The 137,495-nt window shown below is 48.4% G+C and overlaps 4 protein-coding genes and 3 non-coding genes across 15 annotated transcripts; 3 read left to right on the forward strand and 4 right to left on the reverse strand.

Moving 5' to 3' along the window:
• Positions 1-8,715: 8,715 nt before the first annotated feature.
• Positions 8,716-84,223, forward strand: OLFM2 (olfactomedin 2). 2 transcript variants are annotated; one of them, XM_027547800.1, is made up of 6 exons: positions 8,716-8,834; positions 77,158-77,307; positions 80,235-80,381; positions 80,883-81,102; positions 81,432-81,538; positions 83,059-84,223. In XM_027547800.1, the coding sequence occupies exons 1-6, from the start codon at positions 8,763-8,765 to the stop codon at positions 83,734-83,736; spliced, it is 1,374 nt and encodes a 457-aa protein (XP_027403601.1). In that variant the 5' UTR covers positions 8,716-8,762; the 3' UTR covers positions 83,737-84,223. The 2 variants fall into 2 exon arrangements, with proteins under 2 accessions (XP_027403601.1, XP_027403600.1); XM_027547799.1 differs by lacking the exon at positions 8,716-8,834 and adding an exon at positions 28,255-28,449.
• Positions 10,357-10,429, forward strand: TRNAD-GUC. Its single transcript has one exon. It is a non-coding gene; the product is annotated as a tRNA-Asp (tRNA).
• LOC113896722 lies at positions 52,959-53,093 on the reverse strand. Its single transcript, XR_003512094.1, has one exon. It is a non-coding gene; the product is annotated as a small nucleolar RNA SNORA70 (small nucleolar RNA).
• LOC113896723 lies at positions 73,736-73,870 on the reverse strand. The gene has a single exon (XR_003512095.1). It is a non-coding gene; the product is annotated as a small nucleolar RNA SNORA70 (small nucleolar RNA).
• Positions 84,224-88,828: 4,605 nt separating the features above from the next.
• On the reverse strand, positions 88,829-101,109 carry PIN1 (peptidylprolyl cis/trans isomerase, NIMA-interacting 1). Its single transcript, XM_027547801.1, has 4 exons — positions 101,002-101,109; positions 98,555-98,767; positions 90,324-90,434; positions 88,829-89,457 (listed from the first exon to the last, which is right to left on the reverse strand). The coding sequence occupies exons 1-4, from the start codon at positions 101,057-101,059 to the stop codon at positions 89,348-89,350; spliced, it is 492 nt and encodes a 163-aa protein (XP_027403602.1). The 5' UTR covers positions 101,060-101,109; the 3' UTR covers positions 88,829-89,347.
• Positions 101,110-108,688: 7,579 nt separating this feature from the next.
• On the reverse strand, positions 108,689-110,258 carry UBL5 (ubiquitin like 5). 4 transcript variants are annotated; one of them, XM_027547808.1, is made up of 5 exons: positions 110,148-110,258; positions 109,728-109,845; positions 109,486-109,569; positions 109,287-109,324; positions 108,689-108,849 (listed from the first exon to the last, which is right to left on the reverse strand). In XM_027547808.1, exons 2-5 carry the CDS (start codon positions 109,781-109,783, stop codon positions 108,806-108,808), a joined length of 222 nt encoding a protein of 73 aa, XP_027403609.1. In that variant the 5' UTR covers positions 109,784-109,845; positions 110,148-110,258; the 3' UTR covers positions 108,689-108,805. The 4 variants fall into 4 exon arrangements, with proteins under 4 accessions (XP_027403609.1, XP_027403612.1, XP_027403610.1 ...); XM_027547811.1 differs by having other exon boundaries at positions 109,728-109,810; positions 110,148-110,255; XM_027547809.1 differs by having other exon boundaries at positions 110,109-110,248.
• Positions 110,259-115,099: 4,841 nt separating this feature from the next.
• On the forward strand, positions 115,100-122,363 carry FBXL12 (F-box and leucine rich repeat protein 12). Of its 5 annotated transcripts, none has more exons than XM_027547802.1 (3): positions 115,100-115,894; positions 116,005-116,077; positions 120,874-122,363. In XM_027547802.1, the coding sequence occupies exons 1-3, from the start codon at positions 115,809-115,811 to the stop codon at positions 121,693-121,695; spliced, it is 981 nt and encodes a 326-aa protein (XP_027403603.1). In that variant the 5' UTR covers positions 115,100-115,808; the 3' UTR covers positions 121,696-122,363. The 5 variants fall into 5 exon arrangements, with proteins under 5 accessions (XP_027403603.1, XP_027403608.1, XP_027403607.1 ...); XM_027547806.1 differs by lacking the exon at positions 115,100-115,894 and adding an exon at positions 118,642-118,718 and having other exon boundaries at positions 116,006-116,077; positions 120,874-122,362; XM_027547805.1 differs by lacking the exon at positions 115,100-115,894 and adding an exon at positions 118,565-118,718 and having other exon boundaries at positions 116,007-116,077; positions 120,874-122,362.
• Positions 122,364-137,495: the final 15,132 nt, after the last annotated feature.

The raw sequence follows: 137,495 nt of genomic DNA on the forward strand, positions 1-137,495 counted from the left end.
TACTCATAAACTTTTAGGTGTTTCCCATTTTGTTCCTCTGCAAACATCCGGGCATGTGTGCACATGGCTAAGTGTATCCAGGCCGTGCGTGCTAAGTCGCTTCAGTCGTGTCTGACTCTTTGCAACTCTATGGACCGTTGCCGGCCAGGCTCTTCCATCCATGGGATTCTCCAGGCAAGAATGAATACTGGAGTAGGGTTGCCATGCCCTCCTCCAGGGGATCTTCCTCTTCTAGGGTGTATACACACAGAAGTCGCTCAGTCGTGTCCGACTCTTTGTGACCCCATGGATTGTAGCCCACCAGGCTCCTCGGTCCATGGGACTTTCCAGGCATGAATACTAGAGTGGGTTGCTGTTTCCTATAAATATATAATAAAACAGGAAATTCTGGGTCAGGGAGAAAGTACATGTTCATCTATCCTGAGTATGATCTTCATGCTGGTTGTCCAAACTTCACTGTGTACCTTTCAGCTCACCACCCTCCAGAGGCTCCCTGTAGGCCCTGAGACAAAGTCCAAGTTCTTCTACCTGCCTCTCTGGTCTCACTTGTCACCGTACCTCACCAAAAGACATAGCCTCCTGCACCCCATGGCCTCACGTCCTTTGCACCTGCACTTCTTTCTGCCCAACACACCCTGTCAGCTCTTATTCAACCTTCAGGTTGCAACTCTGGTGTCACTCTCTGATGCTGACACTCTCAGTCAGCAAACCCTGCCCCACTCCTAACTCTCAATTATTTGAAAATGGGGTTGCCTCAAATCCAGTGCAGGCTGGGCCCAGATTGAGCACCCGGTCTCTGCTGCTGGCTAAATGGAGGAGTCCTTGCATCTGCCTTGGGGCTGGGGCGGCAGCTGCAGAGACACCTGGGCTCCAATCCCAGTTCCACTGTTTCCTGGCTGTGTGACCTCAGGCAAGTGTCTTAACTTGCCTGAGCCCCTCACGCTCCTCTTCTGTGAAACCCTTCCCAGGGCTGTTGCAGGGGTTCAAATGAGCCCCAGCCGGACCTGGCTCAGGATAGACCACTCTTGATAGGACCTGCTGTGGTTCAGAGCCAAGTTCCAGCCCCACAACCTTGGACTAGGGCTTCACTCCTTCCTGGCTTGGCAGGGCTGGAAAGCAGTGCTGGGTCTCCTTGTCCCGCCAACTCAACCCTCAATTCCCAAGCCTTTAATGGGAACCATATGCGCTGGACGCCTGCCCACCCACCCGCCTGCCCTTCTCCGCCTCCTCCCCCAGAGAGGCCTCCTGAGTCATCTGGTCCACCTCCCCTCTCCCAGCTTCTCACAGCCTCATTCCCACGCTGCCCTGGCCTGGGGTTCGCGTGTCCAGGATGTCTGTTGTCGTGTCATGGGTCCCTGTGGGTCTGTATGTGTGTCTGAGCTGTCTGTCTGAACTGTTTGTGCATGTGACTGTGTCTGAATTATGGGTCTGTAGGTTGGCTTTAAACAAACAATGTGCCTCTTTTTGTGTGTCCTTGTCTTGCGTGTAGTCTATCTGTCATGTTTTGTGTGATTGTCTTGTGGGTTTGTGCATGTCACTGTATTTTTAAAAAATGTTTATTTATTTATTTGGCTTAGTTGTGGCATGCAAACTTATAGTTGCAGCATATGGGATCTAGTTCCCTGACTAGGGATCAAACCTAGGCCCCTTGTATTGGGAGTGCACTTAGCCACTGGACCACCAAGAAGTCCCGCATGTTAATGTAGTAACAATCTGTTTTACAAATCTCTACGTGTGTGAATCTGTGTTCTTGAGCTGTGTGCCGGAACTGTGAGGTTTGTGTATTTTTTGTGTTTGGGGTCTGTGTGTGCGTTGGGTCAACTGTGTGAGTGCTGGTTCCTGGGTAACTGGCTGGTTCACCTCTGATGTTCTTCCTCCCCTTGATGGGTGTGTGTGTGTGTGCGTGTGTGTGTGTGTGTGTGTGTGTGTGTGTGTGTCAGCGGGGGTGGGGTGGTTTCTGGGGCCCTTGTGCCTGGAACACGTATCTGGCTGTATGTCGATTGTGGTTGTGTGTACTTGTTCTGGGTGACACTGTTTGTCTGAGCATGGCGTTGTGCCTGGACCACTTATGGGGGTGTAGTGTCCCTGGGTGACCGTATGCTCATGTTGTGTGCTTCTGTGTCAGTTGACTTGAGGTCAGTCCTATGCAACTGGAGCACAAATTCCTATTTTCATGTGGTCATTCAGTGTGTGTGTGTGTGTGTGTGTGTGTGTGATACCTGGAGAGGAGGGATTTCCTGGGGTGGCTACAGTCCCACTCTGAGAAAGGCCCACAAGAAGGAAAGAATGGGGCTGGACGGTGGGGACAGTCTGTGGGGAACCCCAAGCTCAAGGGCTCAACCTTGGAGCCTTTACCAGGACATGGAAAGAGAGCTGGGCTCCATTCTGGGTGAGCAATGGGAGGGGCAGGATTGGGAGCCCTGGACTGGAAGGACCCTGGAATGATCGCCATGGAGATGCAGAAGCTGGGGAAGGGAAGAGATGATGCTCAGCTCACCTGGGATAGATCAGGTCTTTTGGAAGCCACGTGACACTGGAGGAGCTGGCCCAGATATCCCCAGCAACCACAGCATTAAGAGCCTTGTGGATTTCTCTGGTGGTCTAGTGGTTAAGAATCCTTCTGCCAATGCAGGGCACACGGGTTCCATCCCTGGTCTGGGAAGATCCCCTATGCTGTGGGGCAACTCAACTCATGTGCCACAACTATTGAGCCCACACACCCTAGAGCCTGTGCTCTGCAACAAGAGAAGCCACTGCAATGAAGGGCAGCCCACAGTCTCCAAAATTAGAGAAAGACTGCACGCAGCAATGAAGACCCAGTGCAGCTAAAACTAAATAAATAAAATTTAAAAAATAAAGAATCTCGTGTATGGAATTGCACATGAATCAAATTATGGTCTTAAGCTCTGCTATACACCCTCTGTGGCCTTGCTCAAGTGTCTTAAGTTCTCTGAGCCTCAATTTCTCCATCTGAAAAATGGGACCAAGGCAGATGATGTCAGTCCCCTGCCTGTATACCCCTTGCCCTCATGGGTTCCTGTGCACATTTCAGCCTCAGGGATGTCTCAGCTCACATGCTGGCCAGACCATAAATGCTGAGGAGCTGACACTTCTGGGAGCAGCCCTTCCCCAGTGACACATGGGACTTGGAGAATAAAAACCCACCTCCCTCACCCTCCTGTGGGACAATTATGAAGGGCAGCCAGCATCTACATACTCTCCCAGGGGCCTCCAGGAGGACTGACCCTCAGTTGTCTAATCAGAATAACAGGAAAGGAAAGATGCAGAACAAATAACCCAATACAAAAGTACGGAGGTCAGTAGGTTGACTTTGCATCAGACAGAACTAGGTTTGAATCCTGTGTCTGCTATCTATAGCTGGGCAGCCTTGGCCAAGTTACCTAGCCTCTCTGAGCCTCAGACTTTTCAATCTTAAAATGGGGATAATAATTTCTACCTCAAGGGTTGTTGGAGGAATTCAAAGAAGCAATGGAAAAGACTTCATCTGGTGTTGAGTCCTAAGTGGGAGCTCGATGAGTGGGACGGTTGTTATTAAAGAGATGTAGGAAATTCCCTGGTGGTTCAGTGGTTAAAACTCCACACTTCCACAGCAGGGGGAATGGGGTTGTCCCCCTGTGAAGCATGGCCAAAAAAAATAAAAAATAAAAGAGATGTAGACCTGAGTGGATAGTCTCACATAGCCTGGGGTATTAGGGCTTTGTGAATGATGAGGTTTTCCCCATACAAATAAGAGGAATGCATGTTCCAAGCACATGTCAATCAGGGATTAGCTGTGGGAAATAAGGCCCCAAATCAGGGAACTTTGTGCTTCCAGGAGCTTCTGCCTCTATTATTCACAGGAAGGTGGAGAATAACACACTGGGAACCACTGACTTCAAGAATGCACCATAATGCGTATATAAAATCTAGTCCAGCCATATATTGGAATATTGAGTGCTAAGTTGCTTTGGTTGTGTCCAACTCTTTGTGACCCTATGGACTGTAGCCCTCCAGGCTCCTCTGTCCATGGGGCTTCTCCAGGCAAGAATACTGGAGTGGGTTGCCATGCATTCCCCCAGGGGATCTTCCCCACCAAGGAATCGAACCCACATCTCTTTGTCTCCTGCATTGACAGGCAGGTTCTTTACCACTGTCGCCACCTGGGGAGCCCATGATGAAATATTATTCAGCCATAAAAAGGAATAAAGTTCTCACACTTGCTATACCATGGATGAACCTCAAAAACATGCTCAGTGAAGAGGCCAGACAAAAAAGGACAAATAATGTATGATTCTACTTATATAGAATATCTAAAATTTTGGGAAGATGAAAAAGTTCTGAAAACAGTTTCATGGGGGAGTGATAAATTGGGAGATTGGGATTAATATATACACACTATTATATATAAAACAGATAACTAATAAGGACCTACTCTATAGCACAGGGAACTTACTCAGTACTCTGTAATGACCGATATGGGGATAGAATACAAAAAAGAGTGGATAAGTGTATATGTATAATTGATTCACTGTGCAGTACACCTGAAACTAATACAACATTGTGAATCAACTATACTCCAATAAAAATGAATTGAAAATAAATAAATAAAAACTAAAAATTGAAAAAAAAGTTGACAGTTTCACAACACCACAGAGGTAATTAATACCACTGAATTGTACCCTTAAAAATGGTTTAAATGGCAAATTCTATGATGCATGTATTTTACTACAACTTAAAAAAATTAATACAGCAATATACCAAACCCCACTGAATTGTACATTTTAAAGAGCAAATTATATGGCATGTGAATTATATCTCAATAAAACTTAAATATATATCTCTCTCTCTCCCTGGTTTTAACTTAGAGATTTGGAAGCTTCCATCATTGTCACTTGCAACTGCCTCTCAACAAAAGTGAGCAACACTGGTGACTGTAGACAGTAGCATTCCTGAAGGAAAACCTAGTGTCTCTACAACTGTGCTTGCTAGACATCACTGCAACACAATAGAAAGATGACCTCCACCCACCTTCACTCACTTCCCCCACCCACATCTCATGCTTCTAATTGATGGAATCTCATTGCCATACAGAAATCTAGCTGCAAGGGAGTCTGGCAAACATAGTTTTTAGCTTTGCAGCTTCTGTAGTATAGGAAGGGACACTAGGGGCTTGGGATGGTGCTGAGACAGTTCATTGTCTCTTGGTTTTGATACATAGAATTTTTTCCCTCTTTCAATGGTAAAAGTTTCATATCCTCCACCCCTACCCCCTTGTTTTCTATCCAATATAGTTTAAATGAGGCTAACTCCTCTTTCTGGCTCTGGAGGGGTGATCTATGAACCAGGTCTGGTCAAGCTACACAATCAAGTGTAATTGAAATTACACTTGAAATATGATTGGCTCAGAGATAGGCACATAACTTGAGATGGGTCAATGAGAGTCATTATTTTGCAAGCTCTCTTTTTGCTAAAGCTGCTGAGCTTGGAAGATGAAAGGTTCTGGGAAGTATCTATGTCATCTCCTGGCTAAAAGAGATCCCTTATAGAGAATAGGGATTAAAAAGCAGAGACATCACTTTGCTGACAAAGAGCTGTTTAGTTAAAGCCACTCTAGTGCTTTTGCCTGGAGAATCCCAGGGACAAGGGAGCCTGGTGGGCTGCCGTCTATGGGGTCACACAGAGTCGGACCCGACTGAAGTGACTTAGCATGGTTCTTCTAGTAGTCATGTATGGATGTGAGAGTTGGACTATAAAGAAAGCTGAGTGCCAAAGAATTGATGCATTCAAACTGTGGTACTGGAGAAGGCTCTTGAGAGTCCCTTGGACAGCGAGGATATCCAACCTGTAAATCCTAAAGGAAATCAGTCCTGAATATTCATTGGAAGGACTGATGCTGAAGGTGAAGTTTCAATACTTTGGCCACCTGATGCAAAGAGCCAACTAATTGAAAAAGACCCTGATGGTGAGAAAGATTGAGGGCAGGAGGAGAAGGGAGCAACAGAGGATGAGATGGTTGGATGGCATCACTGACTCAGTGGACAGGAGTTTGAACAGACTCTGGGAGATAGTGAAGGACAGGGGTGCCTGATGTGCTGCAGTCCAGGGGATCACAAAGAGTCAGACATGACTGAGTGACTGAACAACAACAACAACATAGAGAATAGTAGATGATAAACGGGGAGAGACAGGATTCTGATGATAGGACAGAATCCCTGGATCCAGCCATGCTTGCATTCCATTACCTCTGGATTTTTTTTTTTTTTTTCAGTTTTGTGAGATAACAGATAGTCTTTACTGTTTAAGACAGTTCAAGTGGCTACTTGCTATCAAAGGAGCACTGAATAATATATGGTGGGATTAGCAAGAGCAAAGACATGGGTAGACATGCATGGCTTAGGTTCATTTACTCGTTAAATTATTCTTGATCATCTTCTTCATGTCAGGCCCTGTGCAGAGTAAAGGAAAACAAAGGCCTGGACTGTTTCTCCCTCTAGCTGGAGACATAGAGGGGTCATAGATGAGTAAAGCCAATGGATACTCAAGCACCAATTAAGAAAACCCAGTGACACCTGATGAGAGTTGGCAGAGGGATCCACTGCTCTTCTACCCTACCTCTGCACACTGTGGAGAGCCAACTGCCAGTGCCAGACATCAAACCACCTGGCCCAAGAGTTTTGTTGTACAAGGTCCTTGAGAAGCTGATCTCTTTTCAGTGCTGGTGCTCAGTTCTGACCACGACACTAACCACAGAGGAAGGCAGACACCATGTTCATCATAGCATTGACCATGATGCTGATCTCAAAGCTGACAACTGTACAACCAGGACACTGAGCATGACACTGACCACAGTAAAACCTGATCATGATTTTGATGGTAGCATGGCCAGGGCACTGTCCAAAGCTAGGTCAGAACCCTGACCACAGCATGACCAGGTCAGTGATTGTGACTCTGAGCACAACATGGCCAGGAAGCTGACCACCACACTGACCACAGCACAGTTAAGACCTGTAGAGACCACAGTACTGACTGCAGTGCTGACCCCAGTAGAACCAGGATGCTGATGGAAGCACAGATCACAGTTTAACAGGACACTGACTACAGCATGATCAGGACACTGAACTTGGCCACCGACCACAGCTGTTGAATGTATTGGTCAGGGTCCAGTCAGAAAAACAGAGCTCACACCAGATAGTTCAATAGCAAGAATTTAATATGGGGATTTAGTCATAGAGATGGCAGTTAAGCTTTAAAAGTAAATACGAGGAAGTGAATCTACTCAGGAGTAGCAAGCTACCACTTCCAAGGGCTGAAGCAGCAGAGAGGGGAGGGGGTTACCCTGGTAACGGCCACCTGGCAGGAGCTGAATGAACCATGGTGAGGACTCCCAACGGTGCTGATGTCCAAACTGACAACGTACTATCAGGACACTGAGTATGACCCTGACCGCAGTATGACCTGATCATAATTTTAATATAGCCTTCAATGTAGTAATACCCTCCGGGCATTGATTGCTGGCTAGGTACTCTCTTTATTCATGAGTCACAAAGTCCCCAACAACTCAAGAGGAAACAGTTCTCCCAAGAGAAGGAAAGCTCTTTGCCTGGCATTGCATGGCCGAGAAGGGACAGACCAGGGTGGAACCCAGGCCGTATCATATAACAAGCTCTTTCTCCTTGCTTTGACAAAAACACCCATAACTTGTTATCTGTCCCACACAGTAGGATCAGTAAAATTCCATGCTTCCCCATTCCCAATATTTATGATCGATTCCTCTATAACCTGACTGGCCTGCTTGGTCACTACCCCTCCCCCGCCAAAAAGCCACAGAGGGACTTTGGAGAAAGAAGATGATTGGGGAAGCCAAAGAGGGGGGAGGCAGAGAAAGGATGGAGGCAAGACAAGGACGCTCTTCATCTGCAAATAGCTTTGTGTGGAGGTGGCTGATTCTCTTAGGATTCTGGTCTCCAGTCTTGGGCCATTGAAATGAGAGGGAGAGACTGTCCCAGGTGTGGTGGAAAAAGGGAGACTGAGCCCGAGGACCCCTGGAGAAGGGGAGGAGGTGAAAACAAGGTGCCCACCAGCTGGTCACCCCTTTCGGCCTAGTCTAACGATCTCCGGCCCGCTGTATCTGTCTTCCTTTTTGTCTCCTTCTTCCACCCCACCCCTCGCCCCCCGTGTCATGGCCGTGACCCCTTCCTGCAAAGAAGAGTTTCACACACTCTGCCTCAGTTTCTCTGTTCACTCCTGACTTCCGTAAGCATGAGGCCTCTCAATGTCTCTTCTTTGCTGCCAGGCCTTCCTTCTACGACTCCGTCCCTGGATCCCCCTCCCACCCCTCACTGACAGCGTAGGAAATGTCCAGGGAGGGGAAACTGACAACCACGTGACGGAACCTCACTCCCTCCCCCCATCTCCATGACCACCCCCACCATGGCCTTGGGGTTCTGGGTCGCGTCCCCAGCTACCCTCCCCTTCTTCCTTCCATCTTCCTCCCCCCTCTTCCCCATCCCCAGACCCAGCAAGATCCGCTCCCGAAAACGAGCTGGGGGTTGGGCGGGGGGCGGAGCCCGCAACAAAGACTCTGAGCGAGCGCGGGGGGCGGGGGTGGGGCGGGATCCCAGCCGCCGGCGAGGCGGGGGAGGCGGCGGCGGAGGGTCGCCCTGGCCGGCGGGCGGGCGGGCGGGGTCGCGCCTGGTGGCGGTCCCCGGGCCGAGGCGCCGCTAGGGCGGGCGGGGGACGGGACGCCGGGCCGGGGGCACGTCATGTGGTCGCTCGCGGTCCCGCCGCCGCCGCCGCTGCTGCTGCTGCTACTGTGTTCAGGCCTCGCCGGACAGGTAGGGGCCCGGCGGGCAGGTGCGGGCGCGGAGGGCTCCAGGAGGGGAGGGGGCTCAGGAGGTCCCGCAGAAACGGGACTAGGGGCTCCATGGCTTCCCCCCCGGGGCGGTGAGGGAAGGGGGGTCGCAGAGGGGGAGGGGCTGGGCCGTCCACCCTGGCTTTGGGAATAAGAAGGGAAGCTTTAAATTCAGCTTCAAAGCATCCTAGGTTTGGGGGACCACCTGACTCCAGCTTCGGGGTTCTCAACCTCTCGGTGACCCGGAGCCCACACCCGCCATCTCGTTCGAGCTTAGTGGGGTTGTGGGAGGGGACTTCAGTGGGGTTTGGGCATTACTTGTCCTTCATGCCCCCCATCACAGCCCCCGACTCCTCGCCAGCATCCCCAGTGTGGGCAGGGGGTGGGACTCGCATGTGTGTGACTGATGGGGATGTGTGCGAGGTGCTGGAGGGGTGCTGGGTAAACGTGGGTGCCTTTGTGTCACGGTTGGGTGTGACTGAGAGTTTGTGTGTGTGGCTGTGCAGGTGTGGGGCCGGCTGTGCGTGAGTTGGGGCGGGATTGGGAGAGGGTGTGTGTACGTGAGGCAGAGTCTGAGTGTCACAGCTGGAAGCTGTGACTTGAAGGGCTGTTGTGACAGTGGGAGGCTTGTGAGGCTGCGACCTGGAGTTGTGTATCTGTGTGTGATTGGCAGAGTGACAGCAAGTGAGGTCTGTGTTAATCCCAGTGGTATTTGGGCAGCTGTGACTGTGCGTAAAGGGCTGTGTGTGTCAGTGTCCCCATGACTCTATCCATCTGCCTGGGTGTTGTACAAAATGTGTGTGACCAGGTGTGTGCCTGGTGTGGGAGCTTTAGGTAATTGTGTGTCATTCTGTGCCCAAGTCATTCTAAAAGGGGGTATGTGGGGCAAGGACTGTGTGTGCGAACGTGTATATCCATGTGTTTGTGTGTGTGCACTGCACACTCCATGCTTTCACAGAAGTGTGTCTCTCTCTCCATGCTACCTCACCTCTTGAGCAGGCTTTGCAAAAGGAGGGGTGGTCCCAGCTTTCTAATGCTATTGGGAAACCTCTTTCCTGCTCCATCTTCGGGGTGGGAGCCCCCTAAGATCTCATCTTTAGAAGCTCAGAAGGAAGCTGGAATCCAAAATAATAAAATAATAATTATGATAACAGCTAACACTTATTAAATGCTTATTATGTGCTGGGCACTGTTTCAAGCACACAGAATGAACTAAGGCATTTAATCAGTAATTAATGGGTGCTCATGTTACCTTCACTTTACAGATGGGGAAACCAAGGCACTGGAAAGTTAGGTCACTTGCTTAAGCTCAGACAGCTAGGGTGTGGCAGAGCTAGGACTGAACCAAGGCTCCTGAACCCACACATTTACTGTCTTGTTAAATAATCCACTCCATGGGTGTGGACAGTGCCTGTGTAGACACTAGAAGGGTTTCTAGGTAGAAACTCAGAGGAAGAATAATCCTGGTACCTTCTCTTTTGTGGTCAAGAGAAGAAAAAGGGACTTCCCTGACAGTCCAGTGGTTAAGACTCTGTACTGTCACTACTGAGGGCCCAGGTTCAATCCCTGGTCAGGGAACTAAGATCCCACAAGATGCGCGGTGTGGCAAAAAAAAAAAGAGAGAGAGAAGAAAGAAATCAGACCCTTGTGCCCACTCTGGGGGTCTGGGGACATTGGGAGAGATGGAGATAAGATTCTAGGTAGGAGGATTTCCAGGCCACAGAAGACCTCAAGAGGTGCCCTCCCTCACTCTGTTTTCCCATCACAGTATCCAAGTACTGACTGGGGTGGGGAGTGTGCTTAGTGCCAGGCATCAGGCTGCACACTACAGGTGCTCGACTGATACATGAATCCCAAAGAAGTAAAGAAAGTCAGCTGAGTGAGAGACAAGAAACCAAAAGATGTGTACACTCAAGAGAATGGTGGATAAAAGTGCACCATGAGGGAAGCTGAATTGGGTTTCCCAGAAGGATCCTTAGAACCACCATCTGGGGACTCTTCCCCCATCCCCTGCTAACCTTTAGGAAACTCTAGATTTCCTGTTCTGTGCCAAGATTGTCTAGGGGTGCGGGAGAGTGCAGTGAGAGGTGCTGTTGGGTGACCCCAGAGGAGGGTGGGAGATGCTTGGGGGCGGGGCTCACATGAAGATTCATGGAGGAGGAGCTAAATGAGGCTGTTTGGGGGCGGGACTAAACTGAGTCCGTGGAGGCGGGGCCAAATGGTGGATGGGGCGGGACTTAGCTGGGGTGATCAGTTGGAGTTATGCTGGTCGGGTCCTTCCACTAGCTACAGTGGGCGCTACTGTGTTGTGTGTCCCAGCTTGCCCACCCAGCCTAGCGCCCAGGGCAGAGAGAGGTCTGGAAAATGGACACTCTGTCCCCTCTGAGTCTCCTCCATTGTTTCCCAGGACCTCCTTCCCCGTCATTGATGGGCCCTGGGCTCCACCAGGGGTTCTTTCTGGAAATTATGCATTTGTCCATTCAATCAACAGATATGATGAAGCACTGGAGATTCAGCCTTGAACCAAGTCATCAAGTCCCTGCCCTCCTGGGGGTGACCTTGTAGTAGGAGAGACAGACAAAAACCGAATAAATATATAATACCGTGTGAACAACTAAATCAATATATAATACAGTGCAAGTAGCATGAAGAATAATTAAACAGGGTAAAGGAGGTTAAGGGCTTCCCTTGTGGCTTAGTGGTAAAGAATCCACCTGCCAAGCAGGAGATGCAGGTTCTATCCCTGGGTGGGGTAGATCCCCTGGAGAAGGAAATGGCAACCCACTCCAGTATTCTTGCCTGGAAAATCCCATGGACTGAGGAGCCTGATGGGCTACAGTCCATGGGGTCACAAAAGAGTCAGACACCACTTAGTGACTAAACAACAAGGGAGGTTAAAGAATGATGGGTGGGGTGGGGAGCTGTTTTAGCAGGTGTGATAGAGACTGTGTCTCTAAGGAGGTGGTATTTGAGGCTCCCTGAGAGGTGAGAGAGATGCCTTCTGTGTCCAGGGGGAAAGCTTTCAAAGCAGGGACAGCAAATGCAAAGGCCCTGAGGTAGGAACAAGCTTGGAGTGTTTGAGGAGCAGCAAGAAGGCTGGTGTGGCTAGAGAGGAGTGAGGGAAGGAAAAGTCGAGGGGAAGATGAGGCCAGGGAAGCCAAGAAGGACCAGACCAAGTGGAAACTTGTGGGCTGTGGATAGGAGCTTGGATTTTACCCTGAGAACAGGAAAGTAGTACATGTCAGAGGAGTTGTCCATCCATCCAGGGTTTGGAGCTACCAGAGAGCTTGATAGCTTCAAGGCTCACCATCTTTCCTCATGGAAAGATGCTCCCTTCCTGACCACTGGGAAGTCCTCTTTCAGATCTAGCTACATTGGGACTTCCCAGGTATTCTAGTGGTTAAGAATGTACCTGCCAATGCAGGGGACACTGGTTCAATCCCTGGTCTGGGAAGATGCCACATGCCATGGAGGGCTACTAAGCCTCAGTGCACCTCAGTTACTGCGCCTGCGTGCCCCAGAGCCTGTGCTCTACAACAAGAGAAGCCACTGTAATGAGAAGCCATTGCACCAAAACCAGAGAGTAGTCCCCACTCGTAGCAACTAGAGAAAGCCTGAGCAAAGGAATGAAGGCTCAGCAGTCAAAAAAATAAAAAAGATCTAGCTACATCTCTGGTACTGTGTGAGTTTGGGGTCCCCTCTTTCCTGGGGTCCTCACAGGATGGGACAGGAGGAATAGCTCAGTTTATACTGCATGCCTCAGGGCCTTTGCATGTGTCATTCCTTCTGCCTGGGACACTGTTCCCCTAGGTAGCTACTCAACTTCCTCCCTCCCCTTCTGCTTAAGTCACCTCCTCTGAGAGCTCTGCCTTTGTGCTGTTTTTCTTGATAGCCTTTGTCACTACATTTCCGGGATTTGTTTATTCACTTATTGGGCTTCCTAGGTGGCTTCGTGGTAAAGAATCTGCCTGCCAGGCAGAAGACATGGGTTCAGTCCCTGGGTTGGGAGGATCCCCTGGAGAAGGAAATGGCAACCCACTCCAGTGTTCTTGCCTGAGGAATCCCAGGCAGAGGAGCAAAGGAGCCTGGGCAGAGGAGCCTGTCAGGCTGCAGTCCATGAGGTCACAAAAGAGTCGGCCATGACTTGAGACTAAACAACAAATTATTGTCTCTCTCCCCCTAGAGGGGCAACTTATCGGGGTCCGGTGATCTGTTGTATCAGTGTTTACAGCAGAGCCTGGCACGCAGTAGGATCTCAAAAAATATCTGTCGAATGAATGGATCAGTCCCTCCTCCTCTTCCCCCCACAGAGTCTCTTTCTTTCTCAAACAGTGGGACTCTTGTGCCCAGGGAAGGTCAGGGGAACAACCCTCCCCTTGGGTTATCCCATACCCATTTCAAGTCAACCATCGCTCCTGGACTGCAGGCATTAGGAAAACCCGTCTTCATCTGTGCCTAAAAATTCCAGCACTCCAGGGCACCACTATTTAGGATTAAGACGCTGTTCCCCCAGGGCTCCATTAGGGAATGTAAATGTTTCGGGTGGAGGGAAGTAAAAGGAAATCTCGAGGACTCCCAGATAATTAAGTGAATTGGACGTTTTCTTCCTAAGGGGTTGCTGCTGAGCTCAAGCTGAAGGAGCTGGGGCGACATCTAGTGGTAGAATGAGGTTTGTGCAGAGACTGGTGTGTCCCGTTGACTGGTGAGGAGGTGCAGGCAGGTGCCCTTGGGAGGTGTGTGTCAATCACAGTCCAGGCCAGGGTGTGACAGGTGAGGCACTCGCCTTGGGTGCAAAATCGAAGGAGGTGCCAATAGCTTCAGAAACCAATATTTTTTTTAAAAAGATTTATTTTTACTTTTTGGCTGTGATGGGTCTTCACTGCTGCACGCAGGCTTTCTCTAGCTGAGGCGAGAGGGGGTCTACTCTTCGTTGGGGTGCTCGGGCTTATCATTGTGGGGGCTTCTCTTGTTGTGGAGCACAGGCTCCAGGGTGCTCGGGCTTCAGTAATTGAAGCCTGTGGGTTCAGTAGTTGTGGCTCAAGGGCTCCAGAGCACAGGCTCAGTGGTTGTGGTGCACGGGCTTAGTTGCTCCGTGGCATGTGGGATCTTGGACCAGGGATCGAACCAGTGTCCCTTGCATTGCAAGGCAGATTCTTAACCACTGGGATACCTGGGAAGCCCCCAAGATAAATATTTTTATGCAATATTTTAGGAAAATAAAAATCAATGCAAAAAAAATCCATGATGAACAAAATAACAAAATTTTAAATAAAGGCAGGATCAAACTCTGCTTGTGTATGACTCACTTCACTCTAACCGTGCCCCAATACAATAGTAGTGTGTCTATAGTGTCCATGCGCATATGTGTGTATGTTTAGCAGCCATGTACTTGGCATTGGTCAAACTGGGCACCAGGACACACGTGTGCCATATTCACACCTATGGGTATATAGGCACAGTGATTCTGTGTCCATACAAGTTGACCACATGGATGTGTGAAGATTTCTTATGATCTCAGCAGCTGGTGTTAGCAATGACTCTGTGTCCCCAGAATTTGGTGGCCAGTGCCTGGGAAGCAGTGACTGGCTGTTTTCATTTATCCATGCATTCATGTATTCATTTAGAAAGCATCCATTGTGAGTCTTCTGTGTTTCGAGCCTTATACCAGACACCGAGGCTGGGTGACTGTTTGAGCTCTCAAGGAGTGAGATGAAGATTTAACTTCTTTCAAGTTGAGCCTGGCTGTGTTGGGGAGAAGGGCTTTGTGGCAGGGGCAGGAGACTTTGTTCGTGTTTTTCCAGGAACTCATGTCTGAGCACATTGACTTATCTTCACTTTCAGAACAGAAGCCTGGTCTTTCTCACAACCCCATCCATTCAGAGTGTTAGTTGCTCAGTTGTGTTCAACTCTTTGCGACCCCATAGACTGTAGCTGTATCTCTGGGGTTTCCCAGGCAAGAATACTGGAATGGGTAACCATTCCCTTCTCCAGGGGATCTTCCTGATCCCCGGACCAAACCCAGGCCCCTGCTTGGCAGGCAGATTCTTTACTATCTGAGCCACCAGGGAAGCCCTCATCCATTCAGAGCTCAGCCACAAATCAAGAAGGAGCAGAGAGGAGTCAGAATAGGTTCCATGAAGTCTGTGCAGAGAAACTGACTTGTGTTGCTTCTGGGAAATCCAGTAGGTTCTCAGTGCTGGTTTACTCTTTAAAAAAAAAAAAAAAAGAAAGTGTTACTATTAAAAAAAATTTTTTATTTATTTTTAATTAATTTATTTTTGGCTGTGCTGGGTCTTTGTTGCTCATGGGCTTTTATATAGTTGCAATGAACGGGGGCTCCTCTTGAGTTGTGGTGTTCAGGCTTCTCATTGCGGTGGTTTCTCTTGTTGCAGAACACGGGCTCTAGGGCGCTCGGGCATCAGTACTTGTGGCACATCAGCTCAACAGTTGAGGCTCCTGGGCTCTCATTTGAAGGTGTGTAAGGTGGTTCTCCATTGTGGCCTCAATTTGCGTTTCATTAAGTGATGTTGGAAAAAGAAGAGTTAGTGATGTTGAGCATCTTTTCATGTGTTTGTTTGCCATTTGTATATATTCTTTGGAGAAATGTCTAGTCAAGACCTTTGTCCATTTTCAAAATTAGGACGTCTGCTTTTTTGTTGTTTAAATACAAGGTTTTAAAGCCAGGAATAAGACATGGTTGGATTTGTAAGAGGGAGAGATCCTCTGGTTGGAACTTGGAAGACAGGTCGGCATAGGGAAAGTAAAGGTATGAAAACAGAATTATTATAAGAGCTAACAAAACCAGAGGCAAGTTGGTGGCAGCCGTGAGTAGAGCAGGACCAACATTTAGGGGGCAGGGGGAATGTGACTCTCATTGTTTAGTGGCCAAAGTCCTCAGCCAGGCCTGCTGTCTCCTTTGGAGTCTCCTCTTGGAATTCTGAACCAGGCAGGAAAGCAGAGATGGCAAGACAGAGAATTCCTGGGAGGAAGTGTTTCAACACCATTTCTAAACACTTGCTGTAACCAAGTGAAAACCAAAAAAGTTCAAGGCAGGCACAGGCTAGAAGATTAACACCATGTGTGTTTGTGTGTTCTGAGGGATGCAAAGCTGTGTGTGTGTGGACAGAAATTCATGCCTTTCCTCTGTGTGAATGAAATATCATGGGAGCCAACATGGTCCCTTTGACAGAGGCCACTTGGCTTCTTGCAAAGGACACTGAGTTTTTCTTGGTTTATGTTTTCTAGCTTTTCCACTGGACATTCTAGCATTTTTGCCTGCTGCACATCAAACAGAAATGACACTTATGTTTTATACTTGGGTGTTATTGTTAAGTTGCTATGTCATGACAGACTCTTTTAACTCTGGACTGTAGCCTGCCAGGCTCCTCTGTCTATGGGATTCCCCCAGGCAAGAATACTGGAGGGGGTTGTCTTTTCTTTCTCCAGGCGATCTTTCCGGATCAGGGATTGAACCCAGCTGCCCTGCATTGGCAGGCAGATTCTTTACCACTGAGCCACCTGGGAAGCCTCTTTACGCTTGGTACCTTAGTTCATAATTTTGAATGAACTTCCTTCTTGACATATCTACAAAGAGGTATGCAAATCATAACAGTGCCCTTTAGAAATTGTCTTAAAGTGACATAATGTGACCAGTACCAGGTTGAGAAACAGAACATTTTAAGAATCCGGAGCCCGCTGATGCCTCTTCTGGTTCCCATCTGCACTTTCACCTTCCCCGTCCACCTAGAGGAACCACTGAGCCAGGCATCTCTCACTATGCACTGGTTTGACCTGCTTTTCAACTTAATGAAGTCACTAAATATATTGTTTTTGGTGCCTAGTTTCTTTTGCTCAGCATGATGCTTGTCAGATTCCTCCATATTATTGTTTTGTGGTAGATTGCTTGTTTCTCTTGCTTTGTGGTGTTCCATTGTGTGAATATATCGAGTGTGATAGATCCATTCCACTGTTTCTTGGCATTTGGGTTGGTGAAGTTTGTGGCTGACACAAACATTCTTAAGTAAACACCCTGATACATGCCTTTAGGGATGCTTGTTTGCATTTCTGTTGGGTGTATATATACAGTAGATTCTCTCTTTTCGAAGTGATTATGTTCTATAAAGAATTAGTGAGGTAAAGACTGAATGCTGTGAATACTGAGTTAGTGAATACTGAGTCATCATGGCATTAGATTCCTGCAAGGCTCTGGTCACATTTTTGTTTACGAAACAATACGCAAACCCCTTTTATGAATGTTTGTGTTTAAAAATACTTTATCTAATATATGTTGCTGATTCATTGGCATCAAACTCATGGCCAAAGGCATTCTTTTTTAAAAACTTAGTTAAATTAATTTATTGGTTGCATCAGGTCTTAGCTGTGGCTCGCAGGACCTTGTGTCATGTGGGATGTTTCCTTGCGGTGCATGGACTTTCTCTAGTTGTGTCTCTAGGGTTCAGTTGCGGCAAGGGGGCTCTAGTTGTGGCGCACAGGCTCCAGAGCGTACAGGCTTAGCAGCTGCAACACTCAGGCTTAGTAACTCCTCATCATATGGCATCTTCAGTTCAGTTCAGTCGCTCAGTCATGTCTGACTTTTTGCAACCCCATGAATCGCAGCACGCCAGGCCTCCCTGTCCATCACCAACTCCCGGAGTTCACTCAGACTCAGGTCCATTGAGTCAGTGATGCCATCCAGCCATCTCATCCTCTGTCGTCCCCTTCTCCTCCTGCCCCCAATCCCTCCCAGCATCAGAGTCTTTTCCAATGAGTCAACTCTTCGCATGAGGTGGCCAAAGTACTGGAATTTCAGCTTTAGCATCATTCCTTCCAAAGAAATCCCAGGGCTGATCTCCTTCAGAATGGACTGGTTGGATCTCCTTGCAGTCCAAGGGACTCTCAAGAGTCTTCTCCAACACCACAGTTCAAAACCATCAATTCTTCGGCGCTCACCCTTCTTCACAGTCCAACTCTCACATCCATACGTGACTACTGGAAGTTCCCCCAACCAGGGCCCGAACCTACATCCCCTGCATTGTAAGGCAGATTCGTAACCACTGGACCACCAACTGAGTCCCCCAAAGACAATCTTGAGCAAAGCTTATCAATGAGTCCTATTTTCTCTAGAAGACACTTTACAACCTTCTTTTGCCTAGAACACTAGACAGAACTTAGCACTGTGCACGTGGTCCCTTAAAACAGCAAGATCACCAATAAAATGCATGAGAATGTGAAAGTTTCAGCATCAAGTAGACTGTGAGAAAGAAAGTTATTTGCAGTTATGAGAACTGAAATAAGAGGCCCACAGCATGGCTGCATTGGATCTCCATTGGGAACCTGCGTGTCAGTGACTCAATATTTTTGCTACCCTGTGAACGTCCATGGATTACCATAAAACTCCAGGAGGATTGATTTGGGGGTTACAAATAAATTGTAGTGAGTAGGTGAGTTTGACAACACGGAACCCACAAATAGTGAGACTCAAGTATATATACCTAGGAGAAGGACTGTTGAGTCATAGGGGAGGAATATGGGCTTCCCAGGTAGCTCAGTGGTAAAGAAGCTGCCTGCCAATACAGGAGATGCAGGAGACACAAGTTTGATCTCTGGATCAGTAAGACCCCCTGGAATAGGAGATGACAACCTACTCCAGTATTTTTGCCTGGAAAATCCCATGGACAGAAGAGCCTGGTGGTCTACAGTCTCTGGGATCACAAAGAGTCAGATATGACTTAGTAACTGAACGCATACACAGGGGAGGGATATATTGAACTTGAGGAGGTAAGTGCCAGTCTTCAAAAGTTTCAAAGACTCTTCAAAGAGTTTACCAATTTACTGTCCCACTAGCAGCATCTGAGCCTTCCGGTTGCTCTGCATCATTACCAACACTTGGTATGGTCTTTGTTTCACTTTAGACATTCTGATGGGTGTGTAGTGGTATCACATTTTGGGTGTAATTTACATTTCATGATGACTAATAGTATTTAAATACCTTTTCACATGTTTATTGACCACTTGAGTATTCCCTTTTGTGAAATGCCTTTTCAAGTCTTTTGTCCATTTTGCTACTAGGTTGTCTGCCTTATTCTTATTACTTTGTAAGAATATGTGTTTTGTATACATCCAAATTTTGTATCTGTATTTCTGTTTCTTATATGAATTAAAATTAGGATATCAGTTCTTTGTTGGACATAGGATTGCAAGTATCTTCTCCTACTATGTGGCTTGTCTTTTCATTCTCTTAATGTCTTTGATAAATAGAATTTAATTTGAATGTAGTTTATTTTTAACTATGGTATGTTTTTTTTTTTTTTAACAAATGAACTTTAATTATTTTTGGCTGTGCTGGGTTGGGTCTTCGTTGTGCTGCTTCTCTAGTTGCAGCCTGCAGGCTTAGTTGCCTCACAGCATGTGGGATCTTAGTTCCTTGACTAAGGATCATACCCATATCCCATGCTTTGGAAGGATAATGCTTAACCACTGGACTAACCAGGGAAGTCCCTGAATGCAGTTTAAATAATAATGTTTTTCCTTCAAGGTTAGTGCTCGTTAGTGTCCTGTTTTCGGAGAAGGCAATGGCACCCCACTCCAGTACTCTTGCTTGGAAAATCCCATGGATGGAGGAGCCTGGTGGGCTACAGTCCATGGGGTCGCTAAGAGTTGGACACGACTTCACTTTCACTTTCACTTTTCACTTTCATGCATTGGAGAAGGAAATGGCAACCCACTCCAGTGTTCTTGCCTGGGGAATCCCAGAGACGGGGGAGTCTGGTGGGCTGCCATCTAGGGGGTTGCACAGAGTCGGACACGACTGAAGCAACTTAGCAGCAGCAGCAATGTCCTGTTTTGGAAATCTTTGCCCACCACACAGTAATGAAGATATTCTTCTATATTTACTTAGAATACTCACTGTTTACCTCTCACATTTAGATGTAAAATCTACCTGGAATTGGTTTTTGTATATGATGTGAGGTACAGATCAACATTTATTCTTTCCCCTTTGAATAGGGCCGAATGACCCAAGAACAGGCTCCAGAGTCTGGGCTAGATTCCAGGGGATCTTGGAAGAATTTCTTAGCATCTCTGTGCCACTATTTCCTCATTTTAGAAATTGACATTATCTACTTCATATTGGTTTTCTGAGGGTAAATGAGTTATTACATGGACATTGCTGCAAATGGTGCCTAGCTCATGTTGTTGTTGCTGTTGTTCAGTTGCTAAGTTGTGTCCAGCTCTTTGCAGCACACCAGGCTTCCCTGTCCTTCACTGTCTCCCAGAGTTTGCTCAAATTCATGTCCATTGGTTAGTGATGCTATCTAACTGTCTTAGCCTCTTCTGTCCCCATCTCCTTTTGCCTTCAATCTTCCCCAGCATCAGAGTCTTTTCCAATGACTTGGCTATTCCTTTCAGGTGGCCAAAGTACTGGAGGTTCAGCATTAGCCCTTCCAATGAATATCCAGAGTTGATTTCCTTTAGGATCAAGTGATTTGATCTCCTTGCTGTCCAAAGGACTCTCACAAGTCTTCTCCAGCACCACAATTTAAAAGCATCAATTCTTCAGTGCTCAGCCTCCTTTATGGTCCAACTCTCACATATGTACATGACTACCTGAAAAACCATAGCTTTGACTATATGAACCTTTGTTGGCAAAATAATGTCTCTGCTTTTTAATACACTGTCTAGGTTTGTCACAGCCTTCCTTCCAAGGAAAGCTCATGATGCTGCTGCTGCTGCTAAGTTGCTTCAGTCGTGTCTGACTCTGTGCGACCCCATAGACGGCAGCCCACCAGGCTCCCCCGTCCCTGGGATTCTCCAGGCAAGAACACTGGAGTGGGCTGCCATTTCCTTCTCCAATGCATGAAAGTGAAGTCACTCAGTCGTGTCCGACTCTTAGCGACCTCATCAACTGCAGCCTACCAGGCTTCTCTGTCCATGGGATTTTCCAGGCAAGAGTACTGGAGTGGAGTGCCCTTGCCTTCTCATAATAAGTACTCAATAAACCTTAGCAATTATTGTTACTGTTTCTGACTGTTACAAACTTTTTTACCTCCTGATAATTTTTCAGATCAGGGGAAAAAGATTTCTTCTCATGGCTCCTGGTGTGTTCAGGTTGCTGTAATAGAATAACATAGACTAGATGGCTTATAAACAACAGAAATCTATTTCGATTCTGGAGTTGGGGAAGTCCTGGATCAAAGTGAAAGCGCTGGTAGGTTTGGGGTCTGCTGAGGACCAGTTTCTCGGTGTCTTCTCACTGTGTCCTCACGTGGAAGGGAGAGGGAGCTCTCTGGGGGTCTCTGTATAAGGGCACTAATCCCATACATGAGGGCTCCACCCTCAGGACCTAGTCACCTCCCAAAGACTTCACCTCCAGACACTATCACATTGAAAGTTAGCTTTCAGTATGTGAAATTGGAAGGAGTAGGGGGAGACTGACATTCAATCTGTAGCACTCCCCAACACAATGTTTAGAGTCGTGATGGTGACAGTGAAAAAGGGACACTTTCTGGAGATATTTCTACATCAATTTCAGCTGGCATTGGTGATAATATGAATGGAGGAGTAGGGACAGAGAAAGAACACAAGAGGGGCATAATCGATAGTTTCTAACTGTGGGTACATCTGGGCCAGGAGCAGGATAGAGCAAGCAAGAAATATAGGATGTAGAAATTTAAGGAAGGGACTTCCTTGGTGGCCCAGTGTAAGACTCCATGCTTCTACTGCAGGGGTTGTGGGTTCAATTCCTGGTTGGGGAACTAAGACCCCATATGCTGCAAAAAAAAAAAAAATTAAGGAAGAACTCATTCTCATGTCTGAAGAAGGCAATGGCACCCCACTCCAGTACTCTTGCCTGGAGAATCCCATGGACAGAGGAGCCTGGTGGGCTGCAGTCCATGGGTCGTAAAGAGTTGGACATGACTGAGTGATTTCCCTTTCACTTTTCACTTTCATGCATTGGAGAAGGAAATGGGAACCCACTCCAGTGTTCTTGCCTGGAGAACCCCAGGGACAGGGGAGCCTGGTGGGCTGCCGTCTATGGGGTTGCACAGAGTCGGACACGACTAAAGCAACTTAGCAGCAGCAGCAGCATTCTCATGTCAGTACAGGGTTCCTTGGGGGAGGGAGCTTTCAGGGAAAGTTTAGGGATGGTCCCCCTTTTAAACAGTTTTTTTGAGGTATAATTTATATATCATTGGTCTTCTCTGGGCTTGGACAGTAAAGAATCCACCTGCAATGCAGGAGATCTGGGTTCGATCCCTGGGTCGGGAAGATCCCCTGGAGAAGGAAATGGCAACCCACTCCACTATTCTTGCCTGGAGAATCCCATCGACAGAGGAGCCCAGCAGGTTACAGTCTATGGGGTCGCAAAGAATCTGACACGATTGAGCGACTTTCATTTTCACTTCGTATACCATTAAATCCACCTAACTGTGCAACTCAATGACTTTAAGTAAATTTTCAGAGTTGTGCGAACATCATCCCAATCTAGTTTGAGGACATTTATATCACCTGCAAAAGATCCCTCACGCCTGTTTGCAGTTCATTCCCACCCCATCCCATTTCAGACAATCACTACTCTAATTTCTTTGTCTCTATATTCGCCTTTTCTGGACATTTTGTGTAAATAGAAATCGTACAAAATGTGGCCTTTTGTATCTGATTTCTTTCACTTAGCAAAATATGTTTAAGGTTCACCTATGTTGAAGCATATATCAGTTTGTTCCTTATGATTCTTTCTAAAAATTTATTTATTTATTTTTGGTTGTGCTGAGAAGTCTTTTCTCTAGCTGCATTGAACGGGGGCTACCGCTTGTTGCTGTGCTCAGGCTCTCACTGCAGTGGCTTCTCTTGTGGAGCGCTGACTCTAGGGTGCTCAGGGCCTGTGGGCTCAGTAGTCGAGGCTCTAGAGCACAGGTGCAGTAGTTGTGACACACGGGCTTAATTGCTCTGCCACATGTGGGAACTTCCTGGATTGAAGGATCGAAGCCACGTCTCTTGCATTGGCAGGCAGATTCTTGACCACTGAGCCACAGTGGTATGGATGTGTTCACCAGCTGTATGGATGTACCACATAGCGTATCATTTCACCAGTTGATGAGCGTTTGAATTGTTTCATTGTGAACAATGCTGTTATGAATATTCATATGCAATATTCATATGTCCATTCCGTGGACATATACTTTCATTTCTCTTGAGTGGATGGAATTGTTGAGTCTTATGGTCAATTTCTGTTTAACATTTTAAAAAACTGGTAAATTGTTTCTCAAAGTAGTTGCAACAGTTTATTTTACTTTTTATATTAATTTTTGGCTCGCTGCACTGGGTCTTCGTTGCTACGCTTGGGTTTTCTCTAGTTGCAGTGAGCAGAAGCTACTCTTGGTTGCGGTACAGGGGCTTCTCACTGTGGTGGCTTCTCTTGTTGAGGAGCAGGGACTCTAGAGTGCAGGTTCAAGTTGTGGCACACGGGTTTAGTTGCTCTGCAGCATATAGGATCTTCCCGGATCAGGGATTGAACCCATGTTCCCTGCATTGGCAGGTGGATTCTTACCCACTGGACCATCAGAGAAGTCTGCAACATTTTATATTTCCACTAGCAAGAGGTTTTGGTCTCTTCACATCATCACCAGCACCTGCTTCTGCCCGTCTTTTTGATTGAGGTTTGTCTGGTGGATGTCATATGTGATTAGTCCCATGAAAGACACAGGTGGAGATGTGCAAGGAGGAGATGGGCATGGGAATTTGAGCTCTAGGTGGAGATACGGCCTGTAGAAATACCTTTGGGAGTCTCAGTTGTAGATTCAGTCAATTCAATAATTTCTTGAGCACCTGTGCATGCGTGCGTGTGTGCTCAATCGCTTCAGTTGTGTCCAACTTTTTGTGACCCTTTGGATTGTAGCCCACCAGGCTCCTCTGTCCATGGGCTTTCCCAGGCAAGAATACTGGAGTGGGTTGCCGTGCCTTCCTCCAGGGGATCTTCCTGACCCAGGAATTGAACTCGTGGCTCCTGCATTACAGGCAAATTCTTTATCTACTGAGCCACCCAGACAGCCCCTTGAGCACCTACTATTATATGCCAAGCACTATCCTAAGCTGTAAGGATGCAGCTGTGGAAAACACAGGCATGTAGGAGCCCTTGTGAAGCTAAAAGTCTAGTGGAAGAGACAGACCAGAAACAAATAAAAGTACAATACAATGTCACATGGTGATAGATATTGTTCAAAAAAAAAGTAGAGCAGAGTAAGGGACGGAGAGGTGGTAGTGGTGCTGGAGGTGCTGCTGGAGTCGGGGGGCCAGGGGAGGGCTTCAAGATACAATGGTCAGATCACTCAGAGTCCAGGCAGGGAAGCAAGCCACTCTGGGTGTTTCAAAGAGAGGAAGTGTATTAATAATATGGAGAATTAGTTTGTCTCAAAATGGAAGAGTTGAGAAGCCAAACTGATGGAATGATCAGGGAATCCAGGAATAAGCCACAGCACAAAGCTACTGGAGGGACAAGACAAAAGGAGGGGTGTGATGAGGAAGAGGCTTGTGTGTGGGAGCTGGGATCATGGGATCATAGAGAAGGTGTGGCCACTGTCAGAATGCACACTGCCACCCTAAGCAGAGAAAGAAGAAATACCCTGGCCCTCTCCCTTCCTCCTCACTCTCCAGTCTCCAGTCTCCCTCCAGGGCCTCTCATTGGGTGGGACTACCAGGAAGCCAGGGTGCCAGAGAACCTGGGAAATGTAGTTTTCTGGAGAAAGGTAGGGTATGGCTCTGACCTACACAATGATAGCCCAGAAATATAAGTGAAATAAAGGAATAAACCACAGGGACTTCCTTGGCCATCCATTGGTTAGGACTCTGCGCTTCCACTGTAGAGGGTGTAGATTCAATCACTGGTCAGGAAACTAAGATCCCTCATGCCAGGTGGCATGGCCAAATAAATTAATAAATATAGTTAGGGACGTCCCTGGCAGTCCAGTGGTGATAAAACTCTGTCTTCCAATGTCGTGAGCCTGGGTTCAATCCCTGGTTGGGGAACTAAGGTCCCACATGCCATTTGTCCCACATGTGTTAGTCATTCAGTCACGTCCAACTCATTGTGACCCCATGGACTGTAGCCCGCCAGGCACCTCTGTTCATGGTGATTTCCCAGGCAAGAATACTGGAGTGGGTTGCCATTTCCTTTTCCAGGGGATCTTCCCAACCCAGGGATCGAACCTGGGTCTTGAACATTGCAGGCGGACTCTTTACCATCTGAGCCAACAGGGAAGCTTTCACATATCATGGTACAGCCAAAATAAATAAATACAGTAAAAAAAAAAAAAAAAAGAACAAACATCGTGTATATCTGTGTTAATAGTGAAGACAGCAAGTGCAAAGGTCCTGAGGTGGGAGTGTGCTGAATGGAACCAAAACCCTAGGAGTGAGTGTGATGGATGATTCAGGCACAGAATACAGAATGACAGGGGCTAGGAACCTAGGACAAAGCCTCAGGAGACATTTAGGAAGAAGGCAGGAGACAGTGATGGTGCAGCATTGAATTCAGAGGACAAATGACTTTCAAGAAGGGAATGATCCACAAGGGCTTACTTGTGAGAGTGACTAAATGAGGCTGTGGGATGAACAAATTGTAGGGCCACTGGTCCTTTAGTGAGAGGATTGTGGGAAACATACAGGAAATGGGAGGTGAGGGAGCAGAGACGGCAAGTATAGATGTGAGTGTAGACCACTCCTTGAAGGAGTTTGGCTGGAAGGAGCTAGTGCTGTTTCCTGCATCACCAACAGTTAGTGAATGAGAGTATCATCCTGTTCCAAATTCTTTAAACTGGGAGGGCTTGGAGCCCAGTGGCTCGGGGATCTGAAATCAGACCCACCTAGGTTCCAATCCTGGGCTCAAATTTATCTCCTGGCTCCTCTCTGAGTGGTTTCCCTCTTGTAAATAGGGAAGGTGCTGTACTTTTCATGGGAGATTTCACCCAGTACTCAGCAAGTGTATTTGCAAAGTGTTCAGCACTCCTAAATGCAAGCTGTAGTACAAGTAGGCAAAGAGACATCTCATTTTTCTAAAGCTCATTATCAGTTGCAGATAATAACAATGTCAGCTATTTATGAAACACGATGTCCCAGACAAGCAGCAAAGTGCTTTACAAGCACCATCTCTCCCCAACTTACTCTGCTGCAACCTGCACACTTGGCATCTTTCCTGTTCCTTCAACATTTGCTTCTGTCTCAGGGCCTTTGCACTTGCTATGCTTCCTGCCTGGAGCTCTTCCTTCAGATATCCAAATGGCTCCCTCCACTTTCTTCAGGTCTCTGCTCAAATGTCACTTTTCCCAACCACCTCGATTAAAGTTTTACTCCCCTACTTAGTCCATATGTCCCCTCCTCTCCACCCCCATTTGTTGTCTGTCTGATCCTATTGTTGTTCAGTCACTCAGTCTTGTCCGGCTCCTTGTGACCCCATGGACTGCAGCGCACCAGGCCTCCCTGTCCATCACCAACTCCCGGAGCTTGCTCAAACTCATGTCCATTGAGTCGGTGATGCCATCCAACCATCTCATCCTCTGTTGTCCCCTTCTCCTCCTACCTTCAGTCTTTCCCAGCATCAGGGTCTTTTCCAATGAGTCGACTCTTCACATCAGGTGGCCAAACGTATGGGAGCTTCAGCTTCAACATCAGTCCTTCCAATGAATATTCAGGGTTGATTTCCTTTAGGATTGACTGGTTTGCTCTCCTTGCAGTCCAAGGGACTCAAGAATCTTCTCCAACACCACAGTTCGAAGGCATTAGTTCTTTGGCACTCAGCCTTCTTTATGGTCCAGCTCTCACATATGTACATGACTACTGAAAAAACCATAGCTTTGACTAGAAGGACCTTTGTCGGCTATAGAATGTTCAGCTCCACAAAGGCAGAGCTTTTAAAATCTGTTGTTCATGGTGCTTGGGACATAGTAGATGCTCAATAAATCTTTTACTTGATTGTCAGGACATGGGAGCCATTTACAGGTGTTAGGTCTGCAGATCCTTAAAACCATCCACTTTGCAGATGAGGAAACTGAGACAGAGAGAGGTCATTGCTTGAGGTCACATAAGGGCAGAACCTGCCTCTCTGGATCGTTAAGCTCAGAAAAAAAGGATTGTCAAGACCCCCACCATCTCTACCCCCCATGCCCAGCGCTTCTCCCGAGGGCGGTGAGCGGCCACTACCCAGGAAAGGCCTGAGTCATCGTCGCCTCCAGACGGCGGCGGCCGCGGGCTGAAGGCGACGGTGGCGGCGGCCACGCGAGGTGATGCGGGGACGCCAGGAGGGGGCGTGAGTGCAGGGAAAACAGAGGAAATTAAAACCTGCAGGGCTCTCCTCCTGGCGGCCTGGCCGCCCCCGCCGCCGGCTGGTGCGTGGGTGGAAAGTCGGGGGGGGCACTGCACGCCCCCCTCCTTCGAAGGGGCGGGCCCGGGAGCTGGTCCCTGGGGTCTGGAGGAGGGTCCGAAGCATCAGTTCCCCGCCCTCACCCTAAGTTCAAGTTGTGAGTGGAGACCCGCCTGGGACTGTCTGCAAAAGGCTAGTTCCTGTCTCAGCCGTCGGGGGTAGCCATGCCGCCCCTTGGAGTCATGTGGGCGGCGGGTCCTCCTGCTGCAAAAGTGACCCCATTCCTGAAGTAGTCACATCTATTGGTCTCGGACGCGCCACTCTAGGCTTCCCTCGTCCGAAAACAACCAAGCGGTCCCGAGTGGTCCTGGTACCGGGGTGCCCCTTCCCCAAGGAAAAGGAGACCCTTGGCCTTCCCATTCAAGGAAGCGCACCAGAGTCCCCCCGCCCCATGCCTGGTCTCTCGGTTTTTAGGGAGCCGGTGTCGGTGTCCTAGCAGGAGGTGGATAGGGACTTGTGACTCCGGCCACCCCCCTCTCACCGCCCCCTGCCAGCTTTGGATGGTCGGGGTGGGGCGGGTGCCCATTTAGACGCTGGCCAAGCACCCGGGGGTCTAAGAGAGGGGCTGTGCGTGGAGAGTGGCCAGGGAATACCTCACTGGGGTTGGGGTGGTTGGGGGGTAACTGGGGGCGGGGACACCGCTGGGGGCGGGGCCGGGATGCCGCGGCGGTGGGGGTGGGGCAGGTGGGGAAGGCCGCCGGAGGGGGCCCCTCGCGGGATGGGTGGGTCCCGCGCAGAGAGGGGTGGCCAGGCCCGGGGGGGTGTAGTCCGGGCGCCCCCCGCCCCCTGCCGGGCTCTGGGCCGGAGCCGTGACGTCACGGCGGCTGGAAGTGCCCGGCGCGGAGGCGCGGGAGGGGGTGCGGGGGGGCCGAGGCGGCGCTTTATAAGCGGAGCCCCGCCGGGCGCGCAGAGCCGCAACCCGCGTCCCGGAGCCCCCCGGCCGGCCTGGCCCCGGCCCGGCCCCCAGCTCGCGCTCGCGTCCCCTGGGGCGACTGGGCGGCGAGGGACGGAGCGCCAGGCGGCCGGCGGCCGCGGGGCATGAGGCGGGGGCGCGATGTCGGTACCGCTGCTCAAGATCGGGGCCGTGCTCAGCACCATGGCCATGGTCACTAACTGGATGTCGCAGACGCTGCCCTCGCTCGTGGGGCTCAACGGCACCGTGTCCCGTGCGGGCGCCTCCGAGAAAATCGTGAGTGGCCGCCGCGCAGGGGGCGCTCCCGAGGGGGGGCGTGGTGCCCGAGCCGCCGCCGCAGCCCCCGGGGGCCCCCGCCCCCCTGCTTTCCCCGCGCGCCCGGCCCCGGGGGCGCCTTTCCTGGGCTGGGGGCTGGACGCCGAGGCGGAGGCGCCCTGGGACCCCCGGCCACCTCCGCGGCGCCTTTATTATTGTTATGATTATTTCTTAGGCTTAATGTGCAGTGTCCGAGTGGCGACAAGGTACTAGGCTCGCTCCGGCCCTGGGGCGCAGGCAGCAAGGGCTGCGGAATTGAGCCTGGTCCGGGCTGAATGGGGCGAAGAGGGAGGGTAGATTCGGGGGTCTGGGAGGAACCCAGCCTCTGAATGGGCAAATCTCGGGGTCTCAGAGCGTCTCCACTGTCACAATCTCTCCCTGCTTGTGTCTTCATGTCTCTGAGTAGTCCCGTGTGTCTATCAGTCTGTCTCTCTCCCTCTCTTGTATCTTTGTCTCTCTCTGTGTGTTTCCCTGTCTGTCTCGCTCTGTCTCCTTGATTTCTTTTTCCTCTGGTTTGTTTCTCTGTTTCCCCTCTCTGTGAGTCTCTGTTGAGCTGTCTCTGACTTAGTGTTTCTTTTTTTCTGTGTTTCCTTTCCTCTCCCCTGTGCAGCCTCCGCCCCACCCCCCAGCATCTCCCTTCTAATTACCTGTCTCCCCATGTGCTGAAACCCTAGGAGGCAGATGGGGTCTCAGACTCTGGGGGAGGGGGGTGCAGAGAGCAGGGCTTGGGACTCTGTGCTGCCCGCAGAAACTCCAGGTTTGCTGCCTTCCCCATACCTTCCTATTCTCTTCTATCACCTTCATCCTCTAGCTTCCCAAGTCAGAGAATTTGGCTGGGGGTGAGGGGGCGCAACGAGAGAGGGCAGGATGTGTGTGTGTGGGGGGGGGGGGAGCTCCTTCAGGGTTAATAATGGTGGTCTTGGTGTCCTGGGGAGACATCTTCCTGGACAAATTTCCCTCAGGCTCCTCTAGGTATGCCCCATACCCCTCATTCCTTCCCCTTTTCAGTCTGGTTTTGGGACTCCTCCCAATATCTGGATCTGGGATTCATGGGATCTCCCTTTCCTGCTTGACAGTCCCCCAGCTTCATCAGCTCCCCTCTTGAGCCTCCAATGGCCACCACCCTGAAAGGAAAGAGGTCTTTGCTCCCAAGGGTTGCGGGCAAGTAGAGGCAGGGATGCCGTGTCCTGTGCTCAGGCTTCATCAGCCCCTGGAAGGAATTGTCACTGGGCTTGGCCCAGGTGAGGGCTTTCAGTCTGAATTCTCAGAATTGAAGTCAGTGTGTGAAACAATGTCTTTCTGTGTGTCAATCCCATCAAGCGATGTCCTGGTGTATCTATCTATGCGTGGGTTTTGGTGTGTGTATGGGGGCGTGTGTGAGTGGAGGTTAGAGAAAGTTCATGTGCTTTGCTGGCGTGAGGGCATAGATGTGTCTGCCTGTATGTAAGGGTGCATTCCAGACGGAGTGGGTGTGTCCCTGGGTACTCACTGTGTCTGGGTGTGGATGTGTCTAAGTGTGTATCTGCAGTTGTATGTCCCTGACTGTGGGTTTGCATGTATGTAATTGCATGTGTGCATATGTTTGTCTACATGACTCTGAGACAGACTTCTTACTGTTGCCTTTTGGGGGTGGGGAGGAGATGGTGTCTCATTGAAATCAGAAGCTGGATTATTCCACTCCCTTACCATCTAAAAAATATGAGTCAGTGTAAACGTGTGCTCGTATCATGTACAGCATATGGGTAATGTCTGGGGAATGTGTACGTAAGTGTGTAACAGCATGTCTCTGAATTATGACTTTGTGTGTGTAAATATGTCATTGCAGATATGTACATGTGCATATAAATGTGAACATGTCTGTCTTTAGAAGTGCATGCTATATGTTCAAGTGTTTATTTAGGAATGGTATGTGTGCCTAGTTTGTATGTGTGGGTGGATTCCTGTGTGTGTCAATTTTTCTGTAAGTGTGAGGGTGTGTGTGGTTGGATGTCGTCTCTGCTCTAGCCTATCTGTAGCTGACAGGACCTTGATCCAATGCTTCCATGAAGTTACCTACTAAAAGCTAATAGTCCTCCCATCCTTGATCCCCATCCCCATTCCTCAGTCTCACTCAGCCTTGCTAGAAGAGCTCTATGGAGTGAGATGCCAAAGAACTCAGGGTAGGACCTAGAAGGAGACTGTGACATGAGAGTGCTCTAGAAAGGGTCTTGGGAGTCTGTAGACATAGATTGAAATGCAGACTTTCCCCCAACTTGCTCTATGACTCGCACTCCGGGCCAGTGACATGACACTGTAGGCAGAAGTTTCCTCATCTATAAAATGGGAATGATAATGTCTACCTCACAGAACTGTTGTGGGTAAGAGGTCTATCATCCAGGTCCTCATCCATCCATCCCTTCATCTACCTATCCATCCAACTATCTTTATACTCATTGTTTCATCTACCCATACATCTGTCCACTCACCTATCCATCCATTCATTCATCCAGTCAACCATCCTCGCACCCATTCATCTCTTCATCCTTCCATTTGATTCTCCATCCACCTCTCCATCCATCTATCTTCCATTCACCTATTATTCATTATATGTCTCTTAATCGATTCTTCCATGCATCCATCCTTCCATCTATCCATCTCTCTATCCATCCAACTCTTTTGTTTATTCAATAAAATTATTGAGTACTTTCTTTATGACAAGTGCATGTATGCCTGAAAATCCCAGTTCAGTGCCTGGGATGTAGATGCTCAGTGGCAGGACTCTGAGTCAGATGAATCTGGGTTTGAATTCTGGTCCTACAAGTTACCAGTCTTATGACCTTGGGGAAAATTATTTAATCTCTCTAAGTTCCAATATCCTCATTCGTCAAGCAGGGTCCCCGCTAAACCACAGGATCCATGAGGACATCTGTGTTTTACTCATTATTGAAACCTAAGACCTGATGTATAGTAAGCCTACAATAAGTATTTGTCAAGTGGCTGAATCAACAATTGCATCTTCATAAAGATTCCACCTTCCAATAAAAACAAATGGCTAGGTTCAGTAAGGAGAGGCTTCTCTGTTTGCCATTACAGCCAAGCAAATAATAGACATGGAATAAATATTTGTCAAGTGTCTAAATCAGTAATCCACCTTCATAAGGATTGAAGAACAAATGGAAGGCACAGAGTAGGTGTTTAATAGGGAAGAGTTGTGGGAAGGTATATAGCAGCAACACGGTTAAGCTGAGGGGTTCAGGAACCCGGGTAGTGAGAATTCCCGGTCCTGAAGCAGACAGTTGGATGCTGGTGCTTGACTTTAAAAAGGGTCTCTTTGAGGACGGGACGAGCCCAGACCCTCTGGCCATTCTTCACCTCCCTGATCTGATCCAGAGAAACAGCTTAGCATGCTAAGAGATTCTGAGAGATGCTGTTACAAACCATCTCTGGAAGACAGGGGGAGGGGGAACTGCCTCTGCTACTACCTTTGGCCAACTCCCAGCCATAAACCATCCCTGTGGGATGGGAGACTTCAGCGGAATGGTTTCTCACCTGGGGGTCATAAATTCAGAGCCAGACCAAGCATTGTCAGCTCCATTGCCAGCGGCTGCCGTCATTCCAGGGCCTGAAGTGAGTTACCTGCATCTTATATGTTATGCCCTTGTCCATCCCCTCCTCCTTGAGGGATGGAGGGAAGGAAGGGGAGATGAAGGAGGAATATTCTGTTTGGGGGGGACCCTTTTCCTCCTGGGAGAAACAGGGATGGTCTGGCAGCTATTTTTGAGGACTTCCCAGTAAGAACCAAAGTTCGGAATCCTTGTCTTTTCTTGACGGTTTTCAGTGGGGAAAGGACCCTAATGCACAGTCAGTTGAGGCAAGGAAGGACTGTAGCAAGTGGCCTCACAACTCAGTGATTTAACACTGCACTGGTTTATTTTGTGCTTGCACTATGCATCCATGTTGGCTGGTGAGCTCTGTCGGTGGTAGTCAGGGACCTGGAATGAGGGAGGCTCTATAGTGACCTGATCATTGAAACAGGGAGAGCAAGGCACGGCGTAGCCCCCGTCACTGCTTCCTAAAGCTTTCCCCTGGAAACCCCATGTTACTTCTGCTCACATTTCATTGGCCAGCACAAGTCACATGGTATGCTTAACCCCAAAGAGGGTGAGACAGGAGGTCCTACTATGACCTGGAACAGAGAGAAGTGGCCAAATATTTATGAAGAGCCCTAAACATGGCTGTATACTACTGATGCCTCCTCCTCTTATTCTATAACAAGAATTCTCTTGGACATTCTCTCCATTCATTAATTCATTCAACGAATATTTATTGAGCACCTATTATGTGCCAGGCACTCTTCCAAGTGGCAGGGATATGACCATGAACAAAACAGACAGATATCTTGTCCTGGTGGAACTGATATTCTAGGGCAGGAAGGGGGACAAATAGATAAGTGCACAGATAAATTGATAATATATACATGGTGATACAGGGCTTCCCCCGTAACTCAGTGGTAAAGAATCTGCCTGCAATGTAGGAGATGCAGGGTTCAATCCCTGGGTTGGGAAGATCTCCTGGAGGAGGGCATGGCAACCAGTATTGTTGCCTGGAGAATCTCATGGATAGAAGAGCCTGGTGGGCTACAGTCTGTGGGGTCAAAAAGAGTTGGACACAACTAAAGTGACCAAGCTCACCCCCCCCACACACACAGAGTGATAAATGTGCTGTGAAGAACCATAGAGCAGTATAAGGGGAGTGGAGAGTCTTGGGGAGACTATTTTAGATTGAGTAGATGTCTCTTAGGACGTGACATTTGAACAGAGATCTGAAGGAAGTAAGTGGAGGTAACAGCAAATGCAAAGGCCCCGAGGTGGGACTATGTCGGAAATTTTGGAGCAACGGTGAGGAAATCAGTGTGGCTGAAGGAGAGTGAGTGAAGGGGAAAGCTAGAAGGAATGAGGGCAGGGAGGTGGTGGGAGCCACATCATGTTTGGGGGAGAGGGACTTGCAAGGATTTTAGATTTAACTTGCAACTTGTTGCACATTATCTGTCTTTTCATGCTTTCCTTTTCCGCATTGCGCTTTTAAAAAACTATTTATTTATTTTTGGCTGTGCCTGGGTCTCCCTTGCTGCACGTGGGCTTTCTCTAGTTGCAGTGAGAGGGGGCTGCCCTTTGTTGCAGTGCTCGGAATCCTTATTGTGGTGGTTTCTCTCGTTGTGGTGCACAGGCTCTAGGCATACAGGCTTCAGTAGTTGCGGCACAGAGGCTTCGTTGCTCCACTGCATGTGGGATCTTCCCGGACCAGGGATCGAACCCTTGTCCCCTGAATTGGCAGGTGGGTTCTTAACCACTAGACCACCCGGGAAGCTCTCAGCATTGCAGTTTTAACCTTCTGTTGCTCACAGTGTAGTTGATTTATTTATTTTGTTGTCTGATCCTCCCCCTTGAAACGCTAACTCCATGAGGGCAGAGATTTTTTTTTAATCCATTTTTGTTGACTGTTGTAGCCCCTGTGCTTTAGCACTGGGGCTGGCACACAGTTGGTGTTCAATGAACAGTTTTTAAATGAATAAATGAGAGGCTGGGGGGATGCTGAGCACAAGAGGGATGATGACTCAGGTGTTCACAGTTTTTCTCTGGCCCCTGTAGGATGGACAGACTGTGGGAGGTAAGGGCAGGAGCCAGGAGACTGGGGAAGAGGCCACAGCCCTGGTCCAGGTGAGCGATGATGGGGACTGGACCAGGGTAGGAACCAAGGAGGCGAAGTATTGTGGATTTCACCCGCACCTGCCTATTCACCTGCTCATAATTGTGGACTACAGCTTCTGCTCAAACACCTCAATATGTCAGGAAATATTTGAGTACCTGTTTTGTACTGGGAAGGGTCCTGGACTGTGGAATATAGAGATGAATAAAGCCCTGACTTCAATCAGATTACTGTCTCATCCGCAGTACTTGTGACACGTCATGGTGTGCCTGGAGACAGGGATATTTCTAGAGTGTTGCAGGGACACAGGAGAGGGGCACTGAAATCAGCCAGGGTGTGATGGAGCTTTCCTGGAGGTGGTGATATCCAACTGAGTCTTAAAGTGGAGAAGGAATTGGCCAGGTGAAAACAGAGCAGGGGGGCTCCAGACAGAAGGAGCAGCAGGGACGAAGGCTTGGAGGTGAGGAGCCTCCTGGTGAGGACAGAGATGCAAGCAGTTCAGAAAAACTGAGCACCTGAGTCACCATCCCTCTGGTGCTCAGCACCCTCCCTGGCATCCCATTTATTCACTTAACAGCTATTTATTAAACACCAATATGTACCAGGATGGGAAGAGTGTGGAAGTGGCCTAAGTGGCCAGGGGGGGACCATGTCATGATGGGATTTGGCCAGAGGTGCCTATACTTCATTCTTTTTAAAATTTATTTATTTATTTATTTTTATTTTTGGTTGCATGGGTCTTCCTTGCTGGTGAGGGCTTTCGCTAGTGGCGTTTAGTGGGGGCTACTCTCTTGTTGCGGTGCGAGGGCGTCTCATTGTGATGGCTCCTCTCGTGCAGCACAGGCTCTAGGCTTACGGGCTTCAGTAGATGCAGCGTATGGGCTCGATAGTTGTGGCTTGTGGGCTTTAGAGGTCAAACTCAATACTTGTGGTGCATAGGCTTAGTTGCTCCATGGCATGTGGAATCCTCCCAGACGAGGGATCAAACCCACGTCCTCTGCCTTGGCAGGTGGATTCTTACCCAGTGCACCACCAGGGAAGTCTGCCTTTACTTCATTCTGAGTGTCAAAGAATGGGAAACCTGGAGGACTTCGGAGTAGGAAAGGAATATGAGGCTGCCTGTTGCATTTTTCTAGAGACTTAATTGTTAGCATATCCTTCTAGACTGTGAATGTGAAATTTGTCTCATTTAAAAATCTCCCCATCTCTTGTGCCAAATCTAAACTCCTTACCTGGCCCAATTCAGTAAACCTCAGTTTCTTCATCCATAAAATGGGGACAACAATAAAATATATACACACACACACACACACACACACACACACACTGTATAGCATTGTGTTTAGCAGTGTTCCTGGCATATGGAAGGAGCCTGTGAAGGTTAGCTATTATTATTATCACAAATCCCTACCTGCCTGAGTTGCAGATCTAGGAAGGACCACTTTTCCATCCCATGCTAGTCTTGTTTCTGCCTCTGGAACTTGTTCCCATCTTCTGGGAACATCCTTTCTCTAGCCAGCTCCTTCTCGCCCCTCTGATTCAGGCTCAAACATTATCTCCTCAGAGAGAGCTCCCCTGGCCTCCCCAGCTAAAATGCCCCCCACTTTATTATTTGAACCTGTTCTGTTCTTTTCCCAGTATTCATATTGATCTGAAATCATGTTGGTAACTGTCTTCCACCAACAGAACGGTAGTGCCATGCCAGCAAAAACTTTCGTCCCTCTTGTTTTTTACTGGAATTGTCTCATTTGGGGCAGTAGGTATTTCTTGAATGGTCTCAGTTCTGCCCCATGACACTACTGCCCCCTCTTTCTGCTAGTGAAACTTCTGAGCCTTAATTGAGTATTTCTGTGACTATATGAGTTTGAGCAAACTCCAGGAGATAGTGAAGGACAGGGGAGCCTGACACACTGCAGTCCATGGGGTTGTAAAAAGTCAGACATGATTTAACAACTGAATAACAACAACTCAATCTTCTCCCATGGCTCAGAAGTGCCTGTTTCTTTCTCTTTTCTATTTAATTAATTAATTAATTTGGCATCGTGGCTTGTAGGATCTGAGTTCCCCAATGGGGGATTGAACCCTCACCCTCAGCAGTAAATGTACAGAGTCCTAACCACTGGACTGCTGGAGAATTCCTCAGAAATGTCTGTTTCTTAAAACTTTTTTTCCCCTTGTGTCTTTGTTTCTCAACTTGTCTCTGTTTGAATGGATGTCCAACAAACGGGCACATTGCCAGCAGCCCACATTAAAGTATGAAGTGATCTTGCAACCAGAAAGCAATCATCCCCGACTAGCAACCTCTGAGCTCTTCCGTGCCAAGTCCTGTGCTGGGGGCAGGGGATACAGCAGTGAACAAGGTCTCTTTCCTCACAAAGCTTTGTGGGGAGACAGTGAACCTGGAATTGTGCAAATAGCCACGTGCACACTTCTAGATAATTAAAAATTAGGGGAGCCGTGAAGGAGAAGATGTGGAACTGTGAGGACAGGAAGTTGGGAGGGACTGGCCACCTTCCCTGAGGAGGTGATGTTTGCCCTGAGACATGAAGGATGAGTAAGAGCTGGGCAAAGACAGAGCTGGTAACTTGGAGGGAGAGACGCCAAGAGAACAGGGCATGTAAAGGTGTTGGGATGGAATGGCAGGTGTTCTGTTTGATGATCTGGTGAGATAGGCAGGGACCATAGCTGTTGGGTGCTGCTGACTACCACCTGAGCCTGACGCAGCACATAGAAATGGCTTGAAATGCTGCCTTTTGCCTATCCAATTGGCACCACTAATAGCACCATGGACAGCTACCAAGGGAGGGTAGTCTGAACCTTGGGGCTGCTTGAGTGCAGTTAAAACTGGCTTCCTCCTCTTCCAGAGGGAAGCTCTGGTTTTTGCCTCTTGGCATCTGCATTCCCCCCAGCATCCTTCTCACCTCTGGCCCTGGGTGGCTAACGCCTCTTTGTGAAGCTCCAGTGAGGAGCAGCCGCGAAGCTGGGCGAGGAAGAAAAGCAGCCTTCCGGGGGAGGTTCAGGCGCTTGGAGAGAGTTTGATGTGGGGTTGGGTGTCTTTGTGTGTGGGAGTGAAGAAGTTGCCACTGAGAGATCTGAGGGACCAGGCTGGTTCTCAGTCCTCTCTTGTCTCAGCCTTGATGCTTCTCTATTTTTAAACATTGTCTTTTAAGTGTCTCTCTCTCTGTCTCTCATATCTTTGTCTCATTAGCTATCTTTGTTCCTCTCTTTGTCTTCACTGTGTATCGCCATCACATAATAGAAAGCGAAAAAGTGAAAGTTGCTCAGTCGTGACCGACTCTTTGCAACCCCATGGACTGTACAGGCCATCGAATTCTCCAGGCCAGAATACTGGAGTGGATAGCCTATCCCTTCTCCAGGGGATCTTCCCAACCCAGGGATCGAACCCAGGTCTCCCACATTGCAGGCAGATTCTTTACCAGCTGAGCCACAAGGGAAGCCCATCACATAATAGGCATTCAATAAATGGAGGCTTTTTTCCTTTGTTTATTATTTGTATTTATTTGGTTGCACCGAGTCTTAGTTGCAGCATGCAGGATCTTTTATTAGCAGTTGCCACCTGTGAACTCTTAGTTGCAGCATGTGGGATCTAGTTCCCTGGCTAGGGATCGAGCCCAGGCCCCTTTGCATTAGGAGTGTGGAATAATAGCCACTAGGCCACCAGGGAAGTCCCCTCAAAAAGTGTTTGTTGAGTGAATATTGATGGTTATGTTTGTCTGCCTGTGTCTCATGTCTGCCTCTCTTTGTCTCTGTCCCACTGACTTCTCTCCATCTCTCTCTTGTCTCTACCTCTGTCTGTAAGTCTCCTTCTTCCTTCCTGTGTGTCTCTGTCTTTATGTGTCTCTTTTGTCTCTGGTTCTGTCCTTTCTGCCTCTTGGTGTGTCTGTCACTATCTCTCTTCCACATCTATCTCTTGTGCCATGCCATGTGTGTGTGTGCTTAGTCATGTCCGACTCTTTGCAACCCCATGGACTCTAGCCCACCAGGCTCCTCTGTCCATGAAATTCTCCAGGCAAGAATACTGAAGTGGGTTGCCATTCCTTTCTCCAGGGGATCTTCCCAACCCAGGGATCGAGCCCTCGTTTCTTGCATCTCCTGCATTGGCAGGTGGATTCTTTACTGCTCTGCCTCGTGGGAAGCCACATCTGTCTCTCAGTCTCTGTCTATCTATGTCTCTCTCCAGGATTCTGTTTCTATTATTGCCATAGTTGCTATATCACAGTCCAGGACCCTGACAGGGGGTAGGGGTGAGGCTCAAATCCTCAGACCTGAGAGGGCTCCTGAGACAGGACAGAGCTGGAACCTATGTTGGGCAGGATTCAGTGACGGGCCAGGCCAGCATCAGCCCTTGAAGGCCCTAGAGGGACAAGTGGGGAGTGTCTGTACCCCTGGTGATGCTGGGGATGGGGGGCATGCTTTAATGGGAGTCTGGGGTGAAGGGTGGGTAGGTGCCCAAGCTCTCGGCGAGCCTGAACCCTCCCCCACCCTCCGCCACCCACTCTGCTGCCCAGGAGGGTGTCCCTCTAGGACCCAGCCACCAGGACCCAGCATTGGCTCCAAGATGGAACAGCTGTCTGGGCTACAGCTGCGGAAGCTCATTTTGAACAAGGAAGATGATTGCAGGAGTGATTGGGGGAGGGAGAGCGAAAGGGAGGGGAGCAAGGGCCAAAGAGGAATCAGGCTTGATGGTTGCCGCTGCTGCAGTGGGTAGTTTGCCTAAGAGATGGGGAGACCGGGCGAGGCGGGAAAAGGCAGAGGAAGGTCTGTTGGCCCAGCCGTGGTCCATCTGTCCCCACTTCTGGTCTTCCCTGGTGTGAAGTTTCTCCGCCCATCTCTGGCTGTCTCTCCCTCTTCCTGTATTTCAGAGCCTGAATTTCTTGACTCTGCCTGTGTCGCTTGGTCTCCCTATTGCTTGTTGCCGCCTCCTGCCCAGTATTTCAGTTTCCCCATCTCTCCCTGCCTGCATCTCTCTGTCTCTCTGCCTGCTACTCTGCCTGGGTCTCTGTGTATCTCTGAGCCTCCTCCCCCAACCCCTCGGTGCTGCTGTCATCATCAGAAGCAAGGATAAATCTCCAGCAGTCTTTTGGACTGCTCTTTTCTTTTGTTGTCATTTCTGCGATGCTCAGGGGCTGCGGACAAATAGAGATGGCAAATTCCCAGGAAATGATGGGATCGTGTCCTTCCATACAGGGGTATTTACAAAGATATCTCAATTAGGACTAATTAATTAAGCGAGCCACTTCCCCTGCCCTCTCCCCCACCCTGCGGTCCCGCAGCCTCCTGGGAGAGAACCAGCCAATGAGGTGACGGTAGTCTGGTGCTCAGATGGCGTCTCAATGTTTAATTTATAACAGCCTTCTCCCCGCTGCCCTATCCATCCATCCAGAAGAGCAAGGTGGCTTCGGGTGCATAGACTCAGGCAGAGGCTGGAGACCTGCTGGTCCCCCCAGAGCTGCACTGGGTCTTAGTTGCAGCATGTGAGATCTAGTACCCTGGCCAGGGATCAAACCCAAGGCCCCTGCATTGGGAGCTTGGAGTCTTAGCCACTGGGCCACCAGGGCAGTCCCTGAGTGCCAAGTCTTGATGCCCTATTTGCTCCTCTGTAGCTTCCCTCCCCCAGGGCATAGCGCCAGGGTCCCCATTTCTTCCATTGCTCTAGTCCCACCAGGTCCCTTGGGATTACTTCTTACCTCTGCCTGTCCCTTCCCACTGCACACAGTCTGTTGAGGCAGCCCTCAGCATAGCATCCACCAGCGATGCAGCCTTCAGTATAATGACAAAGACGATGATGCCCCCCCTTAATGTGATGCCAGGGTAGCATTGGAGTGATAAACATACCTTGAAATGTGACTTCAGTTCTGCAGACAGGCATTGGCTGGGGCATTTGGTGCAGTGAGAAGGAAGAGAAATTTGCTCATTCCGGTGAACGCATTCTCTGGCTATTCTAGGAGACCAGGAATCCCCAGCCCTGCTGGCCGAAGCTGGCTCCATTAGCCCTTGTAAAGTGCCATGTGACCTCAGCAGGACACCAGGCTTATTAGTAAAGCATAAATTCTGCAGGAATATTTCAGGACTGACTGCCATGCTAATGAATTGGTTGAGGACACCTAAGAGTGCAACCGACAGAACATATACAGATGTCAGTTCCTGCTGAGAGGAGCATGGAAATATTCGCTGTTACAGGCAGCTGGACACAAATGCACATGGAGAGTTGTATTAATACATGGAAGGGCAGGGATCTTCTTGAATGGACACAAATGTGTAACATGTTTGTGGCTCCCTATTAGACATACAGATACGTACAGGGCTGTGCAGATTAGCACACACAGGGTCATGGGCGTTTATAAGGGGGCATTCCCTTCTGTGATGGGCACTGTGGCAGTGCAGTTTCTGGATTAAGCAGTGTTCGTTTATGTACGTGGCTACACAGTAGCACATGGGCTTGAGGACTCAAGGAGAGAGGCATACAGATAAACATGTATGCAGTGTACACCTGATCTATATAAAGATATGTTGTGTTGTTTAGTTGCTAAGTCATGGCAACTCTTTTGTGAGCCTGCTAGGCTCCTCTGTCCATGGGATTCTCCAGGCAAGAATATTAGAGTGGGTTACCATTTCCTTCTCCAGGGAATCTTCCAGACCCAAGGATGGAACTCGAGTCTTCCTGCATTAGCAGGTGGGTTCTTTAGCACTTAGCTACCTGGAAAGCCTATACACACACACACACACACACACACACACACACACACATATGTATGTATAATATGTATATGTATATATTTAAGAGTCCTTATGCAGACTGACTTGTGGGCTCACAAATTGCATATGGGAATAGATGCTTGTGAACACGTCTAAATGAAGGGAATGTTCACACCTATGGACAACAGTGCAAGAGGCATGCATATTTGCACTCGCGCAGTGATGCACACCAGCATTCCCCTCAGTTTATGCTTGTATGCACCCATGCACATGACTCATCACAGATGTGTCCAGATGTTCCATGCGTGTCCAGAATGCAGATGCTCACAGGTGCCTGTGGATGAACACTGATGTCCACAGTCACAGAGCCCCCTGTGGACCCCAGTACCCACATGTCACTATTTGGGATGCAAATGACCACCCCCCGACCAAATTCCCCAGGGTTCCTGGCAAAATGAGATCTCAAAGCCAGCATGAGTGACTTTTTCAGACCCTTTTGGAGAACCATGGGGGAGGAGACCCGAGTTACACGAGTGCAAATACAGAGCCCCGAGCCAGCCTCACTCAGGCTGTCTTAGCTGAGATTCTCCCCTGTTTGACACCCTGCTCCCATCAGGGCCAGTTATGGCCGCCAATGCTCAGGTATGGCTTAAAGTGGCACCCAGCACAGGTGGAGCTCCATGTGTTTTAGGGACTATCTCTAACACTGAATAGAACCATCATTATGAATATTCTTTTTAAAAAAATATTATTTATTTATTTAGCTGTACCAGGTCTTAGTGGCAGCACAAGGGGTCTTTAGCTGAAGCATGCCAACTCTTAGTTGTGGCATGTGGGGTCTAGTTCCCTGACCAGGAATGGAACCCAGGCCCCCTGCATTGGGAGCACAGAGTCTTAGCCACTGGACCACCAGGGAAGTCCCCTATTATGAATATTTTTGAAATGCAAAGAGATTCTTTATCCTCTGCATTTCAGTCCTGGCATTATCATCATAGTGTCCCAGTAGCCTTCCAGCTTCATCTGTTTCTCTCCTGTTCTGAGAGTCAGTCCTTTAAAGCCATGGTTTCCTCTCCCACTGTGCGCTCTTCCCTGACATCTCTCTTCATTCTCATTTGCCTCCAAACATCACAGTTCCTGTCTGTCTGCCTGGGGATGGGTGGATGTTGGAGCATCTATTTGGAATAAAAAAAAAAACAACCTGATATGGCCCAGTGAAGTAAGAATTTTAGATAAAGAATACAGGGAGTCTCAGAAAACCCAATAACAGGGGCTTCAGGGACTTGGGAAGCTGTCATTCACTCACTTTTTTAGCAATTCAGTTGGCAAATATTTATTCTCTACCTACTAGGCGCCAGGTAGACAAGAAAAACAGGGTGTTTGCTCTCATGGAGCTGATATTTTAGTGGAAAGAGACCAGTAACAGGGCTTCCATGGTGACTCAGTGGTAAAAGAATCTGCCTGCCAATGTAGGAGACATGGGTTTGATCCCTGGTCCGGGAAGATCCCACATGCCATTTAGCAACTAAGTCCATGCATCACAACTGTTGAGCTCTGCTCTAGAGCCTGGGAGCCACAACTAAGGAAGCCTGCGTGCCCTAGAGTCTGTGCTTGGCAACAGGAGAAACCACCACAATGAGAAGCCTGAGCACCACAATTAGAGAGTAGGCCCCCACTTGCTGTGATTAGAGAAAGGCTTGCGCAGCAGCGAAGACCCAGCACAACCAAAAATAAAAATAAGTAAATAAATAAAATTATACATAAGAAAAGAGACTGGTAATAAGTGAGAGATTATCAGCCGGTAACAGCACTGTGCAGTTGTAAACTAGGGTGAGGGATGTGGTGGAGGTGGGGCTCCTATGGATTCAGGAGGAAACCCTCTTTTCTGTCCACCCCCCTACTCTGAGGCATCTTCATTTCTGCACTCCTCACTCCAGCCTGTCATGGCTCTGGTTTCTGCAGCCCCTGATCTGCCATGCGTCTCCAGCTCCAGGGCCCCACTGGCCCCCATACCTTTTAATTGCCTTGACCTCCATGTTCCAATTCCATCTCCCTGGACTAGAGAATTTATCTCTTTCAACTTGTGTCAGGAATCCACTTATTGTCCAGTTTGTCAGACACCCTGGGTGCCTGGGGACGTGTGGTTTGGAGGTCTTCCACTCAGTTGGGATTTACAAGTAGAAGTTTTCTCTTGGAAGGGTCACTGGGAAGGGAGGCAGTGCTAGACATCATCACTCGTTCACTCATGAATGCATTCACTCCACAAACTCTGACTAAATGCCTAGTGTCTCAGGCACTGTTGTAGGGGCTGAGATGCAGCTGTGAATATGATGGGTCTACCTCAGTTTTGTGATATGTATATTACATGGAGACGCAACAAACATCTAAGCAGATATATAAACAAGTTCGTTTTGGAGAGATACATGCTGTAATGAAACTAACAAGTAAAAGAAAGTGACCAGAGAACTTCATTTTGTCAAGACACCAGGATAGGGCTCTCTGGGGAAGTGACTCTTTGCCAGCTTTATTGAGATATAGTGGACATATAACATTGTGTAACTTTAAGGTGTACAAGAAGATGATTTGATACACACGTGTATTACAAAATGATTTTCACCAGAGTTAGTTAACACCTCCATCACTTCACATCATTACCATTTTTGTGTGTGTGAGGTGAGAACATTTAAGATTTCTCTCTCAGTGACTTTCAAGTATATAATACAGTGTTGGTAATTATTGTCACCATGCTGTACATTAGATCCCCAGAATTCATTCATCTTAGAAGTTTGAAGAGGTGACATGTCAACAGAGACCTGACAGATGAGAAGGAGCCAGCCATGGAAAGAACTGAGAAAGGGAAGACCATTCTTGGAAGAGGAAGAGCATTCTGGCAAAAGAATGTTCTGAGAAAGGGAAAGAACTGGGAGAAGAGCATTCTGAGAGAAGGAGAGAACTGGGAGAGGAGCATTCTGGGAGAGGGAAAGAACTGGGAGAGGAACATACTGGGAGAGGGAAAAAACTGGGAGAGGAGCATTCTGGGAGAGGGAAGAGCATTCTGGGAGAAGAGCATTCTAGGAGAGGGAACCACAGTGCAAATGTTCTGACATGGGAATGAGTTTCATGCCTTCTGGAAAGAGGGCTGTGTGACTCAAGAGGAGGAGAGGACTAAGGTCTTACAGGTTGGTAGGGGACACTTAATGCAGGGCCTCACGAGCCAAAGTGAGTTGTTGGGTTTTATTCCATTCTAAATACAATGAGAAACTGCTGGATAAGTTGCAGTGGAGAGGGGAGCCATGATCTGATTCACATTGTTTAAAGATCCCTCTAACTTCTGTGATGGGGAAAGGATACCAGTGAGTGAGCGTGGAAGCAGGGAGATCAGGGAGGAGGTGACTGCAATAGTCCAAGCAAAAGCCAGAGGTGGCTGGGCTGGGAAAGAAGCATCTGGAAAAGTGAACAGTGCACAAATTGGCACGGTTCTTAGGGGAGAGCCATCAGGACTTGCTGATGGATCTGACTGACGTCGGGGAGGAGAAGGTGAGGAACAGAGAAATGGGGTGATGTTTGGAGAGGACCAGAGACCTGGGAACCATTTCTAAAGGTTGGGGTGTGGGGGGTGGTGAATAGAGCAGACCAAATACCAGCTGGGTCTGCTGCTGCTGCTAAGTCACTTCAGTCATGTCCGACTCTGTGCGACCCCATAGACGGCAGCCCATCAGGCTCCCCCGTCCCTGGGATTCTCCAGGCAAGAACACTGAAGTGGGTTGCCATTTCCTTCTCCAATGAATGAAAGTGAAAAGTGAAAGTGAAGTCACTCAGTTGTGTCCGACTCTTAGCGACCCCATGGACTGCAGCCCAGCAGGTTCCTCCATCCATGGGATTTTCCAGGCAAGAGTACTGGAGTGGGGTGCCATTCACCCTGCCCATTAATAATCAGGTAGATATAATGGCCTGGATTTCCCTTCTAAGTTCTGTGAAGGGCATTTCATTCCCCAAGATTTACCCACCACGCTCCTTGGAGGGCCTGTTTTCTCTTGGTCATCCCTGCCTCTGACTTCCCACTTCTACAGAATTATTATTCTCCACTTTGCGTCTTGTGCCTTTTGGTCTCTGTTCTGACCTTTACCTGGACTGAGAGCTCAGTCCTCGAGGTCATGGAGATTCTCAAATGCCAGAGCACATCACTCTAACTTGATCCTGAAAGCAGTGTGGCCGTTTATCCAATTATTATTCAACAAATAACCATTGAGGACCTACTATGTGCCCTTCTTGGGGGATAAGATGGTGAGCCAAGCAGTGCATGGAGCCTCCTTCAAAACAGAAAGACAGGTGATGACCAAATTTCACAAATAAATATAAATGGCAGCTGTGATAACAGCTTGAAGAAAGATTCTTGGTGTCAAAAGAGCGTCTAATAAGGGGATTTGATCTAATTTGGAAAGTCAGAGGAAGTAAGAGGTAAGATCTGAAGCAGAGAGCAAAGGGTATTCTAGGCAGAGAGAATTGCTTATGCAAAGGCTCTGGGATGAGGCAAACTATACGGCAGACCAAAGATGGCCCTGGAAGGGAGAGACAATGTAGCGTGAAAGCAGAGAAGTAAATACAGGGCAGGCCTGCAGGGCCTCGTGGCTGTGTTAAGGGGTTTTATCTGTGTGCTAAGAATAAAAGAAATCTGCCAGTGAGGTTTTGGTCGGGAGAATGATATCATCAGTAAGCATTATAAAAGTTCCCTACCCTCCTACACTGTTGGTGAGAATGTAAGTTGGTACAGCCACTGTGGAAAACAGTATGGAGGTTCCTCAAAAAACTAAAAATAGAGTTACCATATGATCCAGCACCTTCACTCCTGGGCATATAAAAAGACAAAACTATAATTCAAAAAGATACATGCACCTCTGTGTTCACAGCAGTACTATATACAGTAGCCAAGACATGGAAACAACCTCAATATTCATTGACAGATGAACGCATAAAGAAGATGTGGTCCATATACACAAGGGAATATTATTCAGCCATAAAAAGGAATGAAATAATGCCATTTGCAGCCATGTGGATGGACCTAGAGATTATCATAGTAAGTGAAGTCAGTCATAAAGAGAAAGACAAATACCATATGATATCACTTATATGTGGAATCTAAAAATATGACACAAATGAATTTATCTTCAAAATAAAAACAGACTCGCAGATAAAGAGAACAGACTTCTGGTTGCCAAAGGGGAGGGGCATGGGGAAGGATGGACTGGGAGTTTGGGATTAGCAGATACAAGCTATTTTCTACAGAAGGGATAAACAACAAGGTCCCACTGTATAGTGCAGGAAAACTGTATTCAGCATCCTCTAATAAACCATAATGCAGTAAGGAATATATAAAAAAAAAAAAAGGTTCCTGAGGCTCCCATGTGTGGAGTGAACTGGCAAGAGAAAGCGTAGATCAAGACAGATCAGATGGACTTTCTGAATTGTGAGGGTGGCTTGGACCATTGAGTGATGATACAGCGCAGAGAACGCTGCATGAGTTGTAAAGTATCTAGAAGTTAAGGTCAACTAGACCAAGTGAGCGGAGAAGGCAATGGCACCCCACTCCAGTACTCTTGCCTGGAAAATCCCATGCATGGAGGAGCCTGGTGGGCTACAGTCCATGGGGTCGCTGAGAGTCGGACACGACTGAGCGACTTCACTTTCACTTTTCACTTTTATGCATTGGAGAAGGAAATGGCAACCCACTCCAGTGTTCTTGCCTTGAGAATCCCAGGGACAGGGGAGCCTGGTGGGCTGCCGTCTGTGGGGTCGCACAGAGTCAGACATGACTGAAGCGACTTAGCAGCAGCAGCAGACCAAGTGAGAGAGTAGAAATGTGGGTGGGGATAATGCCTGGGCATCTGAACCACTGGCCGGGGGTAGGGAAGGGGATGGAGAAGTTAACACAGGAATCTGGATCTGAACTAGGTTCAGGAGAGAAGATTTCTTTTCATTTTGAGCATTTTTGGGACTGAGATGCTTTTGAGAGCCAAGGGTCTTGGTGAGGGGGAGGGGATCAAGGAGTCAGATATATATATGTATTTTGGAGGTCTGAGGTTGTACACACATGCAAGTGATAGGAGATTTGGTAAGAGTAAATACCCTCAGAGAAAGATCGAGGGAACGAGAGAGCCTAAGACTGAGTCTGGAGCACTAGTTCTCAACTTGGAGGTGATTCTGCACCCAGGGAGATATTTGGCATTGTCTGGGGACATTCTGTTGTCACAGCTGAAAGGGGATATGACTGGTGTCTAGCGGGTAGAAGCCAGACATACTGCTGAATATCCTACAATGCACAGAATTGTTATCTGGCCACAGTATCTGTCATGCTCAGGTTGACTTATCCTGATCTTGAGTAACATTTAATGACCAGGTGGAGGAAGATGAGTCTGCAAAGGAGACTAGGGTGGGAAGGAACCATGCAAACATGTGTGATGGCAGCCAGGGAAGGAGAGAAAGAGAGAAAAGTCAACAGAGTTGAACCCTGATGAGAGGTCAAGAGAGATGGCAGGCTGAAAAATGGCCATTGTGTTTAGAAACATGGAAGCCGTGGGTGGACTTGGCAAAATCTGTGTCGGTGGTATGATGGGGTCAGAAACTAGACAGGAGCAGTGGAGGTGCTAGTTCAGGAAGTGAGGAAACGGAGGCAGTTAGTGTAGGCAACTGAGAAGAGGAGGAGAGGAGCTGAAGACAGATGGAAGGAGGAGACAAGTAAGGCGTTTTGTTTCTTCATAGGAGAGACTTGCGTTTATTTAAAAACCAATGAGAAAGTTCTTTTCTTACAAAACAGAAACGGATCCACAGACTTAGAGAATGAACTTATGGTTGCCGGGGGGAAGAATGGGAGGAAGAGATAGGGAGTTAGGGATCGACATATACACACTGCTATATTTAAAATGGATAACCAACAGGGGCCTACTGTACAGCACAGGGAACTCTGCTCAGTGTTATGTGGCAGCCTGGATGGGAGGGGGGCTTGGGGAGAATGGATGCACGTGTATGTATGGCTGCGTCCCTTCGCTGTTCACCTGAAACCATCACAATATTGTTAATCAGCTATACTCCAATAAAAATAAAAAGTTTAAAATGAATGAGATAAATAGATAAATATAGATAAAAGAGATCGTATAAGAAGGCAGAAGACTCTGGAGAGTCCCTTGGACAGCAAAGAGATCAAACTAGTCAATCTTAAGGGAAATCATCCCTGAATATTCATTGGAAGGACTGATGCTAAAGCTGAAGCTCCAATACTTTGGCCATCTGATGCGAAAAGCTGACTCATTGGAAGAGACCCTGCTGCTGGGAAAGACTGAGGGCAGGAGAAGAAGGGGACGACAGAGGATGAGATGGTTCACCGATTCAATGGACATGAGTTTGAGCAAACTCTGGGAGATAGGGGAGGACAGGGAAGCCTTTGCAAGCCATGGGGTTACAAAGAGTCAGACACAACTTAGCGACTGAACAACAACAACATAAGAAGGCAGAGGAGGACCAAAGCAAGAAGAGCTGCATGATCTTTGAGATAAAGGGCAACTCCTCTATTGTGACAGGAGCGGGGGGCCAGAATGGAGCAAATGATTGTAAAATATGTCAGGGGAGAAGAAAGGTTCCACTTTATGGCTGTTATTCTCCCTGGGAGATCAGGGAACACTGGAGGAAAATGGAGAATAGTTTGAGTCTCCCAGTTTAGCTCAAGTTGCCCCATGACAGTGTGCAGGGGTTCATTCCCATCGTACACACCCATGAAGAAGGCCCTCTTCAAAGTCTGCTACTGAGCTCCTGGCCTCAGACTGGTCCTCTGAGCCTAGAGACAGATCAGATGGGGAGGGGGTGTCCAACTCCAGTGTTTATGAGTTAAGACTCATGATGGATTCTCGTAAACTCCCCAACTCTTGAAGATTAATGCTGCTTGTAATAGCTTATCAAGAAAGCCTTGCAACAATCCTTGAAAGACCCATAAAATCCACGCTGGTGAATTTTAGATAATGGCATTGGAGAGATAAAATCCCCCTACCCTCATTAATCATGGGACACACCAATCATTTGAAGTGGACATTCATTCAAGAGGCCTAAGCACTTGTTGGGGGAAGTGATCCATGAATAAGGAGATGCTCAGAAAGAGGAAATGTCAGCTGTGGGTTTACCACTGATTGTTGAAAGTTGAGCTTGGGTAAGAGGGGCTCAGATCCTGAGATAGACCTGGGGGAAGCTGGGTTCTGAGTCAGAACAGGCTTAACTCAGGTTCTGAGACTGGAGATTAATTCAAGCCCTGCAGAGCAAAGGTTTACCCATGAGGTCTTAAGATACCCCACAGTTGACTCTGAGACGATCTAGGATCAAGTCCAAACCCTGGATCAGCAAAGACTGAACTTCGGTCTAGGGATAGACCAAAGATAAACGTGGTCCTAGGAGACCTAGGAGCCCAGGAATGAACCCAAGTCCTGGATGAATCGAGGCTACAGTTCAAGCTTGAGATAGGTAAGGTCAAATCTAGGTCCTCAGATGGGCCAGAGTTGAACCTAAGTTTTGAGATGAACTAAGGGCTTCCCTGGTGGCTCAGATGGTAAAGAATCTTCCTGAAATGTAGGAGACTCGGGTTCGATCCTTGGGTCAGGAAGATCCCCTGGAGAAGGAAATGGCAACCCATTCCACTATTCTTGCCTGGAGAATTCCATGGACAGCGGAGCCTAGCAGGGTACAGTCCATGGGGTTGTAAAGAGTCAGACACGACTGAGCAACTTAACACTTTCACTTTCTTTCACTTCCCTGAGATGGACCAGTGCTGACCCCATATCCTGAGACCAGAGAAGAGGTTATGAGGATAGAAAAAGAAAATGTGCTTCTCTTGGGGAAGTTGAGGAGAGCAGGGATCTCCCTACCTGTTGAGCCACTTTGCTCAAACCGTGGAGTACTGCTGATTAATGTCCATTGTAAATGACATAGCATGTCCCAGGACTGATGAGGGGAAGTGTATTTTATTTTCCAATGCCAGGTCATCCTAGGATGTAAGTTGAAGCCAGCTCAGGCCCTTGAGCCCAGAAACATGTTCAGCAGAGCTGACAGCTTGGGAATACCCAAGGTGGCCATGCCCGCCTCCGTGTTGACTGCGACCACTCTGATGGAGACTAGAGCAGTGCTTTCACGTCACACAGACTCATCACACACAGGGGGTCAATTCACACTGCAGCACACACACACGTAGCATCCAAGCCCATACATGTTCCTCAACCCACAGCAACACGCTTTGCACATATATGCACATTGATACAGTAGCCGTGTATAAATCCTTGCACACACACACATGGGCACAGAACGAATCACAAATACACTGCCAGCCAGCCAAGGCAGCGCATTCAGACGCAGCCTCCCACCCTATGATACTTTCATGTTTACAGCAATGCCCCGGCTCTAGGGGATATGTTCTCAGAGAACAGTGCCCCCTGGAGTTGTGCAGTGCAGTGCAGTGCCTGGACATTCACATTCACGTTTTTTTTACCCACCTACAGAGCCTTGCACACTCTTACTCAGTCCCTGTTTTATACACTCATGTGTACAGTTCCATACACTTGCTGATGCTTGCACACTTAGGCCTGTACTTGGCTACACACTCACGTGTGTTCTTGGCCACATGGACACAGATGTGCCACTCATCCATCTCACACACTCAGGCTGTGTGCCAGTCAGAGCAAGCAAGGCTGTACTGCCTAACACACAGTCCCCAAATCTCAGTGGTTTAGCACAACCAAATGAGCAGCTGCTCATGCTACATGCCGGTTGGCAGGGGTCTCTGCTTCATGTGGCCAACTGCTGGAGGCTTCTCATCCACATGCACTTCCACAGTTACTGAGGCAAGAATGTGGCAAATCACGCACTGGCTGTTAGAGCTCTTCCCCGGAGATCACTTCCACCCACACGGCATTGGCTAAAGGAAGTCCCAGGGCCACACTGGGGAAGTAGAGTCTTATCCTGAGCCCAAGAGAGAACTGGAAAATTTTTGAACACTTCTACCAGCTGCCAAATCTGTTTCACATTTGAAGAGATACTCACAGATGCAGGTACACACACACACACACACACACACACACTTTATTTCTTCCCTTACGGACTAGTCTTTGGGACCTAATCCCCTCCATGGGATGGGACAGGAGGGTTTGCCTCCAGAGCTCCTTTGTCTCATCGTATGTCTGAGGGGTCTCCCACCCACTTCAGAGCCAGGGGGTCCCAGAGTAAGAAGTTTCCAAGCCGGAGCTATCGTCAGAGCTGAGAAAACAGCACACACGCCTTCTCTGCCCCCAGAGTGGGCGGTATTTTTCCACAGATGCTGGGAAAGAATAGTAATAGGCATTGAGAGATCTCCGTATTGGCCGAGAACCTTCCTCATCTCAGCAGCTGCATTGGAAGAGGAGCCCCGAGGGGAGAAGGCAATTCCAGAGAGAGCCCAGTCCTCTCCACCCGTGCATCCTCTCGTTGCCACCAGGACCCTCTCTTTCCCCTCTCATGGCCCACCCCACTCCTCCTCTGACTACTTGAATATTCTGAGGCAGGAAACTCATGAATATTTATAAGGGCCTGGCAGTGAGGGAGATAAAAAAAAAAAAAACATTTGGAATTTATGAACCAGGATCCGTCTATAAATAACAGGCCTGTGACTGGCGGGGCTCTTCCCTCACCCACCACATTCGTTTGACTTCAGCTCCAGCCCCATCCAAGCCTCCCAGAGCTGTCCCTCCCCTCTTCACACACACATGCACACACAGAGCTTGGCTGTGGATGCATGAATCCTCTTCGTCCTGTGCACTGTCACACACACACTTTCCCACACAGCTGAGCACACACACATTCCCACCTGTCTGGGAGCTGGTCCGCTGCCTCCCTTCCACACACAGACACTCACAGGCAAAATTTGCCTGAACATGTCCAGGCAGCCTCCTCTGGTGTTGGCGTCTAGACAGATCCAGGCATTCGGGCTCAGACCAGCACACACAACTCAGAATCCCATGCAGTCACACACACACCCAAAGAGATGCCTCTGGACCACTCTTGGGCCCACCAAGCATGGCACGTCCCTTGGCGGGTCTCAGTGTCCTCATCTCTGTGGGGGTGGTGCTGAGAGTCCCTGCCTCGTAGGGTGTTGGGCAAATTGTTTTTTGGCCGTCCCATGTGGCATGTGGGATCTTAGTTCCCTGAGCAGGGATCAAACCCGTGCTCCCTCCATTGGAATCATAGAGTCTTAACCACTGGACCTCCAGAGAAGTCCTGCTATGCAAAAAAAAATTTTTTTTTTTTTTGGATAGGAAAGTAGGATTTATTGGTGGGCATTAGTAGGTGGCTCAGTGGTAAAGAATCCACCTGCAATGCAGGAGACCTGGGTTCCAGCCTGAGATGAGGCTGACCCTGCTTAGTCTCCTCTCCCTGACCTGCCACCTGCAGTGGGTGGAAGAAGAAGGTATTAATGCTACCAGTGGGGTTTCCCCAATGGCTCAGCGGTAAAGAACCTGCCTACAGTGTCGGAGACGCAAGAGATGAGGGTTCGATCCCTGGGCTAGGAAGATCCCCTGGAGGAGGGCATGGCAACCCGCTCCAGTATTCTTGCCTGGAGAATGCCATGGACAGAGGAACCTGACAGGCATAGGGTTGCAAAGAGTTGGACGTGACTAAAGCGACTTAGCACACATGCGTAAGTAAGGTGGGGACAGCACCCAGGCTCTCGTGAACACAGGGCCCACCATTTGTCCAGAGGGCAGTGATTAAGGATGGATTTGACCCCGTAGCCACCTGGAATGAGCTGCTTTTCTGCCACCATGTTTCCAAGTTCATCCACGTTAAACTTAGTAAATCCTCACTTCTTGGAGATGTAGATCTTCTGGTGGCCAGGGAACTTGAACTTGGCCCTGCAGAGGTCCTCAATCAAACACTTCCTGTTCTGCAGCTCGGTGCAGATGGACATTTTGACCTGCCCACTGTGCCCTGGGGCTTTCAAAGGCTCTTCACACACCTGTCTGGAGGCTAGACTGGGACTAGCATGCCATTCATGAATGTCCACTGGAAAGGACTGTCTCCAAGGTCCCTTAGGGCAACCTGTATAGACAACAGGCTGCCTACACTACCAAGGGGGCTGCTGTTTGCAGCCATTGAACACTAGGCCCCCATGGGGAAAAGAGAACAGTTGGATTAATTGGCTGCAAATATGCACATTTTTTAAAGTAACCAATGAATACCTGTGGTATGCAAGGTAATATTCTAGGCACTGGTGATACAGCAGTGAACAAAAACAGGTTAAGACCCCTGCCTGACATTCCAGAAAAGAAGAGAGATAACACACAAAATTAATGCATAAATGATGTAGTGTGTTGGAAGCTGATAAAGCAAAGAAGGAAATGGGTGGTGCTGAAACATTCGTTGTTTTGACAGGGGCGAGGTGGGGGGGTGCTGTCAAGGAGGCCTCTTGAAAAAATGACGTTAAATAAAGGAAATGGAAGGACATTTTCCAGGCAGGGGGAATAGCGGGTGCAAAACTTGATGTAGAAGAAGCGTGCCTGGGGTGTCGTAGGAACAGTGAGGAGGCCTGTGAGGCTGAAACAGTGAGTGAGGGGGAGTGTAGAGGAGGTGAGGGCAGAGGGGTGACAGGGGCAGATTATGCAAGGCCTTGTGGGCTGTGGGAGAACTTTGCAATTTACAAGTGAGGGTGGGAGTCATAGAGGCTTCTGGTCAGAGGGAGAATAGGATCTGACTTACGCTTGTAGGTGGCCTCTATTTGCTGCAGGGGGGAATGCTCTGTGGGTGGCGAGAGTGGGATCTCGGGGACCAGGGCAGAGGTGACTGCACTAAGATGTCCATCCAGAGAGCAAAAAGTGCATAGATTCTGAGTGTAGAGAGGTAAAAGAAAAAGATGGGTTTTCCAGGTGGCGCCAGTGATAAAGAACCTGCCTGCCAATCCAGGAGATGCAAGAGATGTGGGTTCGATCCTTGGGTTGGGAAGATCCCCTGGAGGAGGGCATGACAACCCACTGCAGTATTCTTGCCTGGAGAATCCCATGGACAGAGGAGCCTGGATGGCTACAGTCCATAAGGTTTTGCGCAGAGTCAGACATGACTGAAGCGACTTAGCACACACACACAGGTAAGAGAAAGAGACATTTAAAGTTGTTTCTAAATGAATGCATTTAAGGGATTCATTCTTTAATTCCAGAAATGCTTATTGAGCACCTACTGGGTGCCAGGCCCCATTCTGGCTTGCAGATACAGCAACACAGAAAGCAATAAGCATCCTTTGGATGCTGCCCTTGGAACGCTGACAGCATCACGGGAGACAGACAAGAAACAAGATAAATTTTAATGTAGGGTCAAGGGGCAGTACATCTTATGCAATAAAATGCAGCACAGCAAGCCTTGGAAAGTGATAAGGACTGCACATTGTGGGCTGGGTGGACCGGGCAGAATTGGGGATACATTTTGAAGCAAGAGCTGTTCTCGGGATTAGCTGATGGATGGCCTGTGTAGGTGGAAATGACAGAACCTGGTGCCTGGGTGTGAAGATGAGCTTTGAAGGGACACTCACATAAATGCCCTCTCCTGTTGAATGCTCATTGTTTCTCCTCATCTTAGGTTGGGTTTGTGAGAAGCAGAACCCAAGACGGGGATTTGGAGCACATGACTAATTGTGAGTAGGGGGAGGGGTAAAGAGAAGTGGGACTAGGAAGGGGACTCAGGTACAGTGGCGTGATCCACAAGGATGGAGGAAGCTCTCGAATGTAAATTGCATTGCCTAGGGGTAGGCTTTGGCATCAATTAACCATTGGCTGCTCCTAGGGGTGGAGGAAGCCTCTGAGGCATCTCAGGCTTGTGGTAGCTCCCGAAAGCCAAGGGCAGGTCTCCAGAGAAGGTCAGCAGTGCTAGCTCTGAGCTTCCACTCTCAGCATCTGTGGGGCGGGTGTGCCCCATTATAAGGAGATCTGGGCAGAGCCCCAAGAACATCTACACCCCCAGGCTCTAACAAAGAGGGTCACGGGAACACCAGGCATTTATGCCAATCACACCGCAGATGTCTGACACCAGAACCCGTTCTCAGCTCTCTTGGGATAAAAATCAGGCCAACTTGGCACTGGGGCTCCCCTGACACAGCTGAGATCCTTTCTGGATTCATTAACTGCCGGAGGCTCAGCCCTCCGCTTCCCAGACTTGCCTAGACATTCCAGAAGGGAGCTGTGAGGAAGAGATACAGCCCAGAAGCAGTTCTGAATAGCTCACCTCATTCTCCCATGGTCCTAGAGGAAGGCACTGCCATCACACCCATTTGGCAGATGCAGAAACGGTGGCACAGAGTAGTTGAATCACTTGCCAAGGTCACATAGCTAGAAACTGGAGGAGCCAGGATCTGAACTCAGGTCTTCATGGTCTGGGATCTTTGTGCTTCTGAGACACATTCAACTGCCTTAGACCCCATGTGTGTTAGTCACTCAGTCTCCAGGCAGGAATACTGGAGTGGATTGCCATCCCCTTCTCCAGAGGATCTTCCTGACCATGGGATTGAACCCAGGTCTCTTGCAGTGCAGGCAGATTCTTTACTATCTGAGCCACCAGGAAGCCCACCTTAGAGCCCATGTGTGTGTGCTGTGTGCTAAGTTGCTTCAGTGGTGTCTGACTCTTTGCAATCCCAAGGACTGTAGCCCGCCAGACTCCTCTGTCCATAGGATTAGCCAGACAAGAATACTGGAGTGGGTTGCCATTTCCTTCTCCAGGGGATCTTCCTGACCCAGGGATTGAACTCATGTCTTTGGCATCTCCTGCATTGGCAATGGGTTCTTTACCACTAGCACCACCTGGGAAGCCCTTGGACCCCATGATCCCTTCGAAACCTGAAACCCCTGCCTTCACCTGAGAAGGGATGGGAAGAAGGGAGGAAATCCCTGAGAGAATAGAACAGACAGTGTATGGAGGGTAGGAGAGAAGGAGGTCATCTGGAGGACTCAGAGTACGTAGGAGGCATTCATTTGTCCATTCATTTGTTCATTCATGTCCTGATGATGCCTGCCTATCTGTCCAGCATGTGCTGGTCCTGGGGCCACAGCGGGAAAGAGCACCTAGTTCTGCTCTTTTAGAGCTCACAGCCTGAAAGAGCACGCAGACACTCACCCGGGCAAGAAAAACTATGAGATATAAGAACCTTGTAAGAAGGGAGGGGTGGGGACTTTGGAGACACACACAGAGGGGACCTTGACCCATCTGCAGAGATGGGGAGGCTTTTCGGGGGTGGTAATGTTTCAGAGGTGGCCTTCCCAGGTGGTAAAGAATCTGCCTGCCAATGCAGGGGATGCAGGTCGACCCCTGAGTCAGGAAGATCCCCTGGAGAAGGAAACAGCAACCACTCCAGTATTCTTGTCTGGGAAATCCCATGGACAGAGGAGCCTGGCAGGCTACAGTCCACGGGGCTGAAACAGTCAGACATGACTTAGAGACTAAACACCAACCATGTTTACTCTGAACCCTGAAGGATGCAGAGATTTTGGACAGTCCTGGGGTAGCTGGTAGACGGCAGAGTAGAAACACCAGCCTCTCTACAGTGCCACAGAATTTGGTTCGTAATTCCAGCTCTACTACTTAATTTACAGAGCAAGCAGCACCACTTCAAGGTCTTAAAAATTATTGTACAAACGTTTATTGAGCACCTGTGAAGTGAAAGTTGCTCAGTCATGTCTGACTCTTTGTGACCCCACAGACTATACAGTCAATGGAATTCTCCTTCACGGGAATGTAAAATACATTATAGTCAATAATATTATAATAACTTTGCATGGGCACAGATGGTAACCAGGTTTCACATGGTGGTCATTTCACAACATATAAAAACATCTAATCATTATGTTGTATATTTGAAATGAGTGTAATATTGTAAGTATATATATTTCAATAAAAAATAATGAAATGAAAAAAAAAAAAGGAATTCTCCAGGCCAGAATACTGGAGTGGGTAGCCCATTCCTTTCTCCAGGGGATCTTCCCAATCCAGGGATCAAACCCAGGTCTCCCACATTGCAGGTGGGTTCTTTACCAGCTGATTGCCACCAGGGAAGCCCAAGAATACTGGAGTGGGTAGCCTATCCCTTCTCTAGGGGATCTTCCCAACCCAGGAATCAAACCAGGGTCTCCTGCATTGCAGGCAGATCCTTTACTAACTGAGCTATGAGGGTTATTGAGCACCTACTATGTGCCAAGTGCTATTCTAGGCACTGGGAACATGGTCGTGACCAAGACATAAGGTCCTTGTATTTGTACACTTCTTCCCTAGTGCGTCATACACTACACCAGCCAACAAATATAGTTTGATATCCGCTGTCACAAATGCCAGGCAGAGAGTTGGGGACTGAGAAAGTCTCCTTCATAGTTAAGAGTCACCTAAGTTTAATGTGGCGGATAAGGGACTAGTCTCCAAAATTTACAAACAGCTTACGATACTTAACAGCATCAAAACAAAGAGCCCACTCAAAAAATGGGCAGAAGATCTGAATAGACATTTCTCCAAAGAGAACATGCAGATGGCCAACAGGCACATGACAATATGTTCAACATCGCTGGTTATTCGAGAAATGCAAATCAAAACTTCAATGAGACATCATCTCACACCAGCCAGAATGGCTATCATCAAAAAAAATCCATAAAGAACAAATGCTGGAGAGGGTGTGAAGAGAGGGGAGCCCTCCTTCCCTGTTGGTGGGAATGTAAATTGGTACAGCCACTATGGAGAACAGTATGGAGGTTCCTTATAAAACTGAAAATAGAGCTGCCAATGACCCTGCAATCCCATCCTGCACATATTCCAGAGAAAAACATGATCTGAAAGGATACATGCATCCCAGTGTCCACTGCATTGGCTGTTTACAATAGTCAAGACGTAGAAACAACCTAAATGTCCATGGACAGAGGAATGGATAAAGAAGGTGTGGGGGGTGTGTGTGTGTGTATGTATATATATATATATATATATATATATATATATATATGTATGTATGTATGTATATATATAATGGAATATTACTCAGCCATTAAAAAAATAAAATAATGCCATTTGCAGCAACACGGATGGATCTAGAGAGTGTCATACTAAATGAAGTAACTCAGACAAAGGAGAAATATCATGACATCTCTTATATGTGGAATCTAAAAAGAAGTAGTACAAATGAACTTACTTACAAAACAGAAAGAGACTCACAGACTTAAAAAATGAACGTACGGTTGCTGGGGGGAATGGATAGTCAGGGAGTTTGGGAAGGTTATGTACCACTGCTACATTCATAATGGATAACCAACAAGGACTTATTGTATTAGTACATGGAACTCTGCTCAGTGTTACCTGCCAGTCTGGATGGGAGGTTTAGGGGAGAGTGGACACATGTATATATATGCTGAGTCCCTTCACTGTTCACCTGAAACTACCACAACATTGTTAATCAGTTATACCCCAATACAAAATAAAAAATTTAAAGTTTGAAGGAAAAAAGTCACCTTCTTGGGGAATTTCCCAGTGGCCCAGTGCTTAAGACTCAATGCTTTCATTGCCAAGGGCGTGGATTTGATCCCTGATTGGGAAATTAAGAGCTCGCATGCTGCATGGTGTGGCCAATAAAATGAAAGGAAAATTCAACAAGAAAAATTAAAAAAAAAATTTTTTTAAATCACCTCCTCAAGGAAGCCTTCCCTGATTACCTCCCTTAAAGAACAATCACTGTTCCTTCAAAGACTTATTATTGTGAGGCATAAAATGGGACATTTGACTGGAGCAGAATTTAGAAAGAGGCAGCCTGGGCTCTGAGTTAGGTACCCTTACCTTGCTCTTGGTATCTGAGGGAAATTGACCCCTGAAAACTACATTTCCCAGGTTCCCTTGCTCACTGGCTTCCTGTTAGGTTTGGCCAATGGGAAGCCGTGGTAGGAGTTGTAAGTGGGAGGAAAACAGAAGTCAGGGGATTTCTGTCCCTGTTACTTAGCTGCAGTAGTGATCTTGTGTCCCTTCCTTGGGTCTAGCTCTAGTAACCCCCTTTGCCCTGCAAACCTTGCAGCTTATTACAATTGCTATTCTTCTGATCACTTTCCCTTCCCCACCTCCCTCATCCAGCCCTTCTGGGTCCTTGGCACCACACTCCCCATATTAAATTTTCTCCATGGAACCATCTAGTGTGGCTACTGTCTCCCAACAGACTGATGGCATGTCAGGTTCTGCTACTTTCCTCCCTGACCTTTGACTTAGGACACCCCCTGCACCCCACAACTGTTGTGAGATGAAAGGAGACAACCCTATCAGGGGGTGACCTTCCATAGTTCTGTTTTTTCTTTTAATATTGTTTTGTTTTTGCTGTGATTACTTTTAGGATTATCTTTAATTTATAGCAAGGGATTTGTGTGTGTATGCTTAGTTGTGTCCGACTCTTTGCAACCCCAAGGACTGTAGCCCACCAGGCTCCTCTATCCAGGGAATTTTCCAGGCAAGAATACTGGAGTGGGTTGCTATTTCCTACTTCAGGGGATCTTCCCCACCAAGGGATTGAACCCAAGTCTCTTGTGTCTCCTACATTGACAGGCGGATTCTTTACCACTTCACCACCTGGGAAGGCCCCCGCCTTTTTAAAATTAAGTAATTTGGCTGCACTGGGTTGCAGGATCTTTCATTGTAGCACACGGACTCTCTAGTTGTGATGCGTGTGCTCAGTAATTGCATGGGCTCAATTGCTCTTAGTTCTGAGATCAGGGATCAAACCCATGTTCCCTGCATTGCAATGCAGATTCTTAACCACTGGACCACCAGGGAAGTCTCCTTCCACAGTTCTTATCACTCATGGTTTGAAGCTCTGTGTGCCACTCACCTCCACTACAATCCTAAGAGGTGGGTGCTGCTGTTGGCCCTGTTTTAAAGATGGGAAACTGAGGCACAGTGAGGTTCAAGTTGCTTGCTGAAGGTCATGTGGCTAAGAGGTGACTCTGGGAATTTCCTCAGGCATAGATGTGCATGCATAATGCCTCCCAGGTGGCTCTAGTGGTAAAGAATCTGCCTGCCAATGGAAGAGATGCAAGAGACTCGGGTTCAACTCTGGGTTGGGAAGATGCTTTGGGGAAGGAAATGACCACCCATTCCAGTATTCTTGCCTGGAGAATCCCATGGACAGAGGAGCCTGGCAGGCTACAGTCCATAGGGTAAAAAAGAGGTGGACACAACTGAAGCGACTTAGCATGCACGCACGCACATGGATGGCACTTGGCAAGGCTGATGATAATGTTAACCATTCCATATGAGGCCGGATCTCTGGTGAGTGCAGGTGATGCTGAAACTTCACTTTGGACGGACGTAGGAGCCAGCGGCCACAATGCATGCTGATTGAAGGCCCTTCCGAGACCCGCCACCTGGCAGAACAATCCCCGGGCTCCTGCTGGCTCCTGTCCCAGCCCCGGAGGAGAGGGTGCAAAGGGCCTCTCTGTAGCAGCTTTGGCTGGGAGCAGCTGCTTCGTGCTTAGCCAGGATCGATTTCCCTTCAAGTGGCCCGTTCTCGCTAACAAAGGGCTCCGGTGACCCTGGTGGCCAGCACTGCCTCCTCCCCTTTCTGAGCGGAGGATGTGCCTTGTGGCTGGGGCTGTTTTTTCTGAGATCTATTTCTTTGAAAGCTCTGGAAAACTCCAAAGCAGGGGCTGAGTCAGCCCCTTGATGTGCTCAGTTGAATCTTGCTGGTGGATTTTTTCTGCCTCTCTCTCTCACTCTGGCTGATCCACCCTCAACCATCTTCCTGACCAGACCTTTTCCCTGCTCACACATGGTCATGGGCTGAACAGTTCTCCCCCTCCTCCCTCACTGCAAACAGATTCATATATTTGTTTTGTTTGTGGCTGTGCTGGATCTTCGTGCCTGACAGCTTTCTCTAGTTGCGGTGCTCAGGATTCTCGTTGTGGTGACTTCTCTTGTTGTGGAGCTCGGGCTCAGTAATTGCCCCTTGGCATGTGAAACCTTCCTGGACCAGGGATTGAACCTGTGTCCCCTACATTGGCAGGTAGGTTTTTAATCCCTGGACCACCAAGGAAGTCCTGCATCAGTACTATGCTTAGTGCTGTAGTACAAGTGGGGAAATGGAGGCCCAGAGTGGTTAAGTCATTTGCCCAAGGTCACACAGCAGAGCTGAGTGGAACTCAGGCAACCCGGCTGCAGAGTTGGCACCCTAAATGACCATGCTCTGTTGCCTCACCTTGGCTGGGGGAATTGAATGCCCATCTTTGAAACCCTGGAATATGTATCCAAGGTGTAACCAAATGATCAAAGCTTTGGATCCCAAATTAACTTGCCACCCCCAGAGGCGCCCACGGAGCCTCCAGAAGTCAGTTGCAGACAGTGCTGATGCTTGGCTGTCTCTGTGAGTTATTAGCCAGCAGATCATCACCTCCTGACTGCACTGTCCAGCCTTCAAGGCCTCCCTCCCTTCATCCCTCGCCCAGGAGCCTCATAGCGAATGCCTCCATTTTGTGCCAGGGCGTCCCTGGCTCCTAGCGTGAAATTCCTGAGCCAGCCACGGAAGATCAATTTCCCCCATGACGACCTTTTCTACGCACCGCCGCATTGATTTCAGGAATCCAACCTCAGCCAATGGGCCCATCCCCCACAGCGGGGACTGTTGGCGGCAAATTTATGCCCAGGCCAGAAATTGAATTCCTGTAAGTCAGGAGAAGTGTCGGAAAAGCTCACCCAGGCTCATTTTTACTTCTGACAAACTTCGGGTGAGAGATTAAACCTGGCTCGGTGTCTTTCAGCTGCAGGGACCATGGTTGCGGGGTTGGTTGAGGGGAGCAAGATGACCTCGACGTGTACATTTTTCTTCCATTCCCTGGCTTCACCTTGGCCTCCCAGAGCTGAGAAATAAAAAAACAGCCAGACTCCCAACTGCTTGGCTTAAGGGCATTCCCATTTCTGACTAACTAATGTTAAAAAGGTGCACGCTGTGTGTACCCAAAGGCACGTCTCTTGGTCCCTGTGGCAAATATTGAGCCATTCAGAGGGATGGGAAATAAAACTTCTAATTCATTTCTGGGTTTCCCAGGTGGCTTAGTGGTAACGAATCTACCTGCCAACGCAGGAGACACAGGTTCGATCCTTGGGTTAGGAAGATCCCCTGGAGAAGGAAACGGCAACTCAGTCCAGAATTCTTGCCTGGGAAATCCATGGACAGAGGAGGCTGGTGGGCTGCAGTCCATGGGGTCAAAAAAGAGTTAGACACAATTTAGCGACTAAACAACAACAATAACAATTTATCTCCATCACCAGCCATGCCGCTGTTTACACCGGGTCCTGAGGCTGCTTCAGCCTCGGTAAACTTTGCAAGGTTCTTCTAATTAAGCTTCTTCGGGTGACAGAGAGGACATCAAAATGTGGATAATTCCATAGTTCCCTCACCCCTCCACTCTGCCCCTGCCTGAAAGCTGGGGAGGGAGAAACAGAGAAATCAAATGATGGCACTGGCAAGGAAGAAACCTCCGTCTTGCTAGAAAGATCTCTCTCACATGCCTTTAAAAATGAGACATCTGATGCAGACGTAGTCACTTCCCTTTGGTACAAAAGCCCCTAAATATTAAAGAAATAAATCCTTGATGTCTACAAAGAAAGGATCAAAAACGAACCTTTCTGAAAGGAGAAGAGCTTTTATTTCTCTGTGAACTTTTCTAGATCTAGCCTCTGGCAGGAATGCCTGTGGAACATGGAGTGCGGAAGATACAGAAATAAATGACTGTCATTCACGTGTTCATTCATTCAGGAAGTGTCTGTGCAGCAGCTACTGCGTGCTAGGCATCAGGCTGGGAGCCAGGGAAACCTCAGGGAGAAATTAGAACCTGGTTCCTGCCCCTTCAAAGCCAGTGGGACCTGCTACAGAATCTCTGATCAGTAGTCGTCAAAACTGCCAAGGTCATGAAAATCGAGGAAAGATGGAGAAACTATGACAGACCAGAGATTAAGGGGGTACTACAAGTAAATGCAGTGTGGGATCCTGGACGGGAGTCTGGACCAGAAAATGGACATGAGTGGAAAAACTGGTGTGTGTGTGCTCAGTCGTGTCCGACTCTTTGTGACCCCATGGACTGTAGCTCGCCAGGCTCCTCTGTCCATGGGATTCTCCAGGCAAGAATACTGGAGTGGGTTGCCACTTCCTTCTCCAGGGGATCTTCCTGACCCAGGGATCAAACCTGGGTCTCCTGCATCATAGGCAGATTCTTTGTTGTCTGAGCCACCAGGGTACCCCTGGAAAAACTGGAGGCATCTGAGTAAAGTCTGGAGTTTAATGAGTGATGCACCTGAACTGGTTTCTTAGTTGTGACAAATGTCCATGAGTATGTAATAGATTAGCAACAAGGGAAATTGGGTGAGGGGTGTATGTAAGCCCTCTCTTTACAACTTTTTTGTAAATCTAAAATCCTTCCAATATAAAAAGTTTATTTTTAAAAAGTCAGCAGGAAGGACTTCCCTGGTGATCCAGTGGTTAAGACTCCACTCTTCCAATGCAGAGGGCAAGGGTTTGATCTCTGGTCGGGGAACTAAGAGCCCACATGCCTCACAGCATGAGTGCGTGCTAAATTGCTTCAGTTGTGTCCGATTCTGCGACCCCATGAACTGTAGCCTGCCAGGCTCCTCTGTCCAAGGAATTCTCCAGGCAAGAACACTGGAGTGGGTTGCCATTCCCTCCTCCAGGGGATTTTCCCAACCCAGGGTTCGAACCCATATCTCTTACATCTCCTGCACTGGCAGGTGGGTTCTTTACCACTTGTGCCACCTGAGAAGCCTGAATAAAATAAAATAATATATAAAAAGTTAAACAGTCAGCAGGGGACCTAAGACAGTTCTAGAACAGTGCTGTTTCAATTTGTTGTTTTTCAATTGCTCACTCGGGCAGGTCCGACTCTTTGTGACCCCATGGACTGCAGCACACCAGGCCTCCCTGTCCATCACCAACTCCCGGAGCTTGCTCAAACTCATGTCCATTAGGTCAATGATGCCATCCAACCATCTCATCCTCTGTCGCCCCCTTCTCTTCCTGCCCTCAGTCTTGCCCAGCATCAGGGTCTTTTCCATGAATTGATATAAAAACTCCCACTGACTGGACATTCACAATGTACCACACACTGTGACTAACTCTTGACATGTACTAATTCATCATTTTGACAAGAATTTTGAGAAGCCTGGCCATTATGATCCCAACTTTTAGATGAGGAAGCAGAGGGGCGAAGAAAGGCACAGAGGGGTTAAGCTACTTGCTCAAGGTCACACAGGAAGGAGTGGATCAGAATTGGGGCTGAAGCAGCCTGTACTGATGAACTCTATAGCCGCCTGTTCATGCACAGGTATTTAGTGAGCAGCTAAGGTATCTTAGAGGCTGGTAAGAGAAACAGAACTCTTTTAGGGCTTTCAGGGATCTTAATTCAAGCAATTGGTTTAGTTTTATTTGTTTACTTTTTGGCTGCTTGGCATGCAGGATCTTAGTTCCGTGACTAGGGATTGAACCTGTGTCCCCTGCATTGAAAGCTTGGAGTCTTAACCGCTAGCCCACCAGGGATGTCTCTTTCCATCCCATCTCTGCTGAGAGGATGCAAATATGTATCTCCAGCCAAACCCTCTCTCTTCCTCACCCCAACTACCTAACTTGGCGTTTCCACGTGGAGGTGGTCAGAGTCCTGTGGACTCTGTCTTTATTTTTTATTTTTATTTTTTGCCTTTGCCGAGCAGCATGCAGGATTCTGGTTCCCAGACCAGGGATCAAACCTGTGCCCCCTCTAGTGGAAGCTCAGAATCTCAACCACTGGGCCACCAGGGAAGTCACAGGCTGTGACTTGTGTAAAACACAAGAATCTGCCCATTTTCTGTCTCCATTCCACATGCCCTGGGGCAAGCCCTCACACCAGAATGACTTTGGAGTAAGCAGCATGTTCAAAGGCCTGGGGTGATAAAGAGCTCAGGAGGCGCTTGGGGATCTGAAAGAAAGATGGTAAGGCTCAGGAGACTCAAGTGAAGGTCTGTTTCCTCCCAGAGGGGTCTTCTCAAATGGGGTGTTCTTAAGGGTTGGAGACAGAGAAGAACTTGTCCTCTATCGATGCAAACTGCTATGAGGACTGGAGTGGCCCTTGTATGGTAGCCTGGATGCAGAGCTCTGCTCATAAACCCTACTCTTGGGGCTATCCATGGGGATTCGAGGTGATTCCAACAGTCTGGGCCACACTCCAAGGGAATGGACTGTGTTTGTAAATTTTTGCACAAGGCAAGCCCTCTCCACACCTTCCCTGGACCCCAAGGAGGGCAGTCAGTCAAACTCAGAGACCTGTGTCTCTTCTCATCCCAAGAAAGTCTGTTCCATTCATTTTTGGCCCCCATTGGCACTGTAATATCAGAGCCTAGGATCCAGGAATATGTGTGTGGACTGGGGCCCAAGGGGCACTGGGGGGTCTTCTGCCATGGCTTGGGTGGCTTCAAGAGGGGGAGAGGTTGTGTGTGCCAGCCTGAGTAGCCTCTCAGGGTGAGATGGGTAATCTGCATTGGAAAGATATGAAAGAATAAATGAATCAGGGGCTTCCCTGGTGGCTCAGTGGTAAAGAATCCACCTGCTAGTATGGGAGATGCAAGTTCGATCCCTGCTCTGGGAAGATCCTACATGCCTCGGAGCAAGTAAGTTCTGTGTGCCACGACTGAGCCTGTGCTCTAGATCCTAGGAGCCACAGCCACTGAAGCCTGCATGCCCTAGAGCCCGTGCTCTGCAAGAAGAGGAGCCGCCACAATGAGGAGCCTGCACACCTCAGACAGAGAGCAGCCCACACACCTCAGATAGAGAGCAGCCTGCACACCTCAGACAGAGAGCAGCCTGCACACCTCAGATAGAGAGCAGCCCCTGCTTGCTGCAACTATAGAAAAGCCCACACAGCAATGAAGACCCAGCACAGCCAAAAATAAATAAATAAGATTATATTTACAAAAAAGACTAAATGAATTGGGAATTCCTGCTGGTCCAGTGGTTGAAACTTGGCACTTTCACTGTCGAGGGCCAGGATTCCATCCCTGGTGGGGGAACTAAGATCCTGAAAGCTAAGTGGTATGGCAAAAAAAAAAAAGTGAATGAATGAATGGATTTATAGCCGCCCTCCTCCCCACATGCCATCCCAGCCCTTCCCTTGGCTGCAGGCTCTCACCAGCCAGGCCCCAGCTGCTCAGACTGAGGGAGATCCTCGTTCTCCATCTCAGCACGGGTGAGCTGATGTCTTCTTTAAAGCCTGTCAAGCTTATCACTCAGGGGGGATTTGCCCAATACCGCTAGGTTTGACAGGGGCAGCCTGCTATTATCTCAAGCCCTCCAGAGGGACTCAGGACCCGTCACGGCTGAGACGAGGCAGACAAGCATGTCCCTGATCATTCATCATGGCCCTGCGCCATCCCCAGAGTCAGAGGGGAGCCTCGGCAGCCTCCGTGACTGCCTCAGCCGATCTACCGTTTGATCTCAGCCAGTCCCTCCCTGGAAGAGATGGAAACCCATTTGGTGGCGGAGGGGAAATGCATGGTGGGTCTGTAAGGACGTTTGCTCTCTGACTCACCAGCCCATCAGCATCTAGTTACTCAGTATTGATCATGGCAGGGCCAGGGGATTCAGCAGTGACCAAAGCAGACAGAGCTCCCTATCTCCATGATATTTTCTGTCTGAGAACAGAGGTAGGCTTTGAGCCAGTGGTCACACCCAAGAGGTCCCAATGGCCATTTTTTAAAATTGTTATTATTATTTTATTTTGAAAGGATATGATTTTATTTATTTATTTTTTTGCTGTGCTGGGTCTTCATTGCTGCTTGGGTAAGCTCTAGTTGCAGCTTCTCACTGCAGTGACTTCTCTTGTTGCGGAGCATAAGGGCTCGAAGGCTTCAGTAGTAGCAGCTCTTTGACTCTAGAGCACAGGCTCAGTAGTTGTGGCGCAGGAGTTTAGTTGCTCCGTGGCATGTGGGATAAGATCCCTAATCAGGGATGGAATCTGTTTCCCGCATTAGCAGGTGGATTCTTTGCCACTGAGCCACCAGGGAAGCCCTTAATTCCTTTGTTTTTCTTCCCCCGCCCCCATATTTATTTGTTTGGCCTCATTGAGTATTAGTTGCCCTGTGGTATGTGGGATCTTAGTTCCCTAACCAGGGATCAAAACCAAGTTCCCCGCATTGCAAGATGGATTCTTAACCTCTGGACCATGAGGGAAGTCCCCCCAGTGGCCATTGTGATCAGGGCTTGAAGGAGGACAGGGGAGCTGCAGTGTGGTGATGAGGACCGTGGAGACAAATGGTCGTGTTAGAATCTCAACTCATCAAAGGCGAATAATGACAGTCCTGTCTAAGTGCCGTGGTGAGAACTCCATCAGTTAAAGCATGCAGAGTGCTTAGAACAGTGCTTGACATACACTAAGAAGAAATAGAAGTATTAGGGGAAAAAAAGGCACAGGATGCCTGAGAGTTGGCTAGGATGGGGAAGGGACAGTGGAGGCTGCTTTTGGAAGAGACATTTATGCCTGAGCCCTAATGGGGAAGGGTTAGCCTAGCCATGAGATAGGGCAAGGTTAAAAATCGTTTTTTTCTTTTTCAATTTCTTGGCCATGCTGCATGTCATGTGGGTTCTAAGTTCCCTGACCAGTGGTCCAACCCATACCTCCTGCAGTGAAAGCTCAGAGTCCTAACCACTGGAGTGCCAGGGATCTCCCCGGCAAGAGTTCATTTTTAAAAAAAAATTAAATTTATTTTTTAATTGAAGGGTAATTGCCTTGCAGAATTGTGTTGGTTTCTGCCAAATATCAACATGAATCAGCCATAGGGTATGATTCCCTCCCTCTTGAAACTCCCTCCCACCTCCCTCCCCATCCCACCCCTCTAGGTTGTTACAGACCTCCGGTTTGAAGCAGATTGTATGGAAAGAGTAACATGGAAACTTACATTACCATATATAACATGATAGCCAGTAGGAATTTGCTGTATGACTCGGGCAAGGCATACAGAGGGTCCAGCCAGTGGACGGGTTGTAGGGAAAAAGTGTGATGTGTTCCAGGAAGAGTAAGATGACTGGCAAGGGTCCCCAACCTCGGAGATCTAATGCCTGATGATCTGAGATGGAGCTGATGTAATGATAGAAATAAAGTGCATAGTAAGTGAAGTGCATTTGAATCATCCTGAAACCATCCTTCCCACCCTGCCTGGTCCATGGAAAAACTGTCTTCCACGAAACCAAAAAGGTTGGGGACCACTGGCCAGAAGATGGGCCACAGAGAACAGGGTCGTGTGAGCCTTGTTGATTGCCTGTTACTCTGAAGCAGGACTCCTTTGCACCAAATTATGTCAAGGAGATGGTCTGGAACCAGAAGCCAGCCAAGTCACATGGCAAGTAAGATGGAGCAGCATCTCTGTCCCTCTTTGGCAGGACTTGATGCTCTCTTTCTTTATCTCTCTGCCATCCGGCTGTCTGTGAGTCTTCCTCATCTTGCATTCTCAGTCCCAAATCAAATGGACTTTCAGTGACTCTTTTTTTTTTTTTTGGCTGCACTGGGTCTTTGTTGCTGTAAGAGGGCTTCCTCTAGTTGCGGTGAGCAGGGGCTACTCTCTAGTTGAGATGCTCAGGCTTCCATTGTGGTAGCTTCTCTTACTGTGGCACACGGGCTCTAGGCGCTCCAGCTTCAGTAGTGGCAACATTCAGGCTCAGTAGTTGTGGTGCACGGGCTTAGTTGCTCCTAGTCACGTGGGATCTTCCTGCACCAGGGATTGAACCTTTGTCCCCTGCATCGGCAGGTAGATTCCTATCCACTGTACCACCAGAGAAGTCCCCCTGCTTTTTTTTTAGATTTTTAAAAAGTGGGCCATTTTGAAAAAGTCTTTATTGAATTTGTTACAATATTGCTTCTGTTTTATGTTTGTTTGTTTGTTGTTTGGGCCGAGTGACATGTAGGATCTTAGCTCAACGACCAGGAATAGAACCTGCACCCCCTGCTTTGGAAGGCAAAGTCTTAATCACTGGACCACCATGGAAGTCCCAGCACCAATTCTTCCCAATCATCTCAGTTTCATACCTGCATCAAACTCAAACGATTTTGACTTTAGGAAGTCACCAAATTGGCATTAGAGTGTCACAAGGATTATAATAATAGCAAAAGCAAACCCTTCTGTAGCATTACTGTCAATACATGCTGATGACTCTTCTCCTTGCTCACACATGTAGTCTTACTCATTCAAGCTTCCTGGCAACTCTGTGAGGTAGGTACAGGTATCATGTCCATTTTACAGATGAGAATATGGAGACTTATAGAGGTGATCCCACTCACACCACAGGGGAGGGGCCAAGCCAGTACATAAACCCGGCAGTCTGACTCTCGGACCATCTGACCTTTTCACCATCTGAGTAGGGAGAAGGAACGTCCAGAGAAAACGACTCATTTCTACCGTAAGGATGTTGTCTGGAAAGATCCTGGTGACATCACATGGGCTCCTTTTTTTGGGGAGGACCGTGGGAGAGAGCCTTGCCTGTTCTTGGTACTAAAAATAGTTAAGTTTTCTCCTGAGCATCTGGCATGCTTTTGTTTCAGGACATTGGGAGCCGCATAAATGACCAGCTTTCCCTTTTTTGAGTTGGCTGCTAAGGAGCTGGGAGCCAAATTTATGGCCCGACCATATGCTGGTTGTTCAGATTTTTAAGGGCTGGGTTTTTCTTAGCTTTCCTTCGAGCTCTAGCGTCTCTACTTTTTCTCTTTCTTCCCTTTCTCCCTTGCAAAGACAAAACTTTAAGGGACTGAAAAAAAAATCTTCACGAGAACAGTCCGTGTTTATTGTAGAGAACTTTTGCTTCAAGATACATTTAAAGATGGCAATAAAAATCCCTGCTTGTTCTCAATTTTAATGGGTGCATAGTGTTTCCCCCGGGCTTCCCTGGTGGCTCATGTGGTAAAAGAATCTTCCTGCAATGCAGGAGACCCAGGTTTGATCCCTGAGTTGGAAAGATCCCTGGAGAAGGCAGTGGCTACCCACTCTAGCATTCTTGCCTGAAAAATTTCATAGACAGAGGAGCCTGGTGGGCTATAGTTCATGGGGTCGCAAAGAGTCGGACACAACTGAGCAACTAACACACACACACACAGTATTCCTCCCTGTAGAGTTTTTAGTTTATTTCATTTACTTTTGGTGCACTGGGTCTTCGTTGCTGCATATGGGCCTCCTCTAGCTGTGGCGAGTGGGGGCTACCCTCTAGCTGCAGCACTCAGGCTTCTCATTATGGTGGCATCTCTCGTTGCAGAACACAGGCTCTAGGCATGAGGGCTTCGGTAACTGCAGCACATGGACTTAGTTGCCCCACAGCATGTGGAATCTTCCCAGACCAGGGATCGAGCCAGTGTCCCCTGCATTGGCAGTGGGATTCTTAACCACTGGATCACCAGGGAAGTTCCGCTGTAGAGTTTTTAAATCAGCCTCCCTATTGGCAAAAGGCCGGAGAGGGGAAAAAATTCCACTTGTCCAATTTTAGACAGCATTTTAATGAGCATTCTTATAGCCATCGAGTGAGTGCTTGTCCACACCATTTCCCTGGGCTACATTCTTAGAGTGGGATTGACTGGGTTAAATACAAAATGCAGAAGCCTGAAGGCTTTGGCTCTGGATTGACAGCCTGCCCTCCAGAAATATCTAATTCCTGCTCTCCTCTTTAATTGGAGCTCTCGTGCATTATTTTACATATCCTTGTAAACCACTTGCGGTCCTCTCCGGAACAAGGCGGGGAACAAATAAATATATGAGCCCCAAGACACTTCTGCTTCCTGATTAAATTATACAGCCTCCATGCAATAATATCTTTGACTCATTAAGAGGCAGCCGCTTGCTCTGTTCCTGTTGGCTGAACCCCTGATAGCCAGCACTTAATGGTTGGCGGCCCCTCCCCCCAGGATTCTGTGGCAATCTCTCTGCTCCCAAAAGAACCAGGAATTGTTTTCTGAACCAAGACGTAGGTGATGGAGCTGTAGGCTGAGCTGATGATCCTGGACCCAACAGCTAGAAAAACTTTCCCTGCGTGTCTCGTCCTTACTCAGTCCTGGACTGGTTACCAAGACTGCTGTTTAATTGGGGTAGTAGCTTGGGTGAAAGCATTTGAAAAATTCTGGGCAGAAAAGACAATTTGAGGAAGAGCTAGTTGAATGCCTGGCTTATGCTCTTAGAGCCCATTAGCAAGAATATTAAGCTTGGAACCAATCACTCAACCGACAGAGTGGCTGGCTTCCTCCAGTACGTTTGCTACGTTAGAGGTGAGATGGGCTACCAGACCAGAAGTGTCTGTACCAGGAGGGCTCTCACACCTGCTGATACAAACATTTCTGTTAGTGATGTGCTCAGTCGTGTCTGACTCTTTGCAGCCCCATGGACTGTAGCCTGCCAGGCGCCCCTGTCCATGGAATTTTGCAGGCAAGAATACTGGAGTGGGTTGCCACTACCTACTCCAGAGGATCTTCCTGACCCAGGGATTGAACCCTCGTCTCTTAAGTCTCCTGGACTGGTAGGCGGGTTCTTTATCACTAGTGCCTCCTGGGAAGCCCCTTCTGTTAGTTATAGGTGTTCTCTATTCCTAGGACTATGACCTCCAAGAATTTGTAGCTTTGGTTCCAACCTCAACCCAGTCTGGGGAACTGGTATTTAGACACTCAGACACTGAGCCTTCCAGGATGTTTTAGCAATTTCCCGGGACCTGGACTTGACTGTGTTTTTGAACTGGAACCCCACGGGTGAAACTCAGAATCTCTGCCATGCAGAGATTTGGCAGCCAAACCCCAGGCATTTAATTGAGCTGCTGCAGAGAATACCCCGGCAAGGTACGTCCAACGCAGACAATTACTTTAGGCAAGCCATGAAGGCCTTCTCTCCGTGCCACTTAAATCTTGCTTCTCTTTTACAATTCAATATTTCATATGTTGAGAGAAGACGGCTTGTTTGCTTCAAAGGACACGCTACAGAATGTAAGAAAGGGATGTTAATTATGTTGAACCAGGCTGCTTTGTCTCTGCATAAACGAAAATCTTCAGGGGATTCCGTCCAAATTGCTTGGGAACCAGGGCCAGGGGAGCACAGATGGAGGTGTTTGAACTCACATTCATGATTCTGTTTTTGTTTGTTAAGAACTATATTTGCTATGAAAAAAGGTGAAACTAGTTCTGTGTTCTCAGATCCAAGGGGGAAGGCATTCCTGGGTCACTCTTTTCTTTAAAAAATTTTTATTTTATATTGGAGTATAGTTGATTTACAATGTTGTGTAACTTTCAGGTGTACAGCAAAATGATTCACTTATACAGATTCATATGTGTGCTGCGTGCTTAGTCACTCAGTCGTGTCCAACTCCTTGGGACTCCATGGACTGTGGCTCGCCAGGCTCCTCTGTCCATCGAATTTCCCAGGCAAGAATACTGGAGTGGGGTGCCATATCCTACTCCAGGGGGTCTTCCTGATCCAGGGATCAAATCCCTGTCTCTTGTGTCTCCTGCATTGGCAGGCAGATTCTTTACCATTAGCGCCACCTGGGAAGCCCCACGTATACATATAATCTATTCTTTTTCAGATTCTTCTCCCATGTAGGTTATTGCGGAATACTGAGTAGAGTTCCCTGTGCTATATAGTAGGTCCTTGTTGATTATCTATTTTGTATATGGTAGTGTGTATAGTCCCCACTCCAGTACTCTTGCCTGGAAAATCCCATGGACGGAGGAGCCTGGTGGGCTGCAGTCCATGAGGTTGCTAAGAGTCGGACACGACTGAGCGACTTCACTTTGACTTTTCACTTTCATGCATTGGAGAAGGAAATGGCAACCCACTCCAGTGTTCTTGCCTGGAGAATCCCAGGGACGGGGGAGCCTGGTGGGCTGCCGTCTGTGGGGTCGCACAGAGTCCGACATGACTGAAGCAACTTAGCAGCAGCAGCAGCAGCAGTGTGTATAGTAGTGTGTGTGTGTTAATCCCAGCCTCCTGATTTATCTCTGCCCTGGGGTTACTCTTCTAACCTTGAGCCATTCTCCTTTTTAAAAAAAATTTTTTTTGTTTTTTTGTTTTTGGTTGTTGTTTTATTTATTTACTTACTGCCCATGCAGCGTGTGGGATCCTAGTACCCCAACCAGGGATTGAACCCACACACCCTGCACAGGAAGCCCAGAGTCTTAACCCCTCTGGACCACCAGGGAAGTCCCATGGGGCATCCTTCTTGTTTTAGACCAGGTGGGCTTCCCTGGTGGCTCAGATGGTAAAGAATCTGCCTGCAACGCAGGAGTACTGGGTCCAGTCCCTGGACTGGGAAGATCCCCTGGAGGAGGGCATGGCAACCCACTCAGTATTCTTGCTTGGAGAATCCCATGGCGGGCTACAGTCTGTGGGGTTGCAAAGAGTTGGACATGACTGAAGCAAATTAGCATGCACACATGAGTAAGGAGGGGACAGTGCCCAGGCTCTGGAGTGCAGAGCCCAGCGTTTGTCCAGGGGGCCACAATTAGGGATGTCTTTGGCCCCACAGCCATCCGGGATGAGCCCCTTTTTGTCACCATGATTTCAAATTTATCCACATTAAACTTAGTAAATCCTTACTTCTTGGAGATGTGGATCTTCTGGCGGCCAGGGAACTTGAACTTGGCCCTGCAGAGGGCTTCAGTCACACCTTGTTCTGCAGCTTGGTGTGGGTGGACATTATGACGTGGCCAGTATGGACCCTGGCTACTGTGCCCTGGGGCTTTCCAAAGGCACTGTGCACACCTGTCTGGAGCCTAGATTGCAGACAGCATGCCGGTCGTGAATGTACACTGGAAAGGACTGTCTCCAAGATCCCTTAGGGCAACCTGTACAGACAACAGGCCATCTACACGACCGAGGGGGCTGCTGTTTGCAGCCATTGCATGCTGGGCCCCCATGGGGAAAAGAGCGCAGTCGGCTTAATTGACTGCAAACCACCTGGACCCTTTCTGCTTGAAAGGGAGGCTGGGAAGGTAAGTGACTTCATTCCTTCATGGGGGAGACATGGACTCTCACAGAGGTGGTTGTTGTTGTTCAGTCGCTCACTCACGTCCAACTCTTTGCGACCCCATGGACTGCAGCATGCCTGGCTTCCCTGTCCTTCACCATCTCCCAGAGTTTGCTCAAACACATGTCCGTTGAGTCAGTGATGCCATCCAACCATCTCATCCTCTGTCACCCCCTTCTCCTCCTGCCCTCAGTCTTTCATCAGTGTCTTTTCCAATGAGCCGGCTCTTCACATCAGGTGGCCAAAGTATTGGAGCTTCAGCTTCAGCATCAGTCCTTCCAGTGAATATTCAGGGTTGATTTCCTTTAGGATTGACTGTCCAATGGACCCTTCAAGATTCTTCTCACAGCACCTTGTACAGTGGGGGTTCCCTCAATCTCCAAAATGTGTATTTTAAGGTGCAAGGAATGACTAATTACAATAGTTTCAGTTGGCATTTTATGAATGGTTTGTTTTTCTTATAAATTAGTGGAGGAGTCAAGCTCATCTGTACAATGATACCACTTGCTCACATTCCAATTAGCTTAAAAAAAAAGACTTTATTGAGTGGGAGAGAAAATAGGTGGGCTAATAGCTGGAATCTCTAGGATTGCTCATAATTCATAGTCTGGCTTTTATCTCTGCTACAGCTCATGGAAACAGCCTCTGCTGTGTGATAAGCAGCCGCTGTGCACATAGTCCATGGTAGTGGGGCTTTGTTTGTCTGTAAAACACTTGGGGTTTTATTAGACTTTCCTTCCTGTCTGTAGGGATGCATTATGAATAGGATTGGAATCTTCTAGTTTCTTCCCATCTCTTCAGTTTCCACCCATCTGCCCTGGTCTCCCACCCTCGACACTCCCAGTCTTTTCCGCGCCCCAGCAGCCAGGGGGCGCCTGTGAACACCTGAGTCTGGTCCTGTCTATCCTGTGATCAGAACCCACCATGGCTCCCACTTCCCTCAGACCAAAAATCAGTGTCCTCCCCATGGCACATAAGCACTGCACAGGCTGTCCTGTTCCATCCCTGTCCTCATCTGTCCCCTTCCCACTTTTCTCCTTGTTCCCTCTGTTTTAGCTATAGCCTTCTCCACGTTTCCCAAACACACCAGGCATGTTCCTGCCTCAGAACCTTTGCACTTGCTGTTCTCTTGGCTTGGACCATCTTTCCCTTGATATCACCAAGGCTTCTCCCTCACTTCCTTCATGTCTTTATTCAAATGACACCTTCTCATGAAGACCTTCTTAGGGCCCCTAAAATTGCAAGCTTCCTAGGTGACTCAGTGGTAAAGAATCCTCCTGCCAAAGTGGGAGACAGGGGGTTCAATCCCTGGATAGGGAAGATCCCCTGGAGAAGGAAATGGCAAGCCACTCTATCCAGTATTCTTGCCTGGAAAATTCCATGGACAGAGGAGCCTGGTGGGCTACAGTCCATGGGGTTGCAAGAGTCACACATGACTTAGCAACTAAGCAACAAGAACGTTGTCATTAAAATAAAAAAGATTGGGACTTGTGACTGGCTGGAAGTATGTTCTGGGGAAGCTCAAGGCGGCATGATGTATGCTCCATCCAGTGAGGATTTGATGCTTTTTGAGCAGTGTTTCTCCAGTTCCTCCATATATTGATCAGAATTGGAGGGTGGGCTGTGCTGTGTGGTGCAGCATGTGGCATCTTAGTTCCCAACCAGAGTTCAAACCTGAGGCCCTTGCAATGGAAGCACAAAATCTTAACCACTAGACCACCAGGGATGTCCCATTGGTCAGAATTTGTGTGCCCAATGTCCCTTCCTCTCTCCCCTTCTACTGGCTCTTTCATTCCTCCAGTTCAGCTTAAATGCCCGTCCCTGGTATACCTCCTCTGAGACTCTCAGCCTAGGGACACCCCTTGTTATGCTCTGCACTTTCTTTGTAGCATCCACTGCAGCATATCGTTCTAGAGGGCTTCTGGGGTGGCCCAGACGGTACAGAATTCACCCGCTATTCAGGAGTCCAAGGTTTGATCCCTGGGTTGGGAAGATCCCCTGGAGGAGGGTGTAGCAACCCACTGCTGTTTTCTTGACTGGGAAATCCCATGGACAAAAGAGCCTGGCAGGCTATAATCCATGGGGTGACAAAGAGCAAATACGACTGAAGCCATTTAGCATGCATGCACATAGTTCTGGAAGCATCAGTGGGATTCCATACTTGAAGTCTGCCTCCTCCACATCCGTGGGGAGCAATAGATACACTTTCTTCATTTCTCCTCTCTTCCTAGTCCCTCTCACAGACCCATGCCTGGCATACAGTAGGCACTCACTAGATATTTTCTAGTAAGTTTGGGAAATTATGGCTGAGTTCCCGGATGCACATGAGCATTTCAAAGGCTCTGATAAGTCCTGCATTAAAAAAAAAAACAAAACTCATTTCACTCAGCATTACACAAACATATTTGACCACAGAGCACCCCTTTTCCTCGCATGCCTGATAAGATTGCCAGGGTTCCAAGAAGCCAGGTTTGGGAAACAGCCATAATTGATAATTGAATTATCTAAGTGGCATCATCTAACTTGAAATTTAGTGTAGGAGTCTGAAAATGATGCCTTCCAGGCAAAGACTTGAAGGTCTTGGTGAGGACTGTATCACCCTTTGGCCATTACCTTGCTCGGGCTTTTAGGGAGCAGGAGTTGCGGAAGCCGGAATGGCATAGGTGGAGGGTTTTTTTTTTTTTTTTTTGGTATTTATTTGGCTGCATCGGGTCTTGGTTGCTTTCCATTTTGATATACAGACTGTAGTCGTGGCACATAGGCTTAGTTGCTCTGCAGCATGTGGGATCTTAGTTCCCCAACCAGGGATTGAACCTGAAGTCCCTGCGTTGCAAAGGTGGATTCTTAACTGCGGGACCATCAGGGAAGTCCCCTGGTCTATGTTCTAATGGTGGTTATGGAGGCAGTGGTGTGTACGTGTGCAAATACGTGTGAGAGAATGAACTCTCATTTTGTGGAAGGGCTTGTATCCCACAGTTCCTTGCTGTGTTCCTTCACCCCTTGTACCTCAATCTTGTCACCTGTAAAATGGGGCTTTCCCTGAGGAAGGATTTAGATCACACACCCCTGGCACGCAGAGCACATGGTCTGGGACATCCCAAGCATCCAGGGAAGGGCATCTGTCATCTCCCTGGGATCCCCTTTTTCTGCCAGGGGGTGAGGGGGTGAATCCCTCTTGGGGTTCCCGCTCTCTGACCCTGACCTCCTCGCAGACCCTCTTCCAAAGCCCAGAGGAAGGCTGGCAGCTGTACACCTCAGCCCAGGCCCCCGACGGAAAATGCATCTGCACGGCTGTGATCCCTGCGCAAAGCACCTGCTCCCGAGACGGCCGGAGCCGGGAGCTGCGGCAGCTGATGGAGAAGGTAAGCACCGTCCAGGTTCCCCTGTGAAAATCTCTCACTTCCCCACCCTCTCCTCTGCTTCCCACCAGGTCAGCCGGGACTGGATCTAAGCCATGATTATGCAAAGCTGGTGGATAACCTGGCTGCCCTCCGGGTGGGTGTTTTAGTCAAAATCTCTCTGCTGCTTCTTTGGAGAAGAAGCTGAGCACTGTGTGGACACAGGGAAGGTGAACTCCAATGGCAAGCATCTGCATCTCTGGTGTGTGAGCTCCAACCGCACTATGTATTCAGCCTCAGGACTCAGCTGCTAAGAAGGGTCTCGCCCTCCATCCCAAGATACGTGAAGATTCCTTCCCCTTCTGATTGTGACTGATAGAAACTGGTCCCCGTTCAATCCAAGCACTTCCCAGGTGGCTCAGTGGTAAAGAATCCACTTGCCAATGTAGGAGACTCAAGTTTGATCTTTGGTTTGGGGAGATTCCCTGGAGAAGGGAATGGCAACCCACTCTGGTATGCTTGCCTGGAGAATGCCAGGGACAGAGGAGCCTGGCGGGCTACAGTCCATGGGGTCAGAAAGAGTCAGACACGACTTAGTAATTAAACAACAGCAATTCAATCCAAGGATATTTGGGTGCCCTTTACAGGCTGATTGCTGTTCTTTGCCACTACCCAGATGAACTGCTTATGAGTCAGTTCTGAAGTCAGTGTTGAAAGGGACTAGCTACCTCCCACCATCCTCTTGTAGAGGAGGAAGCTGAGGACAGAGACCCTTGTTGGCACCAAAGTCTTGTCTGCCTGCGACACCAGAACAGTCCAAGATGACCATGTGGTGTCCCCTGATTGTTTTTTTTTTCCTTTCTTTTTTTATTTTTTAAGTTATGAAAGTATGATAAAGCATTTACAGGAGACTTGGAAAATACAGAAGTTACATATAGTTCTACTATATATTACAATTTTTTTAAGCAGATAAATTTTTTAGTTGGAGTTTTAATATCAAAGTCTCAAAAATAAATAGAATGCATAGACAAAAAGTAGAAGGATATAGTAGACCTGAAAAGCACTGTGAATCAATTTAGCATAATTAAGATTTATACAGGGATTTCCTGGTGGCTCAGAATGTAAAGAATCTCCTGCAATGCAGGAGACCCAGGTTTGATCCTTGGATTGGGAAGATCCCCTGAAGAAGGCAATATCCAGTATTCTTGCCTGGAGAATCCCATACACTTAGGAGCCTGGTGAGCTACTGGCTATGGGGTCACAGAAGAGTCAGACACGACTGAATGATTTTCACACATACACACACACAAGATTCATACAATTTTCACACAACAGCAAAATACAAATTGTATTCAAGTTCCCGTAGACTGTAAACCTAAAACTAAACACATCCAGGGGGTGTCCCCTGATTATTGACAATGACTCTTAAAATGTTTTGTGACGTCCAGGATGGCTATCAGGCTGTTTGTTGGCTTTCTCAGAACTTCCAAGTGTCACATGGACAATGGTTCAGGAATGTCTGCGTATTTCAACAAGCATCCAGCGTTGTCTCTGAGTTCACCTTGACTGGGAGGAGCTCACCTTAGCCAGGTGGAGGTGGGACCTAGGGAGCCCTCGGGCTGATTCAGAGAGGTCAGGGCAAGGGAGGTTTCATTCCATCATTTACTCGTATTTACTGAGCATCTAGTATTTATTGAGAATTCAGCTGTGGACAAACCAAACACCAGGTCTGCCTCTGAGGACCCCACCTGAAGGAGGCAGATGAATAAGAATGTTCCAGGTAGTATTCACAACTGGAAAAAAATAACCCCATAAGGGAGAGAGGGTGAGTGGCCCCTTGAGGGAGGGTGATTGGGGAAGGCCACTCTGAGGAGGTGATGCTGGAGCTGAGACATGAAGGGTGAAGAGGAGCCAGCTGTGGGAAGACGAGAGGAAGAGCGCTCCAGATAGAGGGATCAGCAAGTGCAAAGGCCCAGCAGTCGTGGACAGATGTAAGAGTTGGACTATAAAGAAAGCTGAGTGCCAAAGAATTGATGCTTTTGAACTGTGGTGTTGGAGAAGACTCTTGAGAGTCTCTTGGACTGCAAGGAGATCAAAACAGTCAATCGTAAAGGAAATCAGTCCTGAATATTCATTGGAAGAAATGATGCTGAAGCTGAAGCTCTAATACTTTGGCCACCTGATACAAAGAGCCAACTCACAGGAAAAGACCTTGATGCTGGAAAAGATTGAAGGCAGGAGGAGAAGGGGGTGACAGAGGATGAGATGATTGGATGGCATGACCGACTCAATGGACATGAGTTTGAGCAAACTCTGGAGATGTCGGAGGATAGAGGAGCCTGGGGTGCTACAGTTCATGGGGTCGCAAAGACTCAGACACGACTTAGCAACTGAACAACAACAAAGGCCCTGAGAAGGGAAGGAGCTTTGAGCCTATGAGAGTGAAGTTGGGCTGGTCGTTGGAGTAGATGAACATGGAGAGGAGGCAGGCCAAGGGGCAGAACCAGCTCGCAGGGTCTGCAGGAGAAGGTGACTCAATCTTCCTTTTGAAAAACTCCCTCTCCAGACTCTCCCAAGGGTCCAGAGGTTAAGACTGTGCGCTCCCACTGTAGGGGGCATGCATTTGCCCCCTGGCTGGGGAACTAAGATCCCACATGCTTCTCAGTATGGACAAAAGAAAAGAAAAAAGAAAAATTCCCTCTGGCTGCTGTGTGGAAACTTGACTGCTGTGAATGAGGGTGGAGGCGAGGAGAGCAGGGAGGCAGGGAGAGGTGGGAGGTGGTGGTGGCCAGACCAGATGGATAGATTGGGCGTGCTTTGGGAGGTTGCTGGTAAGGTCGGGAGGAGAAGGTTGGTTGGGTGTTTAGCCTCTGGCCCCACCAGGTCTTGTCTGCGGCATCCCCGGGGATGGGGACAGGAGTTGGGCTCGCCCTAACCCTCCCGCTTCCTAGGTTCAGAACGTCTCCCAGTCCATGGAGGTTCTTGAGTTGCGGACGTACCGGGACCTCCAGTATGTGCGCAGCATGGAGACCCTCATGCGGAGCCTGGATGCGCGGCTCCGGGCAGCCGACGGGTCCCTCTCGGCCAAGAGCTTCCAGGTGTGTCCTTCAGGGTTCAGGTCAGAGGTCAAAGGAAGAACTGGGATTGGTGCCCATTACTTCCCGGAAGGACAGAGGGTTGACTGGGATCTGCGGTCCTAATTGGGCTGAATGTCAAGAGTCAGGTGTGCATCAAAGATAAGGGGTGGGATTGCTGGCACCAACTATGTGGACATGAGCAAACTCCAGGAGATAGTGAAGGACAGGGAAGCCTGGCATACTGCAGTCCATGGGGTTGCAGAGAGTAGGACATGACTGAGCAACTGAACAACAGCAATTGGGGTTGGGTAGGAGGGAGGCTCAAGAGGGAGGGGATATGTGTATACATTTGACTGATTCACTTTGTTGTACAGCAGACACCAACACTACATGGTAAAGTGATTATACTCCCATAAAAATAATACCCCCCCCAAATGAGTGAAGTTGTGGGTTGAAGGTTGGAGCCAGGTCTGGGTCACTGGTTAGGGGTCGGGATCAGCACAGGTTCCCTCTTGGGGGCAGGAGCTGAAGGACAGGATGACAGAGCTGTTGCCGCTGAGCTCAGTCCTGGAGCAGTACAAGGCGGACACACGGACCATCGTGCGCCTGCGAGAGGAGGTGAGGAATCTGTCCGGCAGCCTTGCCACCATCCAGGAAGAGATGGGCGCCTACGGCTACGAGGACCTGCAGCAGCGGGTGATGGCCCTGGAGGCCCGGCTCCATGCCTGCGCCCAAAAGCTGGGTATGCCTTGATGTTTGACCTTGACCCCTGACCTCCACCTCCAACCCCAATACCCTCTGCGTGTTCAGAGCACAGTTTTGACCTCTAACTTTCAAACGTTGATCCTTGACTTTCCTACCCAAGGCCAAAAATAGACCCCCAAAACGGGAAATGGCCCTGATCCTACCCCTCCTCACCCCCAAGCTAACTCCACCTTGGGACCAGATCTCTGGATCTTCCCTCACCCCTGGTCCCAGCGCTTCAGTTTGATCACACCCCCTCAGCCTTGCCCTGTGTCCCTCGGACTCTTCCCATCCTCCACCCTCATTCCCCCTGTTGCTGCCTCCCAGGCTGTGGGAAGCTGACGGGGGTCAGTAACCCCATCACCATTCGGGCCATGGGGTCCCGCTTTGGCTCCTGGATGACGGACACGATGGCCCCCAGCGCGGACAGCCGGGTGAGTGTGCTCACGCCGGGGGTCAGAACTCGGGGGCAGGGAGACATAGCCCGTGGTGCTCCATAGGTGCCCAGTGACTCCACATCAATGATTATCTTGTCCTAGGGTCTCCAGGGCCCTTGACCTGCCCCTGACTGTCTGTCTAGTGACCACCAAGTGACCAAGAACTTTCCAACTCTGTGAATCTGCAAGTCAGCTGATGTCCAGTGACTGTATAGAGACTAATGGTTTCTAGTACCACTGACCAGCTCCCAGTGAGCACTGATCTCAGAATAACCACCAGTGACCAGTGCCTTCCCAAGGACTAGGATCTATGAGCACCACTTGATGACCTTTGAACTTCCAGTGACCCCCATGGTCACAATTGCCTGTCACCTCTGGCCCACAGGAACCATCCATTAACTGCTCAGTGACTATCCTAGTGACAGATATTGGTCACTGGGCAGCCACCGTCATAGATCGTTCAATTAGTTATGTCTGATTCTTTTGCAGTCCCATGGACTGTGGCCCACCAGGCTCCTCTTTCCATGAGATTTTCCAGGCAAGAATACTGGAGTAGGTTGTCATTTTGTTCTCCAGGGGATCTTCCCCACCCAAGGATCGAATCCGTGTTTCCTGCATTGGCATTCTTTACCACTAAGCCATCTGGGAAGTCCATAATAGCCACTTCTCCACTGTGATCATTGACCTCCTGAGGCATCATGGTGATTTAACCAAGGGGTTAAGAGCCTGGGTTTGAGGGGAATTCCCTGGCTGCCCAGTGGTTAGGACTTGGTGATTTCACTGCCGGGGCCCAATTTTGACCCCTGGTCAGGGAACTAAGATCCAGCAAGCCACACAGCATGGCTGAAACCAAAAAACCACCACCACCACCACCAGCAAAACGAACAAAAAGAGCTTAGGTTTGGGAATCAGACTTGGATTTGTATCGCACTTCCACCAGTTCTTAGCTAGGGAATCTCGGGCAGGTTCCTTAATGTCGCTGAGCCTGAGTTCCCTTATCTTCAAAATGGTTATAATAATGTCAGCCTTACAGTTTTTAAGATATTTAACCCAATAACCAGCACTAGTAAGAGCACTCGTAATTGCTAATTACCATGGGACAGTGAGTGATGTTGACGGAGAGGATGATGGTGACATGGCAGTCACCTATCGTTACTGGGATTACCCAAAGCAGTGGGTTCAGGTGACCTCTTGCCACCCCAGGACAGTCTCATGACTGCTAACTGTCCCATATCCAGTGACCAGTCAATTCCTAGGCCCGGCGAGTCTCCAGGGACTGCAGTTTCCCCTGATTCTTGGGGATCAAGCCCTGTTCTCCGAGTGTCTAAGACCAATGGCACTGGCCCAGTGACCCCAGTCACTGGGATGTTGCCTGGTCACGAAGGGTCACCAGACGTCCTGTGATTGAGTAATGACCACTAAGTGACTGTTGACCCCTAATGACTATGTGATTGATGTGTGACTGTTGGGACCCCTGGTCAGCAGTGGCCCAGCAGTGACCAACAGCTCTCTCGCAGGTCTGGTACATGGATGGCTATTACAAGGGCCGGCGCGTCCTGGAGTTCCGCACTCTGGGAGACTTCATCAAGGGTCAGAACTTTATCCAGCACCTGCTGCCCCAGCCGTGGGCCGGCACCGGCCACGTGGTGTACAACGGCTCCCTGTTCTACAACAAGTACCAGAGCAATGTGGTGGTCAAGTACCACTTCCGCTCTCGCTCCGTGCTGGTGCAGCGGAGCCTCCCCGGGGCCGGCTACAACAACACCTTCCCCTACTCCTGGGGTGGCTTCTCGGACATGGACTTCATGGTGGACGAGAGCGGGCTCTGGGCCGTGTACACCACCAACCAGAATGCGGGCAATATCGTGGTCAGCCGGCTGGACCCGCACACCCTGGAGGTCGTGCGCTCGTGGGACACTGGCTACCCCAAGCGCAGTGCCGGCGAGGCCTTCATGATCTGCGGCGTGCTCTATGTGACCAACTCCCACCTGGCCGGGGCCAAGGTCTACTTCGCCTACTTCACCAACACGTCCAGCTATGAGTACACGGACGTGCCCTTCCACAACCAGTATTCCCACATCTCCATGCTGGATTACAACCCCCGGGAGCGGGCCCTCTACACCTGGAACAACGGCCACCAGGTGCTCTACAACGTCACCCTCTTCCATGTCATCAGCACCGCCGGGGACCCCTAGGGGCTGCCGTCGCCTGCGCTGCCACATGAGGGCCACGGGGGCCCTTTCCACTCCGCTGTGTCCCTCCAAGTTTATGTCTCTGTCCTGCCCTCTCTTTCCCTCCCTCTCTTCCTCCCAGTACTGTTTTTTCTCTCTCCACCTTTGCGCCCAGCTTTCATTCTGTGCCTCTGTATTTCTATTGGTGCGTTTTCTCTGTATTGTCTCTTCTTTATGATCTGATTTTGATACATCTTTTTTTTTCCTGATGCCTCTCTTTCATTTGATCTGACTCTCCAGGTCTCTTTCTCTCTCTCTGCTTATCTGTCTCTCTCTCTCTTCCCTCCTTCCCTTCCCTTTTTGCATCCCACCCAGACCCTCTTCTCCTCTCCCCACATCCCTTCTTCCCAACCCAAGGAGTTGAGTGCATGGATCTGTTTCTTTTTTTCTTTTTTTAATTTACACTTTTTCTTTCCGGGTTGCCGGAATAAACGGGATCTTTGACATTTGATGCTTTAATTGCTCTGTGTGTCTAGAAGAGGCAGAGGAGGCGAGGTGGAGGGTGAGCCTGGAGGCCCATCCCAGCTGGGTTCCCTTGTCTGAGGACACGAGCTTTGTGAATAGGGGCAGGTAAGCACAAGTCCGGGGCTTCCTAGGTGATGCTAGTGGTAAAGAACCTGCCTGCCAAGGCAGGGGACTTAAGAGATGGCAAGTTTGATCCCTGGGTCTGGAAGATCCCCTGGAGGAGGGCATGGCAACTCACTCCAATAGTCTTGCCTAGAGAATCCCATGGACAGAGGAGCCTGGCGGGTGCTACAGTGCACAGAGTCGCAAAGAGTTGGACACGACTGAAGGGACTTGGCATGCGTGCACGCACAAGCCCAGCCTGAGGGTGGGGGTGAAGGGGGGTTGGGGGTGGAGGGTGGGGTGGGAGGGATGAGGGCAGGGATCATGGTAGGGTGAGCCCTTTGGGAAGCCAGGCGAGGAGACCCAATCCAAAGCTGTTTCAGTTGATCCAAACACCAGGATCCAAACAACCGCAAATTCTATCATGACACTGAAGACTGGCCTCAAGTGAATATTGTCAGTGTTTTTTTAAGACATTTTTTGATGTGGACCATTTTTAAAGTCTTTATTGAATTTGTTACAAGTGTTGCTTCTCTGTTGTTGGGTTTTGGCCAGGAGGTATGTGAGATCTTAGCTGCCCGACCCGACCAGGGATCAAACCTGCCCTCCTGAACTGGAAGGTAAAGTCTTAATCACTGGATTGCCAGGGAAACCCCATTGCCAGTTTTTTTTTTTTTTTCTTTCACTCACTGATCACACTGGTGCATCACTGGTGACCATCTGGCAACTTTTAACATTTTTTTTTTTTAACAGTTTGGCTGCTTTTAAGAATATAGGTATGATGGGACTTCCCTGGTGGTCCAGTGGTTAAAACTCCACTCTTTCCACTGCAGGGGCTGTGGGTTCGATCCCTGGTCATCTGGTCGGGGAACTAGGATCTCTCATGCCTCATGGTGTGGCCAAAAGAGAATATCAAACCAGATAATCCTAAAGGAAATCAACCCTGAATATTCATTGGAAAGACTGTTGCTGAAGCAGAAGCTCCGAAGACCGACTCATTGGAAAAGAACCTGGTGCTGGGAAGGATTGAAGGCAAAAGGAGAAAGGGGCGGAGCAGGGGATGAGATGGTTAGGTGGCATCACCGACTTGATGGACATGAGTTTGAGCAAACTCCAGGAGATAGTGGAGGACAGGGCAGCCTGGCATGCTGCAGTCCACGGGGCTGCAGAGTCAGACATGACTGAGTGACTGAACACCAACACCACCGAGAGAGAGTGGGACAGAGCAGAATTTTCCCTTTTTCTTATTTTGGCTTTGTAATTTCAAAGCCATTTTGTGTAACTTGCACCAGTTCTGAGTGCGCTAGTAACAAAAAGGTAGCAACAGTCTGAAAGTGCGAGGGTGGGGGGGGGTCTTCCACTGGACACACCCACACCTGATGCCCTGGCTTGGGCAGGGATAGTCCTCAACGGGGACTGACGTGGAGATCGGGGCTCCTGGAGGGAAAGAAATGGGCAAAGCGAGCAAGTCTCAGAGACAGGAAGGGTGTGTTGAACAAGTCGGGAAGAAATTGAAGAAGTCAGCAGAGTCGAGGTCCTCAGAAGCCTTGTTAATGTGACTGAGGTGGGGTGGAAGGGGGTCACAGAATGGGAAGGACACAATGAAGGCTTTATTTTAGCCAGATCCTTGGTGGCCTGGGCGACAGACAGCAAGGTGAGGGGGAAGGACAGTCACCTCTGGAGCTGTGGCCAGGAACAAAGATTGTGCACCCCGTACTCCCACCTTTGCCCCAACGCATGGCCCCCACCCCACTGAAATCTCTAGCAGAAACATCATGCAAACAGCCCCACCCACCCAGGCTCCCCTTCCCTCCAACCCCACCGCCCCCTGCTGAGGCCACAGAGGTGGCCAAACCTGCTCCTGTGGGAGGAACCCTCCCTCCCTGTCTCCCCATCTCTAATTAATGGCCTCTTGATTAAATCATCTCTGCTCTGTGCTGGCATCTCCCGGAACGCGGACACTGGGGCTGTATTGCCAGTGAAACCAATGAATAATAAATGTGACTGCCTGATGCATGCATTTAAAACCAATTTTTAAAGAAATCGTCAAGAAAAGCAATTAATTTCCATTTAAATTAGCAAGTTTGACATGAAAAGAATCGATTCCTGGATAAGCACTTTGCTCTGTACCTGCTTAAAACACACACACACACATACACACACACACCAAAAACACTCACCTTAGAACATCTGTACCCCATCCCTCCCATCATATTGGGCATCGATGCCCACAGGTCCCTGGCATTAGAATGGTGCCTTCTCTCATACACACAACACAGGGGCAGGCCCCGCCCTCCAATACTTTTGCATTGGTGGCTTTTGTTCCAACAACCCTGAATATTCATTGGAGGGACTGATGCTGAAGCTGAAGCTCCAGTACTTTGGCCATCTGATGTGAAGAGCCAGCTCACTGGAAAAGACCTTGATGCTGGGAAAGATGGAGAGCAAGAGGAAAAGGGGGCAACAGAGGATGAGATGGGTGGACATGAGTTTGAGCAAACTCCAGGAGACAGTGGAGGACAGAGAAGCCTGGCGTGCTGTGGTCCATGGGGTCGCCAAGAGTTGGACACAACTGAGCGACTGAACAACAAAATATGGGCAGGAGAAATAACCCCCCATCCCTTGACCCTGGCCTGGGTCACATGTCATCCGCCTGTGTCCAAGGTCGCCTGCTGATCCCAACTTCCCCTATGATGGACGTGACTGGCTTCACGGGGGAAGCTCTGCAGACCAGCCAGTGGCAGTACCCACGTCACCATGAACTGAAGTGACCACACTGCCCCTAAGGTAGTTTGAGCAGGGAGGTGCCAGACCAGTGGCGTAGACTATATTCTCATCATAGGGCTTGGGATCCGGGGCCTGGATTCTGGGCAGGAGCGGGTGGGTGGGAGTGTGGAGCAGGTGACAGAAGCCACAGCTTCTGAATTATGGATGCTGAGAGGGCTCCAGGGCATGTTTATCTAAGAGCAACTTTCTGTGTTTGGGATTTGGCTGCTGCTAGACAAAGGAAGAGGGAGGTCCATGGAGGCAGGTGGGGACCGCCAGGACAGACACACACCTAAGGACAACAGGGGGCACATGTTCCATCCCTGGTCAGGAAACTAAGACCCCATAAGCCAGGTGGCAAGGCAAAAAAAAAAAAAAAAAAATTCCCTACCAGCCCCTACCCAGGAAAATGCACCCCTACCCTCTCCCTTCCCCAACAGTATCTTAGATGCCTGGGAGCTCAGGGAGACTTTCCTTGGGCGTTTGGTGTTAAGAAAGGGGCACAGGCCCACTTCTCAGGTGGTACTTTGGAGGAGGACCCTGCAAACCTTTCTGCCCCCAAGTACTCATTTCCAATCCTTCCCAGAGGCTCCACTGGACCAGGAGCGGGGGGCGATGTCTCCCCCAGCCCCCGAGAACGACAGTGGGGCCTCTGCCTGCTTCGTGGCCCCCACAGACGGTGGTAGAAGGGTCTGTCTGGAGGGGCAGCCAAGCAGCCAGAGCTGAGAGGAGGCTCATTAAACCTCCCTAATGACAAGTGTGCTAGCAGGCAGAAAGCAACTGCTCCAGAAACTGGCCAGACGGGAGTCGGCCCAGGTGACTATTTATGAGCAACTCAGGCCTGTGGTAAGAGACTCAGCCCTGGGGGTAGGGGGTGCTCTTCCTCGGCGTCAGGCCAGGCAGGGCTTATTTTATTGGATTCCCAATCCCTGCTAGCCCATCACTCCCAAGATCCAGGCTGGTCCCCATTAAGGGTGTGTGTGGGGTGCAGAATGGACATAACCCCTTTTCCAACACGCCCATGAACCCCCTGACTGACCTCTGAGCCTCCTGCCTGGCCTGGATCCAGGGGCATCTGTGAGGAGTCATGCAGAACAGGTGGGCCACGCCCCTGGCCTCCACCTGAAGAGTCCTGCCCCCTCCCACATCTGCTGCAGGGATTCCTTCTGCTCAATGACCCTCCCCTTACCATATTCCAGCACAGAACTCCCCCCACCTGCCACCAGAAGGCTGGGCAGGACCCCTGCTCTCAGAGACATCTGGCAGTGCCCCTGCTCCCTGTTGCCATGGTATTAGCATCTGCAGAGGTGCCTGGGTCCTGGCAGAATGCTTATGGTGACAGGGAAGTGGGCATCAGAGTGTTGGGAGTATTTTGTTCCAACTGAAGCGGGCTGTGTGTGTTCGGGGCGGGGGGGGGGGCTGGCGCCAAGAGCACGAAGGGTGAATGGGGGCTTCACTCTGGTTCCGAGGATTCTCCTGCTCCACCTGACCTGCTGAACCCAGAGCTGTGTGGTCAGGGCCCTTGCATTCTGGAACATTCCTGAACACCCAAGTTTGAGGACCTTGTTGTTCCACTTCCCTGAGAGTCTGCTGCTGCTATGAAGCACCCCTGAGGGAAAGGAGTGGCTTCCCAGGGAGGGAACATGGCCTGGACACCTGACGCCAGAGGTGGCGGGAGATGATCGCTGCCCCGGGAATGGGAAATGAAATGCCAGACAGCAGAGCAGTGGTTCCAGGTTTAATCAAGGGTGGGGAAGGCGCTGCATGGCTGCTTAGAGAGGCCCCATAGCAGCCAGCAGCCTGGGCCCCACACGGAGCGTCTGCTTTTTACAACTGAACAGAGGAACACGGCCTAACCAGCAACAACTCAAGGCCCACCTGCCCCCATCCTGGACCTGGGGCGGCACAGGGGCAGCTCAGCTAACTAGGCCTTTTCTTTGGGACAGGTCACTCCCAACCCTGGCCCTGGGAGCCCAGGGAGCCTCTCCACCCTGTGCCCTTCTGAATTCGATTCCTAAAGGGGAGGGGGGTCTAGCAGGGATAGCCCCAATGGGAGCAGACAGGGAGCACCCGGTGGTGAAGGGCCCCCTCCCAGCCATTCTGGGATCAATAAATACTGTGTGACAGGAGAAGGGAGGGGTCCCCACTGGTTGGCCGGCAGCAGGGAGCGGAGTCTGCGGGCCCAGCCACCCCGTCCCACCCGTCTGCCCCCGGGGGGCCAGGCCTGGGCCATCCACACCCCTCACTCCGTGCGAAGGATGATGTGGATGCCCGAATCCGTGAACACGGGCCCGCTCATCTCCCCTGTCCGCAGAGCGAAGGAGGCGTCTTCAAATGGCTTCTGCATCTGACCTGGGGGAGGAAGCAGGAGAGATGGTGGGTGGGGTCCAGACCTGCAGGCGGTCCTGGGCAGACGGGGCTCCCACTGCGCCCCCAGGGCCCTCATTCGGACTCATCCGTCATGCACTTTACGGCCCTGTCATGGTGCCTGAGCTGGGCGCAGCTGGGGGTAGCAAGGCTATTAGGGAGGCCCCGGGAAGCCTGAGGACAGCATGACGAATGAGGGCAGAGTGGCTGTCTCCACTGTGCACCGAGAGAGGAGTTTTAATGATGAACTGGTCTCCCTGGGCCCGGTTCCTGGGCCCTGCCACACTGTCTCGCCTGCCTCCTTGGGTTGCCCACAGCCCCTTGCTGGCTCCCCAACACCCCTCAGCCTATTCTGGGCCCTTCCTTGATGCTCTAGAGACCCCAGGATGGAGGGGGGAGGAGGCAGCAGCCTGGTTCCCTCTGCTCCTCCCTTCCCACAGCCCCAGGTTGAGAGGCCTGAACTTGGCGGGGTTGCTGATCTTGACCCCCTCCTCCCCTCACTCTTGGTTTCTCCACCCAGGAGGGCGGGCAGAGGATTCTGGGGGACGTGCTCTGGGATTCTTAGGGGCCCCAGCTTTGCACCTCAACAGAAGGAGAGGGAAATGGCAGCAAGCACCCACCTTTGTGGGCCTGTGATGGGGACAACTGAGCAGAGAGACACACAGATGGACGCCCCACCCCAAGAGAGATGCCACCACTGGGGAGAAGACTGCAGCCTGAGGAAGGGACTCTGCTGCCACCTGGTGGACCCTAGAGGACAGTGCGACACGGGCCATCCCTCTAGGTGGGGTGCAGGCACCAGTGGGTCAGAGGGTCTTGCTGGGGTTCAGGGGTGCCCATTCTTTGCGCACCTCTGCTGAAGGCACCCAGGTCTCCCCTGGCCTTGGCGGAGCTGCAGTCGCTGAACTGTGAGGCCAGAGATTCAAAGTCCTCCTCTCCAGACTTAATCTTCTGGATGTAGCCTGCAAGAGGGACACAAAGGGAGGCCCCCCAGTCAGGGCAGGGCGGGCGGAGGGTTCCGGGCAGGGCAGCACTTCACTCAGAAAGGAGCCTGCAACCCCTGCCAATTGAGTGTGCATGAGCATGCATGCACAACCACAGCCGGAGCCATACACACCCATGACAGGCACGCACCCCATGACCCTGTGGTCACCTCAAGAGCAGCTGGTCTCCTACCCCAGTCCTACACTGCTTTCTCTGTAACTGCCCCCTCCCTACACACACACAGGAACACATAACGAACAAGGCATGGCCTCTTCCTACCCCCACACACTGAGAGAAAGTACCTCCAGGTTCTGCTGGGGAGGGCAGCAGAAGACAGGACAGACGTTACAAAGGAGACTGGGGGACTTCACTGTGGTCCCGTGGTTAAGGCTCAGGGCTTCCAACAGAAGGGGCACAGGTTTGACCCCTGGTTGGGAATTAAGATCCCACAGCAGTGCAGCCAAGAAAATAAAAATCAAAAAGGACACTGGGACGCCCCAGGGCAGTGGTAGGAAAATTTTCTAGAGGCTTCTAGGACAAAGGCAGGAGGCCACAGCACTAGCCCAGCTCTGCTACAGGGGACGGCTGAGCCCTCAGAGCAAGGGCTCGGCTGTCCCGTCTGACCAAAGTGTGAGGAAGGCCAGGGCCACTTCCTGGGGTGTCATGAAGAACCCTGGAGGCGGCCTGGCTGGGACTCAGCAAGGGACAGGTGGCAGACTGCACCCCGGGGGCAGCTGACACAGCTCTTCTCCCAGCTGCCCTGACGGGGTGAGCTGGCAGCACGCCAGATTCACTCTCTGTGCAGCCCAAACTAGATACCGATTCTCCCTGGGGGGACAGGGAGACCGGGCTGATGGGAGGGAAGGAAGAGGACTGAGGGAAAGGGCTCCCAGCAGAGGGCAACACCACGGTGACACTTCCACCCATGGCTCCCGTCTGACCTAAACGAGGCTGTGACACACCTGGCACCTTTCTGAGGGCCACATGGACGCTGCTGATTAATCCACTTGGTGCTCAGAGACCCACATACCCAGCCAGACCATCTGCCTGTCGCTGAGCTGGTGGGAACTTCACCTTGGCCCACGGATCTCCAGCTCCGGTCTAACCTGTCACTGTCATCCGTCCGTCCGTCCAGAACGCTATGACAGCACACCTGTCACCCCACTCCTCCATCTCACTACAGGTCACGGCAGTAACTCGTGTCCTGGCATCTGATCTGCTTGGCTGCTTCCACAGCTGTTCCCGTGACCCCTGCCTGGCCTGTGTCCCTGTGTCTCTGAGCCTCGACCATCGGTCATTTGCCAGCCGGTCACAGGGACATGAGACACAGTGCCAGGCACTGAGAGACACCTTGACAAATGGCAGCCGCTGTCAGCATTCTGTCCTCCCTTCTGTGGGGCCCGGCCACTCGGACTGCCCTGCTTCTTTCTGACCTGCGTACCTGTCTGCACCGTGTGGTCTGCACTGGCTGTCACTGCGCTGTGCTGCCTGGTCAGACAGGCTCTCTGATGGGACACGGCCCAGCCCCCTGTGGCCTGCATGCTGCGGTGGCTTTTTTTGGGGAGGAGTGAGGGGGGGAGGCTGCACCCTGCAGCTTGTGGGATCTTAGTTCCTTGACTAGGGATCAAAGCCAGGCCCTCAGCAGTGAAAGCCCAGAATCCTATGCACTGAACCGCCAGGGAAGTTCCTGCAGTGCCTCTTGCCGTGAAAACCCGGGTGGGCTCCCAGTACCCGCCGTGGCTGCCAGGTGGACCCCCTGTGCCTGACACATCCACAGCTGACTCCGATCTGAACTGGATGGCACAAGGATTCCCCTCCTCCATCTCTTCCTCTCCCTGGATTCTGGTTATGTCCTCAGTCTCACCTGAGCAACACTGAGATACGCTCCCCCCCACCTCTCCTGTCTGGACTCCAGTAAACCCAGCCAGGGAATCCTGAGTGCAGCGCCCCCCAGTGTACCTGCCCGCCTCCAAGTACTTTGTGGGAGCACTGCTGCATGGGCCCAGCAGTTGGGGAGTCGGCCCCAGTCCTGAGCCTTGTTCAAGCACCCCTTGCAGCATCCTCCAGCCACTGGGGCTGGGGGCACAGCTGCAGGGATCCCTGAAACTAGGCAGCCTGGCAAGGACACACGGTGTGTGTGACGCAAGCAACAGCAGCCTAAGAACTGAATAAAAGCCAAGCTTTTCTCCCCATCATTCGTAGCACTCACATCTTCCTGTGATCAGCAGCTCTCAGAATATATTCTGCTACAGGACTTCCCTGGTGGTGCAGTGGTTAAGAACCTGCCTTGCAAAGCAGGGGGACATATGTTCAATCCTTAGTTGGGAATGAAGATCCCACATGCCTCCGAGCAACTAAGCCCACAAGCTGCAATTAAGAGAGTCTTCATGCCGCAGTGACAGATCCCGTATGACCCAACGAAGAGTCCACGTGCCTTAACTATGACCTGATGCAGCCAAATACATAAATACATTTTTGTTTAAAAAAAAAAAAAGAAAATATTCTGCTTGGATGGGACCGATTTTTTTTCTTACGTTTTGGCCACGCCCCACGGCATGTGGGATCTTAGTTCCATGACCAGGGATCAAACCTGTGTCCCCTGCATTGGAAGCATGGGGTCTTAACCACTGAACCACAGGGGAAGTCCCTGAAATGATTTTTTAAAAAGAAACAAGACTTCCTTTCTGAGCTCTCCTTTCTAAAGCTGACCTTTGGGAGTCTGGCCACCAGTCAAGGTGAAAAGCTAGGGACTTCCCTGGTGGTCCAGTGGCTAAGATTCCACGCTCCCAGTGCAGGGGGCCTGGGTTCAAACCCTGGTCAGGGAACTAGATCCCACATGCTCCTGCTAAAGATCCCACATGCCTGCCTGCTGTAACTACTGAGACCCAGTGCGACTGAATAAATAAAAATACATATTAAAAAAACAGGCCCCCCAAAAGCTCTTTCTCCATCACATGCACTGAGGTAAGGCCGGGTGAGCACATAGAAGGTGGAAATCTGCAAGCCAAGGAGAGAAGCCTCAGAAGAAACCAAACCAATCAACACTCTGATCTTAGACTTCCAGCCTCTAGAACTGTGAAAAATAAACGTCTGTGGCTAAGCCACCCAGCCTGTGGTATTCTGTTGTAGCAGCCAGTCACACCATAACGATTCCAGCGACAGTGAGTGAACAAGTGGAGTGGTCTCTGACTCTAATGAGGTTTAGAGACAAACCAGGGAAAGGGTCTGGACAGGGAAAAAGGTGATGGAATTAAGTCTGCCTTCCTCAAGACCCAAATTTCAGGGATTACCCTGGTGGTCCAGTGACTAGGATTCTGTGCTACCAATGCAGGGAGCCAGATTCGATCCCTGGTTGCAGAAGCAGATCCCACATTCTGCAACTAAGAGTATGCATGCTGTAACTAAGGATCCCGCATGCTGCAACTAAGACCAGGAACAGCCAAGTAAATATTTAAAAAAAAATCCCAATTCCAGGAGGGGATGTCTAGAGACCAGAGACCCCAGCCTGAAGCCAGGAGCCTGGAAGGGAGCCACCCACCGTGAGTGGGGACACTGGGTGGAAGGCGCTCACTAACCCTCCAGACCCTGGGCACGGGGTACCGGGATGGGACTCACACTGGGGCCTCTCTGCGACCTTGGGCACATAGGGATGGAGGAATGGGCAGTAGACAGGGAGGGCTTCTCTGTGGCCTGGCTTCCTTACACAAGGACACAGGCAATGACAGGCAGCCGGTCCCCAGATCCCTGACAAGCCTTTGGCTGCAGCCCAAGAGCTGCAGAGGAGCGGGCCCTGAGAAAGAAGCCTCAGCAGAAAATGTGGACACACTGCTTTTCAAGGAAACTGGGGAGCACAGGTTCTAAATGGGTACAGAGGGACCCAGGCTACCAGTGGCAGACTGTGCCACTGAAAGGCTGATCTCGTCATCACCTGGAACAAGCCCATGATGAGAAGAGGCGACGGGGCAGAAAACATCCTTCTTCATGAAAGAGGCAACCAGGCCCCGATGCCCAAAGCTTGCTGACCTGGCACATGGGTGTCTGGTGACCAAGTGTACCGAAGTCTGCGCCATCTTACTGCACCCTCATAATGACCCCTGAGGGGGCCCATCTCAGGACACTAAGACCATATGCCAATGTCAGTGGAGGGTCTGCATGCGGAGCCCACCAGGCCTCCCATGCCCTGGCCCAGCGCTCCACCCATGGACCATTAGCAAGCAGGAGAGGCTGCAGTAGGCAAAGGCCTTGTCCTGACCCTGGTCCCCACCACACACACCTACACGACTGGGGTTAAGGCTCTACCATGCAGACAACATGACACTGAGCCCACTGTTCTGCTAAGCGTTCAGTGGTTGGCTGGCCCCTGGATCTTCAGGCCACCCTGTGTCCATTCTACAGATGAGGCCAACTGAAGCTCCGAGAATGAAGATACTTGCTTGAAGCTACACAGCTGGCTTCCCTGGTGGCTCAGTTGGTAAAGAATCTGCCTGCAATGCAGGAGACCCTGGTTCGATTCCTGGGTCGGGAAGATCTGCTGGAGAAAGGACAGGCTGCCCATTTCAGTATTCTTGGGCTTCACTGATTGCTCAGCTGGTAAAGAATCTGCCTGCAATGTGGGAAACCTGGGTTTAATCCCTGGGTTGGGAAGATCCCCTGGAGAATGGAATGGCTACCCACTCCAGTATTCTGGCCTGGAGAATTCCATGGACTGCAGTCCATGGGGTCAAAGAGTTGGGCACAACTGAGCAACTTTCACACAGCTGGCACAGAGATCCACCTACGGGCCAGTCCAGGGTGGGTCACATGACCTCTGACCTTACCCGCTCCCTGCCCCTCTAATCTATCACCCAGTCCTCCTGATTCTGCCCACTCAAGCGCTCTAGAATCTACTCCCCCTGCCTCCCACCCACTCCAAGTTCAAGTCACACTGTTTCTAGCTGCAGTTCCTCCCACAGCCTCCACCAGGCCCCCTGGCACAGGGAGGCAGGTTCGACCCCTGCTAACACTTCCGAGTCCGAGTGTACACTGATTTAAGGTGAGGCCCCAGGGCCCAGCTGCTTACTGGGCGCACCCACAGATACCCCTTCCCCAGACCCAAGCTGACCTCAGGACCCCAGGCTCCCACTGCAGTTGTCAGCCCCACTAGACACGTCCTTGTCCCTCAGAGATGGGACAGGCGGCACCACTCCCAGGCAGGCCCTACAGCCCAACAGCTTTTCTTCCAAGCAATGCTCAGATGTCCCCATGTCTACCTGCCCTCTCTGGCTGGGACTGTCCCCCAGGCTTCTGTCTCTGGCCTGCTCCTCTGCTCAACCCAGATCCTCTCATGGTTGCCTTGCCAAGGTTTCTTCCCCCAGCCCTCAGACTTGGTGAGACTCTCCCCAGATTGTGCTTCTTCCCGAGTCCCCTCAGCCAGTGACGACATCTCCTGCCACTCACTCTCCAAGTGCCCATCACCTTCTGTGCACTCTCACGTGGTCCAGAAGCCTCAGAACTAGGACCATTTGAGCTAAAAGCATCCAAGAGGTCACCTCTTGGTTTCTTCTGCGCATCCCACCATGTCCTCTTCCCGAGTGGCAGCCAGACCCCACTCATCACTTACTGCTCACTGCTGGCCCATCCAGCCTGGGCCTGGGCCTTCCGGCTTTCCTGGCCCGTCACCCTCCAGCCACACAGCTCTTTCTGAAAAGCCATGACTTTAGGGCCCTTCTCCCAGCGTCAAGTGGCCATGTGTTTCCTGCAGCCTCTAGAAAAGGACCCAAACTTTTGGCCTCAGCCTGGGCCCTCCTCCACCTGGCTGGGACCTGCCCTGATGGGTTTCATCTCTCTTCAGTCCCCTGCAGTCTTCCCCTGAGTCCTGCCCAGAGCCCAGCCCCAGGCCTTCATTTCTGCTGCTTCCTCTGCCAGGATCCCTTCTTGCTTCCTCTGGGTTCAGGAGACCCGGATGTGGGCGCTACTGTGGGCCAGGCTTTGTGTCCGGTGTGCAGTGGGCAAAGAGACAGACCCAGCCCCTGCCCTAGGGAGCTCGGGAGGCGAGTTTTTTTTTTTTTTCTACTGTGCTGGATTGAAGCATGCAGGCTTCTCTAGTTGTGGCACACAGATTAAGTTGCCCCAAGGCATAAAGGACCTAAGTTGCCTGACCAGGGTTGGAACCCGCCTCTCCTGCACTAGAAGGCGAATTCTTAACCACCGGACCATCAAGTAAGTTCAAGGAAGTAAGCTCTTTAAATCTGCCTTCAAGATTCTGTGCAAAAACTTGGCTCCACTCTACAAGGCTGAGAGGTGGGTGGCTAACAGGCGCCACTTATCATGCTGGGAACTTTATGGGGTGAACAGGTGTGGGTGTAGGTGTGTGTCAGTAATATCCCACAGGCCAGTTATGTGGCCCAAAACAATAGCCAATATGGACTAACCGTGCCAGGCCTGTGCTAATAACCACCATCTTAATGGCCAAGAGCAATTACACAACATTTACTAGATGACAAGGGCTGTTATTCGTGCTTTACTGCACTAGAGCTTCCCTGGTGGCTAGAAGATAAAGAATCTGCCTGCAGTGCACGAGACCTAGGTTCGATCCCTGGGTCAGGAAGATCCCCTGGAGAAGGAAATGGCAACCCACTCCAGTATTATTGCCTGGAGAAATCCATGGACAGAAGAGCCCGGTGGGCTACAGACCATGGGGTCACAAAGAGTCGGAAACGACTGAGCGACTAACAATTTTTTTTCTTCACCCTATGTGGTGGGTCCTATTATCTTAACATTAACTTTGTAAGTTAAAAGACTGAGGCTGAGATGTTAAGTAGCTTGCTCAAGGTCACACAGCCAGGACCTGGCAGAACTGGATGGGCACTCAGGCTGTTTGGGCAGGGGTGAGACACTGGTTCTGTGGGGTTGGAAAGCCTGGGAGGTGTCTGGGATCTCTGGTGAGAGAGGCTGAGTGGATGATGAAACCACACTTGTGATCCAGACCAGCACTGGCTGACAGAACTTCCTGCAAGGATGGAAATATTCTCCAGTTGTGCTGTCCACAGCCTATAACCAAGTGGGACTACTGAACAGTGTAGCTGGTGTGACTGAGGAACCAATCTTTAATACGACTTAAATTGAACTAATTTACATGAAAATAACCACATGTAGATAGAAGCGGCCACACTAGATAGCTCTAGACCAGGATGCTGAGGACTACAGCCCTGGGGTCAAATCCTGCTGTTTCTGTAAACAAAGTTTTATTGACACATGGCCACGCCTATTTGTTTACACATCACCTGCGGAAGAATCCCTGGGATGGGGAAGCCTGGTGGGCTGCTGTCTGTGGGGTTGCACAGAGTCGGACAGGACTGAAGTGACTTAGCAGCAGCAGCAGCGGCTGCTATGGAGTTGCCAAGCAGAGCTGACAGAGACTGTATGGCCCACACAACCTAAACTATTTACCATCTGGCCTTTTAAGAAAAAGTCTGCCTACCAACTGCTGCTCTAGACTGTGGAGGAAACACAGAACTGAGCGACAAACAGCCTGCTCAGAGCCGAATTAATTCACTGACTCTGTCGGCTAGTTCTAACACTGCTGCCTTTCCAACCTCCCTCTTGATCCATCCAAATACGTGTCCCAGGACCCTGCTTGATGACACTACTCTCCAGGATAGCTCCCACTGAATGACGACCCACAAAGTGACAACTGTGTGCCACCCATTACACCATTTCATCTCACTGAGCTTTCACAATGGCCCACGAAGGCAAGGAGATGACGATGTCCATTTGACAGAGGTGAAAACTGAGTCTCAAGGAAGTGACATGAATCTCTCAAGGTCAAGGAGCTCCTAGGGGCACAGTGACCATGTGAACCCAGGTCTGCCAGCCCCAAGGCTGCGTCCTCTCCACCAACCCTGGCCCACTCTCAAAGATGAGCTAGGGAGGAAAATGAAAGGCAGCCATGGAAGCCAGGCTCACGCCACCAACAGGCACTTACAGGTTGGCCAAGGCCACAGCTGACAGCTAAGCTGGCTGGGGTGGAGGATCTCATGTGATTTCTGTAAAGCTTGCGCTGCCCTTGGGGAGAGGGACTGCCCCCTTCCCCCAAGCCTGGTCTCCAACCCCTGCTCACCATTGATCAGCTCCAGGGCCTCTTCCTTGGTTCGGGTGATCTTCTCCTGCCGCCAGGATGAGGGCCGCCGTGACTGGCTGTGCTTGACCAGCAGGTGTGAGCAGCGGACCCTGGTGGGCTCCCCCTGTCCGTTTTTGCCGCTGCCACTGCTGTTGCCACTTGGCCGCTCCCACTGGCTGGCATTAGTGATGTGATTGAAGTAGTACACCCGGCCTAGAAGGGCGGGGGGCACAGAATTTAGCTGGGACCTGCTCAGAGGATACCACCATCAAGCCATGATACGGAACTGGCCAACAAGACGCCTTCACTCAGCCAGCCCACTGCTGTCCACCAGTGTCATCGGGACTTAGGGAGCTAACCCTCTAGGGGGGGCAGACAGGCAATAAACAAGCAAGCAAGACCATATAACAACTGCACTCAGAAGCCAGATTTCCTGTTCAAATCTGCCACTCACTCCCTGTATGATCTCCCTTCTCTGGGCCTCAGTTTTCTCACTTGTAAAATGGAAATAACAACAGTACTTGCCTGAATGGTTTTTGGAAGGACTGTATGGGTTCACATCTGTAATGAGTTTAGGATAGCACTTGACATATATTAACACATTATCGATTGGGGAATTTTGCAGAAACTAACGCCTGTGGCTGGTGATTTGTTATGTAAGTGAATGTTGAGTAACATTTGGGTAACTAAAGACATACTAATGCATCTCTGGTCAAAACGTGGGCTTCCCAGGTGGTGCAGAGGTAAAGAATCTGCCTGCCAATGCAGGAAGCAAAACAATCTTGGGTTCGATCCCTGGGTAGGAAGATACTGTGGAAGAGAAAATGGCAACTCACTCCAGTATTCTTGCCTGGGAAATTCCATGGACAGAGGAGCCTGGTGAGCTACAGTCCATGGGGTCACAAAGAGTAGGACACGACTTGAGCATGCACATGTTACTGTGAGGCGTCTGGTCAATAAGAGTGCAACAGCTACTAGTACCTCCAAAACAAAGCAATGGGTGTTTATTCTGCTGCATAAACTGTACCCATGTGTGTCAGACACAAAAGCTTTGTCCTTTTCCCCTACCCAGTTACAGAACTGGGGTCCAGCATTATTGGGGTCAGATGTTATCCAGAGACTAAAGAGCATGGAGTGAGGGCTGCCAACAAGAAGCTTGAAGTAGGACCCAGCAGAGATAGGGTGTCATTCCTGGAGCAGAGTCTGCTGGGCTTACACGGAGGACTTGTGCCGAACACCGTGAAGGGCTGGATGGCACCCTCAGGGAACACTGTTAGGACTGAACTGGGTAGAAATGGTTGGAGTGGGAGCCCCAAATCGGGCAGAGCATAGGCTTTACACTGTAGGTCGCATCCACAGGTCAAGGCTGCAGGGTGGGGTGGGGGTTGGTGAGAGCTGAGCCACTGACTGCCTCAAAAACCTTGGCAATGGGTTCCATCTCCCTGAACCTCAGTTTTCTCATCTGAAAAGTGGGGGTAAGAGAATAAGGACATCAAACCTCCAGGGGGTTAATGTGGAGAGTGGATGGTGCTGTATGCAAAGTGCTCCTGATGTTCAAAAACTCAAATTATTACTGCGACTATGACTGCTAGGCTCTATGGAGAAAGAAGTGTGAAATGCTGGAACCTGCATCTTAGTAGTTTGCAGCAAGAAGGGTAGGGGGCTCTGGAGTCAGAATGACTGGGTCCGAACCCAGCCCCCACCCCCTGAAATCAATGACCTTGGGCGGGTTCCTGGCCTTGAGTTTCCTGATCTGCAAAACGGGGGTAACAATTACCTCTCTCCCAAAATTATGGCCATTTAGAGAAAGCACACACCCAAAATGCTTGTAACTATGCTTGGTCCTGAGATAAACGTTCCCTATTCTTGACATTATTTTTGGGGGAAAGCCTTAAGTCGGGTTCCGGAGCACAAGGGCAGTTCTCAGGCAAATACCACCGGCCGGATATCGCAAACTAAGAATATGGTGTGGATGGCAGCGAGCGTTATTAGCAGAAGGAGGTTGTGGATCCGAGGCCGAACAATACCCTAGGGCCCCGCCCTGAGCATGATGTTGGGGCGTCCTCCCCAAGGGGTCCCCCCTGGGACCAGCGGGTTGCACAGACCTTCCCTCAGGACTTCTGGTGCATTAGGCCGAACGAAAGTGTCAATCAGATCGGCAGGGCCAGGGCCATCGCCTGAGGGAGTGCCGCGGGATCACCATCCCCCCGCCACCCTGGGAGCACCCTGGGACTCCCCGGCCACGCCCCTTGCCTCAGTTTCCTCGGGATTCCCCTCTCCTCAGGCTCGCAGCCCTCACAGGGTGGGCCAGGGCCGTTACCCGGGGACGACGCGGAGGAGCCAGGACCCCACGGGAACCGAGCGGCGGTGCCGCGCTCGAGGGGCAAGCTCGAGCCCTGCTTCTGCGGGCCCTCGCGGCCCCGTCCCAGCCCCGACCCCCGCGGCACCTGAGCTGCGGCTCATACGCTTCTCCCAGCCGGGCGGCAGCTTCTCCTCGTCCGCCATCTTCCCTCCTGCCGCAGAGGCCGCTCCGCCTCCGCCGCACCGCCTCTGCCGCCCGCGTCCGCCCACCGCTGCTGCCGATTGGCTGAGCCCGCCCCGCAAGGGGTCCTGGCGACAGCACTCATTGGGCACCCTAACTGTCCGGACTGACTCTCTGGCTTCCTATTGAGCAGAAGCGGGGGTGGGCGGAGCCTCCCATTTTTTAATCTGGGCCCCGCCCCTGGTCGGCCTCACCCAGGTCCCGCCCCCTTCCTTTCCTCGGCCGCTAATTGGTGGGAAAGTGACGCGAACACGCCTTATCAACGCCCTCTGCTGAGCTTCCAAAAGTTCCGACCCCTCCTTTGCGTCCTACGCCGCAGAGCCCATCCGATTGGCTATTACTGCAGCAATTCCCGCCTTCCTAAACCATAGCCCGCGGGCTGTAGCCTCCCATGCGGAAGTGTCTGGCTTGTGTGGAGGTAACCGCAGCGAAGGAAGTTCTTGAAAAAAGGCGGTGCTGCCTTTGCTGTTGCCATAGCAACGCAGTTACCTTGGTGATGAACGGCTAAGAATCCAGAAGCCTATATTTGGCTCCTCCGTTCTCCCTCGTCACACCTGTTTCCCCCAGATGTCCAAAGCTAGCCCACCTCCTTTTAATTTTTTGTGCAAGACTCTTTCCCTATTTTACTGACCCAAATACCTTCCATTTCCTTTGAAATCTACTTTACTTCACTAATTCCCTCCCAGTTTGGCTTCTGCCTCTGTCCTGGGTGACTCGTGGGTGTTGGCATTGCCATTCAGATGAGGACACGGTGGCTTTGTGGGTGGAAATTTGTGGGTGGAAGCGCGGGTGGGAGGATAATGAGCTCAGTTTGAATCAACTTACTTTTTAAATTTATTTTTCATTGAAATATCAGTTGAATAAGTCAATTTAAAACGAAGGCTGTGGCACTAAAGGGACATTGAAGAGGTGGTTGGAGACCTAGGGCTGTAGATTTACGTGGGGATCGGGACACCAAAACGGAAGAGTTCAACTAAAGTTCATCTATAGAAGGAGGAGAGTGAAAAAGCTAGTTTAAAATGCAACATTAAAAACACTAGGATCATGGCATCTGGCCCCATCACTTTATGGCAAATAGATAAGGGGAAAGTGGAAACAGTGACAGATTTTATTTTCTAGGGCTCCAAAATCACTGTGGATGGTGACTGTAGTGATGAAATTAAAAGACACTTGCTCCTTGAAAGGAAAGCTATGACAAACCTAGACAGGGTATTAAAAAGCAGAGACATCACTAAGCCGACAAAGGTCTGTATAGTCAAAGCTACAGTTTCTCCAGTAGTCATGTATGGATGTTGAAAGTTGGACAATAAGGAAGGCTGAGCGCCAAAGAACTGATGCTTTTGAATTGTGGTTCTGGGGAAGACTCGAGAGTGCCTTGGACTGCAAGGAGATCCAACCAGTCCATCCTAAAGGAAATCAGTCCTGAATATTCATTGGAAGGACGGATGCTGAAGCTGAAGTTCCACCTGATGCCATCACTTTGACCACCTGATGTGAAGAGCCAACTCATTGGGAAAGACCCTGATGGTGGGAAAGATTGAGGGCAGAAGAAGAAGGTGACAGAGGATGAGATGGTGGGATGGCATCACCGACTCCATGGACATGAGTTTGAGCAAACTGCAGGAGATGGTGAAGGACAGGGAAGCCTGGTGTGCTGCAGTCCATGGGATTGCAAAGAGTCGGACATGACTTAACAACTGAACAACATAGCATACAACCTTATGTAACTGTTAAAAAGAATGAGGCGCAGTGACATGAAACACAGGGAAACATGTCTAGGACAAATTACAGAAGCAGGATGCAGCTGAAAGTTAAAAGCACCCAGGAACCAGATTGCTTTGAGTTCAAAGTCTGGCTCTGCCACTTGCTGTGACCTTAACAAATTACTTAACCTCTGTACTTCAGCTTCTCCATCTGCAAAATGAGGGTAAGAAAAAAACATGTCTCATGAATATCCTTGAAGTAAAGATTAAATGAGTTCATCTATAGAAAGCATTCAAAAACAGTGTCTGGTCCATAGCAAGGGTAGGTATTGCTGGGTGAAAAAAAAAAAAAAAGCAAAACATAGTACAGCATAGCAATTATAGTATGTATGAAAGCATAATAAGGGACTTCTCTGGTGGTCCAGTGGCTAAGACTTTGTACTCCCTAAGTAGGTGGCCTAGGTTCAATCCCTGGTCAGGGAACTAGATCCTACATACCGCAACAAAGACCCAGTGCAGCCAAATAAATATATATTAAAAAAAAGAAAGCATAATAAAACCAAAAAGATCAAGAAAAATTAACTTTTTATATTATTAGAGCAAGGAAATCCAACCAGTCCATTCTGAAGGAGATCAGCCCTGCGATTTCTTTGGAAGGAATGATGCTAAAGCTGAAACTCCAGTACTTTGGCCACCTCATGCGAAGAGTTGACTCACTGGAAAAGACTCTGATGCTGGGAGGGATTGGGGGCAGGAGAAGAAGGGGACGACAGAGGATGAGATGGCTGGATGGCATCACTGACTCGATGGATGTGAGTCTGAGTGAACTCCGGGAGTTGGTGATGGACAGGGAGGCCTGGCGTGCTGCGATTCATGGGGTCGCAAAGAGTCGGACACGACTGAGCGACTGATCTGATCTGATCTGATTATTAGAGTATTATAATTAACTCAAACTGTATAAAAATAATTGTGTATCACTGAGAATTTCTGGATTTATCCAAAGATGTTAATGACTAATACTGGTGATGCAGGTGAAGGAAGAAATGAGGAACTTAAGTTATAACATTCTGACTTTTTAAACAAGCATGTATTAGCATAGTAATAATAATCTTTTTTTAAAAATAATTTTAGATTTAAGGCTGGACTGCAAAAGTAGTATAGTTCTCAAAGTCCTTTACCCAACCATCCCTTATATTAGCATCTTACATAATAGAATAGAGGCTGTCAACCAGGGGTGATATTGTTCCCCAGGGGACATATGGCAAGATTAAGACATTTTTGGTTGTCACAAAAAGAGAGAGATGCTACTTGCATTTAGTGGGTGGAGGCTGAGGATGTTACTGAACATCCTGCAATGTACAGCCTCCACAACAAAGAATTATCCCCCCAAATGTTAACAGTGCCAAAACTGAGAAATTCTGCCACAGAATGATGATGAAAACTAAGAAATAAATATTGGTCCAATACAATTAAGTAAACTAGATTTTAAATAAAAGAATTTCCTGTTTCACTAGTAATATCCTCCTCCAGGATGTGACCATGTCTAGGTCTTTCCTTGTCTTTCATGATCTTGATACTTTTGAAGACTACAATGGCTTTCATGCTGATGTTTGGACATGCTGATGTCTGTTCAATATTTTCTCATGATTTATTGAGGTTTGGACTTCCCTGGTAGCTGAAATGGTAAAGAATCCACCTGCAATGCGGGAGACCTGGGTGTGATCCCTGGGTTGGGAAGATCCCCTGGTGGAGGGCATGGCAACCCACTCTAGTATTCTTGCCTGGAGAATCCCCACGGACAGAGGGGCTTGGTTGGCTACAGTCCATGGGGTCACAAAGAGTCGGACACGACTGAGCAACTAAGCACCACCAGCACATACATCATTGGAAAGGACACCACAAAGATGATATGCCCTTCTCAGTGCATTGTACCAGGCGGTTAATGACGTTGCAATGTATTACTGGTTGTATTAGGGTTTCTATTGCTGTCATGTTAGCCTACAATCTAGTGGATTAACATTTACCATCTCAGTTTTTATGGGTCAGGAATGCAGTACAGTTTAGCTGGTGTGAGCAGGAGCGGCTATGGTCTTATCCCAAAGCTTGACTGGGCAGGATCTGCTTCCAAGCACCCTCATTTGGTTGCTGGTAGGATTTAGTTGCTAACAGAACATGGAATTTAGGACCACAGTTCCTCACTGGCTATTGGCTGGGGGTCAACAAGGCAGCTCACAACATGGTATCTGGCTGGCTTTCATTAATGAGCAAGAGGGCAAGATGGAATCCACAACCTAATCTCAGAAACAATATCCCATCATTTTTGCTATATTGTTAGAAGTTAGGTCTGGCCTAAGAGGAAGGGATTACACAATAGTATGAGTGTGGTCCCAGCTCATTAGGGGCCATCTTAGAGGTCACCTCCCACACTTGTGGTATTTTTGATCACTTGGTTAAGATAGTATCTGAACTATTTTCCCTTTTGTAATAAGTAAATACTTTTGGAAGAGATACTTTTGAGTCTGTGCAAATATCCTTCACCCCCAAATTTTAACATCTATTAGTACATCTTGCCTACACCAATTATTACTATGATGATATAAGGATTAGTGATTTTTTTTTAAAGCATTGGTGAGTTCTTATTTTCCTCTTTTCTTCTACAATTGAAATCCTTTTGTAATGAAGGGTTGTCCCTTCTTCCCCACTCATTTACACTTTCAGCTATTTATTTCTATGAGCATGGGGTTGAGGATATTTATTTCATTCTTTGGGTCATAGTCCAATATTATTCTTTTGTTGTTCAAGTTTTTCTACATTTGGCCACTGAGAGCTTTTTCACAGGTTGGCCTCTGTGCTCTTTCAACATGCTTCTACCTTTTTTGAGTACTTCTTATCTCAAGATGCTCCACCCTGAGCTTGAATTTTCCCTGCTCTAGCTCAGGAATCATTCACTTCTCCCAGAAACCCTGGTTCCCTTTATTGGACAATATTGTTTAGAAACTAAGATCTGGGGGTTCCTTGAAGGTCCAGTGGTAAAGAATCCACCTGCCAATGCAGAAGACATGGGCTTGATCCCTGGCCCAGTAAGATCCCACATGCTGTGGAGCAACTAAGCCTGTGCACCTCAACTACTGAGCCTGTGTCTAGAGCCCAGGAGCTGCAACTACTGAAGCCTGTGTCCTGGAGTCTGTGCTCTGCAACAAGAGAAACCACTGCAGTGAGAAACCCGTGCACTGCAATGAAAAGTAGCCCCCCTCACCACAACTAGAGAAAAGCCTGAGCAGCAATGAAGACCCAGCACAGCCAAAAATAAATGAAATGTAAAATTATATATATAAAGAAACCAAGATCTGGAAGTAGATCCTGGGGTATCACTGCTTCTGGTCCCTCTAAATGGATAAACAAGGAAATGTATGTACAGATGCACATAACTGTATTTCTATGTATGTCTGTAATGTTTTAAATGAAAATCATGAGTTCATACTGATGCTTCCAACTCTAATCAGTCCCATGGGGTTCTATTCACCCTCTTTCACAGTAACTTCTTTCTCCAGCAGCAAGACACCTGGTTATAATTATCTGCAATATATGTATCCAACTCTGTGCGTGTACAGATGTATATTAGTAAGACTAGTTTGGAAATTGCAAAATCATTCTGCTATGAGGAACATATTTACCAACTATAGTACAATGTTTGTGTGTAATTCTTTTTGTCTTTAGCCTTATAGTATCAAATCAAAATACATTTTAGAAAATTATTTAGATCAGCTCCTTTCTCCCCCACCTCCTTCAGTGGGGTCTTGTAATTCACTTATACATATGGATCTGTTTGACTGGCTGCACTTAATCTTTCTATATCCTGGTTGACAAATGCGGAGTCCTGCATTCACCACCATAATTCCAGATGTGGCAATTCCATCACCACAAAAATCCCTCCTGCATACTGCCCTTTTATGTAAAAAAAGGCCAAAAAAAATTCAATAAAAATACCAATTAAAAAGAATGAGACAAAAAAATCATTAATATAGAAAAATAAAAAGCATTAAAAAAACTACTGAATGGAAAACAAATATTATAGAATGTATAATTTTTCCAATTGTATTTCAGAAAATTTCTGGATTCACTCAAATGTTAATTATTGCCACTGTCATTAGGGATGTTATATAAGTAAGAAACTTAATTTTTTGCAAATGTGTGGATTTTTTTTACAAGCAGATATTAGCATAGTAATTAAAAAAAAAATTAAATTGGGGACTTCCTGGGGGTCCAGTGGCTAAGACTCCATGCTCCCAATGGATGGGGACCTGGTTCAACCCCTGGTCAGGGAACCAGATCCCACATGCCACAACTAAGGATTTACATGACATGTGCTGCCAAGTAAATAACTAAAAATTAATATTAATTAAAACAATTTTTTTAATGGAAGTTTACAGAAATACACTGAAAAAGGCTTCACCTCAGGAGAGAGAATGAGGCCAGGAGGGTGGTCTTACTTTTAGCTTGTACTTTTCTATGCTGATTTGAAAACAAGGACTTCAGCATGTCAAGGCTGTCATAAAATTTAAAAAAGAATTGGGGGGAGGGGGTTTATTTTCTAAGCAGACAGATAAGGAGGAGACTGAGCTAAAAGAGCAGGGGTACCAGAAGACACATATTTCTGATTTGTCAGGAGGAAGGGGAATCCTACGGACAGTAGGGAAGTCAAGGGGGCAGGTAAAAAGGAGGCCAGTGGAGACCAAGGAGAGACCAGCTTTAGTGGACTATAGACCAGCATCCCAGGCAGTCTGCACGACTGCGTCCCAAGTAGCTTGATGGCAAAAAGAAAGCATAAGGCTGGGGGGGTGATGCGGGGGGAGCAGTGGACTAGACTTGAACATGGTTATGTCCTGAGGAAGGACCTACCAGGTCAATACACAGAGAGGGGAGAAGGCTTGGAGCAAGGTTCTAGGTGAAACTTTCAAAAGCAGCTCCAGAATGTGGCTCTGGGTAAGGACAAGGTCAAGGCTGACCTCAGGAGCTGTGGCCAAGGGAACAGAAATGGAGTGTTTGATGTCCTGTCTACTCATACCTGAAGGAAGAAGGCCAGAGATGGATATAGCACCAGACATCCTGCTGTTTTAACTGCATTATCTCATTATTTCATGGAGATGTGGGTGTCATCATGGTGCCCCTTTTTAGAGGAAGAAACAGAGGATCGGCAAGGGCTGAATAGCCTAGGTCACACTGTTTTACTCTGTCCACTAGCATTTCACAGGTGCCAAGAACTGTGGCTGCTTAATCATGCTTATCTCATCTCTACTTCACAACATACCAATGAAGTAAACACAATCAGTTCCAGATTGGATAAGGAAATGAAGGTTAAGGGAGATTAAGTAACTACCCAGGGTCACAGTTGGTGGTAGGGCTGGGGTTCCACACCCAGTCTGTGTGAATCTAAACCTGTATTCCTAACTATTATTAATTCTAAGGTCCTTGCCCAGAGGATCCTTGGTCTATTGATGACAATAATCCCAGGATCTTTTGACCTTCAGAAAAGTGTTAGTCACTCAGTTGTGTCCACCTATTTGTGACCCCATGGACTGTGTAGCCTGGCTGGCTCCTCTGTTCATGGAATTCTCCAGGCAAGAATACAGGAGTGGATTGCCATTCTCTTCTCCAGGGGATCAAACCCAGGTCTCCCGCATTGCAGGCAGATTCTTTACTGTCTGAGCTACCAGGGCAGCCCAGAGACAGATGGCTAGCCCCAGAGCTCTGGTCTTCCACTCAGGTTCCCAATCTACTGACTCCCTCCTTGATCCAATCTTGAAGTCTTATTGAGCAGCTGGGTGGGTACTTAGAACAGTGACAACCAGATACCAACCCTCCGCTCAAGAGATAACTCTCACTCAAAGATGACAACAAAGCAGCCTCTAAGTTTTTATTAACATGAGTTTCCAAAAACAAGCATCCATATTAGTGTGGGGAGTGAGGGTGGGAGGAGGGGGAAGGGCAGGAAGAAGGAATTCTGCTCTATTGGTAATAAAGCTCCAGGTTCATCCCATCGTGGATTTCATCTGAAGTGAAGGTGTTAAGGAATCCTTAAGGTGGGCTCCATCCCCATCCCCATCTCTCACAACTGCAACATTTGGGACTGGATCATTTTGATTTGGAAAGAATCCAAACTTTGTAAAAAGTTCATGTTCCTTCTGCACAACAGACATCCTGGAATCTAGCTCCACCCTGATCTCCTGTCCCCACTCAGGTGGAGCTTAGTAAATAAATATTTTGACCAGAAAGTGTCAAAGTCTTACAAGCCAAGTCAAAATATTTAACCAACCACCCTCCTCCCCCAACAAAATAATTAGATGGCTCCCACTCTCTAAATACTTACCATGTGTCACATTCTAAGTTAAATAACTTATGGGCATAACCTCATACAGACCTGAGTATTGAACATAGGGAACCAAGTCTGGGTATGTAGATCCTTCCTCAAAAAGTCAAAAAAGGATACAGTCCCCCAGAGACACATGGTCCTTAAAAATCGTGTACCTGTGGGATAAAAACTTTTTAGAAAAAAATCTAAGGAGGCTCTTCACCCCAGAGACCAGCTGAAAAAGTTCTGCCTAAACAAAGGGCTGGCTGCAGCCCTCCCTCAACCAAACTCTTCTGGCCTGCTCCTGTCCAGCCCCTAGTTCTACCCCTGTACTCACCACTTCTTCAATACGATCTTGTTCCAACGGGTGCCAGTTTGGGCTGCGATCAGCTTCTTAAGGTCCCCGATGGTGTCATCCGTACTGGACGCAGAGGAGTTAAGGAAAATGGAAAGAGGACTCTCCCCATTCCCGCCCCAACCCCCAGGTTTAATTACAATCACTCTAAAACAAAGACTGAGTTGCCTGCCTCATGCCAAGCATCCCCCGGAAGCTACAGCACCTTGGTCGGCAGTGGATACTTGCACTTAACGCGCACCTTCTTTCCCAGACGGTCGTTGCAAACAACCTCGATCATCCTGGCTGGAGCAACACAAAGCGAGGACTGGGAGGCAACTGAATCGAGACTTCAGGGGTTCCCTAGGTCCCAAGACCCCCGGTTATTGAGACTTAACGTTCACATCCCCATCACTCCCCGTCCCCATCACTCCCTTAGATCGGAGTCTCCCCAGGCCCCTAGTTCCGTGTCCCAGGACTTCGGACCCCAGGGCTACCGCGGACGCCGGGCAGCCGCGCTCCTCCCCTCCAGTAACCCGCCCGGGCCCCGACCCACTCCAGGTAGCCTGAAGACCGAGCCGAGCCTCTCGCAGGCCAGCGGATCCTCGAAGGCCGGGTCCCCTCACCTTTCCCCGACTCCGGATTCCTCCACCTGGCTCCCTCACCTCAAATCGCCTGGAAGCAGCAGACGCCACAACCTCCTCGCACGACTGCTAAACCCAGGCCAGAGTAGACACTAAGAACCTACGCTAAAACAGGAAGCGGAAGTGCGCAACCGGAAGCTCCACCCCTCCCCCCCGTGCCTGTCAACACGCCACGGAGTGCTCATCCCAGGGTAAGATGTGGGCTTGCAGTTCCCAGGCGCGGTTTTGGGCTTCCAAGCCTGGGCAGGGGGACACCTGTGGACGGAGCGTTGGGCCGAATGAGGGTCCCGGCTGGGGAGAGGAGTGGAGTGTCAGCGGTCTTGGACCGGCGCCCAGCCTCTTGGAGGCCCTTGGTTGAAGGCACTTCGTTGTGCCGAGACACCGTCTAGTGTGGCATCTGGTGGAGAGGCCCAGGCACATCCCGAGGGAACAGGGTTGACCTCCTGTTCCTGAGCCCAACGAAGCCTCTAACAGGAGCCTGGATCAAGTCCTGCAGTTGTACTCTCCGCCCCCCTGCCTTCATTCAGGGCTGGACCCCGGAAGCGTTTTGCTCATCCCTCCCCTCTGGCTATCTCGCCTGTCCCCAGGGACATCTGGGTTGCTGACTACAATCAGTAAGTGAAGGACTCTTCTGATTCTGGCCTGGGTACCAGCACTTACCAGCACTCCAGAATGGAGTTCAGCTCTTATCAGAATGCAGCACTGATGAGGAAGCTGGAAACCAGCACGCGTGCAAGAGCTCCCAGGTCTTTGACTTCAAGGAAGGTCGCTCCTGCCCTACAGAGGGCACTGTGTACCAGATCCCAACCTTGCTTTTCAGCCCCAGAGCAGCCCCTGGACTGATATGTTTCCCCAGGGCTGGTGGAACAGGGAAGACCCCTTCCTAAATCCAACCTGCCTGTAGAACTCACTGTTGAACTGTTTCTTCTCAGCAGACAGAATTCTAGTTTGACTAGCCTAAAAGGATTCACTCTGAAAAGGGGGCGGCAACCTCTGATTCACCCAATCCACCTTCTCAAAATAAGATGCAAGATTAGGCAGAAGACGTGAGATACCTTCCTGGGGAAAGGATGGATGCTTTGCGACCCTGTCGGGGCTGCCCTGACTTAAGGAACTGGCTCAAGAAGTGCCGCCTCAAACACTAGACTCAGGGGCCTTCCTGCCTCAGGATTTTTTCTTTTTTCTGCCTCAGGGCAGAAATCTGTTGTTTCTCCAACCTCTGCAGAATCCCACTGAGTGGGCTTCAGAGGGCAGGGAATCTTAATGGAAAGTTTATTCAGATTGGAGACACAGATCCAGATGATGAATCAAAACCTCAGTCTCATTCCTTAATATTAAGCTGCATGGTCTCAACGGGCTTCCCAGATGGCACTAGTGGTAAAGAACCCGCCTGCCTGGGTCGGGAAGATCCCCTGGAGAAGGAAATAGCAACCCACTCCAGTATTCTTGCTTGGAGAATCCCATGGACAGAGGAGCCTGGTGGGCTACAGTCCATGGCGTTGCAAAGAGTCAGACACGATTGAAGCGACTTAGCACGCACACATGCTCACACATGATTCCAACATTCCCCTCTCTGATTCTCCTTTTCCTCATCCAGAAGAATAGATGGGGCAAGAAGGGAGATGGAATGTAAGGGGTAAGCTTGAAGGGACTGGTGTGCCTGGGGAAGTTTAGAAAGAGCACATCTTTCATTCACATAGAAAAACTAGGTCACACCCGCTGTTGATGGTGTTGACCACTAGACAGCAGAATTGCTGAGCATATTCCTCTTTTTGGTGCTTTTGGTGTTTTCCCAGTTATCTACAATGGACATATGTTACTCTTGTAATGAGGGGGAAAGTAAATTTAAAAAATTTATCAGTTGATTTGGCTGCATTGGGTCCTAGTTTCGGTATGTGGGATCTTTGTTCCCCGACCAGGGATTGAACCCCCATCCCCTGTATTGCAAGGCAGATTCTTAACCACTAGACCTCCAGGGAAGTCCCAGAAGAAATTTTGGGTTTTTTCGCCATACCAAATAGCATATCCGATCTTAGCATCCTGACCAGGGGCTGAACCCATGCCCGATGCAGTGGAAGAACAAAGTCTTAACTATTGGACCACCAGGGAAGTAAGTGTTATTTAAAAAAAAAAAAGTTCTCACTCATTTTTTATGTTTCATTCAAAGGTAGCTAGGCAGTTCCCTGGTGGTCCAGTGGTTAGGACTCTACTCTCTCACTGCCTAGGGCCTGGGTTCTGTCCTTGGCTGCAGAACTAAGATCCTGAAAGCCATGCAACACAGAAAGAAAAAAACAAAAAACCCTTTCCTCAAAAGAAACCCCACAAATTAAAAAAATTTTTTTTAATTAAAAAAGAGATAGCTAAAACACAGGATTGTGTTGCTGAGCCTATGGGCTGGGGGAGATTGAAAAGGGGTGAAGAGTGCTGCTGAAAGGGGAGGGAAATAAAGCCTGGGATTGTTGGGAGCTTAGGGATCTACTGGGGGCCTGCCAGTCCCAACTGGGCTAAGGCATCCTGAGGAAGTGGAGGGAATGGGCCATGGGAAGTCCCAGGACTAGGCTGCCACTGCTACAAGGACTCCCTCCTCCAGAGCTGGGTGGGATATGGAAAGGCCTCAGGAGACTGGACAATTCACATTAGAGCTGCTGTTGCTGCTAAGTCACTTCAGTTGTGTCCAACTCTGTGTGACCCTATAGATGGCAGCCCACCACGATCCCCTGTCCCTGGGATTCTCCAGGCAAGAACACTGGAGTGGGTTGCCATTTCCTTCTCCAATGCATGAAAGTGAAAAGTGAAAGTGAAGTCACTCAGTCGTGTCCGACTCTTAGTGACCCCATGGACTTCAGCCTACCAGGCTCCTCCGTCCATAGGATTTTCCAGGCAAGAGTACTGGATTGGGTTGCCATTTCCGTCTCCAGACTCACATTAGAGACTTCTCTCTATTTCCTGATAAATGTCATTCAGAACTTCTCATGAAGAGACTCAGTACCTGCCCACTGGGGGCCAGGACAGCCCCACTCTCCCATTGGGGCCTCAAAAGGATCTGCTGTCATCTGCTACTGGGAGGAGCTAGGTGTTTCCTAGGAAGGAGAGTTCTGAGTCACAACTCAAGGCGCAAGCTGAGCAGGGCTCCTCTGCCCCTTATTACCTAAATTTCTGACCCAGAGGAAATTCTATATGGGGGTGCCCATCCTTCCACTCCTGTTTGCTTGATGGGGAGGAGATGGTTCCTAGGAAACCTGTGTAACTGACAGAGGCATTGCCCCTTCATGATGCCATGGGCTTTCTAGAGAGAATCACAGCCAGAGAGATGCCCACACTCTGGCATCAGAAAAATCTGGGCTTGAAGCCCTAGCAAGCAACATGATGTTTGCATGATCCCTGGTGGGGGAATTAAGATCCCACATGCACTGTAGAGCTGGCCAAAAGAAAATTTAAAAAAGCAAACTCTTTTAGATGTATGTGTTAAATTTCTGCAACTATCTATCAACTATATCTGAATAAAGCTTAAAAAACCTATATTGCTTTCACTTATCCATAAATAAATACATAAAAAGTAAAACACTGTGGTAGTCAGGTAGTCAACCTATTAAGATGAGGAAACCAGAAACCCCTGGACTACCAGAGTCCAGTGGACCACCATGTCAACCATTGGATGACCAGGGAAGTCCCAGTTTGGCATTTCATACACAATTTCTTCTGTGTGTGCATGTATTAAAAACATATTTTGCCAGGGGATTACATGGTGGTCCAGTGGTTAGGACTCAGCACTTTCGCTGCAGTGGTCTGGCTTCAGTCCCTGCTTAGGGAACTAAGATCCCACAAGCTGCACAGCATGGCAAAACAACAAAGCCCCCAACAAACAAACCAAAACCATGTATTACCATTATAGGCTCCCGAGAGTGTGAGTTAGTAAAAGCTATTTTATATATATATATATATATATACACACACACACACACACACACAGACATATATGTAATATATACTTTCTATGTTTCTATTATAAATACACTCTATTTATATATGATAAATCAAACCAGGAACTGGATTCATGTGTCAAAGGACATGCCTCATGCGAAGAGTTGTCTCACTGGAAAAGACCCTGATGCTGGGAGGGATTGGGGGCAGGAGGAGAAGGGGACGACAGAGGATGAGATGGCTGGATGGCATCACTGACTCGATGCACATGAGTTTGGGTGAACTCCAGGAGTTGGTGATAGACAGGGAGGCCTGGCATGCTGCGATTCATGGGGTTGAAGAGCGACTGAACTGAACTGAGTGTTTTTTAAATGAATTAATTTAGGAAGGTCATCAGCTAAACAGTTATTACAGTGCAGGTCTTATTCTCCAATTATTAGTTCTTTCCTCAAATAGTATGACAAAATTCAATGAGAGTGTAATTTTGAATAGCTTTTGCCAAATCACACTTTCAAGAGCCTATAATGGCAATACATGGTTTTTTGTTTGTTTGTTGGGGATTTTGTTGTCTTGCTATGCTGTACAGCTTGTGGGATCTTAGTATATGTTACACATATATGTATATATACTTTGGCCACCTGATGCAAAGATCTGACTCATTGGAAAAGACCCTGATGCTAGGAAAGATTGAAGGCAGGAGGAGAAGGGGACGACAGAGGATGAGATGGTTAGATGGCATCACCAACTCGATGGACATGAGTTTGAGCGAACTCCGGGAGTTGGTGATGAACAGGAAAGCCTGGTGTGCTGCAGTCCATGGGTTCCCAAAGAATCAGACACGACTGAGTGACTGAACTGAACTGAACTAATATATGTATATAAGAGAATGTTTAGCTCCAGTATTGTTTAGCTTGCCTGGAAGCAACCTGAATGCTCATCAATACAGGAGTGTTTCAATAAATTTCACTGCCCTTATGACTTGGCAACTTTAAAAATGAGTGTTATATATGTGGAGGAAGTGTCAATTCAGGCTCTGTGGAGAACAATTTGGCGCCATCAGTAAAAGTAAAAAATTCAGTGTCTTTTAACAAGCTCTATCACTTCTACAAATTTATTCTCATGCACAAAAAAGCATTATTAAGTAAAAAAATAGGGACTTCTCTCTCTGCCTAGAGCTCCGCTTTTGGTCCCGCCCTTTAGGGCTCGGCATCAGCAGCCCACTCCAGTACTCTTGCCTGGAAAATCCCATGGACTGAGAAGCCTGGTAGGCTACAGTCCATGGGGTCGCAAGGAGTCGGACACTACTGAGCAGCTTCACTTCACTTAATCGCCCAGTCACGCATTAGGAGCTCGGTCCTAATCCCCAGCCACGCCCCCAGTCTCGTTCCCGCCCTTAACCCCGCCTCAGGCCTCAATGTCGCCCGAGCCACGCCTTTTGTGTTTGGCCCGCCTCTCCGGCCCCGCCCCCGAGTCTTGTTCCCACCTTAACCCCGCCCTGGACTTCGTTATCGCCTTAGCCACGCCTTCCGGGCTAGGTCCCAGTCCCTAGCCCCATCCTCTGTGCGGAGTTCTGATACCGTGCTGGACTGGCTGCCAGATCCAGCCACATCCCCTGAAGAGGAAAGCCGAAACTCCGTCAGCTACCGGAAACTGCGACCACCTCCCTGTCCGCACCCTCTTTTCCCTCCGCTTCTTAGGGCCCCCACAGGGCGAGTACCCGGGTTCCTTTAGTCGGAAGCGGAAGTGCGTGTCAACGGGATCATGGCGACTTTTGCCGACTTGCCCGACTCGGTCCTGCTGGAGATCTTCTCTTATCTCCCGGTCCGGGATCGGATCCGAATCTCCAGGTGCGGCCGCCCCCTGCGGGAGGGAAGGGCCAGGCGGGGGGCGTATCAGGAGATGCACATCTGATCCTGGCGGGGCCGGGGTCGTTCTAACGGCGGGTCCCCTCCCCCAGGGTCTGTCACCACTGGAAGAAGCTGGTGGACGACCGGTGGCTGTGGCGACACGTCGACCTGACGCTCTACACGGTATGCGGGTCTGGCCGTGCAGGCCTGGGCCGAGGTCGGGTTGGTCAGACTTCGAAGACCACGCCTCCAACCCTGTGTTTCGAGCGAGGCTCTCCCGGGTGCGTCCCGCCCGTGTCCCTTACTTGCTCTGCAGTGACCTCCAGGCCTCAGCTTCCCCATCTCCAGAATGGGTGTAACCAAGGTCTTGCAGGAAAAGAGCTTATTGATGAGTTTTCATGGAGAAATTTTCTATAGTCGACTTAGTTCTAGAATTAATCTCCTGAGTAGTCAACCAAATCATTTCAACTTTCTCCCACTTGTGCTTTATTTATTTTTCTTTGTTGTTGTTCAGTCGCTAAGTTGCCCGACTCTTTGCAACCCTATGAACTACAGCACACCAGGCTCCCCTGTCCTTCACTGATTTCCCGGAGTCACTCAAATTCATGTCCATTGACTTAGTGATCCTCTCTAACCATCTCATCCTCTGCTGCCCCCTTCTCCTTTTGCCTTCAATCTTTCCCAGCATCGGGTCTTTTCCAATGAGTTGGCCCTTTGCATTTTTCTTTTTATTATGAACTATTTCAAATAGATATAGAAATGTATAGAGGATATATATCTGAAACTATGTACTCACCACCTAGATTTAATCTTTTTAAACCTTTGGCTTTATTCACTGCAGATCTTGTGAAATACACATACAAATGTTTCTATACGAACATATGCATACAACATTTGCACATATGTTTCTTGCACTTTTGAAACCCTCCTCAGAGATAACCGTGACTATAAAGTGGATTTGTATCCCTTCATGTTTTTATTTACTGCCTATGTATGTGCTTATAAGCAATATACAGTATTGTTAATGTGTTTCTAAAATGGAGATAAAACTACTCTTTAGATAATTAAATGCTATTTTACTTATATTAATATATCCACCCATTACCAACTTTATTCACACATCACTTTTGAGATTTACTCTAATTAGTACTTGTAAATCTAATTCGTTCCTTTTAATTGCTGTTAAATGAATATACCACAGTTTGTTTCTCTATTTTCCTGTTGACAGATGATTAGATTATTTCCAACTTTCTACTATCACAAACAGCTTTATAAGACCGTGTCTCAAACTTTATTGTGCATATGAATCACCTGTTAGTGTTAGGTTGGTGTTGGTCACTCAGTCGTGTCCAACTTTTTGCAACCCCATGGACTATAGCCCACCAGGCTCCTCTGTCCATGGGATTTCCCAGTCGAGAATACTGGAGTGGGTTGCCATTTCCTCCTCTGGGGGATCTTCCCGACCCATTGCATTGACAGGCGGATTCTTTACCTCCAAGCCACCAGACTATTTTATTATGAAAACTTTCAAACGTATATAATAGTTAAAAGAATAGTACAGAGAACACAGTGTTGCCCACCACTAATACTTAATACATTGGTTGTATCATCTCTTCATCCATCCATCCCTCTTTCCATCAAGCTTTTATTTTCCAAATGTTTGTTTATTTTGTTTTCCCATTTGATTTTTTAAGTATGCTTCAAAATCAGTTGCAGATGAGTCCACTTCTAAAACACTTTAGTACCCATAACAGATATTAACTAGGACATTTGTTTTACATTTCTCTTTTTGAGGTTTAACTTTTTAAAATCACACATCATGAATAATTCTTACAAAAATGTGGAAGTAGTATAACTATGTATGGTGATGGGTATTAACTAGACTTATTGTGATGATCATGTCATAATACATATAAGTATTGAATCATTATGTTGTATGCCTGAAACTAATAAGTGTTATATGTTAATTATATCTAAATTAAAACAAAACCAAAAAAAATTGAAATATTGTCACAAATGAAGCAAGAGCCTTTGACAGTCATCCCCTGGTATCTCTACCCTTCCCCAGAATAACCACTAGTATGTGTGGAATTTCCTTCTGTAGCATTTTCTATGCTTTTGGAGCCTTGGGGCTTTATAGGGAAGGAAAGGGCAGTGGTTACAAGAGCAGGATTGGCCTTTGGGGTCAGGCTGTGTTGAATCATAGTTGTACTCTTGCAGCAAGATTCGGCCAATGCATTTTTCCAGTAGGGGGGTGGGGTGGGGACGGAGACCTGCCTTGCAACCAGGTACTGTGTGAGCCTTCTAGTTCAATGCTCAGCACTGCATCTGGCAAACAGTAGTTACTCAATACAAGTTAACCATTATGGTTGAAAGAATTGTACCCATATAAATTATAATATATATATAATAGTCTTCCCAGGTGGGGCTAGTGGTAAAGAATCTGCCTGCCGTTGCAGGACACATAAGAGACGCCAGTTCAATCACTGGGTCAGGAAGATCCCCTGGAGAAGGAAATGGCAACCCACTCCAGCATTCTTGCCTGGAGAATCCCTTGGACTGAGGAGCCTGTTGGGCTACAGTCCATGGGGTCACAAAAGAGTCAGACATGACTTAGCAGCTAAACAACAAAAGTACATAGTATTGTTTCTTTTTTTTTTAACCCTAAAGGTATCATTTTGCCACTCCTTCCTGCATGTCTTGAGGAGTTACCCACGTTTGAATCTCTGAATCCTCTTTGTTCTTAGTTGCTATCTACATGGCTGTTATCACTGGACATTTTTGCTGTTAAAACCATGATGTCAGAAACCAACGTTTCTGTAAGGTAAATTCCACAAAACAGGTATTACTAGGTTAGGCAGTGTGTTCATTTAAACCAACTAAAGAATTCATTTAAAAAAATATAAGTGGGGGCCGCTCAGAGATAAATGCAGAGGATTGAAAATATACAAAATTATAAACATTGGAAAGTAAGGTCTCTCCCTGCTTCTGTCACCCAAATCACCTTGTTCTTTCCCAGAAAGGCAGTAGATGTTCCTGTATTTGAAAAAACAAAACAGGTGCCAGTGGGGGTCCATATTTTAAATTTCAGTAAAAATCAGATTGCATTTCAAAGTAGCCAGACCAAGTCCCACCAGCAGGACCCAAGAACTGCTTTTCCACATCCTGGCTAGTGTTTGATATCATGAAACTTAAAGGATTTTCTCATTTGTCTTTTTACAAGTAAAAATGCTTCAACTTCTGGCTTTGTGGCCATTTGCTATTTTGCCAACAGTGGCTTCCACTCTTGTGAGTTACCTTTTAGTGGCCAGTGTTTCTAGTGAATCCCTTTCCTCAGCCCAAATTTGCAGGTCTGAATTTGATCAGGAAGATTTGATTCCTCTATCAAGAGTAGTTAACAGGGGGGGAGGGATAAATTAGGAGTTTGAGATTAAACTATACATACTACTATATATAAAATAGGTAACCAACGAAGACCTACTGTATAGCACAGTTGGAGCAATACTCAATATCTTATAATAACCTAAAATGGAATAGAATATAAAATATATATATATATATCCAGCCATATATATATATATTCATCCATATATATACACATATGGGCTTCTCTGGTGGCTCAGGTGGTAAAGAAGCTGCCTGAAATTCAGAAGACCTGGGTTTGATCCCTGGGTCAGAAAGGTCTCCTGGAGAAGGGAATGACTACCCGCTCTAGTATTCTTGCCTAGAGAACTCCATGGACAGAGGAGCCCGGTGGGTGACAGTCCATGGAGTCACAAAGAGTCAGACATGACTGAGTGATTAACTCTTTTACTTTTACATATATACATATATATATATATATAGCTGTACACCAAAATAGCAATCACTGAATCACTTCGCTCTGCACCAAAACTAATACATTGTAACACACTGTAAATCAACTATATTTCAATGAAAGTGTGAAAAACATGAATTTAGGAATAAAAGGATTAGGGATACCAAGAACCCAACAGAAAAGGAATAGCTGAAAAACAGCAGAATATCATCTTGCCTGGTCATGGATTTTGCTTATAAAAAAGTCATATTTACCAAAAAAAAAGTCAACAAATTCTATGGTATGCAGTTTCTTTTTTCTGCTTTTTTTTTTTTAAAGGTAAACTGTACATATGATAAAATACATGAAATACTAGTTATTTATAGTTTGTTTTCTACAAGTCTAACTTCCCAGGGTTAAATTTTGCAGCTTTCACTATTACTAAGCTATGATTTTTTGTTTGTTTGTTTGTTTACATCTAATTTACCCTGGGCAGTTTTAACCTTTTTCAGTTTTTATTTTGTGTTGCTCATTTCTATGAAGAGGTGGTCATTAAGAATGGGATAGGCACTTCCTTGGTGGTTCAGTGGTTAAGACTCCAGGCTTCCACTGCAGGAGGCGAGGGTTTGATCCCTGGTTGGTGAACTAATATCCCACATACCACATGGGATGGCCAAAAAAAGAAAAAGAGATAAAAATATTGCTGGGTGGATTCACTTTTTTAAAAATCTTAAAAGGTATAAAGTTTTATTAAACCTGGAATCAATAGTACTATTTCATAAATTAGCAGTAAAATTTTCCTAGGGTATATATACAGATCACAGTGATTTTCATTGTGCAAGGAATTGAAAGGTTTAGAAACAGGCTTTTTGTTGTTGTTGTTTCACTTTCTTACTTATTCCAGAAGGTAATGAGACTCATTGTCCTGGTAGAGACAGATATGTTATGATGGTCTCTTATCCACCATTGCTTTTGTTCAAACTTAGAGGTCAAAATGATGGGGTTAAACCATCCTGTTACTTCTGGAAAGGTATCTGGTTGAGTAAGGCTGGTGAGGGAAGGACAGAATTCCCAGGAAGCCTCAGAACCCTACCTGGGGCTTGTCTGTCTCCAGGTGGGTGGGGTCCCTGGAAGATGCCCCGTATCTCTGGTCCAGACACCCTCCCACCTCTGGCTCTTACAGATGCGGCCCAAAGTCATGTGGCACCTCCTCCGCCGGTACATGGCATCCAGGCTCCATTCCCTACGGATGGGCGGCTACCTGTTCTCAGGCTCCCAGGCTCCCCAGCTGTCCCCTGCCCTGATGAGGGCCCTGGGTCAGAAGTGCCCCAACCTCAAGCGCCTCTGCCTGCATGTGGCCAACCTGAGCATGGTGCCCATCACCAGCCTGCCCTGCACCCTGAGGACCCTGGAGCTGCACAGCTGTGAGATCTCTATGGCCTGGCTCCATAAAGAGCAGGACCCCACGGTGCTGCCCCTGCTCGAGTGCATTGTGCTGGACCGCGTCCCCGCCTTCCGCGACGAGCACCTGCAGGGCCTCACACGTTTCCGCGCCCTGCGCTCGCTGGTGCTGGGTGGCACCTACCGAGTGACTGAGACGGGGCTGGATATGGGCCTGCAGGAGCTGAACTACCTGCAGAGGCTGGAGGTGCTGGGCTGTACCCTCTCGGCCGACAGCACCCTCCTGGCCATCAGCCGCCACCTCCGAGATGTGCGGAAGATCCGGCTGACCGTTCGGGGCCTCTCGGCCCCTGGCCTGTCTGTCCTGGAGGGCATGCCAGCCCTGGAGAGTCTGTGCCTGCTGGGGCCACTTGTCACCCCGGAAATGCCTTCCCCACAGGAGATCCTCGCCTCCTGCCTCACCATGCCCAAGCTCAGGGTCCTTGAGCTGCAGGGGCTGGGCTGGGAGGGTCAGGAGGCAGAGAGGATCCTGTCTAAGGGGCTACCGCACTGTATGGTCATTGTCAGGGCCTTGCCCAAAGAGTCCATGGACTGGTGGATGTGACTGCACCCCCCCCCCCCCCCGACCCAGGGATCCCCCTCTTAGCTTTCATTAATGAGATCTGGACCCTCTGAGCAGCACCTTGCCAGTAGGCAAGTGATCAGGTTGGAGAGGCCTTAAGGCCAGGTAGAGAGAACCCAGGCCTTGGTGTCTTCAGGTCATTGGAATCATGGTTTACCAGCTGTATGGCCTCTGTGACATGAGCCAGCCCCTTGGAGGCCCTATCCTCACATCTGGAGATGAAGAAGACCTCAGCTACCTCATGGTTACGTTACCGAGCCTTAATGTTTACCACCCCAGGGCCCACCAGTGGCCCTCCATGAAGAGCTGTTCTCAGGAACAGGATGATGCAGAAGGGCAGATTAGGACTTAGGGAGACCTGAGGGGCCGAGACCCCTTAGGAAGCCTAGAAAGCCTAGGAAGCTTAGGAAGCCTATCTATGCATGCACACTGCACACTAACATGTCATTGACACGCAGACACACCACTGATAACACTGACAGACCTACATGCACACAGGAGACATGGAAAGGAGGGCAGATACAATTCATGCTTTGATGATCAAAATGTTAAAGATCCGAAGCTGTCCTTTCTGTATTTTGTATTCTGGATTTTCCCAATTTTCCATAGTGTAATTTTGCTATTAAAGACAATCTTTTTTTTTTTTTTTTTAAGTGTTTGGTTTATTTATTCAACAAATGTGTCTCAAGCTATTTTACAGGGACTGTTCTAGGCACTGGGACCACAGCAATGAATGAAACACACACAAGGAAGAAGGCAGGGTGATCAACAGGTGAACATACGCATGGAATAGTTTTAGAGACTCTGAGCCAATAAACTAGGGCCATGTGATGGACACACGTGTGTTTGGTTGGGTGGGCAGGTGGGCTTCTCTGAGGGGAAGCCTGGGAGACAATGAGGAACCAGCCCTGGGGAGCACTAGGAAAGACAGAAAAAGCAAAGACCTAAGATGGAAATAATGAACTTGGCATTTTCTGAGGATGGGAAGAAGGTCCCAGGGGCCAAGTGAACAATAGTGAAATCAGACAGGATGAGGAGACGTTGGAAGGGCCTCACAGGTGGCTTTGGTTTCAGGGGTTCCGTAAGGAGCAACTCGTTTTCCTGTTTTTGAGTCTGAACCACTTCAAAGATGCAGGTGGCAGACAGCAATCCTAAGTGCCTACCCTTGAAATGAGGTGTGTGTGTGTGTGTGTTTTTGAAGTAGAGTTGATTTACGATGTTGTGTTCATTTCTGCCATACAGCAAAGTGACTCATGACTCACTTATACATATATGTATGCATATCCTTTTTTTTTGCAACACAGCATGTGTGGTCTTAGTTTCCCAACCAGGGATCAAACCTGTGCCCCCTGCAGTGGCAGTGAAGGAAGCCTACAGTGAATGGTGTTGCCGGGTTTGTGGTCCCCAAAGGAGAAGATTTAACTCCAGACCAAAGACAGTTTCAGTCACTCAGAGCTTTGTGTAGATTTTTATTTGAAGTGAAAGTGACAGAGAAAGCTTCTGACATAGACATCAGAAGGGGGCAGGAGAATACCTGGCTTGCTAGTTTCGGCAGGGCATTATATACTCTTCTGCTAGCTAGTTAAATAAAAATAATACCTCAAGGTTTGTAAAAGTTCCACCATACCCTTTCCCAAGGCATACATCATGTCATAACTTTGGCACAAGATTAGCCAGGGGGAATGATCCTGGTCAATGTCTCTGGAGACATACTGTTGCTGTGTCATCAGGGCTACAAGTCTTGGGAAACAGTTTCCCAGGCAAGATTTGTTACAATTATAATTATTCATAGAGTCTAAGAAAAGCATTTCCATGAGTAAGACACTGCAGCCGTTAGTTCCAGACCTAAAGAAAGGCCAGTTCTCAGGCAAGATACATTGTTGCACAAGGCTTAAGGAAAGCATGAGCAAGAATATTGGACTCCCCTTTAAAGGGGCCTAAGCTTTAACTCAGAAGCAGGGTGTCTTAACCACTGGACCACCAGGGGAATCCCTATGTATTCTTTTTTATATGTTTTTCCATGATGGTTTATCTCAGAATATTGAATATAGTGGACTTCCCAGGCAGCTCAGTGGTAAAGAATCTACCTGCCAATGCAGGAGACATAAGAGACATGGGTTTGATCCCTGGGTCGGGAAGATCCTGTGGAGGAGGGCATGGCAACTCACTCCAGTATTCTTGCCTGGAGAATCCCATGGACAGAGGAGGCTGGTGGGCTACAGTCCATAGGGTCACATAATCGGATATGACTGAAGCGGCTTAGTACACACTGAATATAGTTCCCTGTGCTATCCAATAGGACCTTGCTGGGTTTTTTGTTTTGTCTTTTCTGGCCACACCTCACAGCTTGTGAGATCTTAGTTCTCTGACCAGGGATCAAACCTGTGCCCCCAGCAGTGGAAGGATGGAGTCCTAACCACTGGACCAAGTGAAGTCCCTAGGACTGTGTTGTTTATCCATGAGTGTTACTCCTGATCGGAGCTGGGTAGGAGGGTATGTGTGGCTTTGCAGGCTCACTACCTGCCTGCCAATTCAGTGTGTCTGCTCTGTGGTGGGCAGAGCCAGGAGAGAGGAAAGAGGGCTGAGCTGGGTACCCTTGGTTCTTTTTTCCAAGTTCACCTATCAGAGAGGACCCAGATGTTTCATTCTTTTCCCACTGGGGCAGCCAATGGAAATTCCTTCCCATCTGACCACATGAAGACCAGGGTGTGACTGCTCCCCTGATGTGGCCATAGTTAGGGGTCTACTTGTCCCACACTGGGACCAAATCTAGCAGCTCCTGCCCAAGGCATCTAGGGGACCAGGTTGATCCAGGCTGGGGCATGGACCCTGGGGACATCTCAGGAAGGGAAATGACCAAGGGCTCTGTCACCTTGGTAGAGGGTGTTTGGAGATCTGGTATATACTGTTGGGAGAGGGGGTGTGATGGAGAGATTGACAGAAGCCCTGTCCTGGCCTCTGCTGGTCTCCCTGGAGATGGAGTGTTGTTGTTTAATCACTAAGTTGTGTCTGACTCTGCAACCACATGAACTGGAGCCTGCCAGGCTCCTCTGTTCGAGAGATTTCCCAGGCAAGAATACTGGAGTGTGTTGCCGTTTCCTACTGATATTCAACCTGGAACAGCTCTTTTCCTGCCTTTCCAGTGGGAATGGAGCAACAAATATGGAGTTAGAGGCAGTGGTGTACACAGAAATGTTTAATGGCTGGTGTTAGCAGGTGGTGGTGGGGGGAGTCCTCATTCGTAATGCCTGTAGCATGTGCAGATTTTTGTGGTGTAAAACTCTCTACCATGGCTGGTTTCAAGCTACCAACAGTTTAACAACTTGGCTCAAGAAATTCATGACAATTTAGCAATCAGCTCCCCTACACTGGCATGAACTGGCTGCAGCACACCGCTAGTTAGAGGTGTTTTTTCCCCAGGCTCACCTGGTGGAGGACTCATTCTATCTTAGCGGTGCCTTCCTCGAGTTTAGCTCTGAAGGTTGGTGGAGTTGTGGGACATCAGACAGAGCTCCTCCCCACTTGGGATCTTCTCATCCTTAACCAATGCCTTTTCCTAGATAAGGAGCTGGGGGCTTAAGGCTGTCCTCTGTTTTAAAATGTATCTGGGACTTCCTGGGTGGCACAGTGGATAAGAATCCACCTGCCATGCAGGGGACACAGGTTCGATCCCTGGTCCGGGAGGATTCCTCTTGCCATGGAGCAACTACACCTGTGCACCACCACTACTGAGCCTGCGTCCTGCAACTACTGAGGCCTGCATGCCTAGATCCTGTGCTCCAGAGCAAGAGAAGCCATGACAATGAGAAGCCCATGAACCGCAACAGAGTAGCCCCCAGTCATCACAGCTAGAGAAAGCCCGAGTGCAGCAACAAAGACCCAGCACAACCAAAAATATATAAATAAAATGTACCTGGACCATGGTGAAGCCTTGGGGCAGGAGTCCTGGTTCTCCCCTCAAGCAATAACATTATCTTTGAGCTGTTTTTTAGATACTGCAAGTCCCTACATATGAATGAGTTTTGTTCTAAGAGTATGTTCATAAGTCCAATTTGTTAGCCTGCGTATTCAAGTAACACAATCACTGTATAGTACTATACTGTAACAGGTTGATAATAATTTTCACACAAATAATGCATAAAAACAAACACAGAAATATGGAAAACGTTTTAAATCTTATAGTACAGTACCTTGAAGGTCCAGTTCAGTTCAGTTCAGTCACTCAATCATGTCCAACTCTTTGCAACCCCATGGACTGCAGCACACCAGGCTTCACTGTCCTTCACCATCTCCTGGAACTTGCTCAAACTCATGTCCTTCGAGTTGGTGATGCCATCCAACCATCTCATTCTCTGTTGTCCCCTTCTCCTTCTGCCTTCAATCTTTCCCAGCCTCAGGGTCTTTTCCAATGAGTCAGTTCTTCATATCAGGTGGCCAAAGTATGATGCAGCTGCAGCATCAGTTCTTCCAATGAATATTCAGGACTGATTTCCTTTAGGATAGACTGGTTGGATCTCCTTGCAGTCCAAGGGACTCTCAAGAGTCTTCTTCAACACCACAGTTCAAAAGCATCAATTCTTTGGAGCTAAGTTTTCTTTATAGTCCAACTCTCACATCCATACATTATGACTGGAAAAACCATAGGCTTGAGTAGACAGACCTTTGTTGGCAAAGTAATGTCTCTGCTATTTATATGTTGTCTAGGTTGGTCATAGCTTTTCTTTCAAGGAACAAGCGTCTTTTAATTTCATGACTGCAGTCACCTTCTGCAGTGATTTTGGAGCCCAAGAAAATAAAGTCAGCCACTGTTTCACTATCTATTTGCCATGAAGTGATGGGACTGGATGCCATGATCTTAGCTTTCCAAATGTTGAGTTTTAAGCGAGCTTTTTCAGTGTCCTCTTTCACTTTCATCAAAAGGTTCTTCACAGAGGCTCTTTCTGCCATGAGGGTGGTGTCATCTGCATATCTGAGGTTACTGATATTTCTCCCTGCAATCTTGATTCCAGCTTGTGCTTCATCCAGCCCGGCATTTTGCGTAATGTACTCTGCATATAAGTTAAATAAGCAGGGTGACAATATACAGCCTTAATGTACTCCTTTCCCAATTTGGAACCAGTCCGTTGTTTCACGTCCAGTTCTAACTGTTGCCTCTTGAACTGAGTACAGATTTCTCAGGAGGCAGGTGAGGTGGTCTGAAGAATTTTCCACAGTTTGCTGTGATCTACACAGTCAAAGGCTTTGGTGTAATCAATAAAGCAGAAGTAGATGTTTTTCTGGAATTCTTTTGCTTTTTCTATGATCCAACAGATGTTGACAATTCGATCTCTGGTTCCTCTGCCTTTTCTAAATCCAGCTTGAACATCTGGAAGTTCACGGATCATGTACTATTTAAGCCTCGCTTGGAGAATTTTGAGCATTACTTTGCTAGCATGTGAGATGACTGCAATTGTGCTGTAGTTTGAACATTCTTTGGCATTGCCCTTCTTTGGGATTGGAATGAAAACTGACCTTTTCCAGTTCTGTGGTCACTGCTGAGTTTTCCAAATTTCTTGGCATATTGAGTGCAGCACTTTCAGAGCATCATCTTTTAGGATTTGAAATAGCTCAACTGAAATTCCATCACCTCCACTAGCTTTGTTTGTAGTGATGCTTCCTAAGGCTCACTTGACTTTGCATTCCTGGCTCTAGGTGAGTGGTCACACCATCATGGTTATCTGGGTCATGAAGATCTTTTTTGCACGGTTCTTCTGTGTATTCTTGCCACCTCTTCTTAATATCTTCTGCTTCTGTTAGGTCCCTACCATTTCTGTCCTTTATTGAGCCCATCTTTGCATGATATGTTCCCTTTGTATCTCTTATTTTCTTGAAGAAACCTCTAGTCTTTCCCATTCTATTGTTTTCCTCTATTTCTTTGCATTGTTCACTGAGGAAGGCTTAGCTTTCCTTGCTGTTCTTTGGACCTCTCCATTCAAATGGGTATGTCTTTTCTTTTCTCCTTGGCCTTTTGCTTCTCTTCTTTCCTCAGCTATTTGTAAGGCCTCCTCAGGCAACCATTTTGCCTTTTTGCATTTCTTTTTCTTGGGGATGGTCTTGATCATGGCCTCCTGTAAAATGTCACAAACCTCCATCCATAGTTCTTCAGGCACTCAGATCTACTCCCTTGAATCTATTTCTCACTTCCACTATATAATCGTAAGGGATTTGATTGAGATCATACCTGAATGGTCTAGTGGTTTTCCCTACTCTCTTCAATTTAAGAAAATTTATTGAAAATTCAGGAGTACAGTACAGTGGCTGGCAAACAGGGGCTGGCAAGAAGTGAACAGGCAAGGAGAGTTACTGACTGAGGAGGGAGAGGAGGTGGAAAAAGGTTAGAGCTGAAGGATCATGAGCAATAGGAGATGGAGGAAAAGCTGCGGTTTCATTAATGCATGATATTGATGGCATAGGTTCTGGTTTTTGGCCAGAACCAGATGTATGTTTGAATCTTCAAAAGTTCTCAACTTGAAGGTTCCTGTGTAGGGGACTTACTGTAATGAAACCCCCACCAGGTGGGAGAAAGTAACTGTATGCTCTCCATAAGGACAGAGACCCCAGAACGGTTGGAACCAGAAAGTTGATGATGTTGACTCCCAGTTACCTCACCACCAACCAATCAGAAGAATGTCCATGAGCTGATCATGCCTTCCTCTTTGAAGCATTACTATAAAAACGCCTCATTCAGCCTCACTACCCCTTCCACATTGGGACACACAGTTTTAAGGGCATTAGCCCTCTGTGGCCCCCTTTGCCTGGCAAAGCAATAAAGCTACTCTTTTCTACTTCACACCTCCACTAAAAAATACAAATAAAATAAAACAAAATGTACCTTGAGCTTATTGAATCATGTATAGTAAGGTGACAGATGTGGAGACATTGGTAGTATGGCTGTTAGCATAATTGACACCATATTGGGCCCTTATAGTTCCTCTTGTCCTTCTGCTGACCCCATGCAGAAATGTACTGTACAGTAAACCACCTCTCTGTCATCAAGGGCTTTGTAGTTAAGAGATATTGTTTAACAGTCATTAGGATTGGTTGGCCTCTATGCTCTGATAGTCCCCAAACAGTGATGAAAACTTTCACTGCTGATGTATTCCCAGTGCCCATGAGACTAGTTACTCATTTATAAATCTTGACTTAGTAATGTACATTCTGTTTCTCAGCACCTTCCCCCCCGACCCTAGGTTAACTATAAATTGTCCAAAGGTCCCTCAGGGGTGAGGAGTGAGGCCATGAATGCTTCTCAGTGGTCATACACCTGATCCTACCCTGTGAGCATGTTGTGAGTGTGTTAAGTTGCTTCAGTCGTGTCTGACTCTTTGAGACCCTATGAACCAGAACCTGCCAGGCTCCTCTGTCCGTGGGATTTTTCCAGGCATAAATACTGGAGTGGGTTGCCCTGCCCTCTTCCAGGGGATCGTCCCAACCTAGGGATTGAACCTGCATCTCTTACGTCTCTTGCACTAGCAGACAGGTTCTTTACTGCTAGCACCACCTGGGAAACCCATGAGCAAGTTACCCTCTAATAAATCGATCCATTGACTATATGAAGCTGCTTGCCTTGTTTTTCAGTCTCAAGATGGCTTCTCATTTCAATGGTCACTTTTCATTCCCTCCATCCTCCAACAACTGTCTTTATTTATTTATTTAAAAAAATTTTATTTATTCATTTGTTTATTTTTGGCTATGCTGGGTCTTGGTTGCTGCATGCAGGCATTCTTTAGTTGTGGCTAGCAGAAGGTAGGAGAAGGCAATGGCACCCCACTCCAGTACTCTTGCCTGGAAAATCCCATGGACAGAGAAGCCTGGTACGCTGCAGTCCATGCGGTCGCTAAGAGTTGGACATGACTGAGCGACTTCACTTTCACTTTTCACTTTCACGCATTGGAGGAGGAAATGGCAACCCACTCCAGTGTTCTTGCCTGGAGAATCCCAGGGACGGCGGGGCCTGGTGGCCTGCTGTCCATGGGGTCGCACAGAGTTAGACACGACTGAAGTGACTTAGCAGCAGCAGCAGCAGCAGAAGGTACTTTCTAGTTGTGGTGCCTGGGCTTCTCACTGGGCTGGCTTCTCTTGTTGCAGAGCACAGGCTCTAGGCAACCACTGATCTCTTTTCTCTCACTAGAAATTATTTTGCTTTTCCAAGAATTTTGTGGAAATAGAATCACATGGTGTGTTTGTGTGTGTGTGTATTTGGGCGGAGAGGTCTTGTTCCTTTTACCCAGCATAAAAATTTTGAGATTGATCAAGATCCTTTCGTTTCAAGGATCAAAAATTTGTTCAAAGTAATTCCCGGGTGACCAGGTGATTAGGAATCCTCGCTTCCACGACAGGGAACCCAGCTTCAATCCCTGGTGGGAGAAATAAGATCCAGGAAGCAGTGCAATGTGGCAAAAACAAACAAAAAACCCCCCACCAGACCCCCAAACATGAACAAACAAATTGCCCCTTAAAAAAAACCAAAGAAACAGAAAAAAAATAAGTAAAAAACATTTCTTCCTGAGTAGTATTCCATCATATTACTAGAGACAGTAATTTGTTATCCATTCACCTATGGATGGTTATTTGTGTTTACACATAGAATTTTTGAGTGGGAATTAACACAACACTGTAAATCAACTGTATTTCAATTAAAAAATAAAGTATAAAATAAGCCTTGTGGGACTTCCCTGGTTGTCTAGTGGCTAAGATTCCATGTTTCCAAATGCAGGGGACCTGGGTTCAATTCCTGGTCAAAGAACTAGATTTCACATGCCACAACTAAAGATCCTGCATGCCAAAACTAAGACCAAGAGAAGCCAAGTACATAAGTAAATATTAAAAAAAATAAAAGCCTTGAAGACAGGGTTTCCCAGTTGGCACAGGGCACTATCAATGCAGGAGACATAAGAGACTCAGGTTCAATCCCCGGGTCCAGAAGTTCTGCTATAATAGGAAATGGTAACTTGTTCCAGTATTCTTGCCTGGAAAATTCCATGGACAGAGGAGCCTGGCAGGCTATAGTCCATAGGATTGCAAAGTTGTAGACACTTGAGAGACTGAGCACATATATACACATACAAGGCTTGAAAACATATAATTTTTGGTTAAAAAGAAATTGTCCTGATGTTGTAAATAATTTTTTTTTTGGCCACCCCACAGGATGTGGGATCTTAGCTCCCAGACCAGGGATTGAACCTGTGGACCCTGCAGGGAAGTCTTAACCATTGCAGTCTTAACCACTGGACTGCCAGGGAAGTCCCTTGTAAATAATATTAACATTACAGAAAGTGAATCTATTTCTAATCCTAGACCCCACAGGGAATCATTGTAAGAAGTTTGGCTTATCATCTTCTAAAATGTTGTCTTGTTGACTAAGAAAAAAAAAGCACGATGTAAGAGTTGTGATTTAATTTTTATTTGGGACCAGATGAGGACTATAGCTCAGGAGACAGTCTCTCAGACAGCTCTGAGGAATTGCTCTCAAATAGGGTAGGAGGTGAGTAGCTTTATGACTTTAGTGAAGGGGGATAGGTGCAGTCAAGCACACATTTTGATAGAAGGTTTCTGTTAGTCTCAAGGAGCAGATGTCTCTCTTAGTAATTTTAGTGCTTTTCTAAATTTGACAAGATGCAAGAAATTAGACTTGGAGAATCTCCTGAAAAATCTAACCCTTGGAAGACCTGTTCTGCCAGTTTTTCTCTGTGCACAGAGTGCCTCATTCCTGATCGCTATCCTGAACTCCTTCCACGGTGTGTTGAAGTCACTGCAGTGGCAGGTGATTTTATTCTTTTTTTTTTTTTTGGCAACACAATGCAGCTTGTGGGATCTTCCTCAACCAGGGAACAAACCAGGGCTCCCGCACTAAAAGCACCAAGTCCTAACCACTAGACCACCAGGGAATTCCCGCTAGTGACTTCATTCTTATAGAATCAGAGGGCAAGCGACAGTTTTCAGTTGGCTTTCTATTATTGTGACTTTGGACAAAAAACAATCATTGGGATCTCTTCATTTCACTTCTGAAGTCAAGGCCAGTCACAGGAACTAGCAATGAAATTCACATCAGCTTCGTGGCCCATAAAGGCAGGACTGGAACACATGGCTTCATTAGGCAACTTGGTGGGTTTTCTGATATTTCACCCCTTAATGTGCCCAACCTACTCAGGCATGGCACAGCTAGTCAACCACAAGTCTCCTCTGGATATCAACTACATGGTCCCAACCTGACCAAAATACCCTCTTGAAGTGGGAATTTCTACTAATGTACTTTCATAGCCTTGAGAAATTTCATAGAAATAGCACCTGGCAAAACAGCATATATCAAGAAACTGTGTTGATGATATGTCAACAATGATGAAAAACATTTTTTTCATCATGTTTTTCTTAGAATAATAGCCTTGTTACAGACCCCAAGGCCAGACCCAGAAGGGAGTATGACTGGGATCATGAAAGCATGGACCTTGGAATACCAGGTCAGTGTTAGGTATGAACACTGCCTACACACTTGCTGATTGTTCCCGAGACTATTCCAGAAGGGAACGGCCTGGGGTAAAAACAAGGAGATCTGGACTATGTCAATGTAGTGTCTTGGGAAAGATACAGCAAAGCAAGTTTTGTAGTCTGCAATCAGGAATGAAAGCTGGACTCAGAGTGGACTCTGCACCTCAGTCCAATAGAGGTTGCAGGCCCCCTGATCCATTGCACCAGATTTCGTGTTGTTTTCATTCCGTCACTCGCTCCTGGACCTTTAGGGCAACACCTTCTTTCTGGGGTCCAGCTGACTCCAAAACCAGAGAGAAAGGGCATGAACGATTCAAACTCAGCTCCTCCTTCCAAATCCACTAGTCAGATAAAGTTTGTGTTTCATGTGCAGAAAAGAATCATGACTGTCACTTCAGCTGAAATTTCCCTTACTTGGACCTAGGAAGCTGGAGAAATGGAGTCTCTTCCCTAACTCAGACTAACTTAGAAGCATACCTGTTTTGATGTGAAAGTTGGACCATAAAGAAGGCTGAGTGATGAAGAACTGATGCTTTTGAATTGTGGTGTTGGAGAAGACTCTTGAGAGTCCCATGAACAGCAAAGAGGTCTTACCAGTCAACCCTAAAGGAAATCAACCCTGGATATTCATTGGAAGGACTGATGCTGAAACTGAAGCTCCAATACTTTGGCCATCTGATTTGAAGAGCTGACTCATTGGAAAAGACCCTGATGCTGGGAAAGACTGAAGGCAGGAGGAGAAGGAGGCCACAGAGGATGAGATGGTTGAATAGCATCACTGACTCAATGGACAAGAGTTTGAGCAAGCCTGGTGCCTAGTATGCTGCAGTCCTTGGGCCGCAGAGAGTCTGACATGACTTAGCCACTGAACAACAGCATACTGATAGAGTGCCTGGGACACTCACCTGGTCCCAGACTCATTGGGATGAGCCCCCGTGGACATTCCCCCAATGTGAGCCAACACTATGTGGCTGGACTGGCCTTTATGGTTTCTTATTATGACTGTGATGAAATAAACTTATTTTAAGGCAGGATGAGAAAAAATGTAAACATTGGATTCTCTCTTTGCCCATTTGGGCCACTACCTCCTCCCCTTTGTGTGCAATGTGCATCTGTATTATACATAAATCAGACCTCCTTAGAAGACACAGGAATACCTGCCCAAATATAAAGAGCAAATTTCTCCTGGTGCCAGCAAGGTAACTCCTTGAGAGGAAATATTCCTTTCACAACCCTGTTAAAACCACAGTGACCCATTACTTGCCCTATATATGCAATCTGTACTTTGTAAACTCTCAGCAGTTCACTTTGATTTTTTTTTTTCCTGGAAAAAAAAGTGTATAACTGTGCTTTGATCTCTAACCAATGGAAAAGTCCTCAGGGCTTTCCAAAAGACTGTCTCCCAGGTTATATGGATAACCCTCAGGTTGGCTAGAATAAAATTCTATATTTCGTTCTTGGATTGACCACTAATTAATTTTTTTGTTGACAATTCCAAGAAGCACTTTATCAATGATCATCAGGGAACTTGAAAAAACAGGTTCATTAGTCACAGATCCTAAAGGGTACAGGGGCATGCTTGAGGTCTCAGATAGAAGGAGATAGAGTGCTGGCTTAAAAAAAAAAGCACAGAGTGCGACTTGTGAGTTAAATTTATTTGGAGCAAAATGAGGACTACAGCCTGGGAGACAGCTCCTCAGATAGCTCTGAGAAACTGCTCCAAAGAGGCAGGCGAAATGTCAGTATAGATGTGATATTGGTGAAGGGGGAGTACATGCAATCACGCACATACTTTTTGCAAATGGTGTCCCACTCCTATTCTCCCCTGACATGCTTGTTCAGACATTTCCATCTGTCATCAGGATTATTGACTTAACTTTTTTAAAAAATAATTTATATATTTGGCTGCTCCGGTTCTTAGTTACAGCATTCAGGATCTTTGATTTTCATTGCAGCATTTTGGGATCTAGTTTCCCTGACCAGGGATCAAACTTGGGCTCCCTGCATTGGGAGTGGGAGTCTTAGCCACCGGACCACCAGGGAAGTTCCTGCCTTAACTTTTAAAATTGTCCTCCCCAATTCTATTTTTGCTTCCTAGGAATCACACAAAAGACGTGTGTGCTCAGTCGCTTCAGTTGTGTCCAGTTCTTTGCGACCCATGGACTGTAGACCTCCAGGCTCCTCTCTCCATGGGATTCTCCAGGCAAGAATACTGGAGTGGGTTGCCATGCCCTCCTCCAGGGGATGTTCCCTACCCAGGGATCAAACTCTCGTCTGTTGTGTCTCCTGCATTGGCGGGTGGGTTCTTTACTACTCACACCACCTGGGAAGCCCCACACATCTTTTAAAAATATATATCAGATAATGCTCCTCTTGTAGCTCAAAGCCCTTCAGGGGTTCCCCACTGCACTCAGAGTTAAACCTGATATTCTTATAGTTGCCCAGATAACCCCCATATACTCTGACACTGTTACTTCTCTAATTTTATTTCCTGCTGGTTTCCATCCTCCCCAATTCACTTCCACCATCTTAGGTACTGAGCTTCTGCTGTTGGTTAAAGAGGCCAAACATTTCATGCCTCAGGATCTTTGCACTTGCTGTTCATTCTTCCTCCAGAAATTTTAAGACAGTCCCTAAAATCCTTCAGCCTGATTGCTGGGGGTGGTGGGGGGTGGGTAATGTGGAAATACTGTGTCTAGATAACTCTGAATTTTAGTTTTAAACTGTCATTCCTTCCCTGCCAAACCCCAAGCAGTAAGCATTGTTAGAACCCAAAGGTATCCCGGGAAGGGAACATTTACTTATGGAGGAGAAGAAAAGAGTGGCTTTATTCCTTTTCCGGGCAAAGAGGGAATACAGCAGGCTAGTACCTCATGAACTGTGCCCCACTCCTTAGGGAATAGGGAGAGGTCTTATAGATAGGGCTAATGCTCAGGGGTAGGTGATAAGGATCAATGGAGTGATGGGCTTGAGTTCTTCTGGATCTGGAGCATTGGTGGTGTGGTAAGTAGGAATCAGCATCATCAACCCTCAGGTCCAAATGGTCTGGGGTCTACATGCTTGTGGGCAGCCTACCATTGTTAATCATTAACTTTTTCTACCTGGATTGGGTGTCAGTATCTTGTGTCTGGACTTCATGAGACTCAGGTATTTTTATGTCTCAGTGCAGAAGGAATCCAGGATACTTGTGAGAGATGCAAGTGGGCAGGTAAGGGGGCTTTGCCAGGAAAATGCTTTTTTTAGATAAGAACTATCCAATACAGAAAGGATTATTTTGTGGTTGGTTTCAAGAGCAGCTGCTTGAGACAGCACATGATACCCTTGATCCCCAGCAGATGGCAACACATCATATCTGCCATGTAAATTATCAGTTCAGTTCAGTTCAGTTGCTCAGTCGTGTCTGACTCTTTGCGACCCCATAAATTGCAGCACGCCAGGCCTCCCTGTCCATCACCAACTCCCGGAGTTCACTCAGACTCACGTCCATCGAGTCAGTGATGCCATCCAGCCATCTCATCCTCTGTCGTCCCCTTCTCCTCCTGCCCCCAATCCCTCCCAGCATCAGAGTCTTTTCCAATGAGTCAACTCTTCGCATGAGGTGGCCAAAGTACTGGAGTTTCAGCTTTAGCATCATTCCTTCCAAAGAAATCCCAGGGCTGATCTCCTTCAGAATGGACTGGTTGGATCTCCTTGCCGTCCAAGGGACTCTCAAGAGTCTTCTCCAACTTTATAACATAGGAATTAAGAAAGCTTTAACATTTGTATTTCTCTTCATCCCTCATAAGGGGAAAAATAAAGGAATGCATATTTGTTGGGCATCTACTTTATCAGGCGAATATCAATATACATCTTTGATTTAAATCAGACCATGTCCCTCAACTCTCAGAACTCTCCCAAGCAATCAAATGGGGAATTAAACTAAAACTTAGATGTATATAACTATAGTGTCTACAATTTGGAAAACTCAGCAGGGGCCACAGGACTGGAAAAGGTCAGTTTTCATTCCAAACCTAAAAAAGGCCATGCCAAATGATACTCAAACTACTGTACTGCTGCTGCTGCTAAGTCACTTCAGTCGCGTCCGACTCTGTGTGACCCCATAGACGGCAGCCCACCAGGCTCCCTTGTCCCTGGGATTCTCTAGGCAAAAACACTGGAGTGGGTTGCCATTTCCTTTTCCAATGCATGAAAGTGAAAAATGAAAGTGAAGTCGCTTAGTAGCGTCAGACTCTTAGCGACCCCATGGACTGCAGCCTACCAGGCTCCTCTGTCCATGGGGTTTTCCAGGCAAGAGCACTGGAGTGGGGTGCCATCGCCTTCTCCAACTACTGTACCGTTGTGCTCATTTCACATGCTAGCCAGGTAATGCTCAAAATCCTTCAAGCTAGGCTCCAGCAGTACGTGAACTGGGAACTTCCAGACGTAGAAGCTGGATTCAGAAAGGGCAGAGGGACCAGAGATCAAACTGCCAACATCTGTTGGGTCATATAAAAAGCAAGGGAATTCCAGAAAAACATCTACTTCTGCTTCATTGACTAAAGCCTTTGATTGCATGGATCACAGCTAATGGGAAATTCTTAAAGAGATGGGAATACCAGACCACCTTACCTGCTTCCTGAGAAACCTGTATGCAGGTCAAGAAGCAACAGATGGAATTGAACATAGAACAATGGTCTGGTTCAAAATCAGAAAAGGAATATGACAAGGCTGTATATTGTCACCCTACTTTTTAAACTTATATGCAGAGTACATTATGCAAAATGCTGGGCTGGATGAATCACAAGCTAGGATCAAGACTGCTGGGAGAAATATCAATAACCTCAGATATGCAGATGACACCACTCTAATAGAAAGTGAAGAGAAACTTAAGAGCCTCTTGATGATGGTGCAAGAGGACAGTGAAAATGCTGGCTTGAAACTGAATATTCAAAAAAACTAAGATCATGGTAATCAGTTCCATCACTTCATGGCAAATAAGATGGGGAAAAGTGGAAACAGTGGTAGATTTTATTTTCTTTGACTCCAAAATCACTGTGGGCAGTGACTGCAGCTATAAAACTGAAAGACACTTGCTCCTTGAAAGAAAAGCTATGATGAACCTAGATAGTGTAAAAAGCAGAGATGTCACTTGGCCTACAAAGGTATCATCAAAGCTATGGTACAGATGTGACAGGTGGACCATAAAGAAAGCTGAGCACTGAAGAATTGATGCTTTTGAACTGTGGTGCTGGAGAAGATTCTTGCGAGTCCCTTGGACA

Source organism: Bos indicus x Bos taurus, chromosome 7 (assembly GCF_003369695.1).
Source record: "Bos indicus x Bos taurus breed Angus x Brahman F1 hybrid chromosome 7, Bos_hybrid_MaternalHap_v2.0, whole genome shotgun sequence".
In the NCBI taxonomy this organism is placed as follows: domain Eukaryota; kingdom Metazoa; phylum Chordata; class Mammalia; order Artiodactyla; family Bovidae; genus Bos; species Bos indicus x Bos taurus.

Bases quoted from the DNA above. Each gene is read 5' to 3' on its own strand.
- OLFM2 (XM_027547799.1), top strand. From the start codon at position 28,315: ATGTCGGTACCGCTGCTCAAGATCGGGGCCGTGCTCAGCACCATGGCC. The intron at 28,450-77,157 runs GTGAGTGGCCGC...ACCTCCTCGCAG, and splicing joins CGGGCGCCTCCGAGAAAATC to ACCCTCTTCCAAAGCCCAGA. The intron at 80,382-80,882 runs GTGTGTCCTTCA...TCTTGGGGGCAG, and splicing joins TCTCGGCCAAGAGCTTCCAG to GAGCTGAAGGACAGGATGAC.
- PIN1 (XM_027547801.1), bottom strand. From the start codon at position 101,059: ATGGCGGACGAGGAGAAGCTGCCGCCCGGCTGGGAGAAGCGTATGAGC. The intron at 98,768-101,001 runs GTGCCGCGGGGG...CCGCCCTTCTAG, and splicing joins GCGTATGAGCCGCAGCTCAG to GCCGGGTGTACTACTTCAAT. The intron at 89,458-90,323 runs GTGCGCAAAGAA...TTCCTCCCCCAG, and splicing joins CCTGGGTGCCTTCAGCAGAG to GTCAGATGCAGAAGCCATTT.
- UBL5 (XM_027547808.1), bottom strand. From the start codon at position 109,783: ATGATCGAGGTTGTTTGCAACGACCGTCTGGGAAAGAAGGTGCGCGTT. The intron at 109,570-109,727 runs GTATCCACTGCC...CTCTGCGTCCAG, and splicing joins AAGGTGCGCGTTAAGTGCAA to TACGGATGACACCATCGGGG. The intron at 109,325-109,485 runs GTGAGTACAGGG...TTTATCCCACAG, and splicing joins AAGATCGTATTGAAGAAGTG to GTACACGATTTTTAAGGACC.
- FBXL12 (XM_027547802.1), top strand. From the start codon at position 115,809: ATGGCGACTTTTGCCGACTTGCCCGACTCGGTCCTGCTGGAGATCTTC. The intron at 115,895-116,004 runs GTGCGGCCGCCC...CCCCTCCCCCAG, and splicing joins GATCGGATCCGAATCTCCAG to GGTCTGTCACCACTGGAAGA. The intron at 116,078-120,873 runs GTATGCGGGTCT...TGGCTCTTACAG, and splicing joins TCGACCTGACGCTCTACACG to ATGCGGCCCAAAGTCATGTG.